The sequence below is a fragment of the Maylandia zebra genome, linkage group LG7 (assembly GCF_041146795.1).
Source record: "Maylandia zebra isolate NMK-2024a linkage group LG7, Mzebra_GT3a, whole genome shotgun sequence".
Taxonomy (NCBI): Eukaryota; Metazoa; Chordata; class Actinopteri; order Cichliformes; family Cichlidae; genus Maylandia; species Maylandia zebra.
The window spans coordinates 65,474,001-65,581,607 of record NC_135173.1 but is presented as its reverse complement, the minus strand read 5'-3'; the positions used below and the strand labels follow the sequence as shown (position 1 = coordinate 65,581,607).

The window sequence follows — 107,607 nt, the reverse complement described above, 5'->3', positions numbered from 1 at the left end:
AAAGTAAGTTTGGTTTTACTCAGAATTCTCTTGTTAATGTGTTGCTTCCATAACTTTGCCAGTCTTCTAGCTTGCTTAATTGCCACAAGTGCACTGTGCCACCTACCAATAGAAAAAAAAAATAATGTGCATATTTCCACGAGAGAAATCCCACGCCTGGACCGTCGTTGACCACCGCCATGATTCTAGCCTACGTCACAGCGTCATGTGCTCTTTTTTACATCTAACGCAAAAACTGCAGTCGTGGTGCTTTCGATTGTACTCAGAACTCAGAAATTCTGCCTTCTGAATAGGAAGATGTAGGTAACACCAGACTGCAGATGAGCTGCATACAGGGCTGGACTGGGACAAAAAATCGGCCCGGGCATTTTGACTAGAGACTGGCCCACCATTATAGGAAAAATCATAAAGCCTTTGAATGAAAACAAACACTGTTGTGACAGTGATGTTCACTGTTTTGATGGTATATATGCATCAATCTATCAATCGTTTGTAAGATTCAGATAATTATTTTTTAAAAGTGAGACATTTTAAATGAGAATAAGAAAGTATGTCTTTGTGCCCCCCTTTCCCTGTTAATGCCCTACCTGGCCCCCTGGCAACACTTTGCTAGACCCGCCCCTGCACAGTTACCAGCTGTCAGCTGCTTAGAAAAGGATCCTGGTGTTATTTGTCTCTCAGAAACAGTTGATAACTTTCCTTCAACTCATTCATGTCACCTAAAAGGTAAACCTGTTTCTCCATCACCTGCCCATCTCTGATGATTCAGTAAGGACATCTCCTGGTTTCATCTTCATGTTTCACTCTCATCACATATTCAAACCGATATCATGACCAGCAGGTTTACAGCTGTGGCTCCAGCAAACATCAGCTGATACTAGAAATTAATATTAAATATATTCTAACAGCAGCTTATTAAACTTAAACGTGCTGCTGTTAGAATCTGCTGGTTTCCTCTTTCTGGCGCAAAGTGGGATAAACAAACAAGAGAGAAAAGCCGATCAGCTGATCATTGATCAGTTTTCATGATTAAAGTAGCAACAGGAGAGGGGAGAGAATGAGAGAAGAAGAGGCAGCTGTGCAGCAAAGACACAGAATAACACCAGCTTTGTGTCTTTTTCATTGTAGCTGAATTACGGGACAAACTGTTCCTTTTCAGCTCAATAGGAATGCATAATATTTTCTCTGAATACCAGACGATTCTGTTTTTTACAGGACGGTTGGAAACTCTAATAATTAACCTTATGAACAAAATAAAGTTCAACATCAGTAACATCATAGCACCCACCCAGCTGTATAGAAACTCCGTCATGCTAGCTAGCACGCAGTACGGAAAAAGTCAGCATAATGAAAATAAACTCCACCTAAACTTGGTTCATATCTGACCCAGAGAGACTGCAGGTCATAACTTCTTACCTGAAGTTCAGTTCACACTTGGACCGGCGACTCTCCTCTTGCCTCCCCTTTCCCTCCTTCACTACTTGTGGCTAATCTGTGGAAGCTCCACGATAGTCGTGTGGTGACTATCGCAGTAATCCCAGTAACGACTAACACGTTCCTAATTTTGGCATAACAACTAGTTACCGTGCTCGTTACCACAATAATAACGTAGTTACTGTAACACATTACTTAATAATGGTTAGTCCCAACACTGGTTATATGTAGCCAGTTTTTTACAGTTTGCAAGACTTTTGGTTCAAAACTGACAAATTATGTATATTGTCATAGTTTTGAAGTGGCCAGTTTTTTTTAAACAATAAAAAAAACAGAAAGAAAAATCCCTTAAAAGAGGAGCGTTTGTCGGAGTTTTTTTTTTTTTTTTTTTTTTCCCCCAACAAAAAGCTTTTAAGAAGATAAGATGTACGAGCAGTCCATGAAGGCAGCATCTAGCTGATTTGCTCAGCTGACAGAAAAACTGAAAGTTTCTAGACTGAACCATCCCACAGTGACAGGCCACAGAGTTCTAGTCAGCACATTAATCTCATGTAGGAGGCTCTAACAACTGATCTGGTGGTCAGTCTCCATCGTAAGCGCCATAGTCACGCTGAGAGACCAAATGTCAAAGAGCAGGGAAACAGTAGAAACTACCAACACCTATTCACAGGTCAATTTTACACTCAAAGTCTCACAATCTGAAACTAAATCTAGTTTCTGTTCAGCATCCATCTTTGATCCTCAGCATAAATCAGTCTAGATCATAATTTTAGCTGATCTGTTCTCTGATAATCCAATGGAGAAGAAATTTTTCTACAGCTGATAATCCCTTGAGATTATTTGGGGGGGAAAAAAATAAAAATACTACATATGAACACACGTTAAAAAAAATAAATGAATTACACAGCAGTTTAAATCCAACATTTTGACTTTATTTAAAAATAACACATTTTTATTATTAACTTTTGAAGGCGTACACAAACAACTGGTGGCAAATATACATATATACAACTTCCTTTAAAAAGACAAAGAAAGTAAACTTTTAAACGACAGCAGATTACTTTGGCACTTTGTGATCCGTGTCAGAGGGCTAAATAAAATCTGACTCCGATAACGAGCCACAGAGATGGACAGAGTTTGACAGAAATGAAAACCTGAAATTTTTAAAAGGCGGACAAAAAAAGAAAAGAAAAGGGGGGCTTATGTTGAATTTTTGGGGAAACTCTGAAAATCTGATAAATTTAGCATCAAGTGTTGGAAAGTCCTGCTTGAACTAACCGAACTCACTTTCATGACAAAGATAGACGAGTTTGGCCTACATTCATGTTTTCTTTCACACACAGACATTATTAATCTGATCTTTGGCTCCTGAAATCACACTCATATGTTGAACAGAAATGATCCGCCTGCGTAATTTGAATCACTTCAAAAAGAAGAAGCGATGAGTGTGAAACGCTTCCTCAGTCCGATCACTCGCGGTAACCTGTTCAGCGGTGTAAACGCACAGGTAAAAGTTTAGCAGCATTACATTTCCCACAGTTCCTCACAGATGGCGTCCTTTCCTCGTGGGACTGAGGTTTGTCTCTTGGTTTTCTGCTCTTGTCGCATTCACCCACTCCTCCCACTTCACTCCCACTTGTAGAGCTTCAGCATTTTCTCCGTAAGCGATGCCAAAAAGTGCTCGCCGTTCACAGAAAACGGGCTGATGTCCAGCACCGGGAGGTCGGCCGGAAGCTTCTGGCGCAGACCGCCGCTGCTGGCGTCCCACACCTGAGGAGGAAAAGGAGAACGAGATGACAAATCAGACAGAAGGAAACATTTAAGCTTCAAGCTTAATATTCAAGAAAAAAATAAGAATATTAATACAATTTTAAAATCTAAAGACAACATCAGAACACCTTTGGCAAAGTCAAAACTGGAAACTGACTCATCAGAAATGATCATATATAAAGTTTAAAAAGAAACATTCAAGAAAAAAAATTATCTAAACTATCAAATAAGCAAGTCTCAGTAAGTGTGACTGTGAGTCATTAAGTAAATAATTAATTGTGTAAGTAGGTCAGTAACTAAATATGCAAGCACATAAGTAAGGTGTTAAGTGAGTGAGTGATTAGCTAAGGCCTCAGTGTCAGTCAGAGACGCTGTGGCAACCTCTGGCCTGTGGAGGTGAAATGGGATCTAAAGAAGGCGTTGCACCAAAAACCACCTTTGTGATTTCTTTAGTTCTTAGCAGGTTGTTGTGAACACCCACAGTTTGCACACCTTTACCAAGCAATTAAAATAACTGTGCTCAAAATACGAGCACAATTAAAAAGAATTTGGGCTAATATTTCATAAAAATAAAAATTAAATTTAAAAATTATTCAATCAAAAAAAAAAATCTGGGTTAAAAGAGAATCACTGATTTTCCTTAATTTTTAAGGAATATTTAACCCTTTAAGACCTACCATAGAACCAAGTCCGCCAGAGCTTATATTATATTTTTACATGCTGTGGAGCCATTTTTGGGAGCATTTCAAGTTGCTATACAATCATTACAGCCTAAATTTTAATAATATGTATGCATTAAGTGTATTACATAAATTGCAATAAAGTGCAATAAACTACAAAAAATTGAAAATCGTTTTTGCTTTTTTAACATATATTTCTAGTTAGAGAAATTTAAGAGGCTTAACCCTCAAAACTGTAAATACAAAAAAGTTGCACAAAATAGTTTCCCACCACAGGAAATTTATTTTAAGTGTCTTCATAGTTTTATTTTTGAAATACACCAATTTTTATATACTGCAGGAAAAACAAATATAAATATTATAATGCATATTTGCAAAAAAAACAGCATATGCATCAAAATAAACTATTTCCAGCAGTGCAATTTGAGTCCTAAGCATCCCAGAAACGACACAGAAAGTCATAAACTCAAACATAACTTTTAAAAACACCAGTGTAGGCTCACAAGGCCCTGATAGTAAAAAACAAAAAAAACAAAAACAAAACTACATTTCCGCGAAAATGACGTCACTTCCGGTTTCGGGCAGGTCATGGCGGACATGCAATAGTTCACGCTGACGTCTATTCTAACGTAGGAATACGTTCTTATGAACAGCTGATCCGATCAGCAAAGCATCTGGAATATTATGTTTTTGTTGCTGCAAGTGCTTTTTATGCAGTTTTTGCAAAGCTTTATGTGGAAGGAAATCGTGACCTAGGACAAGCTGATGGCATCAGATGTAAGTACAACTCCTCCGGTTTCATATGCAAAAAAAAAATGATTGCGCTAGCTTACGCGGTTGCAGAGCTACCAGGATTTAAAAATAGTTACGCAAAACGGAGCGTGCTGCTCCGACCGGCTTTAAAGGGTTAAAGAACATAAACTCTCGGACACTTGATGTTACTAAATATTACAAAATGTAATTGGGAATTGAATAATTATTACATTTAATAAATAAAACCATTTAATATATTTCTTTAATTTAATACATTTATTTATTTTAATACATCATTTAATACATGTAATTATTAAATTATATTTAAAAGAATTGAAATTACACAAAAAAACCAACAAAAATGATATGGTATTTATATTTATACATTTCAATTAATTTAGAATGCAAAAATAATTTAACGAAGCAAACCACAAATATTTTATATAAAACAAATATGAATAAAAAATACTAAATTCATTAAAATAAAAGCTGATCATTTATCAAAATATAAAATAATAATTTGCTCTTTCAAATAACAGACAAATGTAAAAGGACTGACCATAGTGGAGTTGGAGGCCTCGTCCCCGGCGCAGACCAGCGTCCCGCCTCCGTCCGGACTCCTGAAGACGGCGTTCTTGGTGAGCAGTTTGCAGGACGAGCCGGCATTGAACGTCTGCACCGGCTCGCAGGAACAGCTGGGCAGCTCACTCGACTCCTGCTGAGGGGTTCGAGTCAGCGCCATGAGGACACAGCGCAGAGACGGATTGGAGCGTCCTGCAGGACAGACGATGGTTACTCAAAAGGTGCCATGAGAGGGTGTAAAGTTTAGATCACGTGACACCGCCTCCATCTTTTACCTACATACGTGGTGTTCTATCAGGAACTGAGGGGTCAGGGTCTTACCGGGCCTATAGGTGACGAGACAGTGTCGACTCTCCGTCTCCACCTGGATGTCGGTGCAGCCAGAGGTCTCCAGGGGCAGGACGTGGGGCCTGTAGGTGGCCTCGTTCACCTGCTCCCAGAAACACCCGCCCTCCAGAGAGCCAGCAAGGAGCCCCCCACATGGGAACGAGCTGGACGCTGCCCTCGGGACGTAACACAGAGATGCCACCGGACATCTGGAAACATCACACACCCACAATTCAAAGTTTTTAAGTTGAGTGAATTTGTGAAACTGTGGTTTAATAAAACTTTTGGTCTTGCTCGCTCTGCCTTCGTATGTTTTTTGCGTACCTGGAGCGCAGCGGCACGAGCTCCTGCACGTGCGTGCTGGTGTCTCTCGTGTCGTAGATGAGCACAGAGCCGTTGCTCAGGCCGGCGTAGATGTAGTTACTGTTGTCCAAACACCAGCAGCAGCTCCACACTGGTTTACCCGCATTATAGGTCTGAACCACCGTGTTGGTCAGCAGGCTGGAACAAAACAACAACACATTAACTCACAGGCGCGCACGACTCAACCCTCTGTGAGGCTGGAGATGCTGACGTGCTCGTACCTGGTCAGTTTGATAGTGTTGTCCAATGCAGCAGACAGCAGCAGGCTGTCGTTCTGCCTGTTGAAGGACAGACCTCGGATCTGTTTGCTGTGGATGGGAACGTACTGACTCGCCCTCATGTTCACCACACTGACCTTCTTTACCCCGCACCCTGAATGGAGGAAAAGAGGAAAAAGGGGAAGTTGAGTGATTCAACACACACACACACACACACACACACACACACACACACACACACACGCTAACTCGGGTGTGAGCGATAAAGAATCACACTTGTCAAGTGGAAAGAAGGATGTCTCACCGGGCACCAGCGTGGTGTGAGGCGACGGCTGAGAGGCCAGCAGGCAGCTCAAAGGTTCACAGTACGATAAAACCCTGCAGCCTCCGGCCTGAGACACCAGCACCGCTTTGGAGAAGCTGTACTGAGCTGACCTGGAGCCGTCCGCCCTCTGAGACAGGCTCAGGACATGGGAGGAGGACGAGGACGTGGAAGAAAAGAGGTTCCTGCTCGTCTCGGTTATGAGGGCTCTCAGCTCCTGTACGAGGGAGAGAAGGCAGATTATTAGCATCACATTCTTCACTAAACTAAAGCAGAGGGAGACTTACGCACTTTGATTGTGTTTAAACAAAAACACATGAAATACCTGCAGCTCCTGCTGTGCTTGTCCGTATTTGTTGGTGACGACCTGCAGTTTGATTTTGTACTGAGCCGACTCCAGTTCAGCCTTCCTCCTCAGCGACTGCTCCTGCTCCAGAGACCTACAAACACGTTGTTGGGAATCAGTCATGGGACTAACAACCCACAGACTAAATCCACCTAACATGTCACTATATTGTTACTGATCCTGATCTACTGAAATCTAACAAGAACAGCACAAACAAGGACAGCTGAAGCTGGCTTTAGACAATTATTCATAATTTTTGCCATTTTGACAGCAGGCCTGTGAATGCAGACTGGGAAAAAGTGTGCAAGAAAAAACTGAAAGATTCATTCTTTTGCTTTGTCATCGTGACCTAAGTTTCATTTTCAGGCTTGTCAAACAGGCAACTGTGAGCTGGCTGCAGGTTCTGTGATCCGTCACTGTAATTAGATTTTTTTTTAACATGATGGTAAAGCAACTTTTCTGCTGATGCCATTAAGAATCCAGTACACCCTCTGCACTGTTCGCTTTGCATGCCACCGCAACATCATATTACAGTCGCTTGTTTATGCTAGCTGCTAACCTGCAGGTAGGCACTGCAGTGTTCTCCTGAACAACAGGTGTGGCCACTACAGCGCTGATACAGGAAGAGAAGAAGTCAAAATCCGAGTGTTTTCCACAAATTCTCATGTTTTTCAAACTGTTGCAACATCTCTCAATGAACAATCTGTGACTTAATCGAGAGGTGGTCTTACAGCCGAAGTGAAACCATAACAGTGACAGACGTGACATTGTGTTCAGCATCCCAGTTTTGTGGGGGTCGGGTGGAGGAATGACCCAATAAGATAATAACAATAATAATAATAGTGTATACTTTATTGATCCCGTGGGGAAATTACTTTCTCTGCATTTGACCCAGTCACTCAGTGAAGCAGTGGGCAGCCACTAAGCAGGCGCCCGGGGAGCAGTGTGTAGGGATGGTACCGTGCTCAGGGGTACCTCAGAGTAGCTCAGTGGATTTGAACCCCCGACCTTCCGATCATGGGGCGACCACTCTACCTAGAGATCTTTTAGAGTCCCTGTTTGCAGATTACAGATTCTTTCATTTGATCTATCAGTGTCCAATGTAAGACATTATCCTTTTAAATATTAATACATATAGAATTTACTTGCACCTGCAGGTATGGAGTGAGACAGCTGTTGTCAATTTCAAGTGATGATTCTTTAATGGTTTATCTTTCATTTCTTAAGCAAATATTTAACAGTTTATAAACAGAGTTCACTCAGGATTCATCCCGCTGGAGGAGAGCAGCGTTCCTCGTTAGCACAGCTAAACGGATATGGTGCAGAGAGCAGAGAAGGCGATCACTCACTTCTTTAAGCTCTCTTGCTCCGTGTTGTCAAGCGCTCTCAGTTTTGGAGCATACAGGAGCACGATGTCGGAACGCTTTGCTTTCTTGTTGCACTAAAATCACAAAAAAAATAAATAAAAACAACCCCCAAATATATTTTAACCTTCAATCTTCCACCGGTGGTCGATGGGATTTTTCTTCCTTCTCACCTGCGGACATTTAGCAGAAGGGCTCTGAGCTTTCAGCCAGCGCTGGATACAGGTGTAACCGAAGAGGTGACCACACCGCAGAGCGGCGAGTCTGTGCTCGCCGGCTGTCGTCCACGCTTCGAAGCAGATGGTGCAGGTGTCACCTTCATTCTCGTCACTGGGAGACAGAACTGCTGAGGACACCTGGAAGCAGGGAGGATCAACAGTTAATGATCGTTTTTGTAAATATCCTAAAAAAACCAAAAACAAACAAACAAACTGGGGACAGCGTTTTATCAGTGAATGCGAGTTCTTTTTAGCCTGTCGATGTGTTTCAAAGGCTCAAAGTAAGGTTACACTGACTTGTTGCACCACCTTGTTGTAGAAAGTGGCATTACAGAAACGCATCAGCACCCACGTGAGGCTTGAGTTGATATATTTTCCACATAATGCATAAATAGTTTTGACATAAATTCTTGACATTATGTCTTCCTTTAATTAATTAATTATTAATATTTAAGCAGAAGTTGGATTTGTAAGACTTTACTGTTGTGGAAGGAAATTTAACACCAACTGCACACTTATCAAAGAACGCATCAGTGACTTGGTGTTGTACGGAGCTGGTCTTCTCCGAGGACAATTTCCAGTCAAGGAATACTGTACAAGACTACACTTGTTACAAAATGATGATGGTAAACATATTTTTCTTGTTTTGTTTTTGATGCAATAAAGAAACCCTGGTTTTTGTGGGTGCTAGAATGAAGACAGTGAGACCACTTTGGAAAACAGCTAAAAGACACAATTTAGCGTAATCCATCCGTGTCATGGTGGTTATAGGTCACTGCAGATGATAACTACAAGTTCACAGAGCTTGTGAACCCAATTAAGAGAGGATGAAGCGAGGGCTGGTACCCCATGGTCGGTGACCAGACCAGGCCCCTCCACCAACTGAGGACCAACTCACTCTGTGTGTGGTAAAGCCAAGCACACTTTAAGAAGACACCAAACATCACAGCAAACATAAGGAAAGCGACTTTTCTTCAGCAGTAACTGCATACTAATGCTGAGATTTTTCTTTTTTTACAACCAAAGAATTTTTTAATAAAGTTATCCTAAAAACAATTTTAAAATATATAAAAAAATAGTTTTACATGTGTAAAAAGCACAAGAAAGCACAAAAGAAAAATGTCTGAAAGCTACCTGAACACCCTGGACTTGAGCTTCTGCCCTCTCGGCTTCTGCCGTGCCACTGGAGTCTGAACGGAGATAAAAATCATCGTGGACACTCATTGGTTACCTTCATGTATCATAAGCCCAGCTGCAGCTTTATGATAAAGCTTTAATCAGGGTGATTTCTTGAAATGGATTCAGCTGAGACTCACTGGTCGTAGCGGCTTCCTGTGGTTGAGCAGGTTGGACAGTGACGCTGAGGTCAGACCCAGCAGGTGGCACAGGGTCGATGGGCTCTGCAGCAGCAGCCGTGCTCTCTTCTTCACCCTCTGCCTCATCCTCAGACTCACTTATCTCAGTGGCGCTGCCCGACTCTGGCTCTGCTGTGCTGGCAGCCGGCGCTCGCAGCAGGAAGTCTGGAAAGCCTCTAGAAGGCGCTGCAGTCTGGCTCGGATAGTGCACTCTGAGGCCCTGCCTGCACCACAAACACAGGTTTATCACCTTGATGAAGCACACAAAGCACATGTGATGTTTCTTCTGTGCTGTCCAGCTTACCTGACTCTCCTTCGTATTGGCGGCGTAGATGTAGCCCCGCCCACCGCCCTTTGACTAAACGCCCAAGTGGCAGGAAGCCTTGGAGGAGTATAAGCTGCTGCCTGTCCCTCGGCGCTGCCATCATCATCATCGTCATCTACTTCAGTGCTGCTGCCAGAGTCGGACATGACGAGAGCAGCGTTGGCGTTCTCAGCATCGCCTGCAGGAGCTGCAACGCCACCCTCTGGCTGCCCAATCCCCTGCAGCTCCACAGGAGAGTCTACCTCCATGGCTTCCATCTGCAGGGTAGCATTATGTGTATCAAAAAGCCAAAAAAAACAAGACAGGAAACTACATTATTTTCTGTTCAGCAACTACATGCAGACTAATCGTGGCTGATGTGTAAACTCGTCCAAACGGCTAAGTGTAGGGTAAACGGTATACAGTAGAAACTATATGAATTTGGCCAATGGTAGAGATTTTTACTGTATCGCTGTACCGCGATAGCTCATGTTGATGCGCCTGTTTTGGTTGAAAGCATCGCAGTGGCTGCAAGCTATCATGGAGCTTACAGGTGGGGTGGAGGAGGTGGTGCGCATAAAGAAGACCGGTGCAACGTTGGTCACATGGACCTGGTTTGGGTTTAAGCAGTCAGAGGTTGAGCAGAAAAATATCATTTGCAAATTATGCCGGGCGACAGTAATAGCGAAGAAAGGGAATACAAGTCATTTGTTTTATCACCTCAAAACTAAGCACGTTTTGGAATATGAGGAAAGCCAAAATCTACGCCTTCCACAAACTTTCAGTTTTTCGATGTTCATGCCTTTTTAATTTCTCATTTATTAAAATTATAAATATATATTTTAACTCAAAAGTACAGTTTTTAAATTTAATGTTGCTGAAACAACAAAATAATTAAAAATAAATAAATCTATCTGATCGAGATAGATTTATCTCATCTTTGGAAAAGAGAGTTTATTACAGAGAAATGGCTCTTTCCAAAATAAAAGCTACACTATACGCTTCTTCTGGGCTATATTCTCAGCAGCATATTAAACATATCAGGTCCCCATAAGGAGAATCCTGTGCTAACGGCTGTCTAAATGACTCGGGTAAAGTTTGTAGCATGTGTGCTTGTTGTTTTTGTCTGCTTGTCTTTGCACTAGGATGATGTCGGAGTAAATGTGCAGTCATATTCGTTGTGCTGTCAACGTTAATCTCGTTAAAATGACATTAACGCCATAACGCCGCAAAACTCCGTTAACGAGTTACCGCGGATCGCCCCATGCATGGGGCTGGACGGCGTCAACACGTTAACAAGCAAACTGCGCTAATGTACTAGTTCCCACCAATTGAGCATTGCATGGCACATCCGACATACTGTTTTACTTTTGTCCATGACGTGCTTACCTTCAGGGTCATGCTTCACATAAAGACCAAGATAGTTCCAAACGCCAGATCTGAATGAGGGTGGGGGAGGTTCAATTTCGGGTAGCATTGAGGCAGTTGCCATGTTGCAACGAGCTTAGCTTCTGTCTTGCTAGCTTGTGCTGCGCTCAGTGGATCTGCACTCGACAGTGCAGCCTAGGTGGAGTAGTCAAACGCAGATCCACTGAGCACTCAACAGAGACAGCATCATCAGAAGAAAAGTTGATAAAATAAATAAAAACTTTTGTATTGTTCGATACATATGCGTACCGAACCGAAAGCACTGTATCGAACGGTTCAATATCGATACGAGTATCGTTGCACCCCTAATATATATCAGCCCTAGTTTGCGCTGTGTGGCTCATTAAACCCACCAGCTTTAAACAATAATCCTTATTTCCCTTCTGCTATAGAAGTTTCCACTGGGTGATCCCTGCAAACTTTATTCTTTATAAAACCCTAAAAAGCCAAATTCCACAACAAAACCTTTCACATGTTTAATCTGACTCATCCCTGCACACTGGACAGTAAACAAGCAAATCTCTAGTGCCTCTCGTGCACCTGACCAGGTTGTCCATTGGAAACAGATCACAGCTCGGTTCTCCTCACCCTCAGGTACGTCCCGCTAGTCAAGAGGTACGGTGGCCCCTAGAGACAAAGCACGTACAAACTCCAAAACAAAGCGGAAGTGCTCCAGGACGCTAGGGGCAGTGTTGAGCTTCTCTCTGAGCAAAGCACACTGACTGTTAGCTAACGTCAGATTTGACTCCACCATAAACCAAGTGTTCATAGTAATTAAAAACATCAAACAAACAACAGTTTGCACATTACCTTTCTTATAAAGCGTGGTTGTTCTATTCTTGCAGGTGTTTTCTGCCGGTATCCAACTCCAAGCGTTTGCAACAAACTTGCACTTTATTTTACAAATCGAGCTCAACACTGTCCCTAGCGTTCTGGAGCACTTCCGTTGTGTTTTGGAGTTTGCACGTGCTTTTTGGAGTTTGTATGTGCTTTGTCTCTGGGGGCCACCTTAAAGAGGCACAGAAAAAGAAGGAAAGAATTAATAAAAAAAAAAAAACACAGAGGCTGCCTGCGATAACTTGGAATGAGGAGATCTCAACTACAGAGACTGTCAAGTTTTATCCAAACAAGGAAGGGGGGGGGTAACAAATGTCCTGCTTAAAACAAAGAATATAGCCTTCAGCAGGGAGAACGTATGAACAAGTCAAAGGGAAGTGAAAACAAATGCATGCCAACAGAAACTACAGAAAGAATATGGAGTGGAAGCAGCACATCATGAGTGAAGTCTGGAGTGGAGAGGCTACCCAGGAGTAGTGGTGTGAGCCAAACCAAATCTGTGAACCAATTCTGCTCTTTAACAGCTTAAAACCTGTGGCTGCAGCTCCCTCCTTCCCCACACTGAGCCTTCCTCCCATACACCTTCAACCCTCCCCCATTTTTGCCCCTCCTCACAGGCTCACTGTGTTTTCCGAATTTTACAACTCCTCCCCCCCATCTGTCACCACACTGCTGACCAGATGCAGAGTCAGATGGGGCCAGTAGTCCTCAGAGCTTGCGCTACCCAGTTATGTGGTTCCATTGCATCTTTAGGACAAGCCCGAATATGGAAAAGGTCCCCATGCAGTGGAAGAGGTCACAGAGGTCACATACCTTGTGGCTTTGCCCAAGACAGACCTGTGGCACTATCAGCACAAATCAGCTCAGGTCCATGATCAGCCCGTTTATGACCCCCTTCAGCCAGTCTCTACCTGCTCAACTATCTCTACACCCACCTGGACAAGCTAACAAGCACAGTTCAAGAAAAAAAAAGTTTGTTTTTTTAAATAATATTTTTTAACTTCTCCAGTGACTTTAACACCATCTGTCCAACTCTACTAGGCGATAAGCTTAGATGAGGGAGGTGGACACATACAGTATGTGAGAGACAGTGTGGTCAGCAATAGAGCAGGGTGATATGGCCAAAAATATTTATCACGATATATATTTGAAAATTTGCGATAACGATATAACCGACGATATAATTGATGCGAGACAAAATACAACTCCACAACATTACTAGCGCAAAAAGACAACCTTCCATTTATTTTCACTTAAACAAGAAGCTGGTTTTTATGTACATTAAAGCTTTATAAAAATGTAACAGTGCAAATGCAAATTCCTTGCTGAAAGTTTAACCAAAAGGCATTTCCAGTAGAAATGGGCTGACATATCCTGAGCATAACCACGTATAATATGGTTATATGGTTAAAAAGAGGTGCTTTGCAACATTAAACTGCAGTGTGCAGTACGCATTTTTCGGACCATAAGGTGCACGGGATTATAAGGCACATTAAGCGAAACAAAGCAGTCAGATAAATCAAACTTTATTAAACTCATTCTTCTTGCTTCCTCCACTTCTGTACCCTTGATTCATTAATGTTGAATTCTCTGCAGCTGCTCTATTCCCATGTTGTTGCAGTATATTAATGACTAACCTCGTATTGTGGATGGATTATCTCAGTTGTTCTCCTGACTGAAGTTTGGTCCGTTTACAGCATCCTGCCATGCGATTGCATTTGTTTCTAACCATGAAGAACCTTCACGTTAACTTTTATAAGTGAAAAAGTGTTAGTGTTCGTCCTCCAGCTTCACTGTTTATGTTATGCTAACATAGCTGTGTCGCTAGCGATCACGTAGCACATCATTATATACCAGCTAGCCCAACTTCAGTAACCCTACAAACGTCACTGCTGTTTAGTTTCCTGTCTTCATTTATGTTGGAAGTGATAGCAGAGCTGTACGTTTGATTTTTTTCAGAAATCTCTCAGTCAGAACATGCAATATCATGCTTAGGTAACTAGCGAAACTAGCGAGCTAACTTCCGCTAGCTTCCTGCTAACTTCTAACTCCGTTAAATGTAATAACTTTTGTTTTCATGGATGCCTGGAAGTTAAACTTTATAGTTACACCTGGTAAAGCAGCAATGCTGATCGTTTTATTAAAGATGAAAGAATTTAGACAGTTTTTAACTCTCAGTGATGCTGCAGTGTTGTTTGACCTGAAGAATACAGAGTTTAGGACCCAGATTACTCCCAGATTTAAGAGCATCTTAGTCCGACAAATATGACAATAACAACGGCCGCTTGCATGTTCTGCAAAAAAAGGTGCTTTGTCATGTATCTGACGGACAAACACCAAACCAGTTCCACATCACGGAAGTTGCACCATTTTTACAAACCAATTCTGGTTCATCTGTTTCACTCAACAATCGGCCATGTGCGTATGAAAACAAAGGCACTGCGCATGCGCGTTTTACTCCCATTCTATCGCGATATTTCATTTTCCTATCGTTGCCTAACATTATACCGGTATTACCGTGAACGGTATAATATGGCCCAGCCCTAGTCAGCAACCCTGGTCCCTGCAGGGACCAGCGCCTCTCCACCACAGACTTCAGCTACTGCACAGAGACCTGCCACCTTCAGAAATTGTCTGATTATTCTGCAGCAGTGGGATGTAACAGAAAGAGTGATGACGAAGACTACAAGACTGTGGTGGGAAACTTAGGTAACGCAAAAAGATCTATCTGCATCCTAACCTGGCAAAAACTTAAAGTCGGTTGTGGACATGAGGAGGATTGGAACAACGCGTTAGGTCTGATTTTAAAAGCATCACTAAGCTAAAATATGGATAACCTACAGTTAAAGCAGTCATTATCAACAAACAGCTGAAAAACCATTCCTGAAAAGTCTCTACCATGTCGTTCCAGCGGATACTCTTCGCTGCGCTCCCCGGGAGACGCAGGCGCCTTCTTCGGTTGAGCCCCGAACTAAAGCCCGAGGTCATAGAGGCCTCGGAGCAAGAAAACCGCCAACAGTCACTGCTATTCAAACTCCACTCAACTTCACCTTGACTGTTACTTATCGGCACAAGAGCAACGTTTTACAATCTGGAGAGAACACCTGTTGTTTTCTGTGATTTCCGTTTTACCTCCAGATAACCACGGAGCTAAAGTTAGCTAGCATTGGAGTGGAGCGATTCAGTAAAAACGCTTTAATGTAAATTTACTCTTATGCTTAGTGCTTAAACATATTGGCGTATTACCAAAGGTAATGGTAACCATTGTACGTACACAAAAAAGAAAAGTAAACGTTAGTAGGCTCGTTATTAGCGCTGTTAGCCAGCTTGGCTGTGCTGTGCTCGGGTAGTCGTCGCGGCGCGGTTAGGATCGAACCCTGCCTACCTGTGAGGGTTTAACAGCTGCCGATCCCGGTCTCAACTTCCACAGTAGTTAGCAACATGGCAGAAGCAAGTCGAAGAAGCAAATCTAGAGGGTCCAGCTGCTGTGTTGACGAGTTACTACTTCTTCTCACAGCGGTTAATGCAGTCAGGCAGACCCGCCTTCAGAGCTCGAATCTCCCGGCGCCAGTCCGCTCCGCCCGCTCCAGCCTGCCGCGACGTCACTGCCGAAGATCGTTTGTAAATAAGACGATTATCTTCCGGTCAACAGAGGATCGTCGATGTGTGATTTCAGAGTATCAAATTTTATCCTTCTGACCTGAAATTGTTTTCCAAATTTAAATGAAAATAGAAAATAAAAAAGCAAAAGATAACGAAACGCTGTATTATATTATTATGTGGAAAAATTTTGCATTTAAAAGTAGTAATAGGAAAGTTTCGGCTTCTTCACCTGCACACGTGCGTCAGCGTGTGGAATCAGCGATTCAGTGGTTATACTAATGTAGTAAGAAAAGCAAAATGAAAATATAAAACGAAGATCGTTTCTAACTTATTTATAAAAAATAATAAAGTATGGATTTGAACATTCCATGTTCAATGTTCAGAATGCTCAAAGTGGATGACTAAAGGCATTTCTCTCAGTCAGTCTCCTGCTGGTGTTCAGGAAAAAAAGCACCTAATACATAGTTTCACCTCTCATCCCAGAAGCTTCTTCAGTTCTAAGGTCAAATGGTGGAGAGAGACATGGACCCCCTGATGGTCTGTTTACCTAATCACATGAGCCAAGGTGTGAAAATGGGTGTAGGTCACAATCAGCCAAGGTTTTGGGGGAAACCTGCTGTGTGACCTAGATCCACCCGATCATGTGATTTCCTGAGATCAAAAGGCTCAGAATGTGAGTGGCACCTGGGAAGGCATCTCAAAACTGGATTGTAGATGGCAGACAGTTGGTGTGGTAAACCACCATCTCTGTCCAAAGATTGTGTTCACAGTGGACATAGATGGCTTCTTTCACTCCTCTTTCATACCATCTGTCTTATTTGTCCAAATAGGAGTCCCCAATCCCAGTCTACAAGGGCCAGTGTCCCTGCAGGTTTTAGATGTGTCCCACCACAGCTGATTTAAATGGATAAATTACCTTCTCAACATGTCTTGCAGTTCTCCAGAGGCCTGGTAATGAGCTAATCATGTGATTCAGGTGTATTGACCCAGGGTGAGAGCTAAAACCTGCAGGGACATCGGCCCTCGTGGACTGGGATTGGGGACCCCTGCTCTACAACGTGGTCTCTGCAGATAACCACACATCTTAAAACATCTTTATCTTATCTTATGTGTGTAATGAAACTGCATTAAAGGACTCCATTCAAAAGCTCTGCTCATCAAGGTCCTTAGTATTCATTGTTTTTGTCTGTTACATCGGTAAGACAAAGAATGTTTTCAACCCCCGTTATGTGAATCAAGCTGAACCTGTTGTTTACTACAAGCCACACCTTAGTGTGGGGGAAACCCTGGTCCCATTTTTCAGCAAGCAGCCCAGGTCTTTTATAAATATATTTATAAAAACATACTATAACTATAAACTTTAACAATACTCTTGAAAGGGTAGGGCAAAATGCAACTCCATAAAATCAGAACATAATGTCTTTGAAACACAGATGACAATAAGATAAACAATCATCTCGCTGTATTACTACAGTATCGGCAGCAGGGGAGTGTGTGAAGGAATATTTTCAAATATCTCGGTGACTCAAAAGCCCCGAGGCAACACAGGGTTTTAATTCTCATTTGTTTTTACATCAACAAGAAAAAGAATGTGAAGTTTTCACCCCTATTCTGTGAATTAGAGGAACCTCCCTGGATCCTTACAGTTTAAACAGATCTTTCAGGATGTAAGTCATGACTCAGAAGTCAAAAAACAAGGAGTGTGTATTTTTCATGTATCTTCCTTAATTTTCATGTCTTTCCGTAAAGGAAATCATGTCACACACCGAAAAACTTTTGGTCTTTGCAAACAATAGCCCATGTTAGAGAGTGTTCAAAGAGCCAGGAAAGTCATTTTTAAGTTGATGGTATGTGAAACAGAGTCAAATTGTCAAAAAACGGATTAAAAGCATACCACTACTCAGATTTTGAATAAATCCGTGACTTGTTTTGTTTTTGTCTTTTTGGTAGTTATGTTTGGTGCCCGGTACAGCTTTAATAAAAGTATCCATAAGAACATTTTATTCTGCATATGCATACAAATCATTTTTACCAGCCATGAGTAAAATTCATATTTATGTACAATTCAAAGAATCCATTATTAAATGAAACTACATATTCCTCATACACTCAAGTGATATAAAACCTGATGATGACTAGATAGATCTACATTTCTGAAAAGAAAAAAAAAAAACATCAGGTTTCTGGAGATTCTCTGGAGGAAAAAAAAAAAAAAGAAGTAATGTCTTCTGTACCAATGTCTGAGAGCCAGCGGATCTCGACTGGGTTGCCAAAACTCTGGACAAATAGCACTTAAAAAAGTCTGCGGTCCCTTGAATCTCCAGCCCCAGGAACCAACTTTTCAGCACCACGACGAGACAGACAGCCTGTTGCACACAGCAATTTTGGAGCTTATCAAACTCACCTCCGTTCTAAATGCAATTATCCAATGCACCACCAAGATATTTGCGTAAGGTGTAAAATGAAACATTCATGCCGTTCTCCACTTGAAAAATATTACTTTTTCATAGCTGACAAAAAGACTGGAATGGGTGTTTTTATACCTGCAGCACAGAAGATTCTGCATTTGGAGGGCTTCACCCCAGAGGAGTGGCAGAAGTCTACCTGTTTGAGTTAAAAGACACTGTCAATGTTGAACAAAGTCTTAGAAATTTGCAAGATAGTGTGACCACTGTGAAAGCGCATAAAGTACATAAAGTTGTAGATGACACATACAGACTGTGGTAGGAAAAGTAGAGTTCTCTAATGCAAGTTCATGCACTAACGGGTACGAGAACGCCTGAGGGGTGACTGGGGTGATACGCTTAAGTATCCTTCTTATTTCAAAGATTGAAACTGGTATCGAGCTAAAAATCTAAAAAGATCTTTATTAAATGCAAAACACTCAGGAGTGAACTAAATAAAAGTTTTAAACACGGCTTAAAATATCATTGCTGCTAAATATTTAGAAAGAGTGAGCATTAATAGACATGCTTACTGTTTGAAGGGACTGCAGGTGTCTTGGGTCAGAAAAACACATTACAAATCTTGTGTGCCTAAAGGCCCGGCTTTGACAAACTGCAGGACTGAGCAGCTCCGAGTACATCAACATCCGCGTGACATGAAAAAAAAACAAATAACTATTGCTTTTTGTCACTAAAAGTAATACTAAGTTACTTTTTTTTAGTAATTCGTCTGCGAGTCCCGTTATATAACTTATCAAAGGTCAAAATATTTTCTGTATTTAAAAAGGTGCATTTTTTTAAAACTGTCTGTAAATGATGATGAGAACTTTCACCACTAGGTGGGAGCATTTTACCAAAACTTTTAGTGTAGAAGTGCAGCTGAATCAGAATCAGAAAGGCTTTATTTCCAGATGTTTAACAGACTTACAACATTACGAAATTGCTGCGGTACCTTGTGTGAAACATACTACAAGACAAACACTTAAATAAAAAAAAATGCTAAGCAGATTGATACGTACATGAATGCAGGTGGTGATCAGTGCAAAAATGGAACAGATGCAGAGAACACAGTATAGGGTCATGTGTTTGTGGTGGGAACAGTCTTATGGTTATTGTTCATCAGTCCAACAGCAGAGGGGAAGAAATTGTTCTTATGACGAGAGGTTCTGGTCCGAATGGACTGGACCCTCCTGCCTGAGGGGAGCAGGTCAGACTGTGTCTACGGTGAGAAGGGTCAGCTGTGAAGCTGCACGCCCCAGTGTCCTAGAGGTATACAGGTCCTGCACAGATGGGAGTCTGGAGCCAATCACCTTCTCAGCAGAGCGCACAACATGCTGCAGTCTCTCCATTGTCGTCTGGGCGTTCAACACCAAGTTGTTGTGGCTGCACCAGGACAACAGACGTTATGTCAAATGACGGCATCTACTGCACTCAGCCCGACTGCCATGGTCCTTAAATCTGGGGATTGGGCGATGCGGTCGAGCAGGCTCACCATCCGCTTCATCTCAGCGTTGTACTCCGAGGTGAAAATGTCTGCGGGGGTCCATGTTCTGGTCGCGATCTTCTGTCAACCAAGGCTGGACTGGGACAAAAAATCGGCCCGGGCATTTTGACTAGAGACCGGCCCACCAGGATAAAGATTGAAAATGTGACGTCATTCAGGGATAAAACCGCAAAGGATTCTGGGAACTTGTGGCAAGAGGTACTAGCGCACGCAGGCTTTCAATTGAACTCAGTTACACAGCGATAAAAAAGAAACCCAAAAAATGGCAAGAAGCTGTTGTATTATTAACTGCAATAGCCGGTCGCATGACAGCCACAGGAAGCCGACGGGTAAAGAGATCGTTTTTTTTTTATCGGATTACGTCGTTGAAGTGAAAATTTTTAAGCCATGTTTCCGAAGTAAGAGCCGATGGATGGTCTGGATATACCAAATATAACGTCTCAGAACACTCCAGCTCACATGTTAGTCTGCTCCAAGCATTCCCACAAAGGTCAGAGTTTTGTAGTAGTTAATACGTCATTTTTCTTAACATAATTGGTGATATAGGTTACAAGCAAGTCTGGCGCTGAACAGAAATTGTCGCGCTATGATCCTTTGTTTATTGTGCATAAATAGTGAATTGTCCTGACACAATATTGCGTTTCACTCCTGTTATTACCATGGTACACTGACAAAAACATATACTTTTATTCACAGGATAAAACAGTTGTTTTGTATCACTAATTGTCCATTGCGATTACAATATAAAATATAATTGTCACTGCTACATTTCTGTAATGCTACTGTAACCGGTTTCTGCTTCATCCCGCTGCAACAGTTCGGCCCAAACAGACTCCTCGACTCTGCGTTGTGTAGTGTTTTTAAAAAGACAGTCTCTGATCGATCGTTGCCACTTTATTTCCTAAATGGAAACAACGGTGTATTATCAGTGCACAGGCTCGCCATACACCACTCCACACAGCACACTCTCGTATGGCTACGGCAGACTGGCAGCGATTACTGCAGCAATATTACAATTTCTAATATACAATAAAATAACAGCAACAACAAATGATGTACCTGAATGGAAACAACGGTGTATTATCAGTGCACAGGCTCGCCACACACCACTCCGCACAGCACACTACGGCAGAACATCTCATTAGCATTCCGCTTTAGCATACAGTTTCACACATTAATAAACAAATGAAAAGTACATAAAACTGGTGTTGGACATGTGTCCACTAAGCACTTATTACACTCGGTGCTCGTCAGCTAATCAAACATGTTTTATGTGTCTGTACTACTTAGCTATATTGTGTGCGGAACAATACAACTCAACTCTCGTATAGCTACGGCAGACTGGCAGCGATTACTGCAGCCAGCCACACCGAGAGGGTTTCCCCATTACACTGATATTTGTGGCAAGTGGAATAATACCACATAAACACTGTTACACTACCAGAAATTATTTCCACTACTAATTAATTACCGTTGAGCTCAAAGGTCCTATTAATAAACGGTTAACGAATGTGTATTTATGAAGACGATTTGTGAGACTGGTAAACTTATGATACGTACAATAGTCTTTCGTTCTACACGGTGCATTTCAAGGTCCTGTACCCATCCGTCGGTAAACTGTACCTGGGCTTGTTGCAGTGACCTGAAGTTACTAAAGTTCATGAGTGTATGCACTCACTCCAAGAAGTGTATAATTATAAATCTGAGCGTGGTGAAAGTTGGGCAGCACGCTGACGTCTTTTGTCCACTCTTTCACTCCTTTGATTTTTTCCTCGTATCTTTTCTTTGTCTTTTCGTCGAGTCTGTCTTTGTACGGACCGGCATTGTTCTCCTTTTGTTTTGTACATTCCTTTTTTGTGCGGCAAAGAAAAAAAAAGAAGGTATTGGAACCGGAGAATGAATGTTTTGCGGTGCTGCAAATGTTTGCGTTTGATGCGGTACTTGGATTGTTTTGCCACGAGTTCCCGGCATGCAATGCGCGAAAATCACGTGATTGCTAAAGAAGGGGGAGGGTGCAGCCAGCCTCCTCGGCTGTAATTGGTCCAGCCCAGAGTCGATCATGACCAATTGGCCAATCCAACACCTTTCATTATATATACCCTTCCTAAAAAAATAAAATAAAATAAATAAATAAATCCATCCGCCCATAAAAACAAAAAATCGCCAGCGGCCCACCGGGCAAATGCCCGGTATGCCCGATGGCCAGTCCAGCTATGCTGTCAACTGAAGGCTGTGTGCAGGCAGGAGTGGTGGTAAGGAGGACCCAGTGCACAGACACACAGAGGCAGAAAGTAAACTCAAACTCAGATTTATTGCTACATGGCAAACAGAGAACTAGCAAAACTGAGAATACAAATACTAAACTGAAAATAACAATAACCTAGTGATGGGTCTAGCAACACTGACACACCGACGCTTGTATCAAGCTCACAGAGCAAACCTGTATCGGTGCGCGCGTCACTTTAAGAAAAAGTCACGTGATCGATACAGCGGCTGTATCGCTCATTGCCAACTCGCCAAAATGTGTTTAAAAGGTACCGCATCCGCATCTGCCAACGGAATGAGTCGCCAACAAAAAACCCCACAAAATTACTCTCGCAAGGGTAAAAAACAACAACAACATATCTCTCCATAAAAAAACGGAGCCCGAAAGAAAAAGAAATGTTTCTGCTGTGTGGGGTCATTTTGATCTTTTAACTGCAAATAAGGTAACTGTTTGTCTGTCTTTGTTTCAGTGTAATCTATCAGAACAGGAAAAACAGCAATGTGACCTGCAGTGTAAAATATTTACTTCATTTTATGCAGGTTAAATGTCGCATCTGTTCTGCGGAGCTTCTTACACAAACAAAAGCACCTCCTCAGTGTTTAGGCATTACAGAGCCAAACATGAAAATGAGGAGACAAACACACTGAGAATGAACACAGGTTGTCCTATATAGACATTGAGCAGCATTATCATCATATATATATATTTTTTAAATATGTGTTTTATTATTTTGAAATCAAGCATCTAGGAAGACTGTTTTTGACCAGGCAGTCCTGAATTTTATTATAAAGGACAGCCAACCCCTTAGTATTGTGGAGAATGTTGGAGAGGAACATTCCAAGATCAGAGGATCCTTTAACGTACTGGGGGACTAGGAGGACATCTTATCTGAACCTTTTCCACCTGGCTTTACAGTTTTTGTGTACCCCAGCTTTATCTGTGCCCTGTGAGCGTGTTTTTCCAAAGCTAGGGAGATGGTGTCCAAAAAACGCAATAGACTGAATGCAAAAACATTGGATAAACTTATTTTTCTGAATAGTCAATTTTCTTTAAATGGGTAACATTACATTCATAATACTTTCGTTTTAATTTTCGCTTAATGTGATTCACAATATATTTAAAGATGTCTACAATATTTGCAATGTAAAAGATATAAAATGATTCCATGGACAGTGTATACAAATATGACTAGGTCATTGAATCAGTGTCTGTTGTGAGTCTCAAGTAAGTTGCCTGCAATGATATTTAAGGTCCAGCAGGTGTCAGTATGGAGCAAAATAGCAACACTGTGTCGACACAGTATCGATACAGTTTGGGGAATGTGCTGAAACACTTCACAAGGCCTCATCTACCCATCACTACGCTAGCTCGAGCGAGCGGACGGACGGAACACACAGCATGAAACGAGGGTAGATCGCAACCCGGACAAAGAGAAACACAGGGCTTAAATACACAGAGGGAGCAATCAGGGAATGGGAAACAGAAAGGAAACACAGCTGGGGCAAATCAGGCCTAACGAGACAAAGGAAGCAAAACCAGACACATTAACATGAGACACAGACTTTCAAAGTAAAACAGGAAACACAGACTGAACTTACAGACACAGACTCACAAGCAGGCACTGCAACAGAGGGAACAGAGACGTGGGATCAGGGCAGACACAGAGCCTGACTGGACACAGAATAGAGGGAATAAGGAAGCCAAAACTTGAGAACCACATAAACACACACCAAGAAGAACTGGGGAAAAAATAGAAATGCAAAACAAAAACCAAAATCTCCACAAAAATAAACTAAGATGAGAACACTAATAAAAAGGTACAAAACTGAAATCACTGTGTCAACGACCCAGGTACCCTAAAGGTAGAATATAAATACAATTTAGTGGCCCACAAGTTAAAGTCCAGTTTTATTCAAAGCTGCATTTCCTCCCCTGAGGATGAGCCTGGCCAGCAGAAAGGCAGATGAAGAGTTTCATTGGTCCTCTAACTGTGCCACCACACTGCGCAGTCTATCCACCAGTACTACAGAAGACAAAATATTGTTAGAAATTTAGTAAACTGAACCCCGACAGTCACAGAAAGATAACTGAACATACTGATGGAGTCATTATTATTATTATCACCTCCAGCTGAAGGCCTCTGGAAGCTATCGAAGTCTCGGCACTCGTTTATTAGCTGGCCCAGTTCTGCAGGACAGTCATCGGGAAGCGGCTCTTTGCACTTCTCTTCTAACACCTTCCTATAAATTTCTTCATCTGAAAAACCTGGAAAACATGTACAGACAACTTGGTACGGATGCCTGACTGCACAAGTTCTCAGTGATTCAGGTTCATGGTAGTGTTAGGCACTCAAAATGAAGTCGATGGGATTTCATTTTGGTTTGCGAAGACATTTCACTTCTGTATGCATGTGAGTCATTAAACTTCACATGAACCAAGGTATGAATCAAGGCCTGGGCCACTGCTGTCACATGTGCCAAGGTGTGACAGCTCTGTGAGACATTACCATGCCGTGCCATTATTTATTCAATTCGATTCAATTAAATTTTATTTATATAGCTCCAAATTACCACAGCAATCACCTTCACCTTGTATATTTTTAAGTAAAGCCCTTACAGTAATACAGAGACATTAAGATAGTAGCTCAATCAGCTTTTAGAGCAGAATAAGCATCTTGGAATACAGTTCAAATGTCTTCCCAAAAGAAAATGAAGTCCACCTGCCTTATTTGAAGTGTTTAATACCAGGATAATACAAGTTGATTTTCAGCAGATACAAACCTTCAAAGGGTTTCTTACGGGTTGCGACTTCCCACAGGACGATTCCAAAGCTGAAAGACAACAATGAAAATAGGAACGTTTTAGAAGGAACGTTTTCTAAAGCATTTGGGCATGATCAGTTCATGCCCTAAAACTCACCCAGGTTATGCAGCAGGATGATGTTGTGGAAACACACCAGCAGGTCCACCTTGTAAATCAGGGATATTATAGTTTTTCTATTTGGTTTCTATTTAGTTCAGTTTAATTTCATTTAGTTTCCAGAGTGAGTTTGCTTGTTTCAGTTTAGTTTCAAATTTTTATGTTTAGTTTCAGTTTAGTTTCTATCATCCATCCATCCCCTTTCGCTTATCTGAGGCTGGGTTGCAGGGGCAGCAGCCTAAGCAGAGAAGCCCAGACCTCCTTCTCCCCAACCGCTTCCACCAGCTCTTCCAGGGGAACACCAAGCTGTTCCCAGGCCAGCCGAGAGATATAAGCTCTCCAGCTTTTCCTGGGTCTGCCATGGGGCCTCCTCCCCATGAGACATGCCCGGAACACCTCACCGACAAGCAGTGATGGGAATAACGGCGTTACAAGTAACGGCGTTACTTTTTTCAATAACGAGTAATCTAACTAATTACTATTCCTATCGTTACAATGCCGTTACAGTTACTAACAAGAAAATGCGGTCTGTTACTATTTTTCAACAAACAGACGGTTGAAGCTGTGTTCAGCTCACCACATCTTATATCAGTTGCACGGAAGTAGCTGTAAGTAATCTGGGCGCTACAGCTTTAAGCAGCTGCGCGCTCCCGCGGACGGTAATCACGATCACTGTCTAGCACAACAGCTGGACATAAGGGGGCAAAACATTCGCATGAATGCTGCTGTTTGACTGAGGAAGAATAAAGTAGTCGTGGTGAGCCAATCACATGACCACTTAAAGATAAAGCAACAAGGTGATTTATACCAGTTTATAAATTGATCGGCCACGTAAAACCAGAGTCATGATAAACAAGATATACGCGGCGCTTTTTCCTCAATAGTTTCGTCACGTTTACTGTCTAAAGACAGCGCGGCGAGCACTCTCTGCTTATGAGCAAAAATTAAAAAACAAAAAAACGGGAAGTTTTAGGAGTGACGGAGAGAGAGAGAGCAGAAAAAGAGAGAGAGCGAGTTTTGAGATGTGAGAAATCTGTGACGTTTAGCGTGTTTGGGGTGTGTAGTTAATGTGTTGTCTTGTGTAGTTAGTGTGTAGTGTTGTGGATAGTTTTGTGTTGTGTGTCAGAACAATGAGGCGACTGCTGTCTCCAGGTAGAAACAGGAGTGATACACCTGCTGCTGTCCGACCTGCAGGTATCAGGCTGTGATGTTCTCCTTTATAGTGGACACAAATTTTTGGAGTGGCACAAATAATTTGTGGCATCTTATTGAAGAACAGCTGATTGTTCTGTAAATAGTTTGAAATGGTTATTAAAAAAATCAAGGTAAAAGGTAAATGGCTGCAAATAACTTTGTTGTTTGCAAAACTTGTGCATAGGATTTTAAAATTGACATTTATATTTGCATTTAAAGTTATGAAATATGATCATTAAACATGTTTGTGGTTGTTACAGTAAAAATATAACTTTTTCTACTCTGAGTTTATGTTTTTTGTCTGATTTTAGATCAATTGTGTTAATACAGTATGTCAAAATGAAAACATAACTGTAAATTCAGACACGTGAGGCTGTGCTGAAAACAATGATACCAAACAAGGTAAAACGTGGAGGGAACATCAAAAGTAGTTAAAAATGGCCAATTATACCCTGGACCCCAGAGGGTTAAACGTTTTTTAAAGTAACGCAATAGTTACTTTTCAAGTAATTAATTACTTTTAGAATATTGCAACTCAGTTACTTTTTTTGAAGAAGTAACTTGTAACTATAATTAATTACTTTTTATGAGTAACTTGCCCAACACTGCCGACGAGCCACACGGGAGGCATCTGTGTCAGATGCCTGAACCACCTCAACTGGCTCTATTTAATGTGGAGGAGCAGCAGCTCCACTCTGAGCCCCTCCCAGATGGCTGAACTTCTCACCCAATCTCTCAGGGAGAGGCCAGACACCCTTCAGAGGAAGCCCATTTCTGCTGCTTGTATCCAGTTACTACAGTTCTTTCGGTCACTACCCACAGCTTGTGACCATAGGTGAGGGAAGGGACGTAGATCAACCGGTAAATTGAGAGCTTCGCTTTTATACTCAGCTCTTTCTTCACCACGACAGACCGGTACAGTGTCTGCCTCACTGCAGCCGTAACACCAAACCGTCTGTCGATCTCCCGCTCCCTTCTTCCGTCATTCGTAACCAAGACCGTGACATACTTAAACACCATTTTGGATTTGCTCAACTTATCTTTGTCTAATATAAAATTTTAAACATGCCATTGTGACAAATATTCCAAAAATAATAAATCAGTAAGTGTGCTAAAACTTTTTCACATCATTTCAGCTGAACAAAAACTCATTTAATGCTGGTGTGAGTGGAAGCATATCCCAGGCTGGTGCTCACCTGTACATCTCACACTCTTTGCTGTAAGGATGGTTGATGTTGTTGAGCCTCTCGGGAGAGTAGTAGCACAGGGACCTGATTGCGTCGTCATTGGTAGATTTCTTCACCTTTTTCAGAGACGTCTCTGTTTTTGCCAGCTCAAAACCTCCGAGCTAAAAAGAACAACAACATCATCAGTGCTGCTGCTGTTCAATTTGGACTGCAAGGAATCCCAGCATGCACTGCCCTCAGTACCTTGACGGTGTAGCCTTCAGCCACCAAGAACTTGCTGCTGTTGATGCACCCGTGCACCTTAGATTTTTCTTCTGTATTGTGTAGTCTAAAATATGACAGTTAAAAACATTAGTGCATAAACTACACATTCTCATCTCAGGCTCAGCGACTCACCTGCTGTTTGGTTTGGACTTTTTTAAATGTGCTTTCTAAGATTTAAAAAAAAGCAATTATAATAATTATTTATAATATAATAATTTGTCAATAAAGCAGAAACACTGACCGATAGAGTCCTTGTGCTGCATCGAAACACATACGAGCTTTCCTGATCCAGGACAGCCTGCAGTCAGAGTCCAGAACCTGACGAAGACTTCCTTTCTCGCAGTACTCCATGATGATGAAGAACTGAGGGTTGGGTCCTACAGGTAGTCACAAGGACAAGTTATTACAAGTTCATAGCAAACTTTTCCCCATCTTTTGTTGTAATCTCTAATTTTCACTTCCTTCATAATTTTGAAAAATTGCTTCATTTTACTTCCTGTTTTACTTCCTGTTTTATTTTTACAGAAAGTCTTTATAGGACTGCACAGAGTTCTGTGAAAACTTGTTTTTTAAGGGGACTGTAGCTTCTCATGTGACTTTCTTTGTTTTTACTTCTCTTTTTTGTTCTCCCCCAAAAGGGAGGGGGTATGTAATCAGTCCCATTGGCTTATTTCCTTATTTGTTTGCCTGTCTGTCTATTTGTTTAGATGAAAATCAGGTCAAGGCCACACCAAATGCAAAAATCAGTAAAAACTTTACCTTACCCAGATATCACAACAATATACAGGGACATGAAAACTGACATCAGCATGCTATAATAAAAACATTATAACATAAGATAACTTTAGTATAGCCACTGACCGTCCAATGTCTTAACATGCTACAAGGAACTGTGGCATATTAGGAAATTGGACGGTCCAATTGTTCCTTGTCTCTTGTTGTTGTTTTTTTAAACAGACACAGGACCACAAGAACGATTCAGTCTTTATCATATGCTCTGCCAAACAAGCACAATGTCTTGATTGAGTTTACGAATGCCTTGTTATCCCTGTTCCTGTATATAGTCTGCGTCTTCTCCCTGAGTCCTTGTCAGATAGTTGTCTCTTCACCTCAGGTTCCTGCAAACAGCGACCGACTGTGTAAATAAAGTTAATGCTAAAAAGCATGCAAACATCATCAGGTCTGCTGTGGTTTTGTTACAAAGTGCTTGTGCAAGCTCCATGGCACTGTTCCCTGCAGGAGACTCATCAGCTCTGACAGATAGCAATGACATGGGTACCTACTGGCACCAAATGACCTAGAGGATGCCACCAGAATCCTTCAATAAGAACATTTGTATGAGACCATATATTCCCAAACATCAGCTGGGACAAAGTAACGACTTTGCATTGCAGACTCTAAGTTTTACCACCTCTGTCTGTCTGCAACGTTACTGACAGGCTACATTCAACTCACCATTCTCACCCAGGATACTGATACCAAACATTCGCAGGATGTTGGGCGACTCAAATCTCTTCATGGTGTCGACTTCTTTGTTGAAAATGGACTGCACCTTTCTGCAAATGGTAAAAAAAAACCCTTTATGGTGTCAATGAATACATACCGATGTAAATACACGTAAACAGTATTCTAATGTTTGAGCTCAAATTTAAGTTTAGTTTAAACTCCTTCATATCAAATTATTCTTTAATCCTTGTTTCTAGGAGACAGATTTCTCTTCTAGCCAATGTTTTAATGTATTTCTGAATAAACAAAGTCTGCAAATGAATTTAAGTTCATTGGTGGCTTCTGACTATATAGAACTGCTTATTTTATGTAAAAAAAAAAAAATCATTTTTTTTCTCAGTATGCAGCTGAACTGTGGCACAGACCCTAGGTTGGTGTTCACAGGGTCGATATATCTCTTGATGGCAACTGTGAATCCACGATATTCTCCTTTGTAGACCTCTGAGGTTGCTGTTTCCATGAAGGGCTTTTTGGGATGTTTGTACTTTAGCTCCTGTGGTTTAATCATTCGGATGTCCACACTAGTGATGCTGGGCTTATTCACTGTAAAAAGAAGAAAAAAAACTTGTCAGTAAATTATATAAATAATACATTTTTTAAAATTTATGTAGCACCTTTCTAGACAGATTCACAAAGTGCTACACATAACAAATAATAAAAAGGTAAAACAGACAATATAAAACAGGCAAAAAAACCAAAACATAAACCATTCACAGTTCAGCAGTTTGTTTATTTTGTTTGTTTTGTTTGCCCAAATTCATGGTGGTATGAGCCTTTTGGGAGTTTCCTCCAGTGATTAAAAATCCAGATTCCCAGTCGTTGTTTTTGTTTCTCTGCATCACAGACATTAAACTGCTGCAGTTTAGTCAGACACTGATAGAGCCCAATGGCCAAAGTTAGTTATGGAAAAATTGTCCTGAATACAGGACAAGTTGTTAATTTGTGACATGGATGTGAAGTTTTTAATCACTCTTTTTAAAAGAGCTTAAATGGCTTTTTCATCTGAATATTTAATTTACTTATGAAGTAAATTAAATACTTCATAAGTATTCGTATTACTAGGAGTAAGGTGAACGGCAACTGCAAGATATTATATCGCAGATCTACATTCGGTCAGTCAGCTTTTTCTATAAAGGCTCGCCATCTGTGGAGCACACTTCCAACCGATATCAAATTGATTACAGACATTAGATCTTTTACATTGAAGGTTAACGTGTGGTTAAAGGGAAATCAAAGATGTAGTCATTTTAACTAATGATTTTAATTTCATTTAAAATTATTGTCGAGTAACTGTAATTGTATTTATGATGTAATTTGGTTTTATGAAAATGTATGTTTTATTGTAAAATGTATCTATTTAGATTGTAAGCCCAACAAGGGACAATTGTTGAAAATTAGCAGTAGCTATAAACCTGTGCGGCACATCAGTTTCATGGCTTGCACTTGAACTATGTTAAACTGCGCTGTCCCTTTTAAATAAATAAATTCACGTTACCCTATGAGGCTGACCCATCCCTATATACTCTAAGGGTCTGTAGATGAGAAATTCATCTGATTTTGACGGGGTCAGGTGGGCCTTTGTTTTTTCAGATTTAGTTGTTTCTATCCGTAATGAAACTCTATATGTGCTGCACTCACACATCTCCACGACTTTTTCCACGTTGACTTTAAGATGCTCAAACTGTTTCAGCATGGTGTTGGTTTTCTCTTGCTGATCCTTCATGTAGTCCAGGAGCACTGAAGAGCAAACAGAGAAAGCCATACTCTGATTCCCCATCCAAACTCTAGGATCTAATTTGACAACATTACTGATATTGTTACTCCTGCTTTACCTCAAATATTGTGAAAATGTTTTTTCTTGAAAGAAAAAAACAACTTCCTGTTCTCAACATTTTATCTGTGTCTTTGTTGAAAAATGTCTTTCAGGCTAGTGGTCCCTGAGTGCTCACTATAATTAGCACCTCACTGCTCTCTGGCCAAATCCCTCCTTATTTTAAGAATGCTGTCATCCACAGATAAAAAAAAAACCCAAAACAAACAAGCTTGGTCCTTCACTTCTTGGCAGATAAAGACCAATCTCAAAATTACAGTTTATTGCTAAGATTTTATAAAAAGGCTGTAGCTAAGCAGCTTACAGCCGTTTTGGACAAATGCAGTATAACTGACACATGCCAATTTGAATTATAACCATCTAAAAGGCTCAACTTTGTTCATATAAGTTCTTCTTTACACAGTAAGGTTAATTATAGATGACCTCTAATTTGTTGCCTCTGATTCCAGATAAAACTGAGGTTATTTTACTCGGCCCAGAAAGTCTTAGAAATATGGTATCTAAGCAGATTCTTGCTCTGGATGGCATTACCTTGGCCTCCAGTAACACTGTGAGGAACCTTGGAGTCATTTTTGACCAGGACATGTCCTTCAATGCACATATTAAACAAACATGTAAGACTGCTTTCTTCCATTTGCGCAACATCTCTAAAATGAGAAATATCCTGTCTCAGAGTGACGCTGAAAAACTAGTTCATGCATTTATCACTTCCAGGCTGGACTTTTTAGTCCTGACAGGGACTAGAAAGAGAGAGCAGATTTCCCCTTCATTGGCTCCCTGTTAAATCCAGAATTCAAAATCCTGCTCCTCACTTACAAGGTCTTAAATAATCAGGCCCCATCATATCTTAATGACCTTGTAGTACCATATCACGCTATTAGAGCACTTCGCTCTCACACTGCAGGCCTACTTGTTGTTCCTAGAGTATTTAAAAGTAGAATGGGAGGCAGAGCCTTCAGTTTTCAGGCCCCTCTTCTGTGGAACCAGCTTCCAGTTTGGATTCGGGAGACAGACACTATCTCTACTTTTAAGATTAGGCTTAAAACTTTCCTTTTTGCTAAAGCATATAGTTAGGGCTGGACCAGGTGACCCTGAATCCTCCCTTAGTTATGCTGCAATAGGTGTGGACTGCTGGGAGATTCCCATGATGCATTGAGTGTTTCTTCTTCAGTCACTTTTTTTCACTCACTAAATGTTTATACACCTCTCTGCATTTAATTATTAGTAATTATAAATCCCCAGCTCTCTTTATAAATCTTTGGTTCACTCTTGTTTATATCATGTAAGAAATATTGCAATGTTAAGTCCCATTATATCACTCTAGAATGGGGAAATGTTAGTAATGCACTTATTTCATCACGTTTGGATTATTGTAATTCACTGTTTACTTGTCTAAGCAAAAGCTCCCTGGATTGTCTGCAGGTTGTTCAGATCTCTGCTGAAAGGCTTCTGACCAAATCTGTTGCTGCTCCAGCTGCACTGGCTCCCAATTCACTCAAGAACTCATTTTAAGATTGTGGGTCTGACTTTCAGTCCTCTTCATAGACACACACTTGTTAGCTGTAAACAAAATTAGGAAACTTTCTGGTAAAGATCCTGCTCTCTTGGTCCACTTATCCCTGCATAACAATGGACAAGTATCACATTTGAGACCAAGTAGTTAATTGTTTCTGCTCAAATCTCTCTACAAAAGCAAATCCATAATCAGTTTCCCCTCACGTGTCTTCAGTTCTGCGTCGTCCTCCCTCCCATCCAACTGATCTTCTTTCTCTCTGGTCGTCTGTTTAAATACCTCATACAGCATGTTCCCCTGCTCCACCTGCAAAGCTCCAGACAGCACCTGGAAGGCATCGTTGAGCCGTTCGTTCACACTGTTGAACTCGTCTCCATGGTTGCTGGAGTTTAGGATGCGCTCCACCAAATTGGCTGAGGCATATTTTCTGATAAGTTCCTGTGCTGATTGAAGAGTGACGGACAGTTCTCTCAGAGGTTTCTCTACCCCTGGAGGCGTCCGTTTGATGGACTTCACCAGCTTCTCCAAGGCTTTGACTCGGTTACAAACACGTCGGCAGCGCTTTTTATTGGCCTTCACATTCTCAACCAGGTCATAGATCTGTGAGGCGATGGACAGGATGGGATCTACAAAGTCCATGACAAGCTAAAGAGACAGAGAGGATGGACAGTTTATACAGAATAAACTGAAACTGAAAAAAAAATCTGAGTACAATATTATTTATTTTGAATGAGTTGAAGTAACAAGAAAAAATCAAACAAGTCTAACTTCGATCTAGAATCATAGCTCTTTTCCTTAAGCATTAGTATCGTTTTTGTAGAGAAATGTGATGCATCGATTTCCAGAGTCTGGAATGAATTAAAACTAAATTGAAATGAAGAAACCAACCATCATTTTAAAAATGGCTAATGAAAACTATTGAAGAGCTGAAATAATTTAGACTTTTTCAGACTTAACCACAGACGCGCCTGTAAATATAGTCCCTCTGGATTTCTCTAACTTCTCTGTTTTGACCGCTCTTACACAATACCCAATGATTTTTGTTTACCTGAACCGTGATGTTTATTCTTAAACTGATCCAGTCTCAAACAGAAATCTGAAAGTAACAGGTGTCCAACACTTTGATGTACTCCCCCCTCATTCTTCCTCTGTGAAAGAGTTAAAACTGTGCTGCAGCAGACACTCAGAGAAGATTTCCCTCAAATTCTCACTGAGGGTTCAGTTTAAACAAAATCAAAGAACAAGAAAAAACGACCCTGGAGTACGCACACATCCTGACGTACACACAACAGAATCACTACACAGCAGGAAGTGCAGCTTTTCTGTAAATGTTTAAACTTGTTTCTTCACAGAGTCATCAAATGGGAAAAGACCTGCTGTGAGAGCAAGATAAGAAGAAAGCAGAAAGCTAGTTTACCTGTCTTCCTGTCTTTGTGCAGGTGTGTGCCGAGTTTAAATGCTATAAGAAAATGAAACCGCCTCTATCGCCTTGAACTGTGGCACTGCTCCTCGTTGCTTCCTGTTTCTGTCTGACAGATAAACACGCCTTTCCTGGTCCCCTGTGCTCCTCTGACAGGCCTGGATTACTCTGCTTTATCCTGGAAGCAGAAGTAGAAATCACTGTGGGGGATGGAGGCTTCCTGATTAATAATGATTTCAGTCTCTCAGCAAGTGTAGCAAAAGTGGTCAGCTGTGTTTTAGCCACACACTAAAACAATAAAAGGTCTGTGTCTGTACAAGTATTTCCTTTAAGCTAAATACCGAGGCTTCAGACTGCTCTAAGCACTCAATTTAATATTTAATTTCACATAAAATTAATATGGATTCTAACTGTCTCTTTGTCTCATACACACGCAGACACACCAAGAAAAGGATTTCCATTGAAAGTTTGGCAGTTATTTAGAAAGTCCCTATTGTTTCTGGACACCATCTACGATAGCGAGCAGCTGATACATGTTATGTTTGGTCACACAGGAGGAGGAGACCCCAGAAATGTCCTCAGAAGAGCTACTTTTTAATTTTCTGTACTTACATTACAGAACCTGTACTAAAATTAAAGGATCTGTTTAACACAAGTGTACGTAAGTGCTGGATCGTTTTCATTTAATATCTCAGTGAATTTAAATACGGTCTAAGATATTAGGATACTTAAACACAGACGAATGGTGGTATATTTTAAATGTGTAACACTGACATTTATCATGTTGTGAATGTGTGTGTGAATGGGTGAATGACTGAATGTAGTGTAAAGCGCTTTGGGGTCCTATGGACTAGAAAAGCGCTATACAAATGCAGGCCATTTACCATTTACCATGTTCCGTTTCCGCACTGTGTCTTTATTTGATTATCAGTCTGTTTTACTTCACTTTAGCAACGTTTTTCTCCTTTAAACATAAACCCAAATCTTTGCCTCCTCACTAAATAAAGCATAATAAACTGTTTTTGTTTTACTGTATGAAACAAAGCACATCCTTAATAAACAAACTAGCCTGACTCAGATTTGGCCCATGTAGAGATTTCATCTTTTCCTTTTTCTTCTGAACAACACTGTCATGGCTACCGGACGGACTCGACAGAGTTCTTTGCAAACAAAAGAAGACAGTTTATTTACAACGGGGAACATCTCAGTGCTATAGATATGTACAGTTAGTTGGGTGGGGGTCCAGGGCTCCAGGGAGAGGGGGGAATCAACATACACGCTTTCTCTTCAGCACAATGACCGCCGCAGCTCCTCCGCACAAACGCCACAGCACACCGGAAACTCAGGAAAGGACCGTAACCTGGTCAGGAAGGGGGGGTTCAGGGTAATTAAATCAATGCTATTTAATCATTAAATAGCAACTGAGAGAATCAGCCAGATCCAGCAACAGGTGGTGACAATCACACAGGTGCGTGGGCCAAGAGCAAGAGCCTGTAACGAGCTCCGCCCAGGCAGACAGGAGCGAGGGAGAGAGAGAGAGAAAAACCTGTCGCCAGCTTGAGCCAGCCAGAGAGACACGGGGACCATGACAAGCATACTTTGGGGAATTTTCAAAGAGCACTGAAGTTTGTTGAAAATATCAGACTACATTGAATTACACTGACACACACACATGAACATAAATTTACTTTGTCACTATTTACTAATCTATTTGTATATTTAACCCCCGCTTAAAAGTGCTTTACTCCAAACATTGTGTTGCTCATGGATTTTTGTATAAGTAGATGGGTTCTTTGGCCAACTGAATGACCATGAACCTAAAAGTATTTCATGTATTTAATTGTAAACATTGTTTTGTCTTTGTTGCTGTTGTGTCATTTTTCCTTTCACATATTTTCCTATAAAAGCAACGCGGTGGTGATGTCAGGAGGATTGGTTATCCACAGGAACACCACACACTTGACCATCAGTTGATCAAAAGGAAGAAGACGTTCAATGAACGCAAAGGTGTGCCAAAGACTCACAGGATTTATCTGTACAGTGAACTTGAGATGACCACCAACACTGGCATACACATTCACAGTGTGTATCAGTGTTGTTGAAGTGTGAAGATGTGGTTCAAGGGTCAATATTTACCAATAATGTTAGGATGCCTGGGTCGTTGACCCAGGGTTTTTGAGTTTATTATATTATTTATACTTTCTAGTCTTTGGTTTCTTTGAGTTCCGTCTTATGGCTTATGTCTCTGTCTTCTTTAGTTGCTCTGTCTCCCCTATCACCTGCATCCCCTTGTCTAGTTCGCGTCTCTGTGTATCCTTAGTTCCTATATCCCCGTGTTCAGTCAGTGTTTGTGTCTGCCCTGGTCCCACGTCTCTGTTCCCTCTGTAGTGCCTGCATGTGAGTCTATGTTATGTGTTTCCTGTTTTACTTTGAAGGTCTCTGTCTTAGTGTGTTCAGTTTACGCTTCCTTTTGTCTCGTCAGTTCTGATTTGCCCCAGCTGTATTTCCCTCCTGTTATTCATTCCCTGATTACTCCCTCTGTGTATTTAAGCCCTGTGTTTCTCTGTGTCCGTGTCGCGATCTACCGTTTTCCTAGCTGTGTGTTCTGTCATTCCTCCGGTGTAAGTTTATTTTGATTTTTCCAGTTATGTTATATTTGAGTTTAACATTAAAGTTGTTTTGAGTTCACATCTGTCTCCGGAGTCTGCACCTTGGGTCCTATTCCTGCCTGCACACAGCCACACCTAACAGAAGATCGCGACCATACTATGGACCCAGCAGACTCCGTGTGGTACCAGCGACCCGCAGTTTCTGCCTTCCTCAAGGAGATCGTGAGGGAGGAAGCTGAGCATGCCCAGGAGCTCCAGTCACCCTTCTATGGGTCACGTTTGGCTTTGGGAGGGCCCCGCAGCCTCCAAACTGCCGTGGCTACGGCCGAGCCAGCGTCTATGCCTCGGGCGATCAGGTTGAGCACGTGCTCCTTCTCTCCAGTCGCTACACCTCCGCCTTCACCCCTGGATTACCAGTCCGACAAGAGAGTTAAGCGGCGGAGGAAGAGAGGTTATGTGACACCGGACATTAGACTCACTCCACTGCAGTCCTTCGCTCTGTTTTTGGGTCTGCCACGTTCTGAGCTTCACAAACTCTCTGCTTCCTCATCGCAGCCCGGTCCTTTGGGGGATTCGCAGCCCAGTTCGCCACCTCCCACTTCCCGGAGGAGGCGACGCTCACACCGTCACCACTCTTTTTCTGCGGAGCAACTCCCGGTGGTGAGTTGTGATTGCTGTCGTTCCTCTGAGCTGGAAAAAAACAATCATATGAACACTGCTAAGACTGAGACTATTAAGACTGTTAGACGTGGTGGTGGTGGTAGGAAGTTAAAAAACGTTTTAGAAGAGTCTGTGTTTGCTGAGCCTGCTCCTTCGCACCATTGTGTTCCTGCTCCCAGGGCAGCTCAGGCCCAGCATTCCCCTGAACCTGTTTCAGTGCTTCAGGTGAGGGAGGCTGAGGTCCGGCTGGTCCCTGCTCAGGTGTCTAGGCTGGCTGAGCCTCTGCCTGTCGCTGCACCCGTACCTTCTCCTCGGGTGGGAGTGGCTGGTGTCCGGCAGGTACTTGCACCTGTTTCTGACCTCGCTGGAGGCTCAGGTGAGCCCGTCCAGCAGTTTTCTGTAGGATCCGTAGGCTCAGACAACCTAGTCCAACCATCTGCTAATCCACCACCTCACCCGCCATTACTGCCTTCGTTACAACAGTCAATACAACTTAAACTTCTCTCCATAGCTCAGACATTAGCTCACCTATCAGCTCAGTCACCTGCTCAGTTTCTGCCTCAGTTGTTTGCTCAGCCTCCTGTCTCCGCTGGAGGGTCCGAGGAATCGCTTCAGCCGTCTCTTCCTGCTGGAGGGTCCGAGGGGCCCGTTCAGCCGTCTCTTCCTGCTGGAGGGTCCGAGGGGCCCGTTCAGCCGTCTGTCTCCGCTGGAGGGTCCGAGGGGGCCGTTCAGCCACCACCGGCTCCACCGCCTGGTCCGGGCTCCGAGTCTGCAGCTCCGCCTGGTCCGGCCTCTGCAGCTCCGCCTGGTCCGGCCTCTGCAGCTCCGCCTGGTCCGGCCTCTGCAGCTCCGCCTGGTCCGGCCTCTGCAGCTCCGCCTGGTCCGAAATCAGCCTCAGCCTCTGTTCCTGCTTCTGCAGCTCCGCCTGGTCCGAAATCAGCCTCAGCCTCTGTTCCTGCTTCTGCAGCTCCGCCTGGTCCGAAATCAGCCTCAGCCTCTGTTCCTGCTTCTGCAGCTCCGCCTGGTCCGAAATCAGCCTCAGCCTCTGTTCCTGCTTCTGCAGCTCCGCCTGGTCCGAAATCAGCCTCAGCCTCTGTTCCTGCTTCGCCTCCGCCTGGACCAGCTTCGGCCTCAGCCTGTGCTACGCCTGGTCCAGCTTCGGCTTCTGCTTCGCCTGGTCCGGCCTCAGCCTCTGCAGCTCCGCCTGGTCCAGTCTCCGAGTGTTCAGCTTCGTCTGCTCCTGAGGTCTCCATGCTGTCTGTTCCTGCCCGGCCTGCGCGTCCTGTCCGGCCTGCACGTTCTGTCCGGCCGATGACTGGACGTCGTTGCCGTCATGGACAGCCCCCTGGACTACGCCGCCACCGGTGCCTTCTGCCCGGCCGGCCTCCTGAACTGTTTTCTGGGCTCTTGGACCATCAGCCTCCGGGCCGCCCCCCTGACCTACCCGGGTTTGGACTGTTGTGCCGTCAGCCTCCGGGCCGGCCCCCTGAACTTTTTTGAGACTATTGCCTGGGCCTCTGCGCCTTTCGTGAGCTCTTTTGTTTGTTTGCTTTTGGACTTTGACTGGGCCTTGGTGCTGTTGTTTTGGACTTTGTTTCTGTGTTTTGTTCTGTTGCTTTCCGGGCTCCAGTGTTTTGCACTTTTTTTTGTTTTGTTTCTGGCTCCTTGTTTTGTTTCTAGCCCTCCATCCTGTTTCCCCCGCCGCCCACCCTGGTTGGGTTGTTTTTGGTTTTTTTGATTTTGATGTTTTGGTTTGGGCTGTCTGGAAGCCAGCCCTTAAGGGGGGGGGGGGGGGTACTCCTCTGTAATCCAAAGTACATGTACCAGCTCTGCCAGCATTCTTCAAAATGTGTTTGTTTCCATAAATGCTAACATTCATTTGAACAAAACGCATTCTAAATGCGTCTGACGCATTTGCTAAGCTCCACCCCCAGCTACTGTTGAGCAGCAATAATAATAATAATAATAATAATAATAATAATAATAATAATAATAATAATAATAATAATAATAATAATAATAATAATAATAATAATAATAATATTATTATTATTATCCTGGTTTCTATATTTCTCGATGTAGCACAGTGTCTTGTTAATTTATTAGGTTGAGTCATTTAAAAGAACATGTCACAAACTTGTATTGATTCACAAATACATCACCTAATCATATGTGATAAGTTGGGACTAAATTTAAGTTGCGTAATGGTCAAGCAACTTGATAGCACAGTGTAACTGCGCGAAATTTAGGGCTACAAAATCCCGTTTTGTCATCTAAAGCTATAGCCTACTATTGTCACAAGGGGGCGCTTTAATGCAGTCTTGCGTCTCGTGCGCAGGAAGCAGTGTCTGTCTCTTCCTGTGAGAGTTTCCCTCAAATTACGGTCAAGTGTGTGTGTGTGAGCACGGGCAGAAAATATCTCGGTATGCGGTGCTGCAAACCAGTTAATGAGACCAAATTATTTTTACATATCAATGCTATTAAACTGCTGTTTTATTAGGCCCCGAACTCTGACCAATAAGGGAATAACATCAGTCGAGTTATTTGTGTTGGAAATTCCCGGTGAGTCAAATCCTTCCGTTAGCTTCCTGTTAAGCTTATTTTACTAACCGATTAAGCTCAGAAACCTTTGGAAAACAAACAATCGGGAGCTTTGTGTCGTTTTATTTGTCTCGTTGTTTATACAGTGTGGTGTAAGTGTTGAACGTTTTAAGCTACTGATGTTACTGCCGATGCTAGGTGTGATGCTAGCTGCTATTTGCCCCCCAAGCCATATCACAATCAGGGAGGTATTCAACTATAAGTACTTGCTCTGTCTGTATTAAAATGGTTCAGTTTTAATAGAAACAGCACATTTCAAGTGTTTGTACTGTAAATTAAGTTGCATTTGCTTGTTAAGATGTAAGATTGATAAATGTCACTTTCATTGTAAACAGTGGTTATTACTGTTTAAGCTGCTTATGTTCTTTACTGTGACATAATTGTGATAAAATAATTTGTGACTGTAACTGTGGTTACTTGTTAAAGCTAAAAGAAATACCATTTGTTATTAATACATTTGGAATCCAAGTAGATTCTTAAGTATGTGGATAATATTTGATAATATCCTTTTGGAGGAAAAGAGGTTAATGAGCACAAAATGCAATGGAAATTCATTGGTGTGCACTATTTGTGTTGATTGTATTTTGAACTGCTAGAGAGGATTCTGGAGAACCACTGAGCCCAGTCCAAAAGAGATCCTGGATGTTGGTGAAATGGTGTGACCAGCCATGTGATCGGATTATGGGGATTGCCTGAAGAACTGATTCAAGCCCTACCTTGAATTTCAGATAAGCCGATGCACTGTTAGTCCTTCCTGGGCAGTAGGTAATAGGTTCTGCACAGGGACATTTCCCTTACAGTACACCTGTTTGGGTTTCAACAAACTTTAAAGGACAATTCAGTCAGTCTTTTTGTTTCAGTGTCTTATTTTATTTTGTTTTGATTTCCATCTATTCACCCTTAAAAAGCACTATTAGTGTGCAATTTGGTTGACTGTGATTGTATGTGTTTATGAGTTGTACTGAGGCAATGAAGGTGCCAGTTGTTCATTTTCAAGCCAGCTCCTTTTGTGAGTCCCAAATCAAAACCTCTTTCTGAACCTAGTTAGATGTCGAGGGTCTCTATTTGAATTGATATTAAACTGGTCCTGAGTAGAGGCGCCACAATAGCAGGTCCCTGAGGAGAGGACTGCCTTCATGATTGGCTAGTTGTAGGTAACAGCAGCAGATTCCCCAGATGCTCTTTAGAGTCTGCTGACAATTCAGTGCAAATCTGTGAGCGAGTATCTCAGGCATGACACTTAACTCTGAACATCTAAAAGTGTTTTACACAGAAAAATGCAGACATATTTTAGAAAACAGTGGAAGGATATGGCTTCCTCAATCAATATGCAGTAAAATAAAAGTTTCTAATTTTGTCAGTCGCATTGTTTAATGTCCAAATCAGACTGCAGGTGAAGTGTTTGTGCCTTCATAGATCGACCTTGATCTGTAAATTGATTGTGATGTAAAAGTCAGTAGATGTAATAAATGTGGAAAACCTTTCCTGTTATTTTCCTTAAGACATCTTGGGCTGCTCATCTTTTTGTGAATGTGTTGCTCATTAAATGTGGTTGGTTTAACAAATAATTAAATATTATGTTAATATTTACAATAAAAAGGCTCATATTTTTACTTCATATTCAGTTCTACTCACTGTCACAATTCTGCTAGGTTGCTAAAGTACTCAAAGTTTTCCCAAGTATTATGCTGATGATATTTATAAAGTATAAAATAATAAAGATAAATATAATAATCATGAAAAACTTTTACTTAATTAGAATTTTAAATGTCAGCTTCTTACTTGTAATGTATTATCTTAATGTCATATTAATAATTTTACTGAAGTAACTATATTCTCCTGTCATCTTATTAAGAATGTGCAGTCATGCAGGAATAAACAACAAGGTTGTTGTGTGCTGGGAAAGTACAGCTGGAGTGGTGACGGAAACTGCCAAGAAGGTGTTTGTTGTATTCTCTGGACAGAGGAGAGAAGGCAAGGAAACTTGGTGGTGGAAGTAAAGTATTTAAAGGAAGAGGCTGAAAAAGAAGGAAGTAGACAGCACTACTGGGAGACTTGGCAATGAGAGTGATGGCAAAGGAAAATCCTTATAGTGAATGTGATGTGCATGTGAGGTTGGACAGTAAGGAAGGACATGCATCAACCGGCTATGCAGAAAGCCTGAGTCTGAATGGATGTGCAACAGATTAGAGTCATTAAATACAGAGATATGCTAACTGTTCACTTAGTATATTTGTTCAGTTAGTATATAGTGTTGGAAAGAGTACTTTGTCTTTTTACAAAAAAACAGCTAAACATGAGAGGTTTTTGGACAAAGTTTGTGTTCTCTATTCTTTAAGCACCGGTTCGAGCACCATTTAAGCACCGGCACCGTTTCAAAAGTACCGGTTTGGTACTGGTATCGGATAAAACCTAAACGATACCCATCCCTAGTGACACCGTCTTGTTTGTTTGATTTGATTTTATTGATTAGCATTCAAATATCTCAGTGAAGACAGAACAAAGATCTACCGCAAAGCAAGAAAGCATGAGACAAGGCTAATCAAAAGGTATTGGCTGAAGCATTTGCTTATTACGCCAACCCTTTTAACAAAAGATCTTTTTGCATGGAGCTCCTGTACACAGGGCTCGAAGCAAATAATAAATCAAAGCAAAAACAAACAAGAAAAACAAAAAACTTTCCACCTTAGTTAAGTAACTACATCAAAGCAAAAGAATCAAGAGTTGTTGTTTTTTTGGGGGGTTTTTTTTTGGTTTTTTTGCTCTTTTCATTCTTGATTTATATATTTTTCTATTACTCTATTTTTAAACATATTTTTAAACAAGGAAAATGAATTACACCTTTTTAAATCGCTGTCATAACTATTCCACAGGTTAACTCCTCTAACAGAAACACATCTCTGCTTTATATTTGTCCTTATCTTGTTTTTTTAAAAGAAATCTGTTCCCCTTAAGTCATATTGACTCTCTCTGACTTTGAACAGCTTCTGAGTACTCGGGCAAAGCAAGTTATTTTGTGCTTTATACATTATCTGTGCCATTTTATATTCAACTAAATCATAAAATTTCAGGGTATTCAGATTAATAAACAAAATGTTAGTTGGTTCTATATAGTTTGATTGGTTTATAATTCTTATAGCTCTTTTTTGTAACTTGAAAATAGGAAGAGTGTTCGTTTTATATGCATTAGCCCATTACCTTCTGTGTTATACATTTCATTATGTTCTTTGTGCTAACTGTTCTGACCTGTTTCCCCATTGTGATGTTTGTGTATTATATGTATAAAGAGATCTAATTTTGCTGGCAGGCAACTGCAATAAATTCTTCAATCCATCAATCAATTAAAGAAAAAGAAAACTATATTTTATTACTTAATTTGCTTAAGTGATATCAGCAAAATCTGCTTTTCTGATATGGAAAGTGAAACTAGTTTTCTTCACCTGCGTTTGTGATGGACACTAAGCTCCCTTGAAGACATGATCTGCAGGCCTCGCAGGCCCATTTCATGCAGGGACATGAAGAGTTATTTGTTGGTCATAGGGCAGTTTTTGGGAGATACCCTCTTGGTGTCTGATGTGAGACTGTCTGTGTCTGATTGTTAGAGCTATATGTGCATTAGGAGGGGGTAATCAGGAGGGGCTGTTTAAATATAGATTACATCGATAAACTTGGAACATTTAAATGTTGAACTAGTATAAAACTAAGCAGGATACGTCACAGTGCTGCATGCACATTTGTACCTTTAAACTCTTTACAGTGAGTTTGTTTTCCGAAAAGAATGCCTTCACGGAAATGATATTTACCTTCGAGCCTAGAAATACCACCCATTTCTCCTAAATGCAAGCATACAGGAAGCATTCATGTTGGGAAATGTCAAAGAGTTTTAAATGACAAGATTGATTTATGAAAATGACAAGTATATGCATAATTATGCCGTCTGTCTTGTCAGAGTCAAATGTGGTGTAAAGACAAAAACATCCATAGTTTTCTTCATTATTCAGGATATATTACACCAGACACATCAAGCATTTCACTGACAGTTTGGTTCACGTAAAGTTCTCAACAGATAATCAAAAAGAGTATTAACTTTAATAACAAATGTTGAAGCAAAAATAATGTATTCTAGCATCCAGTTCACAACAACCTGTAACTCGCTACTGCAGGTGAGGCAATTCAACAAAACAGGTCGACTTACTGTGCAGGAAGTTTCATTTTAAAAAACTGGTTTGGTCATGTCGTTACCTCTGTCATTAATTTCATTCTTCATGAAACCATGAAACTGGCTGCACATAAAGAAACAGCCTTTTGAGCTGTAGCTGTTTTCTGTAGCCTCCATTCTCTGCTTCTTACTCTGTATTTCTGCTGCTGTCTTTCTGCCACCCTGTTAGCATTTTAACCACTTATGTTGCTGTTATTTTCAGAAGTGACCTTAATTGGATGAGAGGTGAGAGGATGTTCAGCTGAAGTGTTCAGATAAAACAGACAGCTTGAAGCTTTTGAGAACGATATGGAGATTTCTTGATTTATTATAGACTCACCAGCAAAACAAGTTGTAAACTACATAAAAATAATAAAGCAAAATATATCTAATGGCAAAACAAATGCATCAGAAAAGAAGAGAAGCTACTTCCATCCACTCACTTATTTACAGCGGGTAGCTCCACATATTTGGTTTGGCAGATTTTTGGCAGCAGATGCCATATGTGACAACGGGGTTTATAATCCTCCCAGGCTTTAATAACGAGTCCTTTGCTTGTCTGGCAAACCTGCAAACTATCCTATGGAGCCACCAGAATAAATGCAACAGAAAAACAAACACTACAAATGTAACAAACATTATTATCAAAAAGAAACTATTGTTAATAGTGAAAAATTTAAAACAAAGAGGGTAGGATGTCACCAGTTGGTGAAACCCAGTCACCAAGCATAACTATGCTACACGCTGAAGACCTTCCAGGAGAGACTACAGAAGTGATTTTTTTTTTCTCCAAAATCCAAGAAGATATTTTCCCCAAAAAGTCAGTAATCTTTGTTTATTATGAAGTTGCTACTAGTCTTCCTGAATATCTCAAAATACATCATAAAAATACACAAGGTCATATAAAATAATCTTATTAAGCTGTAACCATAGACTGTATATAAACGATGGATGTGGACACCATGATGTCAGCTAGAGCCTCAGTGATTGTATTTGGGCTGCTTGTATATTTGTTTTTTGCAGTCAGATGTGACCACTGGATGATCCAGTGAATGAGAGGGTGGAGGGCACAATAATCACCTCATGCTAGCTAGCTTAATTAGCAAGCTGTGTCCAAAGAGCGTGCAGGTTTTCTGTCATATATCCTGTTCCAATGGTGGATGTTCATTTCAAACATGTCCAAACTTTCAAATGTTGATCTGGGTATGTACAAGTAATCCCTGTAAGTCCAAAGCTCAATTAAACACTCAGTTTCACACAGTTTTTTTTCTATTCTTTGCTGCATAGGATACCAGTGAGAGAGAATAACCATAATATAAAAAACATAATATGTTCATGTCAGGCACAGAAGCCCCGGCTGCCAGCTACACAAACTTTGTGTTCACAAGGGCAGCCAACCAGGAAACGTGGTTGATGTGAAGATGAGCAAGATGGTCCTAAGTTGAGCCTGACTCCACTCTTGAAAGCAGTATCTTAACTGTATTCAATGTAAGCAAATTCCATTAGCAAAACGTTTGTCTTGTTTTAATGTAAAAAAGCATTCTTGACCACATAAGCTGACACAATGGGCATGTTTTGGGCTGGAAGAGTGATTGGAGCAAGAGTTCTGATGCCAGTGACTGACCCCTGAGAAATGGCTTGCATGACAGGTCTGGAGGCTATGTTGTTGGTGACGATAAAGCGGGATGTTGTAGTATTGTAGACAGGCTGTCTCACATAAGGTGTAGGCACCGACATAGGGGACATAACGTAGGTGACAGGCATGGCAGCTGTAGGGTTAGACATTGGTATGGATGAAAATATAGGACCTGTAGGGCTAGAAATAGGTGTAGGAGGAAGCTGAGGATGTTGGGGATGTGACACTGGAGCAGGCTGAAACATAGGAACTGAAGGACTTGACATCGGGGCAAAGGGAAGCATAGGAACTGTAGGACTTGACACTTGTGCAGGCTGAGGCATAGGAACTGTAGGACTTGACACTTGTGCAGGCTGAGGCATAGGAACTGTAGGACTTGACATCGGGGCAAAGGGAAGCATAGGAACTGTAGGACTTGACACCAGGGCAGGGGGAAACATAGGGGTTGTGAGACTAGTATTAGCCATCATACTGCAAACCTCTTCCTCAGTACTTTGTTTTGAAACAGCTTCATACACCTTTTGCAGCATGGTGGTGTGCTCAATCTGCAGAGCACCAGAAAGGACCTGGAAGTTCTCTGTGAGCCTTTGGTTCACCTCGCTGAACTTTTCCTCAATGCTGCTAGACTTAAAGAAACCCTTAACAGCCTTGGTTTGAGAGAATTTTGCCATCAGATTCTTGGCAGAGTTCAAGATGACGTAGAGTTCCCTCAGAGCTCCATCGACAGTATCAGAGATTTGGCTTGGATCCCTCTGTCTGATGTTTAAAACCAGTCCTTCAACAGCTTTGACTCTGTCTGCAATCCGACTGCAGTACTCCTTATTGGACTTCATAGTGTCAACCATCTTTTTGATGGTTGTGGTAAGCGACAAGATACCTTCAGCGTAGTCCATGATCAGCTGCACAGAAAGTAAAACAGTTAACGTGATTGTAGTGGTGCTACGGTGAAGTAAACTCAAACAGACTGAGCTAAACTGAGCTGAACCTGAAATTTTCCAAAAGGATAAAGTTTGTATGTGCACACAACAAAAAGGGTTAAAATCTCATTTCAGCACTCATGATAAGCTGGGATGTGCCTATGTTAAGCCAATTAACGCCATAAACCTTCCAGTCAGACGTATTACGGTGTGTTCAGACTGAAAGTGACTGGAAGGATATGTTTTGTTTTTGCCACTGCAACCCTTTCCCCTTTCACCTTCTTGGAAAAATACAATGTGTGAATACAAAATGGGAACTACCAATACAAATAAAAACCTTTTTTTTTTTTAAAGATTTGATTTCTCTTCAAAGTTGTCTCCTTGTGCACCTCCTCCTCCTCCAGAAATCTTTCAGTTGGACGTATGAAGGTGTGTTCAGACTGAATGTGACAGCTTATATGCAAAGTAACTGGAAGGATATGTGACGTTTTCCACTTTTGTCTGGGAAATCCCCCAAATTTCTTAGAAAAATACAATATGTGGTCATGAAGTGGGAAACTGCCTATACAAACAAAAAATCCTACCTTTTTAAAATTTGATTTATCTTCAAGGTTGTCTCCTTGTGCACTTCTGCACTCCTAGTCTGCTGTTTTTAGATCCCTCTGTAGAAGTCCAAGCCCAGAAACCTGGTGGATCATAAGAAGATAAGTTATTTATTTCCTAACCGCCCAGAGCTCATGAGCAAAGGCAAAGGTCAGAGTTGGTCAGAGATGGAAATACTTTTTTTCCAGTTTCAACCACAGCAGTCTTTCATTTATTTATTTTGTATGTGTGATATAGGCCACATCTATGTGGAGATGCCACTCATCTGCTGGACTTGTGGGCCAAAATCACATTTTGAGCCCGCCTGTATTCTTTGAAAAAAATTAGTTCTTCAGGACAAAGTGTACACAACGTTTCAAGTTATGGGGTGGTTTTGGCTCAGGTGGTAGAGCAGATCATATACTGATCGGAAGGTTGGTGGTTCGATCTTTGTCTTCCCAGTCTGCATGTCAAGTATCCTTGGGCAAGATACTAACCCCAAATTGCCCTCCGATGCGTTCATCGGAGTGTGAATGTAGATTAGTTTGCACTTGTGTTTAGAAGTGCTTGAATGGGTGAATGAGGCATGTTGTATAGAGTGCTTTGAGCACTCTGGGAGAGTAGAAAAGCGCTATATAAGAATCAGTCCATTTACCATTCAAGCATTCTCTTTCTCTTTTCCTTTAAAACCAACAGTTGTCACTCCACCCTTCTACTATATTCTCGCTTTAATTATTATGAGGAACTGGTAAGTTATCCAAGGTATTCAAAGCTCAACCCTGAGTCTGGTTTTGGAGGCATTCCTGGCATCGTATTAATTCTCTTTTGGGTGTCTTCATATTTTGTTTCACATGTTTTCTTGTATTTGTTCTCGCAGTTTTTCTTGCTCATCAGTTTAATCATCTGTCCTTGTTTTTTGATAACAACTTCGTTTGTACGCCTCCAATGTTTTTGCTTCCTTCGTCACTGTTCTTTATGATTGTCTGCAATGCTGTATACAGTCTTAACTCTTTCCTTGTCGGCTCTCAGTTCATCAGTTTGCTTTTTTACCTGTTTTGTTTTAGCCATTTGTACTTTGTGCAACTCAGGTGTTTTCATATTAGCCATTGAAAGTTCACTTTTTGTTCTTTAAGCACTTCTGTGTGCTGCATTTGCGCAAACTTTCTGCAAATACTCGACTGCCTTTCGAATACTTTTTAAAGTTCTTGTCTGGCAAATGTGTGTTGAATGTTTTTTTGTTCTCAGATCTCTCTTTAAAGAGATTTTTACCTTCCTGCGGTTGCTTCAGCAAAGTCAGATTATATATTTTTTTGTCATTCTTTGGAGCAAATTGAATTCAACAACTGATGGGATTTTTCCCATCTTATGAACAATCAGCATCACAAGCTTTGATCTCAGACACATCATTTAAGTAGTCTTCACCAGAATCGGTTCTTCGGTCTGTCTGTGAGGACTGCCTTTAAGATAAGGTGGTTTTTTTTAGCATGAAAACCACAACAGCCTCCTGTCAACAGCTTATTTTTCATACTGGGGATAAAACGGTTTTGTTTAGATTAAAAACAGACCCAAACCAGAACCCAAATTTTGAAAAAAGCTAAAACAATAAACCACAGTGTAAGACATCTTATTCCCACAACAACAACATGAGATGTCACAGGAAAATTGGGTGCAGTTTCAGTCATAAATTATATTTTTTACTTTCATTTCAGCAGATTACAGAAGTACGAAACGTTTACTTGCACATCCTTTCATAATTGACCAGCACACCTGTTCTTTGTCTTTAGAATTCAAACAGCACATCTAGAGCTAGAGAGAAATTTCCATCCTGTGCAACAGCATCGTGCATTCAAAAAAAGACTTCAAGGCTTAGTTCAAATGAAAAGTGAAACTATGTTGTGAAAGGTTTGCTGGCCTCATACTGTCAATACGTGATCCATTTTCCCCACTTCATGAGTGGACATAAAGAGAGAATTTGGTGGTAAAAAGACAAACTTCAGAAGACACCTTCTCGATTTGTTTCTGTCTCTGATTGTTTAAGTGGGATTAGGACGGGCCTTTTGGATATAGATGGAAAAACTGAGTCAGTCCTTTAACAGTGTAGAAACTCTACCCGTTTCTTTAAAAAATGCAAGCATTAAGAAAGCATTCATGGCAGGACATGATGAAGAGTTTTAAATTACAAGACTGATTTTATTTTATTTTTTTAATGACAGCTACTCGATTATGCTATTTGCCTTGTCAGGGCCAAGACTGGTGTAAGAGTAAAAGGAATACATTAGCGATTATTGAAGCATTAAAGCTTCAAATCTGTGGAAGAAGATGACACAGTAAATAAAAATGTGAAGAATTTAATGGCAAGTTTTAGAAAATAACAGCTAGAATTGGGACTGTAAAGCTGTATCCACAATCAGATAGTTTAAAACAGGGGTGTCACCTTCAGTTTCACTGGGAAATGAGATTCTCATTGAGGTCCAGGCATGTATGCTTTATTGAAATGCTCCGATTTAATGCAAAATGTGTCTCACGCAGCTTTTTCCTCTCACAGTATTTCCCGTGTAATTCCCTGAAACAGTCAACAAACAGTGAGTCTCTACAGCCTCTGATCTCTGCAAAACTCTGCTTTTTGCTGCTGGGTGTATTAAAACAGAAAAAAAAATAAAGACAAAAATATGTTCCCTGAAAAGAAAAATTGTCTCAAGGCAAATACATACACGTTTCTCTTTGCCCATTATAGTCTCATCTCTCAGTCTGCCTAGTGCACTGCCTCAGTACACCCGGCTAGAACCTGGCAGGCCAAAACTGATTAAAAATGGACAATATTAAAGTTACTGAAGGGCAGGATTTAGCTTCTTTAATAAAAATAAATACAATATAGAATCTAATGACATACAGGAGAAGATTAATACCATGCAGAAGATTAAAGATTGTGTTTGGTTCTTTACCGGTCAGTGTGTGTCATCAGCCTTCCTGCTCAGGTGTTGAGGAAAATGAAGCTCATTTTCATTTTTGCAGGTTTTAAAGTGATGTCTCAAACATTTCTGGCATCTGTGTTATGTCCGTCTACAGCGACAGACTTGACTGTAATAAACCTGTTTATCCTGTAAAAACCAACATGCGTAACCTTGTGTTCAGCATTCACAGGTAACGTGAGCAACAGCACTACTGCAAACAAACACAACTTACCAAAGCAGTATGCAGTAAATAGGTTTTGCACTGACTATGAGGTTGAATCATCTGTATTTAAATAATCTCTGCTGGGAGGATGAATTTTATGTGTGCAAGCTGTTAAGTTTGGGAACAGCTGCCACAAACTGTTTATAAAAGACAGATCATCATCTAGTGGTTTTAGACACTGTATTAGCAGCCACCTTGTTGGTTTTTTGAATTTGGATGGGGCCATATTTACTTGAAAGGAGATCAAAAAGGTGCTCCATAAAGAAAGGAACAGAAAAAGATCTAGTATGACGCTAACATACTTCAGATATCCAAAATACCAAAGTGCATTACTGCATCACTCATCATGTTTTATGATGTTAGGCTGATATACACAGTAGGAAACACAGGGAGACTTCAAAACATGAGGAACAATGTAACACAGGTCAAAGACACACACACACACACACACACACACACACACAATGACAAGACTGGAGGAACAGAATAGGAATATAAAAGGAGATTAACTAAATACTATATAGACGAGACACACAGAGGCCATAGCCAAACATAACCTAAGAAGCAGGACTTGGAAGGCAAAAGACAAACAGAGAGTGGTGGAGGACATAACAAATGACATCAGGATAAATAGAAACAATACAACCTATATTACAAACAAAACGAAGCTTAAACACAAATGATCCTTATAAACAAAAAGAATGACAAACCCACTAAAAAAACAACAACTATACAATGAAAAGAATGGGGAGAGACCAAGGGCACAAATAAACAGCATGGACAGACGGCAGGGGTACACACACACTCACAAAAAAATACACTTTTATGTGTTTGTTACTTTCCAGAGTTGAACCTCGTGCTGACAAAGGCCTGCAAAGTCAACATGCCAGAATTCTGTCAGTCCATCCTTAACAAGGGGACACTTGAAAGTGAGCTGGAGGGTCAGGTCATCCTTGCCTCAAACTTAAATACGAGCCACGGCTGACTTTGCTTTTCCAGAGTCCCACCTCACGTCCAAGTTTTTCACTTGGCAATCAGGACCTGTTTTACTGAGCATTTCTTGTTATGTTTCATCTGTCAGGTGTAGGTTATACGTTTACAGCTAAAAATATTGGAGTTGGGGTTATTCTGCTCATTTCCAGGTCTGTATTTTTATTAGTCGAATCTACTATAGTAGCTTTGCATGGATAAGAGCTCAAGATCAACTTTTTTCTTATACTGGGCCTTGATGCAGCTGCTCAGTCCATCACCTAGCTGAGCTGACATGTTTTAGCTCCTCCCCTCTTTAAAGCAACATTCTCATTGGTTGCCCATTATAAACAGAGGGTTAAATAACTAGTTGGGGGGGGCTTCTGTGCCTGTGGCATTGTGGATATCACTGATACTGTTTCTCTGTGACATCATTAAGATCCCAGAGAAGACAAAAGACAGACAATGAGAGTTTTTTGACCTGAAATTTGACCTTTTGACTTTTGACTGCTGCACATCCGATGTACAGAAGCTCTCCACTTTCACTGTGACGCACACACAAACAGTTTTGAGCACATCAATGATTTATTTAGCTGGTTTGTTCGTCCAGTCACAACATCCTAACGCAGGTTTTCTCTTTCTGTCAGAGCAAACGTGTTTCTGTTCTGTCAGCAGTTTATTTTGAAACTGGAATCAACTGATTTTCATTTGTTCTTGTGTCCAGCAGGAGGCCCCAGAACTGATCTTAGTGTCTAGGTTTTAACTACCACTTGGTTTTGCTAAAGCAAGAAGTCTTTATTGTTACATTTTGGATGATTTAGAAAGGAGAAACATGTGACCTCCATTCCCTCCTTAAAATATTGTCTCAGATTTCAATAGCCCCTCTATACATCATATATACAGTATATGAAAAAAACAAACACATCTTGATTGCTTAGGTTAGAATCCACTGTGGTGGTGTACAGAAGCAAAGATGGTATACAGATGTCCAAATACTTATACTTACTAACTCCACACTATTTAGAAACAATTACAGTTAATATCCAAACTGAGATGTTATAAGATGTGTGCTTTTTGTGAATCACAGAAAGTATATGTTGATTTGCTTTGACTTTTCAGTCAGGCAACATCGGCGTTTCGAGAACATGGTGTGGGTGTACACTGACGTTTTCGACAGCTGTGAATGACACTGAAAGCTCTTAGCCTCATATCATCACTGACACACCTCATTGTTTTTGCATCATTCACTCTCTGCATGTGCAAACAGGATACCTCCCTCATCTTATAGACGTTTCCTGACTCAACTTTCTATTTCTCTGAAGTTCTTATGCGAAAGAAAAAGAAAGTCCTCTCATCCAGCCTTATGTGATTAAGAAAACAGAGCTTCTCCTTATTTCCTAATAATAAAGCATTTTTATTATTTATTCTTTGATCAGTATATAAATGAGAAATCTAGTTTTACTAGAAAAACTGAATGTTCACATGTCTGAATATTGTGTGTGCGCATGATCCAACTTCAACTTTGGTAGATTAGTGGGTGACAGTGTGAATGTGAGAAGATAACTCAAACCATCAAGCTGCATGATTTGAAAGTACGGATATTGATGGTTGAACACAGAACCATAATTCCATAATGGTGTCAGTTCTTTGTATGTGATTTTGCTGATAGTAAATTATGTTTAACACTGATCAGAATATCTCATTAACTTTTTGACAGCCAGCCAGGTGAGAGCAAAAATACACTGAAATACCAACAAGTCACATTCTACTTGGCCAAGATGTGTCTGTTAAACACAGTGAGTACCAAATGTTTCAGGAAAATGGTCACCAAAATATGTGTTATCCGCCATGCAGTGATTTTTCTAAAGTAGTAATACCTGTGATGTTTGCAAAACATTGCAATGAAAATCTCACAGCTGTAAGTGGTGTGCATAACCATCATGCAGGTACACTGAATGGAGTAAAAGATTACATTTAGCTTCTAAGAGATGGACTTAAAGATAACTGTAAAATCACTCCATGTAGAACAGAGTGCTTAATGTATTTAGACAGTATTTTTATTTATTGCAAAACTTTCTGTCGCTATAAACTTGAATGAATGATTGAATATAGGTTTGATTCATTCTGAAGCCTCAGTGTTAGTGTTTTAGCAAACTGGAATGTTGCTGTTATTTTGGCAGCAGAAGTGACTGTAACTGGATGAGAGGTGAGAGGATGGCCAGCTGAATCCATAAAGTCTTCAGATAAAATGCTCAGACAGCTTGAATTTGATTGGATGAACGTACAAATGATTTATTATAGGTTCACCAGCAAAAGAAGTTGTAAATTACTTAAGAATAATAAAGCAAAATATATCAAACTGAAAAGAAATGCAACAGAAAGCAACAGAAGCTACTTGCACTAGTTTCTTACACGAAACAATTTTCCAAGACTGAAGTTACATTCACTATTTCCCAGTCACCAAGCATAACTATTGTACAGGCTGAAGACGTTTCAGGAGAGATTACAGAAGTGATTCCCCCCAATCTAAGAAGATATTTTCCCAAAACAAAGTACTCACAACTCTTTTTATTATTATCTATTAGCTGCTAGCCTTTCTGGATTTTTTAAAATCATAAAATTGCCTTATTAAGTCGTAACCACAGACTGTATATAAAAGATGTAAAGACACACCATGCTGTCACTTAGAGCATCAATATTTGCATTTTAGCTGCTTGTATATTTGTTTTTTTGCAGTCAGATGTGACCACTTATATATCGCGTTTCGATGGTGGATGCTCATTTTAAACTTTTAAACCAAAGTTTCAAATGATGATCTGGGTAAGTACAAGTAATCTCTGTGAGCACAAAGCTCAGCCTTCATGATGCTTCACATGGTGTTTTTTCTATTCTTTGCTGCATGTGACACCAGTGAGAGGGTATAACCCTAATAAGGTCATGTCGGGCAGAAGTCCCAGCCACCAGCTGCACCAACTTTGTTCACAATGGCAGCCAATCAGGAGAAACACAGACAAATACAAATGAGTGATAATGGGTCCGCTTTAAAGATTAAAATGACCAAATAGTCACAAAACTCAGCATAACTGTGTAGCTGACATCGAAAAGAAGGCTTCGCTCATGATGTGGTTGATGTGAACCCATTGCAAGATGGTCCCAAATTGACCTTGACTGCAGTCTTATGTTTAGTTTCATTCTTAACTGTAAACAAGTTTAACAAACTTCCTTAGAAAAACCTTTGTGGGTTTTTTTTAGTTTAACATAGCTTCTTGACCACATGAGCTGGTGGGTTTTGAGCGAACAGTTCTGAAGACAGGCATGGTGTTCGCGTTGTCAGTGACTGACCCCTGGGAAATGGCTTGAATGACAGGGGTGGAGGCTATGTTGTTGTTAACGATAAAGTGAGATGTTGTAGTATTGTAGAGAGGCTGGGCTGCAAAAGGTGCAGACACTGGCATGGAGGGAAGTATAAGATTTGTAGGGCTAGACACTGGTGTGGGAGGAAGCTGAGGATATAGAGACCCTGACAATGGAGCAGGCTGACTCATAGAAGCTGTAGGACTGGACAATGGAGCAGGTGGAAGTATAAAACCTATAGGACTGGGCACTGGAAGAGGCGGAAGCACAGAAGCTGTAGGACTGGACACAGGTGTGGGAGGAAGCTCAGGATATAGCGGGCGTGACACTGGAGAAGGGGGAAATATAGAAGCTGTGGGACTTGACACTGGAGAAGAGGGAAGCATCAGGGGTGTGAGACTAGTATTAGCCATCATACTGCAAACCTCTTCCTCAGTACTTTGTTTTGAAACAGCTTCATACACCTTTTGCAGCATGGTGGTGTGCTCAATCTGCAGAGCACCAGAAAGGACCTGGAAGTTCTCTGTGAGCCTTTGGTTCACCTCGCTGAACTTTTCTTCAATGTTTCCAGCCTTGAAGAAGGTCTTAACAGACTTGGTTTGTGAGAATTTTGCTATCAGATCCTTGGCAGAATTCAAGATGACGTAGAGTTCCCTCAGAGCTCCATCAACAGTATCAGATATTTGGCTTGGATCACTCTGTGTGATGTTTAAAACCAGCCTTTCCACAGCTTTGACTCTTTCTGTAATCCTTCTGCAGCGCTCCTTATTGGATTTCATAGTGTCAGCCATCTTTTTGATGGTTGTGGTAAGTGACAAGATACCTTCAGCGTAGTCCATGATCAGCTGCAGAGAAAGTAAAACAGTTAACGTGACTGTAATGGTGCTACGGTGAAGTAAACTCAAACAGACTGAACTAAACTGAGCTGAACCTGATACAAACTTTATCCTTTTGGAAAGTATGTGTGTAAGGGGCTATTAGCCCCGCTATGTAGGGCTGAAGAAGTGCACAGGCTGCCCTGAACGACTAAAGGGTGGTGGGATCTGAGTCCACGACCCCCATCCCAGTACAGTTGACCCCGATACTTACTTCTATAAGAATGGTTTTAGCTGTCTGGCTGCTACAGGCACAGAAGAAGGGCTCCAGGGCCCAAACCTGCGAAACAGCGACTGCCTGGAGTGCACTGTACTGTCGAATATTCTCAATATGTCACTTCCTCTTCGCTTATTCATACAGCCCGCTAAAGGCCCTACATGGCAGTTTTCCACAAGTTATATGTATGTGCCCTCACATGTGCACACAACAAAAAGGGTTAAAATCTCATGTCAGCTCTCGTGACACTACTAGCAGAGGCATGGCTGTGTCAAGCTAGTTAGGCAAACTAAAGTCATAAATCTTCCAGTCAGACGTATGAAAGTGTGTTCAGACTGAATGTGAGAGATATAATGCAAAGTGACTTAAGGATATATTTTACAATATCTTTGGTAACCTTTTCCAACTTCTCCTGCCCAAGACATTCTTAGAAAAAATAGAATGTGTGGTTACAAAGTGGAAAACTGCCCGTACAAGTAAAAAAAATCATACCTATTTTTTAGACTTGATTTCCCTTCAAGGTGGTCTCTTTGTGCACCTCTGCACTGCTTCCAGTCTGCCTCTTTTAGATCGCTCTGTGGAAGTCCAGGTGCAGCAGCCTGGTGGAGTACAAGAGCATCACAGTTATTTCCTTTATTACCACCCAGAGCTCACGAGCAAACGCAAAGGTCAGCTTTAGATAAGGGGGGTCTTGACAATAATAGCAATACAATGCTATAAGTATCCAAGTACTGCATACTTTTATGTATGCATGATATATACTACACTGATGAGGGAGTTCATTTCAATTCAATTCAATTCAATTCAATGTACTTTATATTGTGAGGTAAAGACCCTACAGCAGGGGTAGGGAACGTTGGTCCTTGAGAGCCGGTGTCCTGCAGGTTTTAGATCTCACCCTGGGTCACCACACCTGAATCAATTGATTAGTTCGTTACCAGGCCTCTGGAGAACTTCAAGACATGTTGAGGAGGTAGTTTAACATTTAAATCAGCTGTGTTGGATCAAGGACACATCTAACACCTGCAGGACACCGGCTCTCGAGGCCTGGAGTTCCCTACCCCCGCCCTACAGTAACATATAGTGGAGCTTCCACTCGGGCCCTTTGTGATTGTCTGCCCCACCCATTCCACACATGTGTATAGAGTCCTGCGTCCTCCTTGTCAGCTGTCAGTGCATCTGTTTGTTTCTTGTGCTCACCTTTTGTTCTTGCACCTCTGCGTGCTGCATTTCATCATGCTCAGGGGGTTGGATGGGCTTTTCCCCGTCTTGTATACAATCAATTTCATAAGTACTGATCTCAGACATATTCTTTAACTCAAGTATTCACTAGAGCCTTTCATCACTGTGTCTGTGAAGATTACCTTTAAGGCTGTTTTTGCATCATGCAAACAACGAAATCTCGCCTATGAACAGCTGAACATTTTTCATTTTTCAAGTTGTAGATAAAACACAACATTTTTGTCTTTCGTTAAAAGTCAAAACAGACCTAAGTTAAAAAAGCTTAAACAATTATCCACAGTATGAGATGTCTTATGTGTGACGTCAGAAGAACATTTGAAATAAAATAAATTTCCACTGCTTCCATTACAGTTTGCAGATCACAGTGGTTTACAGTATTTTATGACTAACCAGCACCACTATTTGTCTTTAGGATTCAAACAATGTATCAAGAGCTATAAATATGTCTCCATCCTTTGCTAAGGCATGCTGCAGGCTAAACTGGAACCACTGGTGGTTCTGGCTCACAGGATGCACATTTATAATCCCTGTGTTAAAAACAAGTCTTCAACACTTAGTTTCACTTTTCATTTAAACTATTTTTCTTCATTAATGTTTGTGATGGACATCAAAAACTCCCCTTGCACTGGAGGATGTGATCTGCCGGCCTCACACTGCTATTTCATGATCTATTTTCCTACTTCATGTGCCGACATTAAGAGAGGAGTTGGTGGTAAAAAGACAAACTTCAGAAGACACCATCTTGATTTGTTTCGGTTGTTCTTTTGTGCTTTAGGAGCAAAATTATTAGGAGAGGCTGCTTGGATATAGATGATCTGGAAAAACTTTGAATCGATCATTTCAATGTTCAGATAGTGTGAAACTAATTAAGATGAGACACAGTGGTTCACTGTGAGTTTCTTTGTCTAAAAGAAGAATGCCTTGTAGGAAATTGTATTTGCTTTTGGGCGTAGACACTCCACTTGTTTCTCATAAACGTGAGCTTTCATGCCAATGACACGTTCTTAATTATGCTGCTTGCCTTTTCAGAACAGAAACTGGTGTAAAAATAAAGTGATATTGAAAAAAAAAACCCTCATCTTCTTTCTTATTGCAGTTACTGCACTACATTATAGACTTTGGAGACATTAGCACTTCAATCTGTGGATGTAGACGGCACAGTAAACAGAAATCTAATGAACTCATTGACAAACTTTAATAAATAACAGCTATGACCAGAACAGTAAAACCTGACATTGTTTACACATTCAGTTTCACTGGTAAATGAGATTCTCATCCAGGGCCAGGCATTTATGCTTTACCGACATGTTCTGATTTAATGTCAAATGTGCATCTCGCACAGCTTTTTCCTCTCGCAGTTGCTCCCATGTAATTCCCTTAAACAGTCAACAAACAGGAGATTTAGCTCAAAGAAACAGCCTGCTTTTAGCTTTGAGATGCAGTAAAGAAGAAAAATAAATAAAATTCTTTAACAAAAGTAAATACAATACAAAATGTAATGTCACACAGGAACACAGGATTAAAGATTGAGTTTGGTTATTTACCAGTCAGTAGATGTCATCAGCCTCCCTGCTGAGGTGTTGAGGAAAATGAAAGTCATTTTCATTCTCGGTTTTAAAGTGATGTCTCAAACATTTCTGGCATCTGTGTTATGTCTGTCTACAGCGACAAACTTGACTGTAATAAACCTGTTTATCCTGTAAAAACCAACATGCGTAACCTTGTGTTCAGCATTCACAGGTAACGTGAGCAACAGCACTACTGCAAATAAACACAACTTACCAAAGGAGTATGCAGTAAATAGGTTTTGCACTGACTATGAGGTTGAATCATCTGTATTTAAATAATCTCTGCTGGGAGGATGAATTTTATGTGTGCAAGCTGTTAAGTTTGGGAACAGCTGCCACAAACTGTATATAAAAGACAGATCATCATCTAGTGGTTTTAGACACTGTATTAGCAGCCACCTTGTTGGTTTTTTGAATTTGGATGGGGCCATATTTACTTGAAAGGAGATCAAAAAGGTGCTCCATAAAGAAAGGAACAGAAAAAGATCTAGTATGACGCTAACATACTTCAGATATCCAAAATACCAAAGTGCATTACTGCATCACTCATCATGTTTTATGATGTTAGGCTGATATACACAGTAGTAAAATGAAAGTCATTTTCATTCTCGGTTTTAAAGTGATGTCTCTGAAACATCTGTGGTATCTGTGTTTGTCAGTGTACAGCTACAGACTTGACTGTAATAAACCTGTTTATCCTGTAAAAACCTACATGCGTAAACTTGTGTTCAGCATCTAACGCGTTCACGTGAGAGATGTTACTACTGTAAATAACACGGGGCTGGAAACTAGAAGCTGGGAGTCAAATGTTGTGTTTTCATCAGAGTGGTGCTTTGGCAATATAACAGAAGTTTAAATTGTCTCGAAGTTTTGACTAACAACACATTCCAACAAAAAAAAGAAAAATCTGAACTAAAACTGAAACTTTGAAAAGCTTAAAATAAACCCTGAATAATTTATTTTATTTCCTTTTTTCCTCAGCTAATAAAAGTTTCCTATGGCCATTAGTTGTAATTTGAATATGACTGAACTGCTGCGTTTTGATGTGTTTAATATTTGACTCGTTTTTAGTGATTTTTCAGCAGTGTTGGGCAAGTTACTTTGAAAAAGTAATTAATTATAGTTACTAGTTACTTCTTCAAGAAAGTAACTGAGTTAGTAACTGATATTCTAAAAGTATGCTTTCTTCCATTTGCGCAACATCTCTAAAATTAGAAATATCCTGTCTCAGAGTGACGCTGAAAAACTACTTCATGCATTTATTACTTCCAGGCTGGACGACTGTAATTCATTATTATCAGGATGTCCTAAAAACTCGCTGAAAAGCCTTCAGCTGATCCAAAATGCTGCAGCAAGAGTCCTGACAGGGACTAGAAAGAGAGAGCAGATTTCTCCTGTTTTGGCTTCCCTTCATTGGCTTCCTGTTAAATCCAGAACTGAATTCAAAATCCTGCTCCTCACTTACAAGGTCTTAAATAATCAGGCCCCATCTTATCTTAATGACCTTGTAGTACCATATCACCCTATTAGAGCACTTCGCTCTCGCTCTGCAGGCCTACTTGTTGTTCCTAGAGTATTTAAAAGTAGAATGGGAGGCAGAGCCTTCAGTTTTCAGGCCATTTTTAACTACTTTTGATTTTCCCTCCACATTTTACTTTGTTTGGTATCATCCTTTTCAGCACAACCTCACGTGTCTGAATTTACAGTTATGTTTTCATTTTGACATACTGTATTAACACAATTGATCTAAAATCAGACAAAAAACATAAAATCAGAGTAGAAAAAGTTATATTTTTACTGTAACAACCACAAACATGTTTAATGATCATATTTCATAACTTTAAATGCAAATATAAATGTCAATTTTAAAATCCTATGCACAAGTTTTGCAAACAAAGTTATTTGCATCCATTTACCTTTTACCTTGATTTTTTTAATAACCATTTCAAACTATTTACAGAACAATCAGCTGTTCTGCATTCAATAAGATGCACACAAATTATTTGTGCCACTCCAAAAAAATAATTTCTGTCCACTATAAAGAAGAACATCACAGCCTGATACCTGCAGATCTGACAGCAGCAGGTGTATCACTCCTGTTTCTACCTGGAGACAGCAGTCGCCTCAAATCTCTCACATCTCAAAACTCGCTCTCTCTCTCTTTCTGCTCTCTCTCTCTCTCTCTCTCTCTCTCTCTCTCCGTCACTCCTAAAACTTCCCGTTTTTTTGTTTTTTAATTTTTGCTCATAAGCAGAGAGCGCTCGCTGCGCTGTCTTTAGACAGTAAACGTGACGGAACTATTGAGGAAAAAGCGCCGCGTATATCTTGTTTATCATGACTCTGGTTTTACGTGGCCGATCAACACAATTTATAAACTGGTATATGTCACCTTGTTGCTTTTTCTTTAAGTGGTCATGTGATTGGCTCACCACGACTACTTTATTCTTCATTTCTGTGCTGAACAGTCATTTTAAGATTAGCTAGTAAATAACAATTAGCTAATGTTGTTCATGAGACTAAAGTCATCTCACTGTGGTAATGTAAATATAATATGGCCAATATTATAGTTATTATATTAGTCATTATTAGCTATTACAGCAGTGAGTTTGAACTCTGTGTCAAACACTGAGCTTCAGTAAAGATTCAAGTTGCAGTTATTTACATGTCTTATCACCTTAAATCTTCACTCAAAGACAAGTATCTTTGACAGTGCATATATAGGTGTATCATATATAAGAGACAAATATTTTTCTTTTAATATGTTGGCATTACTAAATTTGGCTCATTGCTTACATATATGTGTAAAAAGCAAATGTACGAGCTGTGATAACTGTGTCTGATAGAATGAAGAGTAGACTGATATATGAAATATTCCTTTATTGGGTGAGAAAATCAGACCATGTCATAACTGCTTTAAGTCATACAGAATAGACATCAGAGCCTTAAACAGGCTGACGTCTGCTAAATGGGTCAAACTGGGCAGAAAGTCTACAAACACATAACATCCTTATAGAATATGATGTAACACTATAGATCAACTTAGCTCAGAATATATAAAGCATATAAACAGTTACAGCAATATGATGCAACAAACACAGCAGTGCTACTGATCCAAAATACTCAAAGCTTCATAGAACTGAAACAAACATTTATTTTTAGCTCCATTCTGCTGCTGATACAGACTTTAGGTTTCTGAATGTTAAACTTTGATTATGGCAAAGCTGTGAAAACGTGTGACCTTAAATGACTGGATTTACACCTGAGCTTGGAAAATTCTTCCTTTTTTTGTTTTTGTCAGACACTGAATGTGATCATAAGTTTATATCTTACTGAGTAGTAACAGAAGTCTGCTTTTTAAATAAAATTTATGAGAGCTTGTTTGTACACAGTATGTTTTTTCTTTGTTTGTTTTTTTGTCTTTTGTTTTTTGGATTTTGATATTTTTCTCCCACACTGAAAACACTGATATAATTATATTAATATTACTTAATGAGACTGATTCAGGACAGACAGTTAGTTATGTTAAACTTTTCTATCAGTCCTTCACAAACAGGGAACAGTCTGTCTATTCTCTCCATCTGTCAGCTGCTGCTGGTTCTTCCTCCTCCTCTTCCTCACACACTGCTGAGTTTGTCCTGGTGGATCATCAGGGGTGCAAAGCCTCACAGATGATGTGCAGCAGTGGGTCCCTCAGTCTGTCCTCACTCTGGACACTTGCAGTTGTCACACATGGAAATCAAATGTGTGATAAGCTGCAGGATTCAAACACAAGTGTAACTTATAAACACATGTTCATACTTTTATTCCACAATCAGAGAGAAAGAAACAGAGAGAGAGTGCAGGACAGACAGACAGGTGACAGTCTCAGGTGTACACACTGCTACAAACAGGACAAGAGAAGCAGGATTTAGTGTTTGTGTTATTACGAGTGCTAAACAAGAAGAGTTCCCAGATGGTACAGTGGACACATGTGTGACTGCTGTGATTAAAGCATCTTTCTTTCAGCTTAACGAGTGAACCGTCAGCTCGTTCAAACACACGTTAAAGTCCGTTTGGCTCGACACCACCGAACAGAGGCAGCAATATAACACAGCTCACATTAACAGTGCAGTGAATCCTGCTTGTGCCGTGATATTCAGGACTGCAAACCGAGCAGCATCACTGACTTTCAGCTTGTTGTATTTGACCTGTATCCTGACCTGTTCCACTGTGACACTGGGAGATGATTGGAGGTGAGGGTGGGTGGGTGGGGGTGGGGTGGGGGGGTGGGGGGTTGTGGGCTGGTCAAACCTGTTGAAGAAGTTAACAGTTAGTTTATGTTATATATTTTATGCTTTTTGTTGACTTTTGAGAGCTTAAGTTGATATTTTAAAGCAATCAATTCACTGCATTTCATTTATGACATTATTGTAGAGTCTATAAAGCTATAAAATGCACAGCTCCTTCCGGCATGGCCGAAAGAGAGCTGGCAGCAGTCACACAACACAGCTCATGGTTCTTTGTATTTGTAATATGGTAGACTAATGTGCCTGTGTTAATTCAGCTCCATATTGTTGTGTGAAGTTGCACTGGGTTGGGAGTGGTTGTGTGTGTGTGTCACATTTTTGGTGAGCCAATGGCTGTAATGGGGTTGGACTAATTAGAGGCAGGTGTACTTGACTGCACTGATACACTGGTCTACTTATAGCCCACACTACAAACACTGCTGTGCTTTGTCTCTCTGTGCAGGTATGTAATGTGATGAAATCTGATATGTTTGGGCTGGATGGGTTTTCTGTAGTGAATGTGTCATTTTGTCTCTCTGTGCAGGCCAGGGCCTATTATATGCCACACAGAGGCTGGAGTGACCACTGGCTATATACTTGCAGGGTGGTGGGTCTCAGAAGACAACTTCTAACCCTGTTGAGGTTCAACACGTGGAGTGCAACTGGCAGTGTGGCATAGCTGGCTCTGGCCTTGGGACTGTGCGTTTTACTTGATTCATAAATGGGACACTGGACTGTTTTATCTTTTATCTTTTGATTATTTGTCAATAAATTATCTTTTAGAATTTTATTGACTGTCATCTTGTTGGGGGAAAACTCTGTAAAAGACCCAGGAGAAATAAAGACACAATGAGACAAAGTTACTTTCTTTATCAAACGTGTACACGGGTGAGCTGCTAAGAACAACTCACACCATGCACAGTGGCTTGGTAATTTTTATAGGAAAGACAGTGAGAACAGGATAAGAAAATACAAAACAAATAAAATAAACAACTCCATATGTGGCGCTAGTCTCGTCAGCAGAGAGCTGGGAGAAGGCTGTGAGAGATAAAACAATCTAAAACAATATGTCCCAAAACAGTATGTCTTTGCTGAGAAAGTCTAAAAAGATAATTCTAAACTAATCTAACCATAGGCAAAGGGCAGACAAAAGGCATCTTTGTACATTTAAAAGAAGGTAAAGAAACATAGAATCATTTTTCCTGTAACATTCCCTCCTGTTTTAACTTATTTTAAATGTATACAACAATTGTCTATGAAAATTATTTATTAAGTATCTTAGGCAATTTTTAATTTCCAAAATCTTCAAAATGTCATCATAGCAGAAATGGCAGTCATTTGGTCTAAAGAATAAAACAAAAGAAAATAATAAAAAGAAAAACATAGTAAATGAAAATCATAGTAAATGAAATAACAAGTGGAATAAACAAGAAAAAATAATAAAACTAAAACTACAAAAAATAAAAGGATGAAAACTAAAATGAAAACTTCAAAAAATACAAGGATGAAAACCTTATATTTAAAATGATGCAAACCTTAAATTGAAAACTTTATATGTAAAATAATGAAAACTTCATATTTAAAATGAAAACTTTATGTTTAAAACTGAAGACTTCAAAAAAATAAAAGCATGAAAACTTGCATAACCTACTAATGTTTTAATCAGTGCATGATCACTTGACAAGTCATTTTTAATCACCACGTCATTTATTAGCAGCTAGTACAAGTTCTCCTCTAACAGAATTGCAACGGGATGTTGTTCTTCTTCAGGCACGGCAACATAAGCAGTCATTGTAGTTGTTATCATCTTTGAAATCATTACTCTTAGGCATGGCAACACACACAACACTAATATGAGCAGTGCTATCATGATGAGACCTAGAAGGAAAAATGGCTTTGCTACAGCAGCCAGCCATGAACCGCTGAACAGCCAGTCAAGCCAGCCTTGTGCTGTAGCTGCTCCAGGTGTGTGGTCAGTGACATATTTTTGCAGAGCGGTCAAATTCTGCAAAGCTTCATAAATGTCTCCTCCAGTTTCGTATCCATCAGGGATAAAAGTGCAACATGTTTCCCCGATCAGCTTGCAAACTCCTCCTTGTGATGCTGTTAGCAGGTCTAGTGTCAGTCTGTTCTGCAGCACCATCGTTCTGATGGCCTTCTGTTCTCCTGCTAAGGCCGTTCCCAGGGCCTTAGTTAAGTTGATGTGTCGTAGCAGAGCATATCGGTTGATTTCCACGTGATCCCGCACCTCGGCAACTCCAATGCCGGGGATCAAGCTCTGTAAGAATTTCACTCCTCCTCAGATGCGAAACTCTGGTTCCTTTACTGCTTGGTGCCGTCCGTGCACATCCTGTCTGGTAATGAGTCTTTGTTTGTAGTATCATCCGGTAGCTGTAGTTGGAGCGACAGTTGAGGCTCATCAGTGTCGCGTTACTGGCACAGGTTTCGTTGAGTGAACAGTCCATACACTTCCTCTCGTTCCTCGGTGGGCAGAAAGTGTATATGTATTTGCATAGCAGTCAGTTTTATTATTCAAGTAAGCTGTAGTGTTCATAAACTGCCACCAGAAATTAGTGGCATAGCCATGGGGAAACTTGGTGTACTTTCCTTTGTCATACAGTGTCTGCCTTTTCTTCATATAGCGTGACTTATTGTCCCTCACGGAAGCAAAGGTGAGGAGCCCGGCCATGGTCAGGGCCGCTGCAGTTGATAAGAGCCACCACCTCATGACGACGGAACACACCCTCCTGTCGCGAGTAGACCCCCCGGCCAGGAAAGCTGACCCCTCCACCGGGCGAGATCACAACAAGCGGGCAAGCCTGCCGTCAGCTGTGTTTAGATGGCTTCACTGACTCGCCTGCAGTGACTCTGATGGATCCAGGATGGTCGTTCCGCTATTTTGCAAGCTCCAGTTTTTCCTTTGGAGCACTTTGATCAGAACCCAGTCACCGGGCTGTGATCTGCAAGACACTTGATAGACATCATTACATTCTTCGTCATTTACAATCATCTCTTTATTTTCCTACAACTTAGACATACATTTTGCTACTGAAATTGTATCTGCCTTTTTCACTGGGTAGATTTCTGGCCACTTTGAGAATACATCTATAACCACTAGGGCGTATTTTTACCCTTGGCATTCATTTAGCTCAATAAAGTCCATATGGATTGTGTGGTCTCAGGTTTCCCTGAGCATTATATTTTTGACACGTCATGCACGTTCTGACAAATTGTTTTGCTGAGGTTTCAAAATTTACAGTGTAGAAATGAGAGTTGACAATACTGGTCAGTCCCCCCGTTGACAAATGCGTACAGCCATGAGTCACTAATGCCGCCATTTTGTGGAGGAATTTTTGGCAACACTGGCTTGCCATAACACATCATTAAATCGTTTGTCAGAACTGCACCGTGTTTTAGCCATTTTGCCTGCTCTGCTGTGCTTGCTGCTTTTTGTTCATTTTTCAACACATCCAGTGGAATCTGATGTGTGTTTACTGCCATCAATGTGATGTTTGCCTGTTGTGCCGCCTATTTTGCTGCTCTGTCAGCAAAATTGTTGCCTGTAGTAATGAAAGAGTCAGTAGGCGTTGTAAGAGGTTGGCATGCTGGTTTGCCAGTTGGTGTAATCATTCCTCTGTTATGCCAAATTTTTTGCAAAATGATGCACAGCAGAGAAAACATACTGGCTGTCTGTATGTATGTTTATTAGTTTGTCTTTGTGTATTTAGCTTTCGCGTATCACAGCTATCAGCTCAGCGCTCTGTGCAGGACATGAAGAAGAAAGTGGTTTTGCTTCTATTATTTTACTATCTGTGGTTACTGCGTAACCTACACAATTTCGGCCTGTGCTGTAAGGTCAAATGCTGTTCTCCTAGCTTCCACACTTGCTGATCATAAGGTGGATCTGGGCCTGGAGTTTGTTTAAATCTCAGAATGTTGTGATACTCGGTCGGTTTCTGGCACTCAGGTGTAATACCAGAAAAGAATGGCATGACTGCTATCTTAAGTTTTGTCAGAGCGTCTCTACCTAGCAAATTTACTGGACACGATGGGTCATATATGCATTTAATAAAGCACCTGCGGCCACTTGCTGTGTGTACTAGTTCTAAAAGGGCAGTTAATTGTTGTACAGTTGTGTGGCCTGAAGCTGACTTTACAACTAATTTGTCCTCTACTCCTACAATCTCGTGGGAAGTGACCTTCCTCTCCACGGTTCTAGCAGGCGTTGTCTCTATGTTATCTGCTGTTTCTGCGTGGCTGTCTGCAGCCTTGGTGTTTGTGACTTTGCTCGCCTCTCTGTTCCTGATAGCCACCTGTGGATTAGTGTTTTAGTCTATTGTCAACAGTCAGCCTTATTTTGAAGTTACAGAAAGCTTCTTCTTTTTTGTTCGTCTTGGTTTGGGAGAATAGATGCAACACTACATTTTCACTTAAGGCAGTTTTGAATAATTCCTAGTTTTTCAAACAATTCATGGATCTCACACATTTCAAACTTTCAAGTTAGGGTTGTTTCCCATTTATACATATATATATATATATATATATATATATATATATATATGTATATATATATTTAACTTTGCATAGCTCACAGCTCTAAACCTAGGCATTTTTCAATCATATGCCTAATCACTATGTGTCACTGTGATTCTCAAGTATTGTCACAAGTTCGTTTAAATTCGTTTCCAAAACCAACAAAATAATCAAACAAAAACAAAAAACATAAACGTGTCAGGACACAAAAGAAAAAAGAAAAATGCTGCCACCCGAACAAGGCAGAAGTCTGCATATGTTGGCTTGTAATAGCATGCAGCTTGTAACATGGTAGACTAATGTGCCTGTGTTAATTCAGCTCCATATTATTGTGTGAAGTTGCACTGGGTTGGGAGTGGTTTTGTGTGTGTCACATTTTTGGTGAGCCAATGGCTGGAATGAGGTTGGACTAATTAGAGGCAGGTGTACTTGATTGCACTGATACACCGGTCTTCTTATAGCCCACACTACAACCACTGCTGTTTTGTTTTGTCTCTCTGTGCAGGTATGTAATGTGATGAAATCAGATATGTTTGGGATGGATGGGTTTTGCGCTATGAATTTTATATTAAGTGTGTCGTTTTGTCTCTCTGTGCAGTCCAGGGCCTATTATATGCCACAGCCTAAAGGCAGCAGAGTTGCAGAGGCTTGAGTGACCACTGACTATATGCTTGCAGGGTGGTGGGTCTCCAAGGACAACTTCTAACCCTGTTAAAGGCAACATGTGGAGTGCAACTTGGCTGTGTGGCATAGCTGGCTCTGGCCTTGGCACTGTGTGTTTTTATACAATTCTTAAGTGGGACACTGGACTGTTTTATCTTTTATCTCTTGATATATTTTTTGTCAATAAATTATCTTTTAGAATTTTATTGACTGACATCTTTTTGCCCACGACTGAGACTGTTGGTCAGACCTAGAGTCTTTCTTTGGGTGTGTTACAGCAGCTTCTGCTCTAAAAGAAACAAATAAATAAAAAGAAAAGAAAATGTGGAACATGCTCATCAGCTTAGCAGTGTCTACATATTTAATTCAGCTTCTCAATCCTGTAGTTTTAGCTGTTGTCTACAGGGTTTTGCTTATTGGTTGTTATTATAGGTGTGCTCTATCTCAGCAATGTGTCATTCTAGGATGATAAGTTTCAAGCTGGTCAAGTGCCTCTATGCACTTCATTAGTTTAGTTATTCTCTGTATTGTCTTCATCTCACATGTCATTACACTGAGTTTCAGCAAACCTTAAGCTTGATGCAGACTACTGTTTAACAATTATCCACCTCACATCATAACCGATTAAGGTGCCTCTTCATATTAATATTATGTCATTGTTAATATTATCCTCTTTGTCTTATATGACAGCAATAGCATATTATAATATTTTATCAGTGTGTACCACTATACTACTACTGAGCCAATTTGATAGTTAGGATCATCTTATTTAGCAAACAAATAATTTTGAATTCATCCAATCTGCGGTCACATTTGTTCTCTCTGTTGCATGGCGGACCAGGCAGTTCTATTATAATATATTATTTATATTTTATTTTGTATCCATCAAGGGCTTCAGATGACCTGCAGAATCATCCTTTTCCCAAGGTGGAGACAGTTACCTTTTCACACACTGTCCTTGGCTGAACAATGACACAGCCTTAATATACCTTATTAAAATATTTGTGTGAATTATTTGCTTTATATTCATTTTATACATGCTGGGCATGGTCATCATGCCAACTGTGTTTCATTGTTGATATCACTTTACAGGTTGTTATCCTTGCTATTATTAATTTCAAATACTCTAAAGATCATTTCTACTGTAATTTTCCCTTTGTTCATCTTTATTTCGTACTTTTTATATTTATATCTACTCAGTGGGGTCTGTTTTCAACCCTTTTAAACTACTTCAAACTACTGTGATCTCTAGTTTTCACTTAATAAGGGATTATTAAGTTCTTCCTGATATGGGTGGTGCTGCAGATGCGGCTGCAGGAGTGAGTGATGGTTTACTAAAAGGATTGTGGGGACTGCACAGTGTCTCGTCTTCTGGTTTTACTAAACTGGCAGTTGAGTTCTGTTCTTCTGACTGTTTATATTTTGTTTTCTTAAATCTCTCAGTTTACAGACACTGTTTTTGTCCGGCGTCTGGACTTTTCTTTTCTCACCACTGCTCGTCAGCAGGAGTGAGTTTTAATTTCACTTGCTTGATTACCCATCTTATTTATGTATTTACTTATTTTTGTTTAAGTAATATATACACAATACAGCTGCTATCACCTTCGCTGGTATTAGAGACGAGAGTGGTTGTTCACACGCCCTTCTACTTTCGGACTATTTCCAAAAGCGGTGTGAACTTTACGAGACGGAACTCGACCGTTCTCTCAACTCACCAGCACGTCAGTGAATAGCAGTAAAAGAAAAACACAGTAGGAGCAGCTCAGTCTCTTATCGGACCGTGAAAATTCAGCTTGCTCCATTAATTAAAACAATACACACACACACACACACACATTCACATTCACAGCTTCGACGCGCGCGACCGGAACCCTTATAATAAGGGGAGCTCCCAGAGCTACTTACTCCCTAGACCCAGTCTAGACCCAGCTGGGGGAGCTACCCAGAGCTCCAAAGCTACCAGTCGACGAGCTCCCAGAGCTACCAGTCGACGAGCTACGCTACCAGTCGACGAGCTTCCAAAGCTACCAGTCGACGAGCTACTTCCGCTATTTTAAATTCCCTGAATTCAAAATGCGCTTTTACGCAAGATTGTGTCAGTGTGTCTGTATCTACCTGGTCAGTGTCGCCGGGTCTGGTCCACCTCGATCGGGCCCCACCACCGTGGGTCGCTTTCTAAGAACATTGGCCAAGACTCGAATTTAACGCTCTTGGTCTTTTATCACACACCTAGTATGTGAGCTGTCGACAGGCGAGCAACGTGGACTGGTCACGGAGATGGGACACGATGGAGGCGCTCCGGCTCCGAAGGACCAAGAAATGTTGGGGGAAAACTCTGTAAAAGACCCAGGAGAAATAAAGACACAATGAGACAAAGTTACTTTCTTTATCAAACGTGTACACGGGTGAGCTGCTAAGAACAACTCACACCATGCACAGTGGCTTGGTAATTTTTATAGGAAAGACAGTGAGAACAGGATAAGAAAATACAAAACAAATAAAATAAACAACTCCATATGTGGCGCTAGTCTCGTCAGCAGAGAGCTGGGAGAAGGCTGTGAGAGATAAAACAATCTAAAACAATATGTCCCAAAACAGTATGTCTTTGCTGAGAAAGTCTAAAAAGATAATTCTAAACTGATCTAACCATAGGCAAAGGGCAGACAAAAGGCATCTTTGTACATTTAAAAGAAGGTAAAGAAACATAGAATCATTTTTCCTGTAACACATCTTTTTGCCCACAGCTAAGACGGTTGGACAAAAGGACCCCCTGATGATCCTCTAATCGCTAAGAGGATCATCAGGTGGTCCTTTTGTCCCTCTGCTTGGGGATACTCCCACTAGGTTTATATCTGGGACTCTCCACCATTTGACCTTAGAACTGAAGAAGCTTCTCGGATGAGAGGTGAAACGTCTTCAAGTAACTTAAAGAAGTCCAGACGCTTTTCTTTGCAAGCTCCTTTGACTTCATCCATGGGCAGCAAAATTCCAAACTAATCAATACACATGCACCTCAGCAAATTGTAAAAGGGCAAAGCAATTTAAAACTTACAGTTTTTTGATTAATGTAGGTTTCCTGCAAATGGAGCCTTAGCTTGACGCTCCGCTCCTTGATAGTTTCTCAATATTTACTTCAAAAGTCCAAACAGGTAAACAGCAACAGAATTCCAAATTATGAAAACTTATAAAGCTCAATTCAAAATGGACAAAGAGAGATTGCCAGGTCCACTCTCCCATAAAACGATTCAGCTGACTTTATTATTGTTTTCTGATTATTATTATTTGATTTTGAGTTTTCTTTGCCCTTACTAAGTTGCTCTAATAAAATATCCTGCAATTAAAGTCTAAATTGTGGACATTGTGGACTTCTGTGAAATAGGACAAGAAATCTGAGTAGTAATCTTTATTTATATAAATAACTCTTACCGATTACACCAGCCTTTTAAGTATAAGAGTCACTTGAGGCCTACTGTCCAGACCCCTCATTAACCCGTTTGATTAGTAAATGCACCGATATATGGAAGAGCTATCGTTAACAGGTGTGACTGGTAAGATTTGACTTGTAAGGATGCACAGGTTTTTGATTATGTTATCAGTGGATCCAAGGAACACACCTAAACACCAAGTTTGTTAAAGCTGGGCTATTCCCTTCACCCACACTGGCTCCATCTGAGCTCTGCATTACCTCAGAGAGCCAAACAGATGTGTATAGGTTGCTGGTCCTGAAGATTGACAGGCTCAGCTGATTTATTCCTCTGTTGTTACACCAACAACAGACTGTACACCCACTTTGTCTTTGCTAAACTCTTACTTTAAATTCTTCCCTATATATTTTCATTTTACCACCAGTATTTTAGAATATACTTTGGCTAGGCCTCTCCAAATCCTTTGTTTGTCTGTTTTTTAATTGTATTTTTTTTTATTAATGTATTTATTTATGTTTTGTTTTGTTGAGGTAATTCAGAAGTGGACTCGAATCATTGCCCTGCTGCATACCTTGAGTGTGTTTGAACTTATATATTATATGAAGTGGCTTGCAAAAGTATTCGGCCCCCTTGAACTTTAACACATTTTGTCACATTACAGCCACAAACATCAATCAATTTTATTGGAATTCCACGTGAAAGACCAACACAAAGTGGTGCACACGTGAGAAGTGGAATGAAAATCATACATGATTCCAAACATTTTTTACAAATACATAACTGCAAAGTGAGGTGAACTTTCTGTTAATGGTACTCATGGCCATTGATCAGTGATTGTTGATCAACGGTCACGAGAATTTGCATAATTAAGATGAAGGAACTGACCTCCCAGCCCATTGTTTCTTCAGTGGGCTGGTTTCAGTCATTATGCAAATGTAGTGTTTATAAGATTTGGGAAACCTGCAGTCAGCTGAGACTGAAGAAGTCACCTGGATGAGTGACGAAATGTTTCTCCCACTGAAAACACTGCGTCCAGATGAACAGAATTATCTTTTGGAGATTTACTTAGCTGTATGATTAAGAATGCATGAAGACGTCTGGCAATGTTCACATTCTGTTTAACTTTAAGTGGCGCAGACTAATGAAGTAGTCTAGTGACAAAAATTACAAATAGTTTTTTGAAATGAAAGTTGTTTATTGAAAACAAAAATTAGTGAAGGAATTATTGTGAATAAGTTTATTATCTAAATAAAGTTGCTGCTAGCCTTTTCTGTCATTGTTTTGTTTAGATGGGGAGTGAAAATATTTCTTTCTGACATGTGGGGAATGATGTAAAAAGTTTGAGAACAATTGATGTGGTCTCGTGTCCAACAGGAGGCACCAGCTGCTTTGTAATAAATTGCTAGTATGGGGTAGTTTAGAATGAATAAGTTGCCCTAACTTAGTCATTTTAAGTAAGCCTTAGTTTTTTTGAGGCAGCGAGTTTGCATAATTTTTTTGAGTTCTGGGAACTAATTAGATTTGACAGCGCTGATGCTGGGTTTGTCTTATACCTTTATTGTGAAATGTAACTATATAACATTTGGAAGGTTTTTATTATTGTGAGCTCAAAAATTGAACTTTGCAGGAGTGCTGGACTTTTTTCATAATTAACAAGCTAATTTTTATAAGTTACAAATTCATTAATGTATCTGTTACTAGCAGATTTGTTGTTTTACTGGAATTTGGATTTTTGTTTGGTTTTAAAACCTGTTCCCTTTGAAATGTTCACCTTTACTAAATTTAGTTTGGTTTGTGGTTGTGGCTCACATCTTTGACACAGGGAACCAGAACACATGGATTTAAATGCAGACTCAGACAAGCGACAAAAGTTTCAATGATTTTTATTATAAGTAAAAGATGGCACAGAGCCAGAGGATCCAGTCCAGCACACACACCAGGAAGGAACTGAGAAGGAGACAAGAATCCAAATTAAGGACACTAGGAGAGTTTCCTTCTACAGAGAGGTGATGTAATCCTGATTTACTGCTTCTGGAGTGTAAAACATCGTGTAGGATGGAGGAGAAACCGATGTTTGAGCACACTGCTGGTTGTTGAGAGCAGGTGTGTTGACTGAACTCCACCAGCTGATGGAGCTGTGCTCACTGGACTGGAGAATCCTGCCACTCACTAACACACAAACCAACAGGAGGAGGCAGCAAGACAGAGAACAAAGATGAGATTTTTCTGTTCCAAGCTACAAGATATTATTACAGTTTATAACTCATCAACCCACCTTTGGTGTGAGCAGCCTCAGCCATTAATGATCAGCGCATCAGCTCTGCTGCCTCGTAGGAGTCCTCGTTGAACACCTCCAGTCTCAGCTCCAGATTCAGCCACAGATCCACGTGAGCCCCTCGGCACGCTACAGTCACCAGGCTGTTTGCTCTCAGAGTTCAGCTCCCCTGGATTACTGACTACCTGACAGGCGGCAAACTGCGGTCTACGGCTGTTACTCTGGACGTATATAAATATCTATTAAATTATATATCTTATGATATATAATTTAATATTTTAAAAAAAAATGTTTTTTAATTTTTTTCATTTATTTAGAATAAATGAATATACATTATTTATTATACATCCAATTCTAGATTTATAGATATATAATTTTATAAATTAGAGGGACTATTGTTCCCACAACTATTATGAAATTGGAATTCATGTGTTTTTTCTCTAATGTTTCACTGTCGTTCACCAGTTCACACCAGTCCCTTAAAAGACTGTCTCTACATTCATCTTGGATCATTGGGGGAAATATGAAAGAGAAATTGTGTTTTCTCCACGTTGTAAATGTGTTTCATGTGGACAAAAGGATAATTTTTGCATTATTTTCAGCACAGACACATAAAATTCTTTTAATTATAATTGATTTAGAGTCGTCTCAATCATTGCAGATTCAGAGGGATGTGGCAAAGCTTTAGAGGTCTGTTGTTCCCACAAGAGGACTTAAGATTTTGGTTAATAATTTCAACTAACCCAACATTAAAATTCAGGGTTATTTTTTGTCTCATGTTTGACATGGCACTGTCGTTCACCAGTACTAACCAGTCCCTTAAAAGACTGTCTCTACATGCATCTTGGATCATTGGGGGAAATACGAAAGAATAAATTGTGTTTTCTCCACGTTGTAAATGTGTTTCACGTGAACAAAAGGAGTTTTTTGCCAGTGTTTTCAGCACAGACACATAAGATTCAATTTTCTTACGGCAGCTGTCTTTTTCTTCTTTTTCACTAAGTTTCCTGATATTTTGGAAGATTTTACGTGTGACTGTGAAAGACTTCAGTTTGAAGTGATCACGCTTACATCTTTGACTGTCTTCATAAAACACACCGCATGGACCTAACATGTTGGTAGATGAGTAGGTGAGAGTTTGGAAACAATTTTGTCCACTTAATCCGTAAAATTGTGTGAATGCTACAGTTGTGGAAAATCCATATTTACAGCGCCAGAGATAAGCTTTTTCGTGAAGTAGAGAAGTACAACCTAAACATGGACTATTGAATGTATAAATCAGAATAGTCTCCACTAAATTTCCATTTTGTTGCAAAAAAGGTTCAAAAGCTTCACATAAACGAGGCTCGCTGTGCTTTATTTTTCCAGGATTTTCCTTTTTTTCATAATCTGGCTCAAATGCTGGAGAAACAATGATATTTTTACTATGTTTCATGACAACAATAACAAATGCATACTGCTTATGTTTGTGAATCTGAAGGTACTCTTTGAGGAATGGAAAAAATCTGTTTGCATCAACACTTGGAATTTTTTCTGGAATTGTTTTCTGCATTTCTTTGATTGAATGATAAAATTTCTCTTCATTTTTATTCTGTTGACAAATCGATTCACTTTCATCCTTAAACAGCTTCATTTTTTGCTGCTCTTCTGTACTACAAGTATTACATTTGTTGTGGTGTAAATTTGGTAGAATTTTATTTCGATGTTTTGCTTCGGCTGCTGTCAACATCTCGGAAAAAAATTGTGTAGTGAAAATTTGAACTTGAATAATTTGATTACCGGATATGTGGAGAATCTTTGAATGGAAAGGATTGATAGAGTTTGGATAGGCAGGATTTCTTTTTGGTTTCTTAATAACAGCAAGATCATCTGGAAACGACAACTTTCTTTTGACTGTGTGGTAGTGACTGGTTTTGATTTCAGATACAAGAAGATTATTATGGCCACTTTTATCGGTAGAGTTTCCAGCTTCTTTAATTTTGAATTCAAACTTTTTGCCATTTGCAAATGATTTTTGTAAAAGATTTCCAAAATATAATTGTTGCGCTTTTTTGCTAGCAAAGGTGCTGATCTGGGTTGATTTTTTAAATTTATATAACTTGTATTTGAAAGTGAATTTGAACTTATCTTCTATTTTCTGGTGCCAGGGTGCAGATCTCTTCACTAAAGAAAAAGAGGACAAAAAAGGCGTGATGAGAACATTCACAGCTGCTAAAAACTGGAATTCAAAGGTTGATTTGTCCAAATGACAAAAGAGATGTCACAATGCAGCAACGACCACGTTAAGCAACATTTCCCGAAAGGTTAAAACACTTTGGAAATAAATAAAAACACAATCCAATGATATTAAACTGAAAAAAAAAATTCTATTTTTACTATGTTTGTACTATTACAAAACAAAACAAAGCTTCTCACTGGACAAGAAAAAAACAAGCTGCTTGAGTGCAGACACAATAATTTGCTGGAGTCAAATTCAAAATAAGATTTGGCTTAATTTTCAAAATAATTTGTCTCTCTATGTAATTAAATGTTGCTCACAACTTCAAAATGTAAAAACAAAATGATTCTGGTCCCACAGAGACACTTTCAGTGTCAGGGGTTCGGTTTCTCTGCTCTCTGTGTCTGGTGTTTTGCCCCGGGTCCTTGGGCTCGTCTCTCATCCCGCCTTTGATTGTGCGCACCTGTGAGGCTCCACCTGTTCCTGACCACCTGGCTGATAAGACCACTATTAAGCTGAGGTTGAATCCTGTCTTCGCTGGATCGTTGAACTGCAACCCTGACTATCGTTTCTCTGTGTTTGTGTGACATTGTCCCTCGTTGTGCTTTGCCTGACCTCCCAGTATCTCTGTGCACAGGTTTTGGACCCCACCAGTGGTGTGGTTGAGAGCACTGTAAATATTGGACAGGTTGGACCCCCCTTGGACCACTAACTCCCTGGCACATTTGCTCACTCATTGTAAATAAACGCACTGAACTGCCAAACCGAGTCTACGACTGAGTCGCCTGTCTCTTTCTACGTGACATTCAGAAGCAGTTTGTTAACCAGAACCTGTGATATATATTATATATAAAACTTGTATATAAAGCATGTAACATGTAAATCATGTAATAATACGTTCCACTAGAACACCCAAACACCCAGAAAAACTTTGACTTTACGGTTGTTTTTTAAAATAGTACACTACATTAGATTTTTCACTTCCAACCCACCTTTGGTGCGAACAGCCTCGCAGCTGTAACGTGCCAGCTTTCTCATCTTTCTCATTTGCCTTTTCGGCCTGAAAAAAGACAAAGATTTGAGATTATTTTCAACTTGATTTGAGGAAATGCAGTCTATGAAAACAGATCAAAAAGTAAGAAAAAACTTTGTAATTTTATAACAAAGTGTAAAAAATGACTGCAATTCTGGTTATGCAATACTTCTGTTAAACACCTTAAATTAAAGCTAAATGTCTGAACTTCAACCACATCTTGATTGCTTTAATTCACTGTGGTGGTATACAGAGGAAATATTACAAAACTCTCCCAATACCTATGATCCTAACTGCATACTATTCAGAAACAGTTATAGTTAATATCCAAACTGTTATAAGATTCTTGCCTTTTGTGGATCCCAAGGGTACATGCTGAATTGACTTTGAGGTCAAGCAACATCAGTTTCATTAACTTGGTGTTGGTATAGATGGTATACACTGAGATACACGGTTGATTGACTGTGCATTCAGTGGATGCTGATAAGATGTGATGACTTCAACCTGAGAAAAAACAATATTACATGTTACAATATTACAGTCTTACAGCACTTTGAATGACGCTGAAAGCTGCTAGCCTCATATCATGTCAGACACACCTCGTTGTATTGCATCATTCACTGTTGTCTGCATGTCCAAGCAGGTTACCGCCCTGCAGTTTTACAGAAGTTTCCTGACTCAACTTTCTGTTCCTCTTAAGGTCTTACACAAAAGAAACTGAATGCCGTGAGATGACTTGTTGGGAATATAAATGACGCAGTCATGTTGTGCCATTCATATTCAAAATGTAATGTAGTTTTACCCAAATACTGAGTAGTCCGTACATCTATATGAGAGAGGGTGTCAGGAGCATCCTGAGCTTATTGCATGTTGCTCTTTGTATCATATTTGTATCGAGTTTTTTGGTTTTTCCTTTATTATGATTTATTCCCTGAGGTTTCTCTTGTGTGTTTGTCTCCTCCCCGTGTGTTTGCATTTGTCTCTCGCCCCTCCGTGTGTCTTGTGTCTCCATGTTTTCATCTCTTTTTGCCCGCTCTGTGTCTTAGTCGTGTCACCGTGTTTAGTCTCACCTGTCTTGCCCTGCTCCTCTCCTCGTGTTTCATCTTTTCCCTCCCTGTTCATGCCGGCCACTGTGTCAAGCCTGTGTGTTTCCTGTTTTATTTTGACAGTCTTGCGTCCCATGTTCAATGTAATTCCCCGATCACCCTCTTGTGCGTATTTATTGTGTCAGTTTTGCCTTGGTCTTCGTCGGTGTGTTGTGTTCCTCCCGGGAGTTGTCTGTGTTTCTTCCAGTGAATCCCTCCTCGTGTTTCCGTGTTGCCTCCAAGATTTTTCTAGTGTTCCAACTTTTGTGTTTACTTATTTAGTTCTCACGGTTTAGGTGTTTCTCGGTTTAGTTTTTTGTTATTTTGGATTTTTCCTGTCTGAGTTCACATTTTGAAAATCTGCCTAAATAAACAGCTCGCCCTTAGTTAACCACTACCTTGTCTCCTGCGGTCTATGTTTGGGTCCTCGTACAAACCTCACACGATCTGCACTCACCAAGAGATCGTGACAGAGGGACAGAGCTCTGTATTCATATAGACATATAGAGAGATTTATAGATGTATGAAAAACTAACACATTTACATTAATAGTTTGGCTTCTTTTTGTCTAATAGCTTTAACCCTGAGTGTTTTGTGCTGATGCAGCCACGGTTTTTTTTTTTTTCATCCGACTGTCTGAGCTGCCCCACAAACTCTTATTTGTATCTTTAACCCTTGTGAGATTTCTCTAGTAATTATAGTCACAAGAAGGAATAAGTCAGATTATTCCTTCTTGTGACTGGATTATAATTCAAAGAAAAGATTCAAATAAACAAAGAAACTTACCTTCGAGGTAGCAGAGCTGATGCGCTGATCAAAAAGGGCAGTTTTGGGAGGTCGGACAGAATTTATGAGGATTCCTGATCATGTGGTCAGCCTAACTCCTCCCCTCCTTCCTGGTTTTTTCACAACTCTCACAGCTTTCAAAACAGCGCTGTGTGTGTTATGTGATCACTTCTGCTAACCACTGAAGGCGTATCTACTATGTAGGACTTTATTTCAGTAAAAAAAAAACCAGACATTACATGTTTACAAGCTCTCAGCACTCAAACCAGGAAACCTTAATGTACAACACGACGACTTTCAGTTTTGTTTCTCTGAAATCACTGTCATCATTGCAGGAACACTCTGGACATTCTTAAGTGCTTTGTGGGCAAACTGAAAAGTGTTATATTGCCTTCATAAGGTCTACTTTAGAGCTGGGGTGAGTCAATATTAGTGTATACTCTGCAAAACACCATTGTAATGTTCTGGGTGAACCACAATGAGTCTGAAAAAAAGAGTTTAAATGTTACTTTTAAGCTGCCATCAGCAGGTTTAAACAGAATGCAGCATGACAGTGATGCTCACACACTCTTTGTAGTGTTGTAGTTCTGTATAGATCTCGTAAGTAGTTTGACTGAACGACCAGCAGAATTGAGAGCTACGACTGTCAGTTAAGCAAACGAGCTGCAGCTCATGAATTAATATTTTAAAACAAAAGGGCCCCCACTCTGGTGTGAGAGCTCTGTGACCGCCCTTGCAAGTAAAAACTGCAGCGTGTGTGTTTCTACTCTCTGACTCTCAGCTGAAGAAGTGTCTTTAGAATAAATCTCTTGACATCCTTATATACTACAAAGAAGAATCAGCTGCTGAGGAGGATTAATGAATGATGCCAGGGACACGTTGCTGTACTTGGTCTCCATGGTCTCCGGTTCATCAGCTGACAGGAAGTAAAGATGCTCTGTGTGGTGAAGTATCTGGTTCTGTAAAGGTTCTGTAGCACCAGCTGGAAACCTTCGACCAGTTGATATGAGGACAGTGTTGTGCAAAAGTCTTGACCTGCTCCTCATTTCCATCCATCTTCATCCGCTTTATCCGAGGCCGGGTCGCGGGGGCAGCAGCCTAAGCAAAGAGGCCCAGACCTCCCTCTCCCCAGCCACCTCCTCCAGCTTATCCGGGGGAACACCAAGGCGTTCCCAGGCCAGCCGAGAGATATAACCTTTCCAGAGTGTCCTGGGTCTGCCCCGGGCAGACATCCTTGTCAGATGCCCGAACCACCTCAGCTGGCTCCTTTCAATTTTGCCAACCAGCCATTCTTGTAAATTTTTTTAAGTTGTCTTGAATAATAGTTCATCAGGCTTTCTGAAGGTCTTTCAATTGTTTTTAAGTTTTGGGTCATTGGCTGCTTTTTCACTCATTCTCAATCCAGTCCTTTTTCCATTTTCAGATTAATTTGTTTAAGCCACTCAGCATTAAACTTTGAATCATTTAAGCATTCAAAAACTCACCAGATATTACATCTTGATTAGTCCTCAGTGAGAATTATCACCTGAACCAGGAGACAATAATGTACAACACTCTCACTTTCTGTTTTGTTTCTCTGAAATCCCTGACATCATCACGAGAAAAACCTGTGTGGGTGTGCTTTAATGCTTTGCCAGTTATTAGAAGAGATAAAGCTAAATGTGTTCCAAAAGGAAGAAGAAGGATATTTTAACTTGAACTGCAGTGTAGAAAAGTGCAAGAACCTCAAATTTGTAATCAGGCACAGCCGAGTACTTGAACATATCAGTGAGGTTGAATATTTAACCTCAGTTTTAATGGTCTGCTGTAAGTCCATCAAAGCCCATCAAAGAAAGTTTTGCATTCTTCCTGACAGACACCTCAGAGTCTGCCTGACCTTCTCCTCATTCTTCCAGGTAACGACTTCCACAAAGCTGCAGGCTGGAAGAACCGTGGTCAAAGGTTCAGTGGAAGAATCTGACTCATAGGTGAGAGAGTGCATCAGGTTTTGTGTTCTTACAGCATGGTCAATATGACATGTGAAATTAAATATATTAAAGATGAGCCCACCTGGCTTGTCTTGGGTTTAGCTTCTTGGCAAGTGAAGGAACTTGAGGTTCTTACAGTTAGTTCAATCTAGGAAAAGCCTCTCTGCTCCCTCTGGGTGGATCTATTCCTCCAGAGCCACCGTGAGTAGGTTATAGTCACCCACCCAAAGAGGACTTCATACAATTTTCCATCTTTTTTGACAAACATTCAGGCTTTTGTTTTACTATAGATTTTTCATACCCATTCTCTTTGCAATTTTTGCCTTTATGGACTAAATTTAGTTTGGTTTGTGGTTGTGGCTCACATCTTTGACATGGGGAACAAGAACACATGGATTTAAATGCAGACTCAGACAAGCGACAAAAGTTTCAATGATTTTTATTATAAGTAAAAGATGGCACAGAGCCAGAGGATCCAGTCCAGCACACACACCAGGAAGGAACTGAGAAGGACACAAGAATCCAAATTAAGGACACTAGGAGAGTTTCCTTCTACAGAGAGGTGATGTAATCCTGATTTACTGCTTCTGGAGTGTAAAACATCGTGCAGGATGGAGGAGAAACCGATGTTTGAGCACACTGCTGGTTGTTGAGAGCAGGTGTGTTGACTGAACTCCACCAGCTGATGGAGCTGTGCTCACTGGACTGGAGAATCCTGCCACTCACTAACACACAAACCAACAGGAGGAGGCAGCAAGACAGAGAACAAAGATGAGATTTTTCTGTTCCAAGCTACAAGATATTGTTACAGTTTATAACTCATCAACTCACCTTTGGTGTGAGCAGCCTCGGCCATTAATGATCAGCGCATCAGCTCTGCTGCCTCGTAGGAGTCCTCGTTGAACACCTCCAGTCTCAGCTCCAGATTCAGCCACAGATCCACGTGAGCCCCTCGGCACGCTACAGTCACCAGGCTGTTTGCTCTCAGAGTTCAGCTCCCCTGGATTACTGACTACCTGACAGGCGGCAAACTGCAGTCTACGGCTGTTACTCTGGACGTATATAAATATCTATTAAATTATATATCTTATGATATATAATTTAATATATGTTTTTAAAAAGGGTTTTATTATTAATTATTAATTAACTCTAGAACAACACCAGGTGATTTTCACCTGAGCAAATATATTTAAATGATTTTGAATATGTTGCGTTTGTCTGAGTGTCATGGGTCCTTGGGTAGCTTCAGCATTGTCTTTGACGTCTTTGAAGGTACAGCCTGCTTTTTTCTCTTTTCTTTTCTTTTTTGTTCTTTTCCTTTCTTTTCTTTTTTTTTTTTTTTTTTTTTTACAGCCATGTATGATTTTCACCTGGCAATAGTGATAGAGGGTAAAGCAGGTTTTGGGTGAATTTCACTTAGTTTTTACCCACCAATACAACAAAGTACAATTTTTTGTTTCTCTATCCTGCACCTGTTCGCTTGTCGAGGAGACTGCGCCTTCACCAGAGAAGTTTAAAATTTTCCATTAATTATTTTTTTGTTAAAGAATTTTTTGTTCTCAAATTCAAAATTTTTCAGTAATGTTGGAGCAATTTTTAGGGTCCCCCATGGCACTTCTTTTTCCATTTTGTTTGACATGGCACAGTTGGAAATAAAAGATGGCCACTCTAATTGATAATGTGTTGTCATATTTTGATATATTTTGATGCCAAGTACTTCTTGTTGGGTATATTATATTGGGTAAAAATCACCCGGCGTTAGTGATGGTGTTATAGTGATAGTGTTTTAGGGTTAATTATTATATATATATAATATATATAATAAATATATAATATATAATTATTATATTATTATTATATTATATTATATTATATTATTATTATATTATATTATTAATTAATTAATTACTAATAATTGTTTTTCTATTATTAATCTATTATTAATCAAAATTAATATTAATTTCATTAATTTGAGTGTAATTATGGTTTATTTTGAAGATGGTAAAGATTTAAAGGACTGTTGGTCTCACAAGAGGAGATAGGATTTTGGTAAATAAGTTCCAGTGTGAAATTAGTGCAATTCATGGCCATTTTATTTCTAATTTTTGGCACAGTAATTTTCTCCTTGGGAGACTCGTTCACCAGTTCACACCAGTCGCTTAAAAGACTGACTCTACATGCATCTTGGATCTTTGGGGGAAATATGAAAGAAGAAATTGTGTCTTTACCATGTTGTATATGTGTTTCACGTGAACAAAAGGAATTTTTTGCCAGTGTTTTCAGCACAGACACATAGGATTTTATTTTCTTATGGAAGCTGCGTCTTTCTTCTTTTTCACTAAGTTCTGTGATATATTGGAAGATTTTACGTGTGACTGTGAAAGACTTCAGTTTGAAGCAATCACGCTTACATCTTTGACTGTCTTCATAAAACACACCGCGTGGACCTAACATGTTGGTAGATGAGTAGGTGAGAGTTTGGAAACAATTTTGTTTATAAAATTGTGTGAATGCTACAGTTGTGGAAAATCCATATTTAAAGCGCCAGAGATAAGCTTTTTCGAGAAGTAGACACAAACATCCTAAACAAGGACTATTGAATGTATAAATCAGAATATCCTCCACTAAAATTCCAAACTGTTGCAAAAAAGGTTCCAAAGCTTCACATAAACGAGGCTCGCTGTGCTTTATTTTTCCAGGAATTTCCTTTTTTTCATAATCTGGCTCAAATGCTGGAGAAACAATGATATTTTTCCTATGTTTCATGACAACAATAGCAAATGCATACTGCTTTTGTTCATTACTTTGAAGGTATTCTTTCAGAAATGGAAAAAATCTGTTTGGATCAACACTTGGAATTTTTTTCTGCATTTCTTCAATTATTAAATGATAAAATTTCTCATACTCGTTATTCTGTCGATGAATCGGTTTACATTCATCCTTAAGCTTCAGTTCTTTCTGCTCTTCTATTCTACAAGTATTGAGTTTATCATTTAAATGTTTCACTTCAGCTGCTGTCAATATCTCAGAAAAAATTTGTGCATTGAAACTTTTAACTTCGGATAAAAAAAAAATCTGATTGCCGGGTATGCTGAGAATTTTTGAAGGAAAAGGAATTTCAGAGAATTTCATATATTCATGATTTCTTTTTGATTTCTTAGGAACGGTAAAAACATTTGAAACTGCGTAATTTCTTTTGAGGAGGTTATTAGATTTTGTTTTAGATACAGTATGAACCTGAGTTGATTTATCACACCAATTTTTAAAGACAACATGTCGAATGTTGAAGTCACCTTTATGGAGATAATTAAAACTGAATGATATTTGTGGTATTATTTTGGTAAATGCAGTGGGTTTTTTTTGCTTGTGTTTAAAAATGTAATTTTCTTTGTTATGGAACAAGGGTGCTGATTTCTTAGCTGTAAAAAGAGTAAAAAAGATGTATGATTAAGGAATTCACAACTGCTGTAACTGCATTATTTAAAGGGTTGGATGATCCAAATTACAAAAAGATTTTCTATATGGTATCCCAGTTAAAACCACAATAAGCAACTTTCCTCAGAAAGTAAATAAATGAGTCAAAACACAATCCATGAATTTGCAAACTGTTTGAACAAACATTAAACTAATAATATGATACATCAACTTTTTTACCAGTGATATTTTGCATTTTCCTTCCTTTAAAAAAGAAAAGAAAAGAAGAAAACCTGAATTTACTCTCTTTGAATTTGTTGCCAGCAACAAATGTTCTCCAAAAATGAAGCACCAGTAAATACTTTTTTTTTTTTTTTTAAATCATGATTCTCATTGGTGTATGACCAAAAACCTGACAGCATTCCTGACAGCATTTTTGCTCTTAGCTTGGACTTAGTCTAAACAGATGCGCTGATGAGCTTTATCTCCTGACAATGTGATTTCCATTTCATCATCATAACTGTTTTTAATTGACTAGAACAGAGGAATGTTTCTTACATAGCCTTAACCAGGACAGAAGACAAACCACAGGAGGTTATAGGCAAAATGTTTTGCTGGCATCAAATTCAAAATAAGCTGGTATAATTGAAGAAAAAAAAGTCTAATTAAACATTGTATGATTTGTGCCTTAACTTTAACTTAAAAGTGTTTTTTTAAATTAAAAAAGACAAGTAAAAATAAGACAAAAAATAAGATAAAAGTAACTACTACTTTCTTTTTTTAACTTCCAAGTTTCAAGAAAATGTAAAGGAAAACATATGGGCTCAAATTGTGGTCATAAATATTTTGTACTTGTAAATCAGGATTTGTATGTGTAAAAACAATTTGTGTGCGTAAAGAAAAGATTTGTGTGTGGACTTAGCCAAAAAGTATGTGTGAAGGACCTGAAGCTCCATAAAGCACCCCTCCAATAGCCAAACCCACCTGTTCTCTGATTGGATAGTTAAATTTGTGATTGACACACGTATTTTTTGGCTAAGTCCACACACAAACCTTTTTTACACACACAAATTCTTTTTACACATACAAATCCTGATTTACAAGTACAAAATATTTATGACCACAATTTGAGCCCATAAAAACAAGCGTTATTAACCTACCGTTGGTATGTATAGCCATGTACCTGTAACAGATAATTGAGATCATTAACATTTTAACTTAATATGGGGAAACAGAATATACAGTCAGGTTTGCAATTATTTGAACAATGACTGAATGCAAAATTTTAATAAAACACTTTAATTACAGCTAAAGGTCTGAACTTCAACCACATCTTTAATCAAACAAAGGGGAGATTCACAAAAACTGTGTTTCTGTCCAAGTACTTAGGGACCTAATTGTATATGCTACACTTGGAATAAAAACAAAGAAGAAAAGATTTTAGAGACAGTTACAGTTAATATCCAAACTGAGATGATGTAAAATACTTGCTTTCTATGGCTTAAAAACAGATACTTTTCCATGGTAACGGACTGATGAATCGTGGTTGTGGTTGTAGTTGGTTTGAGCTGATTTACGTCACTGGATTCTCACAAAAAGTTGTTACGATTTTTCAACCTAAATAGAAAATATATTACACATATTACCACAGCATGTTAGATACCATACACTGAACCCTCTCTAGTCGCATATTATCACAGTCAAATCTAATTTTTATTGCATCATTCACTCTTGTGTCCCTGTGAAACTACATGCAGCAGGTATCTGACCTACTTTTATAGATGTTTCTTGTTTTTGTCCTCCCAGCTGTTTCAGTTTCTTGTGCAAGGAAAGTGTTGTCTTATCAAGCTTTCTTTTAAAATTGCCCGAGGTGATTAATCTGTGTGCACATGCATGTATACATATAGCTATCTGTAAAGTAAGGAACAGAGAGATCTATATCTGTGTAGACAGATAAGATAACTGCTCTACGGTACTGAACAGGTTTACTTCATCAAGCTATGAGCCAAATAAGCTGATACCAAATCATTGCTTTTCTTTTTGTGTTTTGATAGTAGTAAAGCTGAAACAAACATGCTTTTTTGATCCATAGAGTTTGTTACATTGTTCACTTCACTGCCTAAGCTGCCACACAAACTCTGATTTGCGTTTTAACCCTTGTGACAAAGTATAAGTATAAAAACAGGATACAAAGAAACTTACCTACGAGGCAGCAGAGGTGGGTCGCTGATCAAAAGGGACGTTTTGGAAGATCTGACAGGATTTTATAACAATTTCTGACCATGTGACCACACTAACTCCTCCCCTTTTCTACCTGATCATTTCACAAGTATATTGAACACAAATTATCTTAAATTTCAACGAGAATAGTAGAGTGTGTTTTGTGATCACATCTTCTAATCACTAAAAGTGTATCCAGTCACACAAGTTTATTTCCATTAAAAATCAGAGATTGTAGCATGACTTGCCCTCAGTAAGCACAATCACCTGAACCAGGAAACAACAATGTAGAACAGGTTTACTTTCAGTTTAGCTTCTATGAAATTACTGTGATCAGAACAGTAATATCACTGTAGATAAAGCCTAAGGGCTTTATTGATTAATTGAAAATTCTTATATATACTGTAAAGTGTAGAAGTAAATTTAAATATAAATTGATATACAAAGAGGTGTTTACAAGGGTTATAGAGCTGGTTACGTAGCTATTTGGTGGTTACGTGTTTTGATATTTACATGTTTACACATTTGAATGTTTACACATGCATGTTCAAAGCAGTAATAAGTATGTATTATAGCTACCTACCGGTACTTGTTTTCCGTGCATTGATCTGAGTATAAGATTTCCTAGCTTCTGAGAGGCCAGTGAAGTATTCATGAGAGCGGTACACAGGAAGTGTTGGTTGTTGTTGCTGTGTGCTGAGAGTAAGGAGGCTGCTAAGAAAGTTATCAGTCTCCATCTTGCTGTTCCTAATTATTCAGAGAGATTCCAAACCATCTAGTGAACCCTCACGTTACAATAGACAATGTAAGACTATTTATACTCATATTCTTGCAAAAGCCTGATGTTTTAGGTGAACCCCCTCGAGCCCTGATGTCTGAAACAAGAGTTAAAAAACCTTTTAGTTAGAAAAATGAAACTGCTTTCATCTGTCCATTTCCAAAACCAGGTTCAGCTGCATTATGTGTACAGACAATGTTGTGTACTCACACTAAACACTAAAGGAAATGTTTGCATTCTCCTGGACTGACAAACATTTTGTAATCATCTCTCTGAAAGTTCCTCTGTCAGTTCTCAACTCCAATAAGAGATCTTAAACACCTCCTCAATTACAAACTCAGAAAACTGCCATCACATTTTGATCCAACATGCAAAACTATCTGGAAATTGTCTGACTGGCAATGGCTTCATTAGGGGACCTGATCCTTGGAGTGGACCAATGTTTGGCACAGCATGTTTTGGGGTTTAAAGCCACAGAGACTCTGTGTTTAGAAAAAATGTGTCTTAGCTGTTCTGATACTCCTGACACATATGGGATGACTAACAGTTTTTGGTTAGACAGCAGTTGTCCTTCTTCTCTCCTGGATCACCTCGAGGTTTCTTTAGCAGCCTTCCCAGCTTGGACAAATATCCTGCTGGGATGATCACTTTTACTCAGGGCCTTCTTGATATAATATTCTTTTGTTTTCTCCCAATGAAAACGTTACATCCAGATAGACAGAATCAACTTTTGGGGGTTTCCTTATTTGGATGATTGAGCATGTATCAAAACGATAAAAGAAAACCACACGTCAGCCATGGACTGGCCTCCGAAGACTGTGGACCTCAACATTTTTATATTATTGTAGCAGCGTGGGATCATCTTGACATAGAAGAGAAGAAAAGGAAGAAACATCAAAAGAAGAGCTTTGAATGCACTTCAAAAAACCTGGAGAACTACTCCTGAACACTACTTTCACTAAATTCAACGTAGCTTTCCTGAGAGAACATGATGCGTGATAAGCAGATGACCTAACAAGGAAAAAAACGAAACTCACACAATATATATGGAGAAGGGTGATGGGGGAAGTGGAAACACTAGGGGTACGAATTAAGCATGAGGAGACAGGAGGAAGTAAAACTAAACCCACTGAACACAGGATGCGAGGCTGTAAGTTACAAATAAAAATAATAAGGCTTTAAAGTAAAACAGGAAGTACACGAACCCCCAAACCTGACACAGGATTGGGGATAAACCAAGACAAAACACAGAGACATGACATATTTGTTTTTTATGGATTACAGAAGACCTCTTTGGATTTGCTGTGGCTTTGTGGTCAGGCAACACCAAAGATCCAAATGACATGTGGCTTTCTTTTATAGCGTATATCATGATTTACACAGGTGGTAGGATGCAGTGAATTCTCACAACATGCTGTGTTGGTTTTTCAAGCTGAACAGAAAAAAAAAGTCGCATGCATTATGGCAAATGGACGGGTTCTTATACATCAATTTTCTACTTTACCTGAGCACTCAAAACGTTTTACACAACTTGTGCATTCACCCAAGCACTTTCTTCTACACTGTTTCTAATTCCTATCTAACATTCACACACATTCATACTCTGATGGATGCATCGGAGAGCAACATGGGGGTACTATCTTGGCATATAGACTGGAACAGACTGGGATTGAACCCCCAAGCTTCCGGTTAGTTGGTGACCTGATCTACCAACCAATAAGCAAAACACATTTAATGACACACACTGAAAGCTCTCCAGCCCCAGATCCTCACGGTGGCACCTCACTGTTTTTACGTCATTTTCTCTGGTATGCATGTGAAACTGGTTGTAGCAGGTGTCTTGTGACATTTCTCACATTTTCTCCCTGCTGTCATGAATCTGATGTACATAACAAAGGGTTGTCTCTGAACGTTCTTTACCCTTAGAAAATAAAATGCCTGTGGTGACTGTGTGAGACAAAAAAATACATTATATGTGTTTGGTTTCTGTTTAATCTGAAAGTTCTGCTTTTAAAAAGGCAAGTTTATTAAGTTGTCGCCTTAAAATGTGATTTAAATTTGTAATCATTGTGCGAACACTCTAACAACTTTTACCACAAAAAGGAATCTATAAAAATGTAAAGTACCAACTACAGTGAACACAAATTACATTCAAATTGGACAAGTATAGTAAAACATGTTATCTGGTTACTTCTTCTCATCATTGAAAATGTATCCAGTCAGCCAGGAGTTTCATTTCTGTGAAAATAAAAACAAAACAATCCTGACAACATGATTACACCTTTGCACGTTTCAGTTTTGTTTGTCTGAAATTCCTGCCATCAGCCTCTTAAAACGAGTTTGCGTGCTGTCACGACTTCAAGTTGTTACTTAATTGAAAGTTTCCACACAGACTCTATAAAGTCTAGTTTAGAGTCCAGGGTTAAGAGTGTAGACGTAACAGTATCACTACTGCAATAGTTTATAAACTTAAAAAAGGGTTGTTTATAAAAAATGTGAAGAAGATGGTCCTTTGGAAATGAAATGATTAATTGTATAAATGAATGTGTTTGTATGTGACCCGTACACTCAGTGTGTGATGATCTGTGGTTAGTGGCCTTCTCTCTTTTCTTCCATTACACTTCCATTTTGTGTAACAATGAGTGTAAATAACTTCAGGTACAACAAAGACAGTTGGAAGGAGGTAACCCAGAAAGACATTAAAGTATACATGCGTCTTGATTTTGAGTGGTGTGCATACATCTAGTAATGTGTAGTCTAGTGATAAGACTACACACCTTCGGAGCGAGAGTCACAAGTTCGATTTCCACCCGGTATCCAGTAAGCGTCCTGGCTAGACCTGCCATACTAAAACCAAGCCCTGGAATGGTGCAGCAATATCTGCAGCTCGGACACAGGAATTTCGCTACATGTTGTACTCTGTATAATTGTGTATGTGACAAATAAAGGTTTTTGTTCTGTTAATGATTTTACCTGCAGTTTATGTGATACAGAGTCTGCCCAGATGATTTTTTCGACCACCATGTCACTCCAGAAATGTTACATGTTTTTACCGGTGATTCACTTTGACAACCGTGACAAAAAACAAGCCAACAAGACAATCATCTATGTCCCCAATCCAAACATCACAGTGGATGAGCATCTGGTCGCTTTAGGTGACGCTGACCTTTCAAACGGAAATGCCAAGAAAGCAGTTAAATATACCATGAAGATGTTGGCAACGTGTGATGCCAGGACAAATTATGTGTGGAACATGAAACGTGTAGACGGTTCTCCTGTAAAGAACCAATTGAAGTTTGTGGTTCTGGAGATTGATTGGAGGTCTCAAGAGACATAAGACATAATTGTTTTTCATTAATTGTCCTCCTGGTCTGGAGCCGTGCCAGAATCAAGTGTAACTTTCAGATAATTTTCTGCAATCACTTTTGACCAGGAGCACAACAGATGTTACTTTATTTCACAGGTGTCAAACTCCAGGCCTCGGGGGTCGGTGTCCTGCAGGTTTTAGATGTATCCTTGAGCCAACACAGCTGATTTCAACGGCTAAATCATGGCCTGGAACGGCCTGGTAATGAACTAATGATTTGACTCAGGTGTGTTGACCCAGGGTGAGATCTAAAACATGCAGGACACTGGCCCTCGAGGCCTGGAGCTTGACACCTCTGCTTTATTTGATGTATATAAATTTTAAATGGTTTCAAAGCAATGTTAATGGAAACTTTGACCCAAAGTAGTCTGTGATTAACAGTATACTATGTATGTTTGATGATTATTTCTTATTTTCAAAATAACACAGAAATTATGTTTTTTTGGAATTTGAATTCAAGCTATATAAACTCAGATTAATGAGACTTTCTATATATAATAAACGGAAGTAAAAAAAAAAAACCTGTAATGTTCAAAAGAATTGAAGTTGATAAAAAGATCGAACACAGCAAGCAGTGATACTATATCTGTTACTACAGTTGTTGTGATGAGTCTTGAGGGGGAGGTCATTTTTGGGTGGGAACACAAAACTGTTTAACAAGAAATAAACACATGAGGGTTAATTATCTGAGAAGTGTAAAGATATCTTGTTCAGTGCCTCCTCCTGCCTTACCTGTGCCTTAGGCCTTCAACATTCCTCCTTTTAGAAAAGACTTTTATATCTTTTGTTGATGTGATTTAGCAGCCAAACTAGCTCAACCAGATGAACCTTGGTTGCCACCCAGCTGTTGGAGTTTCATACACTTCTCTGCCACTCCTGACTTTCTCATAGAGTACCACAGTTCCACTCTTGGCACGCCCATTATATGTTTTTTAGATCCACAAAGTCAGCAGAGCTCCTTCTGACATTCACTATACCTCTTCATCAACACTCAAAACAAGCGTCACGTCTTTTCTCTGCATGAAACCCTACCACTGCTCACTGATCATTACCCTTTCCCTTATCTCGGCTTATGGAGAGAGGTGGGGCAGAGAGAGACTGAAGCCCCCTGGCTTTCCCTTGCCTTCCTAGCCTTATGTGATAAAAAAAAATGATCAGAGTGCTAAAACAGAGTCTGCTTGTAGTAAATCCTCTTTATTTTTAATCAAAGATAAATCAAAAATATTAATTTGATCAATATATAAAAGAGAAATGTAGTTTGAGTAGTGAATATCAATGTTCTGATTTTGTGTGTGTACATGATCCAGCTTTGACCTTGGTGCTCATGGTTTGACTGCATGCAAGAAGATAAAAATTCTGTTACCAATCCATTATTGTACGTGATCTTGAAGAAAGGGGGCATTAATGGTTGAACACAGAACCATAATTGAATTAATTGAATAATTGCATTTGCTGATTGCTAATTACACAGAATACTGATTAGACTAGAATCAGGTTTACTCAACATGACTATATTTAGGTTTAAACCATAAAATTCACCGTGGTGGTGTACAGAGGCAAAACTGCAGTAGTCATAGTACAAACTATCATTGTCCAAATATTTATGGACCTAACTACATATACTATACTTGAAAACAGAATTATTTAGAGACAGTCACAGTAATATTCAAAGTGGAATGTTTCAAACTCTTCGAGGATGTGTGTGCAGTGAATTCTCACAACATGTTGAGCTGGTTTTTCAAGCTGAACAGAAAATATGTTGCAAGTATTATCACAAGTTCAATGACACACACTGAAAGCTCTCCAGCTACAGATCACTGCCACACCACTGTTTTTACGTCATTTGCTCTAGTATGCATGCAGGTGAAACTGGTTGTCCACCCTAATCTTACGACAGTTCTCACATTTTCTTCCTGCTGTTATGAATCTGATGCACAAAACAAAGGATTTTGGACGTTCTTTATCTTTAGAAAATAAAATGCCTAAGGTGACTGTTTGAGCCAAAAAAAAGAAATTATATGTGTTTAGTTTCTGTTCTTAGAGTCCATTTTTTTTCTTCTACTGTACCATTCTGCTGAGTGACTGTCTTCTGCTCGTCAAATACATTTCATGGCGATGTTGACCCTGTGCTAACTTGCATATGACAAATAAAACTGAAAACTTAAATTTAAATCTGATCTAAAATCATCCTTTTTGGGGCGATCGTGGCTCAAGAGTTGACAGTTCATCTTGTAATTGGAAGTTTGCTGGTTCGAGCCCCGGCTTGGACAGTGTCGGTCGTTGTGTTCTTGGGCAAGACACTTCACCCGTTGCCTACTGGTGGTGGTCAGAGGGCCCGGTGGCGCCAGTGTCCGGCAGCCTCGCCTCTGTCAGTGCGCCCCAGGGTGGCTGTGGCTACAATGTAACTGCCATCACCTGTGTGTGAATGTGTGGATGACTGAATGTAGTGTAAAGCACTTTGGGGTCCTTAGGGACTAAGCAAAGTGCTATACAAATACAGGTCATTTACCTTTTTATTTTCTATCAGAGATCAATTTAAATTAGTTCCATCAATTTATATAAATGAGAAATGTAGTTTGAATAGTGAAAATGTTTTTTCTGATGTCTGAATTTTGTGTGTGTACATGATCCAGACCAGTGGCAGTCCTGTTTGGCACCCTGGGCGAACACTCTCTCTGAACACCAAGTTAATCAGAGCTGGGCTATTCCCTTCACCCACATCGGCTCCATCTGAACTCTGCATTGCCTGCTGGGTACTGCTCATAGGATCAGACATTTTTTTACAGAGAGCCAAACAGATGTGTAGTGGTGCTGGTGCTGATGATCAACAGGCTCAGCTGATTTATTCCTCTGTTGTTACACCAACAATAGACTGTACACCCACTTTGTCTTTGCTAAACTCTTACTTTAAATTCTTCCCAATAGATCCTCATTTCAACACCAATCTGATTTTAGTATATACTTTGACTAGGCCACTCCAAAGCCTTTGTTTGTCTGCTTTTTCAATTAATGTATTTATTTCTGTTTTGAGGTAATTCGGAGGTAAACTTGAATCATTGCCCTGCTGCATAACTTGAATGTGCTTGAACTTATATATGGCATGAACTGATAACCAGACATTTTTCAGAGTCAGACTCAAAATATTTTATTAATCCCTGTAGAATTTCTGTCACATTTGATCCAAGAAAGTACAAACAGTGACTAAATTAAATATTACAATCTATACAAATGGTTCAATTATAAATATCCCAGTATATTACACAAATTAAAATATATGGTTGACATTGAGGTGACCCTCTTTCTGTTAGGATTTTCTGGTACAAAGTAGAATCTGTGTTTCCATTAACTGCAGCAAGTCGTTCAGATCCTAAAGCATCAAATTCCCAGACGATTGTTGGAAGCCTAGCAGTGACTTCTTGTGGTGAAGGAGTTAATTACAATCACATGACTGGCTGCCCTTTGGTGGATGGCAACAAATGTAAAATGTAAATGTAAAAACCATTAAAATGCTAATGTCACACATCCAGATTCTAAGTGTGGACCGGGGGCGGGCAAGATGGCGGACTGAGCAGTCGCATCCGTCTGAACTCCTCACTAAAGTCCCGATGTTTTAATCTTGAAGTTATAAAATCCACTCCTTTGAGCTATATTGACAACGTTTCAGCTCGAACATGAAGAAAACCAACAACACGAAACCTCCGGCAGTGAAAAACCTCCCTTTTACAACCCAGAGAAACACCGAGCATGACTACCCAGCTCCGATGGAAACGGCTAATTCCAGCAGCAACAAGAGGGACAGACTGTTAACAACCCCTGATAATACTCCTGAGAAACCACATATGGAGAAAAAAGCAAAAGGTACGGCTAGTGATAATGACTCCAACACATCCACTGACACTATACTGAAAGCTATTGAGAGTCTTGGAAAACGTGTTGATGACCGCATGGACGAAGTTGGCAAACAAATTCAACAACATAGCGCCATGCTGGCTTCCATCGCTAAATCGGTGCAGTTTAATTCAGAGGAGCTGCAAGAATGCAAAAAGAAAATAAAACACCTGGAAAAAGAGATGGAATCAATCAAAAAAGATAATGACGATATTAAGGATCGTGTATTGAGCCAGGAAAGATACAAAAGAAGATGGTGTCTTCGTATCAAAGGGAAAAAGGAGAAAACAAATGAAAATATCAGAGAAGAAGTGGTGGAACTTCTAGGAAGGATTGCTCCGGACCTAAAGATGAAGATGGAAGAAGCAGTTGATGTTGTCCACAGAGTGGGAAGAGCGGTGGAGAATAAGCATCGACAAATCATTATTCTGTTTGTGAGACGTGCCGTGAGTGATGACATCTGGAGGCGAACAAAGACTTCTCCCGTGTGCAAAGAAGAAGGCATCCGCTTTGCTGAAGACCTGACCCCAGAGGACGGGAGATCCAGACAAGCGTTGTGGCCAAAAATCGACCAGGCTCGGTAGGAAGGCAAGGCTGCAGGCTTCAGGGGCCCTTTTGGTTTCATAGAAGGCAAACGTATCAGGGTAGAGACTCCAGGTACGGGCTGACATCTGACTACGAAAGGAATGTACAGTGGAACATTTCGGATGATGGGACTTTTACCTCAAGATTTTCCTACTCCATCTCCTAAACTTCCTCTTTAAAGCTGTTCATGTGTTCCGTGTTCCAACTAAAAACTAATATTTCTTTTTTTTTCCTTTAACACAAGGGGACTTAAAGACTCAATTAAGCGCAAAGCTGTTTTTCTGTTCTGCAAGGGGCAACAGGCAAATTGTTTTTTTCTCCAGGAAACTCATTCTGAGGAATCTGATGTGAAATTTTGGTCACAACAATGGGGAGATAAAAAATTTTTTAGTCATGGTACAAACAGGTCGGCTGGGGTTGCTATTTGTTTCAACAGATGTCCTGGAAGGTTTTTGTGCAACATGGCAGACAAAAATGGACATTGGGTTGCCTGTGTGTTAAATACTGATAATACTCTGATTATTTTTGGTTAATGTTTATGGATACAACAATGATCAAGAGAATAAGAACCTGCTGCATCAAATTTCTACAGTTATAAAGGAACTTTATACCAAATTCCCTACTGATTATATAGTAGTTGGAGGTGATTTCAATGTGACTCCTGATGAATGGTTGGATAGATGGCCTTCAAAGTTTTCAAGAGAACATAAAAACCCAATATTTGAAAAATTAATAGATGTATGGAGAGTGTTAAACGAAGATGTAAAACAATTCACCTGGCACAAACCTAATGTTCAAAGCAGGTCACGTATTGATTATTGGTTGGTATCCAACTCAATTTTACAATATGTTAAGGAAACAGTCATCTCTAACAGTCCCTTAAGTGACCATTGCGCCATTATTCTGAGACTACAAAGCAAAGACCAAAACAACACATTTAAGGATTATTGGAAATTTAATTGTCAGATGCTGAGAAATGAGGAGTATTGTAATTCTATTAAAAAATTAATTTTAGATATCCAGAATGATGAAGCCATCAATACACCGATACTCAAATGGGAATATCTTAAATTTAGAATCAGAAAAACCTCAATTGCATTCGGTAAAAAGTTAAACAGACAAAGAAAAGAAGAGGAATCAAATGTAGTAAAAGAACTTATGAATCTGTATGGCAAATTGAATTGGACTGAGGAAGAAAAAGGAAAAATTAATAATTTACAATCTAAATTGGACGAAATGTACCTTTATAGAGCCAAGGCTGCTTATTTGCAATCCAAAGCAAAGTGGATAGAAGAGGGTGAAAAGAACACTGCCTATTTTTGCAATCTAGAAAAACATAGACAAGAATATAACTCAATATGTAACCTAATAATCGACGGAGAGGAATGTACAGACCCTAAACGCATTTCAAATGAAGTATTTACTTTTTACAGTAACCTTTATAAGTCTTCATACTCAGAACAAAATGTCACCTCCTTCTTTGACAAAATAAGATAAGATAAGATAACCTTTATTAGTCCCACACGTGGGAAATTTGTTTTGTCACAGCAGGAAGTGGACAGTGCAAAAGTTATGACGCAAAAATTAGAATACAATAAGAATAAATACAGTACACAACTGTACAGAATAGAATAAAATAATATACTATATACAGTAGAATAAAATAGAATAAAAATATACAATAAGATAAAAATAGAATACGAATGCTATATACAACTGAGTAAAAATACAACGATGCCAGAAAAGATTATTGCACTTAGTGTTATTGCACATGTGTGGATGTGTGTGTTTGTTCAGTTAAAGTCTTTGTTGTGGAGTCTGACAGCAGTGGGGAGGAAAGACCTGCGAAATCTCTCCGTCCCACACCGTGGGTGCCGCAGTCTCCCACTGAAGGAGCTGCTCAGTGCTGTCACAGTCTGCTGCATGGGGTGGGAGACGTTGTCCAACAGGGATGACAGCTTAGCCGCCGTTCTCCTGTCACTCACCACCTCCACTGGGTCCAGAGGGCATCCTAGAACAGAGCTGGCCCTTCGGATCACCCTGTTCAGTCTCTTCCTGTCCCCAGCAGAGATGCTGCCGCCCCAGCAGACCACGCCATAAAAGATAGCAGAAGCCACCACAGAGTCATAGAAGGTCTTCAGGAGTGGGCCCTCCACCCCAAACGACCTGAGTCTCCGCAGCAGGTACAGTAATCAGTAAATCAGTAATTGGATTCCAGTAATTGATGATAATTTTAGAGAAATTTGTGATGAAGACCTGACTATAGAAGAATTTGATTTTGCTATTAAGAGCATGGCATCTGACCGTTCACCGAGACCAGATGGTATAACAACTAATTTCTATAAGCACGTTTGGGAAGACCGAAAATTACTATTATTCAGTGCGATAAATGAATGTATAAATCAAAAGGAGCTTATGACAACAATGAAACAGGGAGTTATAAAATGAATTCCAAAACCGGGGAAAGATAAGAAAAAACTAAGTAATCTAAGACCTATAACACTTTTAAATACAGACTACAAAGTTTTTACAAAAGTTTTAGCAACAAGACTAAAAACAGGTATTTCTGAAATAATTAGCCCAACACAATCAGGATTTCTCAAAGGACGGTTGATCCAAAATAATATCCGCTTGGTTTTGGACCTCATTGATTACAATTACCTAATTAAGGATAATGGTTTTATGTTGTTCTTGGACTTCCATAAAGCATTTGATTCTATTGAACACACTTTTATTATTAAGACATTTAAACATTTTGGGTTTGGTGATGCATTTCTGGATATGGTCACTATGTTGTATACTGATATTAATAGTTGTGTTTCTCTTTTAGAAGGCACATGTCCCAGGTTCAGGGTGGAGAGAGGTATCAGGCAGGGCTGCAGCATCTCACCTCTTTTATTCATTGTAGCCACTGAATTACTTGCTACAGTGGGGCAAAAAAGTATTTAGTCAGCCACCGATTGTGCAAGTTCCCCCACCTAAAATGATGACAGAGGTCAGTAATTTGCACCAGAGGTACACTTCAACTGTGAGAGACAGAATGTGAAAGAAAAATCCATGAATTCACATGGTAGGATTTGTAAAGAATTTATTCGTAAATCAGGGTGGCAAATAAGTATTTGGTCAATAACAACAATACAACTCAATACTTTGTAACATAACCTTTGTTGGCAATAACAGAGGTCAAACGTTTACTATAGGTCTTTACCAGGTTTGCACACACAGTAGCTGGTATTTTGGCCCATTCCTCCATGCAGATCTTCTCGAGAGCAGTGATGTTTTGGGGCTGTCGCCGAGCAACACGGACTTTCAACTCCCGCCACAGATTTTCTATGGGGTTGAGGTCTGGAGACTGGCTAGGCCACTCCAGGACTTTCAAATGCTTCTTACGGAGCCACTCCTTTGTTGCCCGGGCGGTGTGTTTTGGATCATTGTCATGTTGGAAGACCCAGCCTCGTTTCATCTTCAAAGTTCTCACTGATGGAAGGAGGTTTTGGCTCAAAATCTCACGATACATGGCCCCATTCATTCTGCCCTTAACACGGATCAGTCGTCCTGTCCCCTTGGCAGAAAAACAGCCCCATAGCATGATGTTTCCACCCCCATGCTTCACAGTAGGTATGGTGTTCTTGGGATGCAACTCGGTATTCTTCTTCCTCCAAACACGACGAGTTGAGTTTATACCAAAAAGTTCTACTTTGGTTTCATCTGACCACATGACATTCTCCCAATCCTCTGCTGTATCATCCATGTGCTCTCTGGCAAACTTCAGACGGGCCTGGACATGCACTGGCTTCAGCAGCGGAACACGTCTGGCACTGCGGGATTTGATTCCCTGCCGTTGTAGTGTGTTACTGATGGTGACCTTTGTTACTTTGGTCCCAGCTCTCTGCAGGTCATTCACCAGGTCCCCCCGTGTGGTTCTGGGATCTTTGCTCACCGTTCTCATGATCATTTTGACCCCACGGGATGAGATCTTGCGTGGAGCCCCAGATCGAGGGAGATTATCAGTGGTCTTGTATGTCTTCCATTTTCTGATGATTGCTCCCACAGTTGATTTTTTCACACCAAGCTGCTTGCATATTGTAGATTCACTCTTCCCAGTCTGGTGCAGGTCTACAATACTTTTCCTGGTGTCCTTCGAAAGCTCTTTGGTCTTGGCCATGGCGGAGTTTGGAGTCTGACTGTTTGAGGCTGTGGACAGGTGTCTTTTATACAGATGATGAGTTCAAACAGGTGCCATTCATACAGGTAACGAGTGGGGGACAGAAAAGCTTCTTACAGAAGACGTTACAGGTCTGTGAGAGCCAGAGATTTTCCTTGTTTGAGGTGACCAAATACTTATTTTCCACCCTGATTTACGGATAAATTCTTTACAAATCCTACCATGTGAATTCATGGATTTTTTTTTCACATTCTGTCTCTCACAGTTGAAGTGTACCTCTGGTGCAAATTACTGACCTCTGTCATCATTTTAAGTGGGGGAACTTGCACAATCGGTGGCTGACTAAATACTTTTTTGCCCCACTGTATTACTGTCATAAACTCAAACATCAAAGGATTAGACATAAATAATCACAAATTAATAATAGGTCAGCTTGCCGATGATACAACAGTCTTTCTAAAAAATAAAGAACAAATTCCACTGGCCTTAGATACGATAAAGATCTTTTCTGATGCTTCTGGACTACGCCTGAACCTGGACAAATGTGAACTCATGAGTATCCACAATTGTTCTCACTCTCTTTGTATGATATACCTGTCAAAAATGAAATCAAATATATCTTGGAATCTGGATAACTAAATGCATGGCTGATAGTGAAGAAAAGAATATTCAGAATACAATTGACAAATGCAAAAAAACTCTAAACCATTGGCTACAGAGAGATTTAACGTTGTTCGGCAGGATAATGTTGACCAAGGTTGAATCTTTGTCCAGATTAATCTATCCAGCTTATTCCCTAGCCATCCCACCAAGAATTATAAAAGACATCAATAAGGTGAATTTTAATTTCATATGGAAAAATAAACATCATTATGTTAGTAACAGGGACTTGATAAAAGATTATGAAGAGGGGGGTTTAAAAGCAATCGATTTTGAAATAATGAATGGCATTTTAAAGATTAATTGGCTACGATCTTTCTTGAAAAATGATAATGAGATCTGGTTCTTGATACCATCTCTTATTTTCAACAAAGTTGGGGGGATCCAATTCCTTTTAGTATGTGATTTTGAAATTTCTAAACTACCGTACCCATAAAACTTTCCAAATTTCATCAACAAGTTTTGTTAAATTGGAAATTAATGTTTAAACATAACTTCAGTCCCCACAATGTTCCACTGTGGAATAATAGGGTGATATTGAATCGGGGGAAATCTATGTTTGTGGAAGAATGGATGACTAAACAAATTTGGTCTGTGACACATATAATGGATGAAAATGGAGATATACTTGAATTAAACAGGCTTAATGAGAAATATGACATGAGTTGCTCGTTCGAGCTCTATAAAAAGGTTTCACAGAATATCCCAACAGTCCTTGTAAATACGATAAAGAACAATTTTTCAAATATACAGACTCCAAATTTGCATAAAGTTAAACTAGATGGTCTTGACTTGGTTAATGGAAAATGCAATAATCAGTTTTTGAGGAGGTATTTGGTTAACACCTTATATCCAGGTAGGACAAAACATTCACTCGTCTTTAAAGATTATAACAAATCTGAGATCTCGTTGATCAGAACCAAATATTTAACATTTCCAATTCCCCCCAAATTTAAAGAAGTCCATTTTAGAACTACAAAAAATATTTACCCCTCCAATGAATTTATGAGAGACAGATTTAAATTTGTGTTAGACAACTGTTATATTTGTAAAACAACTTCGGAAACAACAGAGCACATGTTCTATGGATGTGTGACAATCCAGAATTTATGGAAATCTCTCCATGTCCTAATATTGTCCCAGTATGGATATATTGATTTTTGGTCTTTTCAAAATATTCAAATTGGAGTAATCCTTAAGGACAAAAATAGTGAGTTTTTAGTTAACAATCTCATTATTATAACAAAGTATTACATACATAAATGCCGATATGCTAAATCCCCCCCTTCATGGCCTGCTCTTAAAAACGGCCTCTCCCTGTTCCGTAAATCTCTTAAGCTAATAAATAAGCCCCAAGCAATCAAATTGCATAGATTTTTAGAAGAGTTTGATTTTTCTTAGCCCCTTATTTAAGTTATGTGTCTTGTTTATGGAACCTCACTTTTAGAGATTTTATGATCCCCCTTGTCTTCTTTATTTCTGTTCCTTGTTTTTCATTCTTTTTTTATTCTTATTTATTTTTGTATTGGTTATTCATCTTTTTATATTATTATTATGTAGATGTGTGAATATGGATGTGTATGTATGCATGTGTATATGCATATATATGTATATATGTGTGTGTATGTATGTTTACTTTCAGTTATTGTCGATTTCATTGTGGTGTATAGGAGATGTGATTCTGTTCTGATTGATTTAATATGTCGCTTGTCTCTTTGAGATTGTCATTGTTATTGTTCTAAATAAAGTTCATAAAATAAAAAAAATTATTGAACGCGAAAAAAAAAAAAAAAAAAAGATTCTAAGTGTGACCGACTGCCTCTGCCGTGGGCAAAAGATGACTTAGACTTAGTTCCTCCTACGCCGGGCGGCGCATCGGGCAGCTAGTGATCTCCGTCGATGTCGGTCAGCAGCGACTGCTTCAGCTTCGTCCCGGGCAATGTCGACAGTTCTCAGATCGTCCATGAATGTTCGACGCCATGTGGTCTTTGGTCGGTGTTGTGGCCATTTTTGTTGAATGTTTATAGAATGCAATTTGTATTCATTTTTTGTTTTTTTCCTTGAAGGTGTAAGAATATACTGACCTTAATTTGTAATTAATTTTATTGGATAAGCATTCGAAAAGTGATTGGTTTATTAGTTTATGGACCCTCCCATTAATTAAGAGATTAAGAGCACCCGGGAGGGGTGTGGTAAAGAGGTTTTTTGTTTTGTTTGCCAAATGTCAGATGGGAAGACGGGAGGGTTAAAAAATGATTTTTTGAACACTTTTGAAATTGTTAAAACAAATTAAGTTAACTTTCGTTTAAGTTTAAGTTTTAAGAAGTTATTTGGCTGATTTCTGTTTGTATTTTTTTCCCGAAATAAACGGCATATGATTTTTAAACAATGGAGTCAGAAGTGCGTAGCAAAACAAACCTCCCGTTGCCACCCACGGCATTCCTCGGATTTTTTTGTTTGGAAAGTAAAAGGCCGCGACATTTAAGTCAAAAAATCATTTTGACTCGCTTGGATGTCAACTTGGAAGATGGGAAAACTTGCAAGAATTGGACTTGGAAGATTGGATCTTCGCAGAATGGACTGAAAAAAAATGACGCAAAGTTCGTGAGTAAATGCGAAACTTTGTTTGGATCAACCGAGATGCTGAGCTGCAACATGAAACATTTGTATTAAACAATTATCTTTTGGACCTTGTGAAACGAATTTTCTGGTTAAAATGGAGGAACAAGAAAGAGAGCTTTTTAATTTAATTAAAAAACGCAGAGCGAAGCTTGGCGTTCTGACAAGAAAACGAAATGACATTAATGCTCTCATTGATGCTGGAGAATCAAAAGCCTCCATAGATGAACACATGAGAACATTTAATGATTATTTGGGAGAGTTTATGGACTTACAGACTTCAGTTCAAAAATTGCTGAACGATGATGAAAAAGAAACAGATCACAGCGATTGGTATGAACCTAAGCTGATCAGTTTTAAAGACTTTCTGCATGAAATCGACACTTGGATAAATGCAGACCCTGATCCACAAAAGGATGAAGTTGTAGCCTCTAATGTTGGATCAAAGGTAGCATCTCATGACAGTGACATTGCGCCGCATGATAGTGTCTCACAAGTAGCGCAAGAAGCGAGCGACATGATTTCTGAACGAGTTGCTAAACCTGGCAGCAAGGGCTCTAGTAAAGCGCCCAGTAATGTTACTGCAGCCTTAACTTTAAGGAGTAAAAGCTCGCGTGCGGCTTCAATTGCGCTGATGGAAGCGGAAGTGGAAAGAGCCGCTTTAAAAGCGGAGGTGGACGCACTGCAAGAAAAACATGCACTCGAACTGGAAGAAGTTCAATTAAAAGCAAGTAAAGAAGCATTGGCTCTAAGAACTAAGTTGATTAAGGCTGATGCAAAAAGGCAAATTCTCACCTCTGCTCAGGATCGGCAGAGCCTTGCATCCAGGGCTGAGGTTGAATCAGAAGGCGGGATTACAGCGCCTTCTGGAACATCTACTGAGTTCATACCTGCTGCTACAGCTCGAAAGGCCACAAGACCAAAGAAAACCCCTTTAGTTCATTCTCCTTTGCCAATGCCCCTAGAGACACATGCGCCTGCTGGGGTCAAACCAGAAGGGGAGAGCCCAAGGCCAATCTCTTCACAGGTTGATGTTCACAGCAGTGCCCTAATAGAGATTATGACAAAGCAAAATGAAATTACTCAGATGCTTGTAAACCAACAGAGGTTGTCACTGCTTCCAGCTATGGACATTCCTGTTTTTGGTGGTGATCCTTTACGTTTTAGATCCTTTCTTAAGGCTTTTGAACAAGGAATAGAGACTAAAACTGATAATATGCAGGATAGGCTTTATTATTTAGAACAGTTTATTACAGGACAGCCCAGAATTTTAGTGAGAAGTTGTATGCACATGAGTCCACAGACAGCTTACGTTGAGGCAAAAAGGCAGCTTGAGTGGAACTTTGGTAACAGAGCAAAGATAACGTCTGCATTTATAGACAAGGCTCTTAACTGGTCAGTTTTAAAGTCTGATGATGCTTCAGCATTACGTGCTTACACATTCTTTCTAAGAAGCTGCTTCAACACAATGGATGAAGCTGGGTTTCTTGATGAGCTGGAAAATTCAACCAATATGAGGATTCTTGTTTCAAAGTTGCCTTTTAGACTTCGTGATAAATGGCGACTAATAATCGTTGATATAACAGAAACGTGCGATCGCAGAGCAGGGTTTAAAGATCTTCTTGATTTTCTTGAAAAGCAAACAAGAGCTGCATTAGATCCTGTTTTTGGAGAGAGTCAAAACACAAAAGAAAAGATAGCTTCAAAACCATCAAAAACACCGCTTAAAACTAAAAGCAGTAGCTTTGCTACTTCTGTAGCTGTAGTTTCAGAACAGATCAATGACAAACTCAAACCGGAACGGATTCAGATAAGCCATGAAGATAAAGGGTTAGACCAAACTCGGTGCTTGTTTTGTGACCAAGCTCATTTTTTGGACGTATGTGACTTATTCAAACTAAAAGCCAACAAAGAAAAGGTGACATTCCTTAAGAGTAAAGGTTTATGCTTTGGTTGCTTACAGAGAGGCCACATGAGTAAAACTTGTCCACATCGTTTGACGTGCCACACCTGTAACAAAACTCACCCTACTGTTCTCCACATAGACTCAAATGAACGGCAGTGGCAAGCAGCTAAAGCTGAATGCAAGGAATCATCAGTCTCAAATGCTCTTGTTTCTTTGAACTTTGGTAGCCATACTGGGGCCGGGGCTAATGAATGTGCCTTGTCAGTTGTTCCAGTAAAAGTGAAGTTGGAAAATGGGACGAAGGTTGTGGAGACGTACGCCTTTCTTGATCCCGGCAGCTCTGCAACCTTTTGCACTGAGGCGTTGATAATGCAGTTAAATGCATCTGGAAAGAAAGTGGAAATCATGTTAAAGACTATGGGTCAGGAAAGGCCAGTAAGTAGCTATAAACTTTTTGGTATGGAAGTAGCTGCTTTGAAACAGAATGAGTATTTGAGGTTGCCTGATGTGTACACTCAAAAGTTTATTCCTGTCACTAAAGAAAATATCCCTAAAGAAGAAAACTTAAGAAAATGGCCTTACTTAAAGGAGGTTAAGTTGACACCGATAAATGCTGGCATTGGGCTGCTTATTGGTGTAAATTCTCCCAAAGCGCTGGAACCTTGGAGAATCATTAACAGTGAGGGTAATGGACCCTATGCTGTGCTAACTCGTCTCGGTTGGGTTGTCAATGGGCCACTCAATCAGGGTAGTGAAAAGGATGAGCATGATGCTAGTTTTGTCCAGGTAAACCGCATTTCTATAAGTAGTTTAGAGGAAATGCTGGTTAAGCAGTATAATCAAGATTTTGTGGAGAACCAGTGTAATGAGCGTGCAGAAATGTCTGTAGAAGATAAACAGTTCATGAACATAATGTTAGAGTCAGCTGTACTTAAGGATGGCCATTATTACTTGAAATTACCCTTTCGTAAACCTGAAGTAAGAATGCCAAACAACAAACGGGTGGCTCAGCAGAGGGCGCAATATCTGCTAAAACGGTTTCAGAAGGATCAGTTATTCTTTGAAGAATACAAAGAATTCATGCACAATGTTAGTATGGAGGGACATTCAGAAATCATACCACAAGAACAGTTGAAGAATGAGTAAGGAAAGGTGTGGTATATACCTCATCATAGGGTCTACCACCCCCGCAAGAAAACACTGCGTGTTGTGTATGATTGTGCTTCAACATTTTCTGGAACATCACTGAACAAAGAGCTATTACAAGGCCCAGATCTGACTAGCACTTTATTAGGTGTGCTGATTCGCTTTCGGCAGGGTCCAATAGCACTTATGACAGACATTAAAGGGATGTTTCATCAGGTCAGAGTAGCTGAGGAACACGTAAACTTTTTGCGTTTTCTCTGGTGGCCCGATGGTGACATCACAAAACAGCTGGTGGAACATAGAATGCTAGTCCACATTTTTGGTGCAGTATCCTCCCCCAGCTGTGCCACCTATGCACTACTAAAGACTGCTAATGACAACCAACATCTGTACCCAGAGGAGGTTATACATACAATCAGGCATAGTTTTTATGTAGATGACTGTCTTAAATCTGCTCAGTCTGTTGAGCAGGCCATCTCACTTTATCAGCAGCTTACTGAGGTGTGTGCCAAGGGGGGATTTAAGCTCAATAAGTGGGTATGTAGTGATCGCTCTGTCCTCTGTCAGATCCCGGAAGAAAATAGAGCCACAGGTGTAAAGATGCTGGACCTTAGTCGGGATCAGCTACCCACAGAAAGAGCTCTCGGTGTGCAATGGGATATTGAACGTGATGTTTTCACATTCAGTATTGTGAACAAGAACAAACCACTTACAAGACGTGGTATTCTGTCCAATGTCAGCTCCATTTATGACCCTTTGGGTTTCTTAGCTCCAGTCATTCTGCCTGCAAAACAAATTCTGCAACATCTATGTAAACTGAGGTTTGGCTGGGATGAGACAATACCAGCAGAAATGTCACAAACTTGGCAAAAATGGGTTGAGGATTTAGTTCTTCTTAACAAGTTTAGTATTAGTAGATGTGTCACACCCAAAGGATTTGGGGAGATAGAAAGTGCACAGCTGCATCACTTTTGTGATGCCAGTGAAACTGGGTATGGTGCTGTATCATATCTTAGGCTATCTAATGGCAAGCAGGAAGTGTGTGTTTCCTTTATTATTGGTAAAGCAAGGGTGGCGCCGTTAAAACAAGTCACCATCCCACGTCTTGAGCTGGCTGCTGCAGTTTTAGCTGTGCGCTTAGACAAAATGCTATCAGTTGAACTTAATCTTAATCTGAGTGAGTCAGTCTTTTGGTCTGACAGCACAACTGTGCTACAGTACATTGCAAACACAACCACACGGTTCAAAACGTATGTAGCTAATAGAGTTTCCACCATTCATGCTTTGACAAAAGTTGAGCAGTGGAGGTACATCAGTTCAAAGCTGAATCCAGCTGATGCAGCCACAAGAGGAATGACAGTTGGCTGTTTCCTGAAATCAGCCACCTGGATCAGTGGTCCAGAATTTCTCAGTAAACCTGTTGGTCACTGGCCCGTAGGCATGAATTGTGTATCTGTCCATTTGGAAGCTGACCCAGAAATAAAAGGGGAGGGCCTGATGTGTGCGGCTGTGCTGAAAGAAGATGTGTGTCCCACTACTAAGCTGCTGTTGTACTTCTCCAGCTGGACAAAATTAAAAAGGTGTGTGACATGGATCCTGAAAGTAAAAGAAAAACTTAAACTGCAAACAAGGAAAAGACAGAAGTTGCTGGGCACGCACTGTGGAAGTCAAATATGTGTTAAGCAAGAGGATAAATGGAACACTCTGCTCAAAACTGAGGATTTGTCCAAGGCTGAGGAAGCTATAGTGAGCTTTGTGCAGAGAAAACATTTTGCTGATGAAATGACTGCCCTAAACTCTGGCACTGTAAGGAAGTCAAGTCATCTGTATAAGCTTGATCCTGTAGTTGCTAATGGTGTCTTGAGAGTGGGTGGAAGACTGAGCAAAGCGGATTTACCTGAGGAAACAAAACATCCTGCAATTTTGCCAAAAGAAAGCAATGTTTCAAAGCTTATTCTTCAGCATATTCACGAAAAGATTGGTCACAGAGGAAGAAATCACATGCTTTCAACACTTCGCCGTCAGTACTGGATTCCTCATGCTAATTCAGCAGCTA

General features: G+C 39.9%; 5 protein-coding genes and 2 long non-coding RNA genes across 13 annotated transcripts; 1 reads left to right on the top strand and 6 right to left on the bottom strand.

The window, feature by feature from the left end:
* Nucleotides 1-2,344: 2,344 nt before the first annotated feature.
* Nucleotides 2,345-16,352, bottom strand: rfwd3 (ring finger and WD repeat domain 3). Of its 3 annotated transcripts, XM_076886914.1 has the most exons (15): nt 16,134-16,352; nt 15,687-16,001; nt 12,275-12,472; nt 10,037-10,314; nt 9,694-9,956; nt 9,512-9,567; nt 8,333-8,515; nt 8,145-8,236; nt 6,775-6,889; nt 6,432-6,666; nt 6,131-6,281; nt 5,871-6,047; nt 5,541-5,755; nt 5,197-5,411; nt 2,345-3,204 (listed from the first exon to the last, which is right to left on the bottom strand). In XM_076886914.1, the coding sequence occupies exons 4-15, from the start codon at nt 10,312-10,314 to the stop codon at nt 3,061-3,063; spliced, it is 2,124 nt and encodes a 707-aa protein (XP_076743029.1). In that variant the 5' UTR covers nt 12,275-12,472; nt 15,687-16,001; nt 16,134-16,352; the 3' UTR covers nt 2,345-3,060. The 3 variants fall into 3 exon arrangements, with proteins under 3 accessions (XP_076743029.1, XP_004566215.3, XP_004566216.3); XM_004566158.4 differs by lacking the exon at nt 12,275-12,472; XM_004566159.6 differs by lacking the exon at nt 12,275-12,472 and having other exon boundaries at nt 15,687-15,906.
* A 6,272-nt stretch (nt 16,353-22,624) lies between these two features.
* Nucleotides 22,625-37,133, bottom strand: LOC101483735 (mixed lineage kinase domain like pseudokinase). Of its 2 annotated transcripts, XM_004566157.3 has the most exons (12): nt 37,040-37,133; nt 33,949-34,129; nt 32,738-33,176; nt 30,826-30,924; nt 29,553-29,730; nt 29,137-29,237; nt 27,923-28,058; nt 27,661-27,745; nt 27,427-27,578; nt 24,899-24,948; nt 24,243-24,383; nt 22,625-24,141 (listed from the first exon to the last, which is right to left on the bottom strand). In XM_004566157.3, the coding sequence occupies exons 3-12, from the start codon at nt 33,168-33,170 to the stop codon at nt 24,092-24,094; spliced, it is 1,425 nt and encodes a 474-aa protein (XP_004566214.1). In that variant the 5' UTR covers nt 33,171-33,176; nt 33,949-34,129; nt 37,040-37,133; the 3' UTR covers nt 22,625-24,091. The 2 variants fall into 2 exon arrangements, with proteins under 2 accessions (XP_004566214.1, XP_076743028.1); XM_076886913.1 differs by lacking the exons at nt 32,738-33,176; nt 33,949-34,129; nt 37,040-37,133 and adding an exon at nt 32,407-32,708.
* On the top strand, nt 36,499-41,304 carry LOC143419573 (uncharacterized). Of its 3 annotated transcripts, XM_076886912.1 has the most exons (3): nt 36,499-39,643; nt 39,721-39,782; nt 40,418-41,304. In XM_076886912.1, the coding sequence occupies exon 1, from the start codon at nt 36,720-36,722 to the stop codon at nt 38,718-38,720; it is 2,001 nt and encodes a 666-aa protein (XP_076743027.1). In that variant the 5' UTR covers nt 36,499-36,719; the 3' UTR covers nt 38,721-39,643; nt 39,721-39,782; nt 40,418-41,304. The 3 variants fall into 3 exon arrangements, with proteins under 3 accessions (XP_076743027.1, XP_076743026.1, XP_076743025.1); XM_076886911.1 differs by having other exon boundaries at nt 39,721-41,304; XM_076886910.1 differs by having other exon boundaries at nt 36,499-39,782.
* A 2,537-nt stretch (nt 41,305-43,841) lies between these two features.
* On the bottom strand, nt 43,842-50,130 carry LOC101483434 (uncharacterized). 2 transcript variants are annotated; one of them, XM_004566156.2, is made up of 3 exons: nt 50,097-50,130; nt 47,157-47,258; nt 43,842-46,554 (listed from the first exon to the last, which is right to left on the bottom strand). In XM_004566156.2, exon 3 carries the CDS (start codon nt 46,546-46,548, stop codon nt 45,544-45,546), a length of 1,005 nt encoding a protein of 334 aa, XP_004566213.1. In that variant the 5' UTR covers nt 46,549-46,554; nt 47,157-47,258; nt 50,097-50,130; the 3' UTR covers nt 43,842-45,543. The 2 variants fall into 2 exon arrangements, with proteins under 2 accessions (XP_004566213.1, XP_076743212.1); XM_076887097.1 differs by lacking the exon at nt 50,097-50,130 and adding an exon at nt 49,866-49,940.
* A 3,474-nt stretch (nt 50,131-53,604) lies between these two features.
* LOC112435216 (uncharacterized) lies at nt 53,605-58,605 on the bottom strand. The gene is made up of 3 exons (XM_024803409.2): nt 58,530-58,605; nt 56,236-56,342; nt 53,605-55,496 (listed from the first exon to the last, which is right to left on the bottom strand). The coding sequence occupies exon 3, from the start codon at nt 55,488-55,490 to the stop codon at nt 54,546-54,548; it is 945 nt and encodes a 314-aa protein (XP_024659177.1). The 5' UTR covers nt 55,491-55,496; nt 56,236-56,342; nt 58,530-58,605; the 3' UTR covers nt 53,605-54,545.
* A 14,701-nt stretch (nt 58,606-73,306) lies between these two features.
* LOC101483146 (uncharacterized) lies at nt 73,307-78,903 on the bottom strand. Its single transcript, XR_013099587.1, has 5 exons — nt 78,837-78,903; nt 77,316-77,469; nt 76,925-76,992; nt 73,715-75,877; nt 73,307-73,608 (listed from the first exon to the last, which is right to left on the bottom strand). It is a non-coding gene; the product is annotated as an uncharacterized LOC101483146 (long non-coding RNA).
* Nucleotides 78,904-81,226: 2,323 nt separating this feature from the next.
* On the bottom strand, nt 81,227-86,450 carry LOC101482651 (uncharacterized). The gene is made up of 5 exons (XR_013099586.1): nt 86,420-86,450; nt 85,709-85,834; nt 85,378-85,400; nt 81,635-84,222; nt 81,227-81,528 (listed from the first exon to the last, which is right to left on the bottom strand). It is a non-coding gene; the product is annotated as an uncharacterized LOC101482651 (long non-coding RNA).
* Between the last annotated feature and the right edge of the window lie 21,157 nt (nt 86,451-107,607).

What these genes read in the sequence shown, in the direction of transcription:
- rfwd3 (XM_076886914.1), bottom strand. Translation starts at nt 10,314, where the DNA reads ATGGAAGCCATGGAGGTAGACTCTCCTGTGGAGCTGCAGGGGATTGGG. An exon ending in CCAATACGAAGGAGAGTCAG is followed by an intron (nt 9,957 to 10,036) that starts GTAAGCTGGACA and finishes TTTGTGGTGCAG; the next exon opens with GCAGGGCCTCAGAGTGCACT. An exon ending in TCACACCACGCTGGTGCCCG is followed by an intron (nt 6,282 to 6,431) that starts GTGAGACATCCT and finishes TCCTCCATTCAG; the next exon opens with GGTGCGGGGTAAAGAAGGTC.
- LOC101483735 (XM_004566157.3), bottom strand. Translation starts at nt 33,170, where the DNA reads ATGGACTTTGTAGATCCCATCCTGTCCATCGCCTCACAGATCTATGAC. An exon ending in GGAAAAAGTCGTGGAGATGT is followed by an intron (nt 29,731 to 30,825) that starts GTGAGTGCAGCA and finishes TTCTTTTTACAG; the next exon opens with TGAATAAGCCCAGCATCACT. An exon ending in CCTGTGAACACCAACCTAGG is followed by an intron (nt 29,238 to 29,552) that starts GTCTGTGCCACA and finishes TACCATTTGCAG; the next exon opens with AAAGGTGCAGTCCATTTTCA.
- LOC143419573 (XM_076886912.1), top strand. Translation starts at nt 36,720, where the DNA reads ATGGACCCAGCAGACTCCGTGTGGTACCAGCGACCCGCAGTTTCTGCC.
- LOC101483434 (XM_004566156.2), bottom strand. Translation starts at nt 46,548, where the DNA reads ATGGACTACGCTGAAGGTATCTTGTCGCTTACCACAACCATCAAAAAG.
- LOC112435216 (XM_024803409.2), bottom strand. Translation starts at nt 55,490, where the DNA reads ATGGACTACGCTGAAGGTATCTTGTCACTTACCACAACCATCAAAAAG.